Source organism: Mesoplodon densirostris, chromosome 6 (genome assembly GCF_025265405.1).
Source record: "Mesoplodon densirostris isolate mMesDen1 chromosome 6, mMesDen1 primary haplotype, whole genome shotgun sequence".
NCBI lineage: Eukaryota > Metazoa > Chordata > Mammalia > Artiodactyla > Ziphiidae > Mesoplodon > Mesoplodon densirostris.
The window spans coordinates 132445425-132558703 of NC_082666.1; the positions used below are offsets into that span (position 1 = coordinate 132445425).

A 113279-nucleotide genomic window follows, 5' to 3' on the forward strand; every position below is an offset into this window, starting at 1 on the left:
CGGGGCTCATCTGATTGTCGTGCTACCAGGAAGGACACCACGCATGGAGTTGTTCGCACGCACCCTTGCTTGGGCACTAACTCTCAGACAACCTGAGATTTGCTAATGCTGGATGCATCCTTGGATTTAAAGTGCATGAAAAAGTCCTTGATCCAAATGATTCTCTGACCTATGAACATGTGAACTCAGCCAAATGCTTTTTAAGTCTAATCTCAAAAAAAGCAGCTTTCTTAAGAGCGTGGACTTCACAATCCATCTCTTGCTAGGTGTTAAAAACTTCACACTGTCCCCACCAAACAGAAACAGTTCCTCCTTGTATATCAGTGCCTCGGCCCCTTAGAACACACTCAAGTCACATCCACAAACCATCTGGAGTCATAAGAGGTAAAAAGCATTCTTAGCTTTCCTGATTCCTCAGCTTACAATCTTGATTTCTTATCATCTTTCTTTGATTTTTTGGTCAAAAACATGTAACATCCATATGCATTTTTCTCACCTGCTGTATAAAACATCTAGTTAAATAAATTCTGATCTTCAAGGAAAATTTCCATCTCCTATGCTTCTCAGGGAGCTACTGTCCAACGGTGCACATAATAATACAAGCGTGCACACTTCTGAAGAATGAAGCTCTAACTCCCCTATTGGCTGCTGTCTGTATGCATCTGTAGCAAATATAGCCCCCAAATATATTTATTTTTACCAAATGTCTTCAAATTGAATAATCTCAGTTTGCAGGTGATGTTTTTAATCTTGAAGCCTTTCTACGAGAAGAAAAAACCTCCCTAATTACGGTTGATCTTTGAAGTAAAAATGAGAATATTCTAGAATTCTAAAATAAACATCCTTCTTAGTCACATGTGTGAGTTCCAGAAAAATTTAAAAAAAAGAAACAGAAATCTGAATCAGTAAATGAGTCAGAAATGCCCAGAAATATGCTTCACGCCATAATGCCCAGCACCTTTGGAAATCATGAACACCTGTGCCACAGAAGATTTATATATTAAAGTTCACAGTGTAACTAGAGTTTCCCTACAATATCAGTTTCAAATGACAGCCTGAGGTTTTCTGCAACAGCATTTGTCAGAAGTCATCTCATTTCTTCTTATTAATTCCATCTGTACTATAGTGTATTCTCTGGAAACTTTATTGATCCTTGCTCCATCTAATTTTGGCTTTCACAACACAGGCGACAAAACTTTAGTTTGCAAGAGAAATCAGTGTTATAACCTACTCACTGCTAATGGTGACGACATTGACAAAATCATGGCTGGAGAGCTGCAGTGCTGAGGCCGGCTGAAGACAATTCCTGTTTCAGAATTACAATGTCATCTCTTAGGTACACACACTCACATCTCCATAGGCATGTGGGGCGCTTGGGACACGTCAGTATACACGACATGCAGGAGCCCCTGCCCTCGGTCAGCTTACAGTCTCCTGGCCCTTTCTTTGGAGGTAACAGCCTCCCAAAATTGCCCAAAACTTAACAGCCTTCTCCGTCCAAATGTGAGAATGGCAGCCCACCTTCTACACCTAAGCAAACAGAATCTGTATTCTTTGGACAATTCCATTAGTCCGTTACTGCTTCCTGGCACGTGGTGGCCGACACCCCTGGTCCCAGTTCCAGGGATGGTGCTGCTACTGAGTCTGACTTTGATGCTGGTCAGCTGAGCTGATACGCATTCAGTTCCCGCACAGACCCAGGTGGCTCTTAAGGAGGATAAGCCAACTCGCTCCAGATTAGAACGAGCCCGGACGGCCTGTCCACTGCCTGGACTCCCATTGTTGCCAACCTCAGCTTGCCCCAAGGGGGCAAACCCAGGAGTGCTGGGCTGAGGCTGAGGCCTCCTGTAGACCTTGAGCCACCACCCCTCTGCCCTTCTAAGGAATCCACATCCCCAGACACCAGAAAGCCACTCCCTTTTCACCTGGGAACCCAGAGTCTGAGTACACCTCTCTACTTAGAAACCAGAAGGCCCCTCTACAATCTCCAGAAGGCTTTACACTATTCATTCTCTCTTTCATTCACTTTCCAAGCACTCATCGACGACCTACTCTGTGGCAGGCTCTACCCTCAGCACCAACGGCCCCCAGGAAGGCTCTCTGTGGAAGAAGCTGCCTTCACACCTGCAAAGGATGACAACGTGACTTTCTGACAGTTCCCTCCCTAGAATAAAAGGGGGAAGAACCACCATAAATGGGACACTCAGCTGGGCATCCTCTTACATATCATATATATATATACACACACACACACACATACACATATGTATTATAAATTTTTAAAAATCCAGGTGTTAATGAACACAGTGATGATGGAAATTACCATCAATTCCTTTACAAGAAACATTTCCACTAAAATTATTTTAGAAAGAAAATACACCTAAATTCTGAAACAAGCCAGGTCTGCAGCTGTTTTTTTTTCTTTTCTTTTCTAAAATCCTATGTAAATAACTTTCTACTGACATGATCTAATCAGGTATGTATTTCTTAAGAAAACTTTCTGCTTAGGACAAATCATCGACTCAGAAGGTTAGAAGAGTCCACCCCACTCTCAGCCCTCGACCCCGTGTCTCCCAAGTGGCCATCAGCCCATGAAGATGCCTCCAAGTTCAGGGCACTCCCTCCTGAGTCACCCTTACCCGGGTCTCAGCAGCTCTGGCAGGACTGAGCATGCACGCTGCATCAGACTGTCTGTCTCCCTCTAGCTTCAAGCTGTTGGTACTGTTATGTTTTTGAGTCATATACTTCCTCTTCTCTTTGTCACAGACCCTGAAATATGTGAAGCTTTGAATCCCCATTTTTTTCCTCTTGCAACGATTTTCAATTATTCTCTTGCAACTGTTCTCAAATGGCATTGTTTCTAGTCCCTTCAAGAAATAGTCACTCTCTTCTGAACACACTTCATTTGTCTGTGTACCTCTTAAAGAATGATAGCAAAACCCTTGTTATCTGGTATTTACACTTCTAAGAGTTTTCTTAAAGGAAATGATCAGGTATATGAACAAATATTTGTCTATCATAATGTTCATCAAAGCATTACTTACAGTTTTCAAAAGTAAGAGTATGTATAGTATACCTACATGATAAAATTTGAAAGTACGTTGAAGAAGTAACTGAATGGCATTCAAATGTTTACTATGTTGTCCAGTAGAAGGGAAAGGAGGTTACAAAACATCGTGTCATGAGAGCATTTGTGTATACATATCTGTGTATGTTCATAAACCGGGAAAAATATGTGATGAAATGTTAACTGTAGCTCCTTCCAGCCGATGGGATCATAGATGATTTTTACTTGATGTATTTTTCTGTACTTTCCAGATTTTCTGCAGTGAAACTATACTACTTTGTAATAAAAGCAAATAATAAATGTTATTTTTAAAAGAAGGTTGTATTGCTGAAAACTAAAATAAAAAAACGGAAAGGCATGAACGGATCGACTCACAGGATATGGATTCCAACTCCCTCACTCTGATGCACTTCCATTAAAACCACGGGACACACAGGTGGGTCAGCAGCCACATTACACAGTCGATCTGTTGAGAAGATTCTTCTTGATAACCTGTGAAACATTTTCGCAAATATTATTGCTCTCTCGCTTTGTAGTTAAACATTAGCTTGTTTTTTGTCTTCTTTTGTTGCAATTCATGAAAATGTTTATTCTTAAAATAAGTGACCTCCATTCCCGCCGCCTTGTGCCCCACCTGTCCCACGGCCTCCGCCAAGCCCAGCACGGCTCAGCTCAGCAGCAGCTAAGCCAGGATCTGTCCCGGAAACTGGTGAAGAGGCGGGTCTGGGTCTGAGCGAGGCGACCACCAAGGAGTTCAGCAACCAGGTTGCCAGTGTAGAGACTGTGGAAGTGTAAGAGATGAAGCTGTGTGTGTCACATGGAGTGACTATGAGGAAATGAGGTGACTCAGGGGAACCTCTCATCACACTCGACACTCGCAAAACTACAAATATTTTCTCCCATTCAGCAGGGGTTAACATCCAGAATATATAAACATCCCGTACAGCTCAATATCAAAAAAAAAAACCTGATTAAAAAATGGGTAGAAGACTTGAATAAACATTTTTCCAAAGAAGATATACAGATGCTCAACATCACTAATCATCAGGGAAATGCAAATCAAAACCACAGTGAGGTATTACCTCACACCTCTCAGAAAGACCATCCTCAAAAGAACACAAATAGCGAATGTTGGAGAGGGTGTGGAGAAAAGGAAACCCTCATATACTACTGGTGGGAAGGTAAACTGATACAGCCACCATGGAAGACAGTGTGGAGGTTCCTCAAGAAACTAAAAATGGAACTACCACTGTCTGAGTGGAAATGAAATAAAGGAAGACAATAACTCAAAAAGATATAGGCACCCTCATGTTCATTGCAGCACTATTTACTATAACCAAGATATGGAAGCAACCTAAGTGTCCATCAACAGATGAATGGATAAGGAAGATGCAGTGTACATATACACACACACACATATACACACATACATATATACACACACACATATATACACACACAAACATACATATATATACACATGCACATACATATATACATACATGTATATACACACACATACACACATATACACACATATACACACATACATATATATACACACGTACATACACATATATATACACACATATATATATACACACACATACACACACGCACATATACACACACACATATACCTTCCAAGACTGAACCAGGAATAACTAGAAAATATGAACAGACCAATCACAAGTAATGAAATTGAAACTGTGATTAAAAATCTTCCAACAAACAAAAGTCCAGGACCAGATGGCTTCACAGGCGAATTCTATCAAGCATTTAGAGAAGAGCTAACACCTATCCTTCTCAAACTCTTCCAAAATATAGCAGAGGGAGGAACACTCCCAAACTCATTCTACGAGGCCACCAGCACCTTGATACCAAAACCGTACAAAGATGTCACAAAGAAAGAAAACTACAGGCCAATATCACTGATGAACATAGATGCAAAAATCCTCAACAAAATACTAGCAAACAGAATCCAAGAGCACATTAAAAGGATCATACACCATGATCAAGTGGGGTTTATTCCAGGAATGCAAGGATTCTTCAATATATGCAAATGAATCAATGTGATACACCATATTAACAAACTGAAGAATAAAAACCATACGATCATCTCAATAGATGCAGAAAAAGTTTTTGACAAGGATGCCACCACCACAGGAGCTGGGGGGAGTAAGGAAAGCTTCTCCCTAAACCTTTGGACGGAGCGCAGCCCTGCTCACATCCTGGTTTTGACCTCAAGCCTCCAGAACTGTGAGAGAATAAACTTCTGTTGTTTCTGCCCAGTTTGTGGTAATTTGTTATAGCAGCAACAGGAAATTAACACACTGACTCACCCACCGTGGCTGCTCCCCTGCATGTCCATCCATCACAAACCTTGATTCTACCCTCCGAGTGACTCTCACACCCTATGTTTCCTCCCTTCCCCTCCCATCTCTCATATCCTTACTATGCAAGCACCTAACTGGCTCCACCTGTTGATTTTTGTTCTTCTCCCATCCATTCCTAGTCAGTAGCAAGGGTGACCATTAAAGACACATATCTGAAGGGGCCACTCCCTTGAACAAAGCACAGCTACCGCAAAGAGGATAAAGTCCAACAGCTTCAACATGGACGACAATCCCTTCAGGGACCTCCTGCCACCTTCTTCACGGCTCTCTCTGCCCCAACATGGCTTCGTCAGGTTCCTCCACCTCGCCATGCTGCCCCCTCTCTGTACTCCCCTTCTGGTGCCCCACATGCTTAGTCATGTCTCTAACACGTAAATCCCCCCATCACATCCACCAGCACGTGTCCAGCACCAAATGTGTTCCTGGAAGATAGCACGTGTTCCATAAACACTCTTTGAAATAATGATACAATGTAATCAAATTTCCTCAAGTCACAACAGACCACATGTGATCAGACACATCTTTTCAGAAATCCAAGTTTCAACTCAGAATCCATTTTAAGAGAAATGTTTGAAACATCCAGTCACCATTCAGAGCATTGTTTCCAGGGGGACAAAATGTTGTTTCGTTCAATCAGCCAAAAGATGAACTCCCGCCCACAATGTCTTTAAAATTAGGAACTTGCTCACCTCAAAGCTTGTTCGTTAATGACCACTTGCCTTTCCTCAAGCCAAATCTTCAAGCAAAACATGCACACCTATGTGCTCTGGGAATGCTGGGGGGAACCACAGCTCCTAACCCTTCCTGAGAGAGGGGGCCACACTCAGAGAGAGTAATGACAGGAAGGACAAGGGAAAGAAAGTCAACATTCTCCTCCTGCCCGGGGACCCCTCTACACCATCTCCCCTTCCTCCCATCCAGCCGAGAGCTGCGCACAAGCCCAATGCCCGCTGGTAGCTTGGAGGACACGTTCATCTCTGCAGTTGAATGTGGTCACACTCCTCCTCTTCTTTACCACCACCATTCTAGGACTTGCCCAAATTAGCAACAAAAACCAGTGGAAATCCACTTCTACATCCTCCCCTGATCCATTCAGTACATTTGTGATTGCAGTGTCCACCACCATTCTTTCCTCTGGGACACTGATTTAGGTAAAACTAATAGGAGTCCTGTCATTCCTTCTAGACCCGCAATCGTCCCACCGGAATCTAAGCCTCTTCCCATGATCCCTACCTCAGTAAATAGCACCACTGTCCACCTAGCTCTGCCAACCAGAAACTTGGAATCACTTTTGTCACTTCCTTCTCCCTGGAACCCATTTCCAATCCATCAAGTACTGTCAGTTTTACCTCCTGGTCTGTCCATTCCTCTCAGTTTCCACCATCATAATTAATTCTCATCTAGATTATTATTGTAATCTCCTAATTGGTCTCCCTTCACCCACTTTTGCTTCTTCTAATTCATCCTGCGTGTCAAAGGCAAAAGGCACTTATCAAGCTGCCCCTCCAGCTCTTCTGCAGCCCCACCCCACCGCCATCCTGACCTGTATCCTTCAACGTGAACCTTTCAATAGCTCCCTTGTTCTTGGGATAAGAATGAAGATGTTGCCTGTAGCCAACAAGGACAGTATTCTTTGGCCTCTGCTCTTTCCTACTTTCATCTCTTCTCACTCAGCTCTTCAGCCTCTAGCCTCCCTTCCCTTCCGTGAATTCACCGTGTTTCCTTCATCTGGGAAATCTTTGCACATTCTGTTCCTGCTGCTGGGAGTGTTCTCCCCTCATCCACTCTGTCTGCACCGACTTCTACTCAGCCTTTCGACCTCAGTGGAAAGATATCTTCCTCGGAGGACTATACCCCCCCAAGACTGCACCCCCGTGTCATCCTATATCCTCATGCACGGAGTGCCTTTCTGCTCAGCCCTCACCACTGCATCTCAAAGCACCAAACATAGGAAACGTAAAACAAACCTTGTCCAGTTCAGTCTTTGCCCTGGGGGCTTCAGCTTGCCAAGAAGAATAATACCTTGCTGCCCATCTTGAATCTCGTTTCCACTGCTACCTGCATACTTCTTCTTGCCCTTTCCACCCCCCACCCCCCAAAAAAAGTCAACGGTAGGTGAGATAGTGTCACCTCTCTTTACTACAGATTTTAAGCCCAGAATGCTCACCAATAAGCTCGGTTGTCTAAAACTTAAATCTTTCTCAGATCATGGATAGATTCTGGGGTAAACATGTTGGTGAGAAACAAGGATCTCTTTTAAAATTAAGCACTTGATCTTTGTGCTCTATATGTGCACTATGCTCAGACAATTTATACATTTCACTTTGTTCTCTCATTATTTTTTGACTTTTGGAAACGACACATACATTTACTCATCAATAATAGGAACTGTGTGTTATTTGTCTTAGTAAAATCAGTCCACAGTTTGCACTTGGTAAACATTTAATAATCATTTTTAATATAATGGATTTAGTCCCCTTAAGCTTGAGGGAAGAATCTGAGATACATCCTTCTTAAGTAGGATTTCTCAGAATATTCTGAGTTTCCCTTTTATCATTATTAATATTGCTGATAAGAATGAAAACACCTGACATTTATCAGCACTTATATATCAGAAACTGCAAGGCACATTATGCATTTAATATTCATAATAAGCCTATGAAATAGGTAACATTTTTCACCTATTTTACAGCCTAGGTGATATAAAGAGGTTAAGTAATTTGTCCAAGGACACACAGAATGTAAGTGATAAAGCTAAGATTTGAAACCAGGCAGTGTGATTCCAAAGCCGTGATCACTCACCACACCACACTGCCTTTTATCACTTTAAAAAAGCCACCACCATAGTTTTCCACTTTGGATAAAACCAACTATGCTCTTACCTGACCCAAACTTCCTACAGATAACAAATATGAGTACTGTCCAAAGTACAAAAGAGAAGGAAGGAAGGAAAGAAAGAAGGAAAGAAGGGAGGGAGGGAGGGAGGTGAATTCTACCAAACATTTAGAGAAGAGTTAACACCTATCCTTCTGAAATTATTCCAAAAACTGCAGAGGAAGAAGTACTTTCAAACTCATTCTATGAGGCCACCATCAACCTGACATCAAAATCAAAAAAAGATATGAAAAAAAGAAGAAAACTACAGGCTAATATTACTGATGAACACAGATGCAAAAATTCTCAACAAAATACTAGCAAATCAACTCCAACAATACATTAAAAAGATTGGGGCCTCCCTGGTGGCGCAGTGGTTGAGAGTCCGCCTGCCGATGCAGGGGATACGGGTTCGTGCCCCGATCTGGGAGGATCCCATATGCTGCGGAGCGGCTGGGCCCGTGAGCCATGGCCGCTGGGCCTGCGCATCCGGAGCCTGTGCTCCGCAACGGGAGAGGCCACAACAGTGAGAGGCCCGCATACCGCAAAAAGAAAAAAAAAAAAAAAAAAAAAAAGATTGTACACCATAATCAACTGGATTTATCCCAGGGATCCTAGGACTTTCAATATCTGGAAATCAATCAGTGTGATATATCACATTAACAAATTGAAGAATAAAAACCATATGATCACCTCAATAAATGCAGAAAAAGTTTCTGATAAAATTCAATATACATTTATGAGAAACACTCCTCAGAAAATGGACATAGAGTGAACACCAACACTCCTCAGAAAAGGGACATAGAGTGAACACACCTCAACATAATAAAGGCCATATAGGACAAACCCACAGCTAACATCATACTCAATGCAGAAAAGCTGAAAGCATTTCCTCTAAGATCAGGAACAAGACAAGGATGCCCACTCTTGCCACATTTATTCAACATAGTTTTGCAAGTCCTAGCCACATCAATCAGAAAAGAAAAAGAAATAAAAGGAATCCAAATTGGAAAAGAAGAAGTAAACCTGTAGAAAATCCAAAAGATGCTCCCAGAAAACTACTACAGTTCATCAATGAATTCAGCAAAGTTGATGGATACAAAATTAATATACAAAATCTGTTGAATTTCTATACACTAACAACAAAATATTGGAAAGAGTAATTAAGAAAACAATCCCATTTACCACTCCATCAAAAAGATTAAGATACCTATGAATAAACCTACTAAGGAGGCAAAAACCTCTACTCTGAACACTTTAAGATGCTGATGAAAGAAACTGAAGACGACACAAACAGATGGAAAGATATACCAGATTCCTGATTTGGAAGCATCAATGTTGTTAAAATGATCATACCATCCAAGGCAATCTACAGATTCAATGCAATCTCTATCAAATTATCAATGGCATTTTCACAGAACCAGAACAAAAATTTTTTTAATTTATATGGAGACACAAAAGACTCCAAGTAGCCAAAAGAAACTTGAGAAAGAAGAATGAAGCTGAAAGACTCATGCTCCCTGACCTCAAACTACATTACAAAGCTACAGTCATCAAAAAAGTATGGTACTGGCAGAAAAACAGACATATAGATCAATGGAACAGAATAGAAAACCAGAAATAAACCCACTCACTTATGGCCAATTAATCTATGACAAAGGAAGCAAGAATATACAATGGAGAAAAGACAGTCTCTTCAACATGTGGTGCTGGGAAACCTGGACAGCTACATGTAAAAGAATGAAATTAGAGCATTCTCTAACACCATATACAGAAATAAACTCAAAGGCACGTGAAAAGATGCTCAACATAGCTAATTATTAGAGAAATGCAAACCAAAACTACAATGAGGTATCACCTCACAACAGTCAGACTGGCCACCATAAAAAGTCTACAAATAATAAATGCTGGAGAGGGTGTGGAGAGAAGGAGACTCTCCTACACTGTTGGTGGGAATGTGAATTGGTGCAGCCACTATGGAGAACAGTATGGAGGTTCCTTAAGAAACTAAAAGTAGAGCTACCATATGATCCAGCAATCCCACTACTGGACATATATCCAGACAAAACCTAATTTGGAAAGATACATGCATCCCAATCTTCACAACAGCACAATTTCCAATAGCCAAAACATGGAGGCAACCTAAGTGTCCATTGATGGATGAATGGATAAAGAAGATATGATATATATATATATATATATATATATATATATATATATATATACACAACGGAATATTACTCAGCCATAAAAAAGAATGAAATAATTCCATTTGCAGTAACACGGATGGACATGGAGATTATCATACTAAGTGAAATAAGTCAGACAGTGGATGACAAATATTATATGATATCACTTTATGTGGAATCTTAAAAAATTACACAAATGAACTTATTTACAAAACTGAAATAGACTCAGAGACATGGAAAACAAACTTATGCTTACCAAAGCAGATAGCAGGGGCATAGATTAGGAGTTTGGGATTCAAATATATACACTCCTATATATAAAATAAGTTCCTACTGTATGGCACAAGGATTTATACTCAATATTTTTTAAAACCTATAATGGAAAAGAATCTGAAAAGAATATATATGTTTAACTGAATCACTTTGCTGCACACTTGAAACTACCCAAATTTGCAAATTAACTATACTTCAATTTTAAAAAAAGATACTTTGGAGTCTTAACTCCCACTACCTAGGAATGTGACCTTATTTGAAGATAGAGTCCTTGCACAGGTAACCAAGTTAACATGAGGCAATGAAGGTGAGCCCTAGTCTAATGTGACTGGTGCTCTTATAAAAATCCAGAAGTTTGAAAACAGGGACCTGCACACAACAGGGAGATGCCAAGTGAAGATGAAGACAGAGATCAGGGTGATGCAACACAAGCCAAGGAACATTAAAAATTACCAATGGGCTTCCCTGGTGGTGGAGGGGTTAAGAATCCGCCTGCCAATGCAGGGGACACAGGTTCAAGCCCTGGTCCGGGAGGATCCCACATGCCGCAGAGCAGATGGACCTGTGCGCCACAACTACTGAGCCTGTGCTCTAGAGCCCGAGAGCCACAACTGCCGAGCCCGTGTGCCGCACCTATGGAGCCCGCACGCCTAGAGCCCATGCTCCACAACAGGAGAAGCCACCGCAATGAGAAGCCTGCGCACCGCAGCGAAGAGTGGCCCCCGCTCGCCACAACTAGAGAAAGCCCGAGCACAGCAACAAAGACCCAGTGCAGCCCCAAATAAATAAATATAGTAAATAATTTTTTTTCTAAATTACTAGCAAACCACCAGCATCTAGTCGAGAGGCCTGGAATAGATTCCTGGTCACAGGTCTCAGGAAGAACCACCCCTGCTGACACCACCATCCTGCACTTCCAGCCTCCGTTGGGGACAGTCATCCGTCATCTCTTTAAAGGTGTTACAGCCCCCAGCACAGAGGAAGCACTGAATAAATGTTTAGAGGATGACTGGGTCCACACGCCCTGGCCCTTTCCTACATTCGGTCCCCAGGAGTCCTAAGCCAAGTCTTTAAACGGCAGCCTGAGCTGTGACCTTGCTCACTAATCCCAAACAGGGAAAGAACTCCTTCTGCGGTTGCTCCTGACAAGTTCAAAGTCTGCTCTGTTGGATTTCTCTGGCAATCAACTATCTCTTCAGTTTTCAGCTTCTGATTGTCACGTAAGCTGTCCCCAGCTTAGCCCTTGCCTAGCCTTTCCCACCACTGTGGCCCTTCTCTGCCTGCATTTTCTAAGCACAACCCTCAGGTCCCCTGCGTTCCAGTAGCCGCCCTGATGGGCCACTTCTCTGCCTCCCTACCTGACCTAAATCATCACCACCTCATAATGAATCAGCACCCTCAGCCTCTCACCTGTCCAACTCCAGCAGCCAAGGAGAAAATTCAGCAAACCCATGAAGCTTGAGAGCCTGCATCTTATGACGAGCTGGCCTGAAATCTCTTTAGTTTTGTTACCATTGATTGGAAGTGTGTGTGTGTGTGTGTGTGTGTGTGTGTGTGCGCATGAGGGGGTCACGGGATGAGTTCCACACTTCAAAAAATTGTTTGTATGTAATAAATAGTATAAGAAACACAGACCTGTGCATGAATATGGCTACAAAGGCTAAACCTTCTTTTTTTTCTTGGCTCAGAACACGAAACACCTTTCACCAAACAGTTTCCTACTGACAAAGGGAAGAAGTGTAATTTGTATTAAGTATCTAAGGGAACCACACTAATTAAAAGGGGAAGAAAAATCCTGAAGTCTCTAGTAACATCAGTATCTCTAGTTTTATTCCATAATTAACTATGGTCTCTAACTTAGTTAGATGTTAGAGCTTCTTGAGCTAATTTCCAGGAACATTCAGAGGCAACGCTTTTTAAAATAGATAACCTCACAAAGATCCTTAATTGTGTCCACGAATTAACTAAGACCATAATTTGCCTTAAAAATTTCCACTTGGAGGCTGAGTCCTTAAGTTTTGCTAAGAACATTGTTACTATTTGTAACAACAGCTAACAGCCACTGAATGCTTTTACAGTGAGCAGGCCGTTGTGCTGAGAAGCTTCTGAGATTCTCTGATTTCATCCTGCCCACAGCCCTGTGAGCAAACGGATGCCCAGAAAGATTAAGTACCTTGTGCAAAATACCCAGCTGGCCAATCATGAAGTGGGACTTAAAACAGCAGTCCCCAACCCTTTTGGCACCAGAGACCGGTTTCGTGGAAGACAGTTTTTCCGCAGAGTGGGGAGTGGGGTGGGAATTGTTTGGGGATGAATCAAGCACGTTACATTTATTGTGCACTTTATTTCTACTATTATTACACTGTAATATATAATGAAATAATTATACAACTCACCATAATGCAGAATCAGTGGGAGCCCTGAGCTTGTCCTGCAACTAGATGGTCCCATCTGGGGGTGATGGGAGACAGTGACACCCGAAGTATGTTGCTATGTCCACTCTACTCGGTGATCTCGTTTTGGTGGCTGTCACTGCAGAAAACCCTGCTTCACAAGGATAGGATGTTGGAAATGGAAGCAGGCTTTTCAGTGCTTTTGTGGCAATCTCAGGATATCCCACCTTGACTTTAATCCAGAACACATGGAGATTTGAAATTGTCTCAAGCATACTTTTAAGGCCACCGTCACTTGCGATCTCAAGCAGTTGATCCTCTTCTAGCAGGGACAAGGTCAATTCACCTGCCTTATTCACAAATGGGTCACGGATCCATTCCTTCCCAGTTCAGGGGTCTTTTGTGGGAAAAGTAATGCTCAAACTCTTCTGAAAGCTGAGATAGGTGATCATGCACCAGCTGGGAGAAAGAAGGCCCTGGCTCAGTCTCTTTCAAAAATCTCTGCTAATGTTTGAATCATGTCAAAAATCCCAGTGTTCACTCCTCACCCCCATAATTCCAGTTCGGCTTTGAGTGCAGCCACTTTATCTGCTGACTTGAACACAGTTGTCGTTCTCCCCTGAAGTGACAGGTTGAGGTCGCTGAGCAGGTGGAATATGTCACACACGTAAGCAAGTTTTGTGACCCCATCTGTGTCACTGAAATGTGCTGCCAGTGGTGACTGTTCTTCTAAAAGAAATCTCTGGGGAGCAGCTCTCCTAACTCAGAAACTCTGGCCAGTGATCTACCTTTAGAAGCCATCTCACTTCTGTGTACAAGGGAAGATGCAGATGCTCTGTGTTCAAATCCTCACAGAGCTGGCGAACAGACGTGAGTTAAGGGCATGTACTTTAACGTGGTTGATAATTTTAATCATATCCTGCAAAATGTGTTAAGTTCAGGTGACATTTTTCAGCTAGCCAGCATTTCTCTATGATGACACGGTGTGTGGACTCACATTCAGAAGCGACCTCTTTTGACCCGAGTCGTGAAACCAGAAAGCCGTCCAGTCACGGCAGTCGCTCTGTGCATGCATATACCGACGCAAAACGACCCATTCAGTTTTCCTGATATGTAATCATTCAAAGACTTGACTAGTTCTGCAGCTGTGCTGTGGCAACAAAAGCGCACCTAACATATCCTCAGGCACATCCTCCTGAAAAATGTATCACACAAAAACAAGCACCGTTGCCTTGTTTTCAACAGTGGTAGACTCGTCAACCTGGATTGCGTGCCGTGGTGACTCGCTGATCCTCTCTAACAATTGTGCCTCAATATCCTCTGCTATTTCATCGATTCGTCTAGTTGTGGTGCTGCCGGAAGAGGAACACGTGCCGCCTTTTGAACTGCAGCCTCTCCTAAAAGTTCACGACAACCGTCCTTAGCAGCAGGCAGGGTCGACTCTGCACCAACAGTAAAGGGCTTCCTAGCTTTAGCAATGCGGTCAGCCGCTAAGAAGGATGCTCACAGTGCAGACACATGTGATGAAGTGGTGGCCTTCAGTAATTGCTTCTGTTCTTCGTGTTCATGTTTTTTTCTTTTGAAAAACTCCAAAGCCTTGTCTTTTAATGCGGGGTGCTTGGTCTCCATGTGGCGAAGCAGTTTTGAAGGTTTCATGGCTTCATTGGATAGCCGGTAGCCACATACTATATAAAGCGGGCTTGGAGAATGTCAATCACCTGTTGAGATGAACCCATAATTTAAGCAGGACTCTTGGTATTTTCTCTTAAATGCAGCTTTCTTCTTGTTGGCAGCCTTAGGGTCTTCTGCTGTCTAATCACTGGGTCTTTACCCCTTTGCAAAGAAGCTCTCCCGTGACGTTTGTTTTTTACTCATTTTGGCTCGGGTTAGCTTGTGGGCTTACGAGAACTGTGACTGAGACAAGTGCGCAGTGCGGGGAAGAGGCACGGATGGAAGTGGTAAATAAAATAATGGGCAGGTCACACAAGGACTAAAGTAAGTGTCGGATTCTGACGTAAAGCCTGCACCAGATGCAGCTGTACAGCTCAAGTACATCAACTCACCTGCCACTATAACGCCTACCACCAGATGCAGCTTGTCACTTGCCACTCACTGATAGGGTTTTGCTATGAGCCTGCAAGCAGTTGATTTATGATGGTCTCTGTGCCGTCAAACCTCTCTGCTAAGGATCATCTGTATTTGCAGCCGCTCCCCAGCACTAGCATCACCACCTCGGCTCCCCCTCAGATCATCAGGCATTAGATTCTCATAAGGAGTGCACAACCTAGATCCCTCGTGTGCACAGTTCACAGTAGGGTTCGCGCTCCTGTGAGAATCTAGTGCCACCGCTGATCTGACAGGAGGCGGAGCTCAGGCGGCAATGCAAGCGATGCAGAGCAGCTGTAAATACAGACGGAGCTTCACTCGCTGGCCCGCTGCTCACCCCCTGCTGTTCCTAACAGTCCATGGACCGGTACTGGCCCGTGGCCTGGGAGTTGGGGACCCCTGATTTAAACCACTTGAAGTCTCTGAATCCAGAACTCCATCCCCGCTTGGGTTTCTAGTAGCTTTCTAATGATATTCCCTGTGTTCCTCAGCTGGGGGCATAAAGATTTCCCTGGGTTATCTTATCCTGTGGTTGCCAGGACCTACTAAGGGCAGACGTGTCTCCAAGACCAAATGATTTATGTCTAAGAAAGCCCTTGGCCGAGGGTCAATACTCACTCATGCAGGAAGAATTCAATAATGCTTACCGAATGAATGAATCCAGGGTGGAGTTTGGTGAAAAGAAATGATTCTTTAATACCCACTTAAGAATTAAAAAAGAGAGACTGTCTCCAAATCTTCTCTCATTCAGGGCTCACATGGAAGCCTGTGCATTCCATTTGGATGATTCAGGAAGGAGAAATCACGGCTAAAACTGGTGGGAGTGTGAGGACAAGGATTATTCTGTGAGAAAAGGGGACAAGGTGCTGGCCCCAAAGACAGGCATCTTTTTGGATCGACACTTGCAACCTAAATCTACACTGAGTGGTCAAAAAAACCCAAGCGGAGGGGAGACGCTAAAATTTGAGGAGACCCTCAGAGTGATTCTCCCAAAATTTCTATCAGCGCTCCATCCTCACTCTAAAACGCTCAGATCTTGAAAACAGTGGCACTGGAAGTCACCCGCGTCGCTTTGGTGACTCCCCAGGAGGCTGTCTACAGTTATCCTTCTGAGGGGAGTCTTGCGCCCTGTTGCTCAGGCAGCCAGGCCGTGCGGCTGGCCCTCGAGGACCTGGGCACAGAGGACTCAGGCCCGCGCCACCGCCCCTCAGGGAGATCCCCGCCGGCGCCCCGGCCAACCCGGCGCTTTCCGGAGGCGGCTCCAGCTGCAGGGTCAGGAGTCAGACCGGGTTTTGGATTGACTCAGGCCCTGGTTCAGGCAGGCGGCCAGCCTCCCCGCACCTCCTGCGCCAAGACACATGGCCAGGTTGGAGGCGCGTGGCCAGGTCTCCAGGCGGAGCCGCGGCCTGGGGCGGAGACCAGTGTGCAGGCGTGGAGGGCGGGCCGGGCCGTGAGGCGCTGCCGAGGGGCGGGGACGCACTGGATGCCCGGCCGGGGTGGGGATCGGCCAGGCGGGGCGAGGCCAGTGGGTGTGCTGAAGGGCCTGGAGGCGTGGTCACAGGGCTGGAAACCCGCTGGAGGGGGGGGCCGGTGGCCATAGGCCGCGTCGCGCGGGGCGGGAGGGGCACGCATCCTAACCTGCCAGCGGACTTTGCCAGTCCTGCTACGCGCCAGACCAGACGCGGGGGACAGCAGAGGCGGCCTTTCCAGGGCAGGGATCAGGGGGCAGGATTGACGCGGATCCTTGGTTTTCCCAGGCTTCAACCACCTAAGGCGGGGCTTGCCGCTTGGAATCCGAGAATGAATTACACACGGTTCATCACGGCTGCGAGCGCGGCCAGAAAGCCTTCCGCCCTTCGAGTCATGGGTGAGTCCGGGCCCTGCTCTCCCGCTGGAGGGGGCGGTCCCCGCACAGCTGCTCGGGGCGGCCTGAGCCCGGCTCTGCGCAGACCTGGCACGGAAGGCGCGCTGGAACGGGCACGAGGGCGGGCCATCAGCAGTGGAGAGAGGGCAGGCCGCTGTGGACACGTCCTGCTTCGGCTCCAGAGGGCTCTTCCGGGCACAGGAGTCGGGGTTCGGCTCGGCGTGCGGGCGCGTGCGGAGTGGGGAGGGCGGGTTCGCCGGAGAGAGAGGGGTGCGCGCGGAGCCGGGCAGGGACGGGCCGAGTGGAAGGCCGTTTTCTGTTCCTTTGGCCCTTGGCTTGTTTGCCTGATCACTCCGCCTTCTTAGATGCACGTGTCTATTCCTTAGTTCCTCCACCGGTGAGGTCGGTCCACAAACAAAGGCATCTTCTATGTTTCTTTCGGACTAGCAAAGTATCACTAGAAACCGTTACACTTTAAAGTTTTACTGACTTTAATGCAACAAGCTGCACCGTCTCTGTTTAGGAAAGTCTTCACTGAAAGTGCTTCTTCTTCTCCTTATTTGTTGTAGCTGAGATATTGGGCAAGTCATCGAAATCTGTCCTCTCCCTGGCGACTGGAGCACCAAACCCCAACATGTTCCCTTTCAAGACTGCGGTTATCACCATAGACAACGGAAAGACCATCCAATTTGATGAAGAGATGATGAAGAGGGCTCTGCAGTATTCTCAGAGTGCCGGGTACTGATCAGTAGACAATGTAACCTTGTTGGGTCATGTTCATGAGCAATATTCTACAGCCCGCTGATAGAGTGACGTGTGCGTTTTTTAACTGGGTATTCAGCAGTGAGGAAGGTTTGGGGAAGAGTTTTAGAAGAAAAAATAATTGCAGCAATGATACTGAATGCCTAAGACGCCAGGGACTGCTTCTCAACCTTACACGACTAGGAGAGGGAGAGAAGGCTTTTGAAAGTACGTACCATTTGAGCTGAGACTGGAATAAAAGAGAGAGAGAGAGACGATAGCTAGGTGAAGCAGGGTAGGAGAAAGGAGGAAAAGGATGACCCAGGAAGCAGCCAGTTTAGGTCCTGGGGAATTTTTTTAATGATTATGTTCCCTTTCTAAACAGGCAGCTATGTAAGCGTGTTGCCCTCAGTTCAGATGTGTTTAATTTCATAAAGGCAACTGGAACACATATTCTAAGGCTTTCCTTAGCTGGTCTTCTTCCAGTGATAAAGGGTAACTTGCAGAGTGTCTATGAATTCTACTTTATTAAAGCCTGTTTGCTCTGTGATTCAAGAATAATGCATGTTGGGTGCATAAAAATTGTATCGTATATAATGTATACCTAGGCTTTTCTTTCCATGATGCAAAGAACTTACTGAACCTGCACTTCCAGGTATCCTACAGAAATCTCCCTAAGGGAAACAAAAAATGAATTACGCAGTGAGTGCTCTAATGTAAAAGAAAAAGTACAGGCTTTGGAGTGAGAAAGCTGTAGATTCAAATCTCAGCTCTTTTAATCACCAACTGATTAACTTTATGTGGATTTCTTAATCTCTAAGTCTGTTGCCTTGTCTTTTAAGTAAAGATATTAATATTGGCAAAAAGCATTTGAGGACCTTTAAAGTGCCTGGTATAAAGACACCATTTAGTTCCTGTCTACTATTATTATGATTTTCACTACTGTCAATTTTTACATGCATTTTATGCTTTAGCGTCCCAGAGCTGTTATCTTGGCTAAAACAGTTACAAGTAAAATTGCATAATCCTCCCACCATCCATTATCCACCCAGCCAAGGACAAATGGACATGTGTGTCACATGTGGCAGCCAAGAAGGTCTCTGTAAGGTAAGACTGGAAGGAAAGGCACCCGCGGGGAGAATCAAATACTAGGTTCATACGGCCATCTCTCCCTTAGCCACAGAGCATCATGTTCTGTGGATTATGAAGGCTTCCTTGTCTTCACCTAGAACCATAAGTGGAACTTAAAGACATTCACCAACCTGATTTCTCTTAAACAGAGATCCCACCATCAATGACCCAGAGCTCTGAGTCATTAGGACAAGAGTCCCATTCAGGAAGAACTCAACCCCTACCTGCAGCTTAGTGAGTGCTGCTTACTTTCATCTAGCTTGGAGATTCAGGCTACATTTCAGTTATGTTTGTGGTTATGACATTTCAATGCATGACTTTTAAATTCTTTGAGGGTGTATCCTGATACCCCTGAGATGAAACGTCATTCCTTTGTGTGTCTGCTGGTGTCATCATCTGTGCCGGCTGCCTCTTGTACCCTGACTCCCTCTTGGCAGTGCTTCTCCAGGTCTATGTATATGTCTGTGTCTGTGGCTGACTTCTCCTCTGGGTTACTTTCTCTCTCTCCTTCTCTCTCTCTCTCTGTTTCTACCTCTCTCCTGGGTTCCAGGAACTCCACAGAGATAACCACCACTGGGGGATCCCCCGATAAAGAGACTGCATATATGGTTCTCAGTTTCATCTATTTTTTCTTTTCTTTTTCATGAATAATTAGTCCTGGATAAGGAGGCTCTACATTCAGTCCTCACATCTAGATGAAAGCATGACTCTTGTTTATCTCAAAGCAGAGTAGCTTTCTTGCTCTTCTTTTTTATGTAAATGTGAAAGCTGGTTAGTTTTAATGAATTTTAATTGAATTATTATTACATAATAATGTGTTAAAGTAATAAGACTATAATTTTCCTCCCTCTTTTTGGACTGAATTAGGAAAAACAAAAGGATTAGCTGCTGTTTCAGTTTTATTGTTGAAGAGAAGTATTTGTGATGCCCCAGACAAGTAGGGAAAAAAAGGACTTCAGTGAATTTCTTTTCTTAGGAAGACACTATATGCCTTTTTTTTTTTCCAGAAAGATGCACAAGAAAGTTTCTTCTTTGTCTCTTGCAACATCAGTCATATCAAAGAGGAAGAGAGCATAGACGGCCAAATGCATCAGTAACTCACTGGCTTAAAGCCATGCTTGTTCCCGAGGCCTCCTGAGAATCCGGTTTAATATTTCTCCCACTTTGTTCTCCAGGATGGATATTATTTTAGGTGTCTGTGTCTCAGATAATAAACAGCCCTCCCTCCTCATTTAGGATATTTGACTTTCTCATGTCCCCTAATTGACATGGGCAATGAATGTGATGAGGTTTTCATCTGATCCACAGATGATACACAAGCCACCCCAGTGATCTGTTTGGTCCTAGGAGGCCCTGTAAATCCTGAATCAATGAACTTATCAGAGGAAGATACTGTTTGTCATAAAATACCAAAAGGTCATAAGGAAAAGTAAGTGGAATATCCTAGTCCAAATTGGAAAAAAATGTCACATCTTCTGTCTCAATGGATAGTGGCCGTGCTGTTTGTCAAGAGATCTGATTTGTTATAATGATATAGGGAGGAGAGGCTTGACCTGGGGATTGTGAAATGTCACAGGTTGGGAAAGGATTATTCTCTGACTCGTGTAAGATTTAGTCAGAATGGACCCCTGTGATTTAGGCTGGAAAACTCTCTTGTGTGGCTCTACTGATGTCACGAGGCATCATACTGTCCTCGAGATCCCCCGAGATTCGTGGGCCTTGTCCTCCCTGACCTCTGAGTCTCCTTCACCCTTGCTGAGCCCCCCTCCTTTCTGCGATGCTCCCGTTCCGCCTTGCCCTGCCGTCCCTGCAGTGTCCCTTATGTATGGGAGCCCCGTGAGGCTGGGCCCCCAAACCTCTTTCCCCTTCACACACACACCTTCCCTGGGCATCACACCCGGGTGATCACGTCCATGCCATTAACTCCAGGCTCCCTGCACGTCCACGCATCCCCCGACCCACCTGATCCATCCCAGGCTGTTCCAAAGGCACCTCAGACCAAAACACACTCATCTGCTTCTCCCTCAGAACAGACAGCGTTGGGGGCGTTTTTCAGTCAGTGGCACTCCTCCCACCACCTCCCCACCTGCACAGCCAGAAATCCAGGGGTCCCTCCTGACACCTCTCCTTCCTCGCGCCCCCTCAGTCCACAGTTAGGTCTGCTGGTTCTGATTTCTTAAATGCCGCTCCATTCTCTCCAGTCCCACCATCATCAACCCATCCAGACCTCCCTTACCTTTCCCAAGGACTGCAGCAAAAACCTCCCAAATGAGCCTAAAAACTTCCCAGACTCCACCTGTACTCTTGTTCCTTTTTGATACTTTGAGTTTGCAGCCAGAATGACTTTCTCAAATGCCTGTCTGGTCACCTGACTCCCCGGTCCCGCCCTCGACTTAAAATTCTCACTGGGCTCACTTGGCCCAAAGACCTCCCTGGACGCTCTCTGCCCACTTCCCTCTGACCTCCTTCCAGTCTCCTCTTCACACTCCACCTCAAGCCACAGGATTCTTTCAGTTTCTCAAACTGTGTACGTATTGTCACCCCTCCTCCTACTCGTCACTTCCTCAGGGAAGCCCTCCCTGAATGCTCTAAGTTCCCTGAGTGCCCAAGTCCTCCTACAATGAGCACGTAGGGCGTTGGCATCTATACGTAATAGCGCTTATCACCGATTTTACATATGCATTTATCTGAGTAGTTATTTGATTAGAATCTAGCTTTCAGTGGACTAGCACCTCCACGAGGGTAAAAACCATCCCACTATACTCATCAGTTTGTCTCCATAGGTCCTGGCTTATAGCAAGGATTTTTAAATTATTCAAAGAAGGAATACATGAATTTTAGGAGCCAAACCAGTTATATATATATATTTTAAACCTAGAATGGAGGTTTGCAAACTATGGCTTGAGAGACAAGCCAGCCATTGTCTGATTCTGTAAATAGAGTTTTATTGGAACTCAGCCACACCATCGGCTGATGTACTGTCTACAGCTTTCTCACCATAGAGGCAGAGATGAGTAGTTGCAATGGAAACACCAGAGCTCACAAAACACGTCCCATCTGTTGGCATTTACAGAACACTTGCCAACTCCTTCTCTAGAATCCTAGTGAGCCCAAACCAAAAACAAAAAAAGGGGGGGGTGCTGTTTCTAAGACTGGAAACCAAACTAACCAAGCTAACCTATGCTTCTTTTGTTAGGTATTTGAAATGATCATTAATCCTGGAGATAATATCCTCGTAAATGAACCTATTTATTCTGGAACAATTCAGGCTGTGAGTACACATTTCTACAAAAGGCAACTCTCTTTCTTATAACAAATAAGAAACCACTGCACCTTGAGAATTACCTGTCCACTGAAACATAAAATAGCATCTTTCTTCTTCAACATATGCAAAATATGTGAAATGTACCCTCTGCTTTATACATTTCTCCTTACAAAGTCTAAATGTAGAGGTGCTAAAATTGGGTTGTGCAAAATCATGTCCAGATTGCTTAATATTCCACCTGAAATGTGACTTAATTTACAAAGACATTTTTCACTACCATCTATACTACAATATGCCTAAGGATGATCATATGTCAATGTAGAATAACTGTACAGTAACATGGTATGATTAGGAGTTTCCTCTCCCGTGTTAATTAATGGGACTTTAATATCCAGAATGGGGAATCGGATCACCTGCTCTGCTGTGCCCTGGGCTGAACACACCACTGTCGGGGGCACAATACTTTCGGGTCGATGTGAATACAGCCTAGAGCACAGTCGGAGAAAAGCGACCAGAGTGAACAAAGAAATGGAAGTAATACCATAGGTTGAATTGTTTTAGGAACTATGCTCTTTTCTGCAGAAAGAGAAGACTCCACGGGGGCAAGAGAATTGTCCTCAAGTACATTAAAGCTAGCCATGTGACAGAGGAGTTAGATTTGTCTGTGCATGTCCTCAGGTTCATAGCACTGGAATCAAAGGATGGAAACTACAGGGAAACAGTTTCAAATCAGTGTAACAACTGTCTAACCATCAGCCTTACCGGCTCTCTGAGGAGTAAAGCACTGCCCATCACTGCAGGGGCTCAGGGAAAGAAGCCAGACACAAAAGGACAAATATTGTATGATTCCACTTGTACTAAATATCAAAAATAGGCAAATTCATAGAGACAGAAAGTTGATGAGAGGTTACCAGGGCCTGGGGGAGGGGGAAATGGGGAGTTGTTGCTTAGTGACTACAGGCTTTCTGTTTAGAGTGATGAAAAGATTTTGGAAATTGCTAGTGAGAGATGCACACATTAGGAACGTAATTAATGCCACTGAATCCCACACATTAAAATGGCAGATTTTTTGTTATATATATTTTACCACAATTTGAAAATCTAAAGTAAAATAATGGCCTTAATCATTGGATACTAATTATTCATTATTTTCCTGAACTCCAAAGATGTAAGATTACACAATGCCTGTAAATGTAAAACTTGTATCTATGTAAAAATAGCACGATGCACACACGTTTTCACACACCCAAACAGAAACCAATGCCACACTGTGAGGGAATATGCTGACGAGTCATGTGTGTTTACCTCATGGCCCAATATGAACTTGTTTTATTCATGTAGATGTGTTTTTAAAGTCTAAGACCTTTAAAATTTGCCATAAGTAGGGTCTGGATTATTCTCACTTAGTGCATAAGTCTACATTTGACCACTAATATGTGTGTTTGCATATCCTTTGAAAAATTTTCTTCTGAGAACTTCACTCAATTATTGGGGTTTTTTTTCTTAATTTTTATTGAAATATAGTTTATTTACAATGTCATGTTAGTTTCAGGTATACAGCAAAGTGATTCAGATATATGTATATATCTGTTCTTTCTCACATTCTTTTCCATGATAGGTCATTACAAAATATTGAGTATATACTTCCCTGTGCTATACAGTAGGAACTTGCTGTTTATTTATTTATATATTGTAGTGTATATATGTTAATCCCAAACTCCTAATTTATCCCTCCCCACCTTTCCCCTTTAGTAACCATAAGTTTGTTTTCCATGTCTGTGAGTCTGTTTGTTTTGTAAATAAGTTCATTTGTATCCTTGTCTTAGACTCCACATGTAAGTGCTATCATATGATGTTTGTCTTTCTCTGACTTACTTCACTTAGTATGATAATCTCTAGGTCCATCCATGTTGCTGCAAATGGCATTATTTCATTCCTTTTTATGTCTGAGTAATATTCCATTGTATATATATACCATATTTTCTTTATCCATTCATCTGTTGATGGACATTTTAAGTTGCTTCCATGTCTTGACTATTGTCAATAGTGCTGCTATGAACATTAGGGTGCATGTATCTTTTTGAATTATACTTTTCTCCAGGTGTATGCCCAGGAGTGGGATCACTGGATCATATGGTAACTCTACTTTTAGTCTTTTAAGAACCTCCACACTGTTCTCCATAGTGGCTGCACCAATTTACATTCCCACCAACAGTGTAGGAGGGTTCCCTTTTCTCCACACCCTCTCCAGCATTTATTATTTGTAGACTTTTTGATGATGGGCATTCTGACTCATTTGAGGTGGTACCTCATTGTAGTTTTCATTTGCATTTCTCTAATAATTAGGGATGTTGAACATCTTGTCATGTGCCTGTTGGCCATCTGTATGTCTTCTTTGGAGAAATGTCTACTTCAGTCTTCTGTCCATTGTTTGATTGGGTTGTTTATTTTTTGTTTTTTTGTTTTTTGATATTGAGCTGTATGAGCTGTTTGTATACTTTGGAAATTAATCCCATGTCAGTTGCACTGTTTGCAAATATTTTCTCCCAGTCTGTAGGTTGTCTTTTCATTTTGTTGATGGTTTCCTTTGCTTGTTATTAATAAGTCCCAATTTTTTCTTTATGAACATAAAACATAAAATACAAGACTTTTATAAAACTATGTCTATAAGCAAGACCACTACTTTCAACTTCAGCCTCCGCAATTGGTACAGTATTGAAATACTTCCACATGCCTTGATGAGCCACTGCCATTATGCTCCCTGGCCCCCCTGGCCCCTCTCCTAAGACCACCCTGAACCCCCCATGGTACAGAGCTAATGCTGGCCTGGCATGGGGCCTACAGGATGTATCTGAAGTGCCCATGCTATATCACTTGTCCAATATTTTGAATATCACCTCTGCTTATGACTATTTTATGTATTAGCATCACAGATGCTTTATATGATTAATTTACTTTGTAAAAAAATTCCTTAATAAACTCGTATTTTATGAAGCAGTTGTAACCATAATTATAAAGATGATACAGTCAGAAGAGGCTGGGTTATGCTATGGAATATCTGACTCCTTATCTCGCTGGCCTATGGCTGCAAAGTCCTGTCTTTCTCTCACACACCGTGTCCATGGTCAGGCCATCAAGCTCTGTGCCATCTTCATCCCAGGCCCCAGAGTGACAGAAGCAGCCTCATCTGGACCGCTGCCAGTCTTAGAGCAGAGGGAACAGGGGACGAGAGACCCAAGCTGGGATTTAAAGCTTCTGCTTGGAAGGAACACCCATCACTTCTGCACGCAATTTATTGACCAAAGCCAGACCCCTGGCCAAGCCTGACATATATGAGCAGGGATGTCTACCCTTCCTCTAGGAATTGACAGGGAATATATTTGAACCATAATGGAAGCTTAACGGGAGCAACAATGGAATCAGAAAATACAACCTCAGCCCTTGGGTGTAGGGCTGAGTGCAGGTTTGTGTTTAAGGGTATAAACGGTCACATTTTCATTACTGTAAGAACCAGTGACTATGATATTTTGTATCATGTCTGAGTCTTGGGCTTTCTTTTCTCCTGTCCTCCACAGATGCAACCACTGGGCGGAAACATTATTAACATTTCCAGTGATGAACACGGGATTATTCCAGACTCCCTCAGAGAAATACTTTCCAAATGGAAACCAGAAGATTCAAAGAACCCCAAGAAAAACACCCCCAAATTCCTTTATACTGTCCCAAATGGCAACAACCCTGCCGGCAACTCATTAACAACTAACCGCAAAAAGGAAATTTATGAGGTATTTTCAAAGAATGTGCTATGTGGCTGTGTTCTTGTTTCTTTCGGACCCTTCAGAAGAGTGCGCTCAAGCTCCTTCTCTGATTAGCCTCTTGCTCTCAAGGAAGATGATTTTTAATAAAAGGGTCCCCATAAATTTAAACTTGAGAAACCATTACGCTCTTGCTATGAGGCTTTCCTTGCCCTTTAATGGATATTTTGGTTGAAAGAGATATTACTGTTGGTGTAGTGTTAAACTCGCCTCTTCCTCCCCTCTCTTCCTCCTGTCTTCCCCTCATCCCCACCTCCAATGCATCCCGTGGCTCCCAGCACCAACGTTATCCCAACCCACCGTCTCCTTGGCCGCCCGCCCTCCCGGACCCCGTGACTGCCCCCCTCCTCACAGCTCCCTCCCCCGGCTCGGGGTGTCCGTCCTGCTCAAGTGTAGATCTACAACCCCCCCCCTCCAGCTGCTCCCCTGCACTTAACACAAGATCAGAGTCCTTCACCTGCCGTGCACAGCAATGCAGCCTGGGCCTCGGTTCTCAGGCTGGGGTCTCTCACAGCCTTCTTGGTGCAGCTACATAGCCTGCCTTCTGTCCCTGACACACCTATGCCTTCTACAAACGTCTGTCCCTTAAACATGCCAAGTACCTTCTCACCCCCAGGGCCTTTGCTCCTGGTCCCTCAGTCTGAAACCTTCGGCCCTGTCGTCGGCACGCCGGGTCCTTCCGGCCGGCCTGAGCCTTCCGGGAGCTCCCGTGTCACTGTCTCTCACACATCACCCTCTTTAGCCTTCGGCCCAGCCCTCAGAACCCCCCTCCTCACCCTCTGCTCACTATCCACTGGCTCATGTTCCCTGTCTTTCCCACCAGAACGTAAGTTCCCTGAGGACAGAGCTTTTAGGGCTGCTTCCTGTCCTCCTCCTGCTCCTAGGACACAGAGCCCTCAGTAGCGTCTTGGATGAATGAATGAATGAGTACCAAGAACTAGGATTCCAAGTGATTTTCATCTTCGAGCGCTCTGAAGAAATAAATATGCTCCTTTAACCTTTTTTAGCTCGCAAGAACATATGACTTCCTCATCATAGAAGACGATCCTTACTATTTTATGCAGTTCAACAAGGTAAGTGCCCTGTCAGTTCAGCCCACAATCAGTAGATAAGTGGCTGTCAGTTCCTGTGCTGATTAGAGTTTAGCCCCAGGCTGCAGAGTGTTTTCAGCTCTGGTATTACCGTGCTTTCCAGCAATCCCTTCCCTTTAGAATAGTGACTGGCGCTCTGTGCCAGGCACGTGGAGGCTCGAGTGAGTCAAGGGTGAGGGTCGGTCTGGACTCCGAATCCAGGTCGTGGCTCCTTAGACACCGGGCCAGGGTTACGGAGTGGGTGTCTCCTTGGGTGTCAACCTCAGTCTCTCAGGGGTGGCTGATGGGTGGAGGACTTGGGAGGCGTGTCCAGACGGAAGGAGAAGGAGGGCCGCGCTCCCTCAGTGAGGTGGTGCTGGGCAGGGGAGGGGCGTTCCCAGCATCACGCTGCCTGCTCGCCATCCCTGTCACTTAGGCTCCGGGACTTTCCTGCAGAATCATGGGCTTTTAGATCCTTTCCCACTATATATGTATACCACTGTCCACGAGCACGGTGTCCTAGGAGACAAGAGTAGTGGTACAGACCCCCAATGCCCAATTCCTCAAAATCCAACACTGTATTTGCTCTAAGGGCTGCACAGAACAAACACATACACTCAGTCCCCACTCTGTATCTATGGAGAAGAAACAGAACTCTTGGCTTTTTATCTAGTTTGCCTGAACACCATGTCTGCCTGCCGCCCACCTTCAACACGACCCTGGCCCCCTTTCTTGTTGGCATTTACTTTTGAAGTAAATATGGAAGTTTCAGCACTGCATACTGACTACACGGCTCATCTTCATCTGCACCTTTTTCGTGTTTCTAGTTGGCCTAAGGGTCAGCATTCTCTTCCTAAACAGCCCTGAATGCTGATGGCCCTCTTCGTTTTGGTCTTTTCCAAACGCGTTTTTCTTGAATCCTTCCTCGAAATCTGTTCATCCCAGATCTCAAGCCTTGGGACAAGGAGGTCCCGTGTGAGGTTTCTCTAAACTCACGGGAGCGGCATCGTGAGCAAGTGAGAGGACGTGTGTGTGTGTTTGGCAGAAAAGCCGTGAAGATCGGCAGATGCGAACAGAAGAACATGCATCTCTGGTTCTTACTCCATTTCAAGGGGCTGAGATGAAGACAAGAAAAAGGATGTTTGTCCTAGTGTTCTCCAAATCCATTCCTCCCCACTCTCCGCACAAAGTAGGGATACGGTCTCTAACAGACTTCCCAAACCAACAGTATTTTTCTTCCATTTCAAGCCCTGGGCACCGACTTTTCTCTCCATGGATGTTGATGGGCGTGTCATCCGAGCTGACTCTTTTTCCAAAGTCCTGTCCTCTGGGTAAGGCCCTGGCTGTGCCTTCAGGCTGCATCTAAAGGTGACAGAGGCTGCACCTCAGCATCTTTTACTGCAAACAGTTCTTCTCATTTAAGATGCTTGTATCCCCAATTGATTGACTTAATACCAGGCTTTTCTCCCAATCTGTCCCCAGTGGTCAAAGATACTTGGCCATTAAATTATAGCTGTAGGGGGACTGGTCAGGTTTTTGGTTCATATATGAAAGAGCACATGTAGAAATACATGGTCTATTTTAAGTGTACAATTAAGTTTAAATGTGTATTTTAAGTAAGTAGTTTTATTAGAATGTGTTAACTGTTTAAGTGTGTTTGTCCCCAGGTCACAAAATTCTTCCCCATGAAATCACTAACATGGTATTAATTGTTAATGCAGGGTTGGTATTGTGCCTTTTCTCTCTTTGTGCAGGTTGCGAATAGGGTTTCTAACTGGTCCAAAGCCCTTGATCGAGAGAATTGTTTTACACATACAAGTTTCAACAATGCACCCCAGCACTTTTGCCCAGGTATGGACAACTTAGGAAATAGGAATTTTTTTGAATCAGATCATAAAACAAAATAGATGTTGGCAAATAAGACTGAGTGAACATGGCAGGGAGAGAAATCACTGATTGCATCTCTAGTTCCACATGGACTGAATTAGGAGACCACGCACAGCAGATGTTTGCTCTAAAAACCAAAAGAGATTTGAATGGACCTGGTGCTGTTTCACACTGTAGACCAAACTCCTTGAGGGTCAGAGATCTTATTCAGCTGTGTCCTGGCATATAGCTCAGGAATCCCATAAAAACTGTGTTGGACTCGACAGGACAGAAGAGGTTTGGTGAAGTAACACACCGTTAGCTTCATTGTCCTGGAACCTGAGAGCAAGGGTTCCAACCCGCATGGCGGCCCGACCTCTCCCTTCACTGCCCATGTGCTAAGCTCCCTACAGACAGCGGCTGGAATACAGTAAAATTATTTGCAGCAAATGTATAAATTTCTTCACAAGCTTTGAGCAATGATTGGACCCATCCCTAAGGCAATCTTGAGAACCAACCATAAGGACAGGACTGCTACCTAACAACTCAAAAGGCGTAGTTTAGGTAGAATGGACATTTCTTTGACATTATACATTCCACAAAGTGCACGTGTCCCCGTGTTTTATCAAGTTGGGGACTTTTTCCATATTTTCTGTATCTGTTATCAACCAAATTTCACTATCCATTTACAACATTTAGAACTTCCATTTTGGATAGAAAATCTCTGAATATATTATATAACTTCATGTATTGACTGTATGTGTTTTGGGGGCTTTTTTTGTTTGTTTTTTTTGTCAATTTATCTCTTTATTTTGATCATAACATTTGTTCAATTTCTGGAACTAATTTTTTTTTAAACATCATTATTGGAGTATACTTGCTTTACAATGTTGTGTTAGTTTCTGCTGTATAGGAAAGTGAATCAGTTATACATATACATATGTCCCCATATCTCTTCCCTCTTGCGTCTCCCTCCCTCCCACCCTCCCTATCCCACCCCTCTAGGTGGTCACAAAGCACTGAGCTGATCTCCCTGTGCTATGTGGCTGCTTCACACTAGCTATCTATTTTACATTTGGTAGTGTGTATACGTCCATGCCACTCTCTCACTTCGTGCCAGCTTACCCTTCCCCCTCCCCATGTCCTCAAGTCCACTCTCTACATCTGTGTCTTTATTCCTGTCCTGCCCCTAAGTTCTTCAGAACCATTTTTTTCCTTTAGATTCCATATATATGTGTTAGCATAGGGTATTTGTTTTTCTCTTTCTGACTTACTTCACTCTATATGACAGACGCTAGGTCCATCCACCACACTACAAACAACTCAATTTCATTTCTTTTCATGGCTGAGTAATATTCCATTGTATATATGTGCCACGTCTTCTTTATCCATTCGTCAGTCGATGGACACTTCGGTTGCTTCCATCTCCTGGCTATTGTAAATAGAGCTGCAATGAACATTTTGGTACATGACTCTTCTTGAATTATGGTTTTCTCAGGGTATATTCCCAGTAGTGGGATTGCTGGGTCGTGTGGTAGTTCTATTTTTAGTTTTTAAAGGAACCTCCATACTGTTCTCCATAGTGGCTGTATCAATTTACATCCCCACCAACAGTGCAAGAGGGTTCCCTTTTCTCCACACCCTCTCCAGCATTTATTGTTTGGAGATATTTTGATGATGGCCATTCTGACTGGTGTGAGGTGATACCTCATTATACTTTTGATTTGCATCTCTCTAATGATTAGTGATGTTGACCAACCTTTCATGTATTTGTTGACAATCTATATATCTTCTTTGGAGAAATGTGTATTTAGGTCTTCTGCCCATTTTTGGATTGGGTTTTTTTTTTTTTTTGATATTGAGCTGCATTAGCTGCTTGTATATTTTGGAGATTAATCCTTTGTCAGTTTCTTCATTTGCAAATATTTTCTCCCATTCTGAGGGTTGTCTTTTTGTCTTGTTTATGGTTTCCTTTGCTGTGCAAAAGCTTTAAGTTTCATTAGGTCCTATTTGTTTATTTTTGTTTTTATTTCCATTTCTCTAGGAGGTGGGTCAAATAGGATCTTGCTGTGATTTATGTCAAACAGTGTTCTTCCTATGTTTTCCTCTAAGAGTTTGATAGTGTCTGGCCTTACATTTAGGTCTTTAATCCATTTTGAGTTTATTTTTGTGTATGGTGCTAGGGAGTATTCTTATTTCATTCTTTTATATGTAGCTGCCCAGTTTTCCCAGCACCACTTATTGAAGAGGCTGTCTTTTCTCCATTATATTATATTCTTGCCTCCTTTGTCAAAGATAAGGTGACATATGTACATAGGTTTATCTCTGGACTTTCTATCCTGGTCCATTGATCTATATTTCTGTTTTTGTGCCAGGACCATACTATCTTGATTACTGTAGCTTTGTAGTATAGTCTGAAGTCAGGGAGCCTGGTTCCTCCAGCTCTGTTTTTCTTTCTCACATTGCTTTGGCTATTCGGGGTCTTTTGTATTTCCATACACATTGTGAAATTTTTTGTTCTAGTTCTGTGAGAAATGCCATTGGTAGTTTGACAGGGGTTGCATTGAATATGTAGATTGCTTTGGGTAGTGTAGTCATTTTCACAATGTTGATTCTTCCAATCCAAGAACATGGTATATCTCTCCATCTGTTTGTATCATCTTTAATTTCTTTCATCAGTGTCTTATAGCTTTCTGCATACAGGTCTTTTGTCTCCTTAGGTAGGTTTATTCCTAGGAGTGTAAATTGGAGCGTTTCTTTCATTTCTCTTTCAAATTTTTCATCATTAGTGCATAGGAATGCAAGAGATTTCTGTGCATTAATTTTTTATCCTGCAACTTTACCAAATTCATTGATTAGCTCTAGTAGTTTTCTGGTAGCATCTTTAGGATTCTCTATGTATAGTATCATGTCATCTGCAAACAGTGACAGTTTTCCTTCTTCTTTTCCAATTTGGATTCTTTTTATTTCTTTTTCTTCTCTGCTTGCTGTGGCTAAAACTTCCAAAACTATGATGAATAATAGTGGTGAGAATGGGCATCCTTGTCTTGTTCCTGATTTTAGAGAAAATGGTTTCAGTTTTTCACCACTGAGAATGATGTTGGCTGTGGGTTTGTCATATATGGCCTTTATTATGTTGAGGAAAGTTCCCTCTATGCCTACTTTCTGGAGAGTTTTTATCATAAATGGGTGTTGAATTTTGTCAAAAGCTTTTTCTGAATCTATTGAGATAATCATATGGTTTTTATCCTTCAGTTTGTTAATATGGTGTATCACATTGATTTATTAGTGTATACTGAAGAATCCTTGCATTCCTGGGATAAACCCCACTTGATCATGGTGTATGATCCTTTTAATGTGCTGTTGGATTCTGTTTGCTAGTATTTTGTTGAGGATTTTTGCATCTATGTTCATCAGTGATATTGGTCTGTAGTTTTCTTTTTTTGTGACATATTTGTCTGGTTTTGGTTACAGGGTGATGGTGGCCTCATAGAATGAGTTTGGGAGTGTTCCTCCCTCTGCTATATTTGGGAAGAGTTTGAGAAGGATAGGTGTTAGCTCTTCTCTAAATGCTTGATAGAATTCGCCTGTGAAGCCATCTGGTCCTGGGCTTTTGTTTGTTGGAAGATTTTTAATCACAGTTTCAATTTCAGTGCTTGTGATTGGTCTGTTCATATTTTCTATTTCTTCCTGATTCAGTCTTGGCAGGTTGTGCATTTCTAAGAATTTGTCCATTTCTTCCAGGTTGTCCATTTTATTGGCATAGAGTTGCTTGTAGTAATCTCTCATGATCCTTTGTATTTCTGCAGTGTCAGTTGTTACTTCTCCCTTTTCATTTCTAATACTATCGATTTGAGTCTTCTCCCTTTTTTTCTTGATGAATCTGTCTAGTGGTTTATCAATTTTGTTTATCTTCTCAAAGAACCAGCTTTTAGTTTTATTGATCTTTGCTATTGTTTTCTTCTTGTTTACTTGAGATTTTTTTTGTTTCTTGAGGTGAGATTGAACTTAGTATGATTTTAGGCAGCCTCTCTGCTAATGGGAGGGGTTGTGCCCCTGTCTTACTAGTTGTTTGGCATGGGGCATCCAGCACTAGAGCTTGCTGGCCATTGGGTAGAGGTGGGCCTTAGCGTTGAGACAGAGATCTCTGGGAGAGCTCTTGCCAATTGATATTACGTGCAGCCGGGAAGTCTCTGGTGGTCCAATGACCTGAACTTGACTCTCCCACCTCAGAGGCTCAGGCCTGACAACAGGCTGGAGCACCAAGACCCTGTCAGCCACACAGCTTAGGGAAGCCTTCAGCCAAACAGAAACATGGCGAACGGAGCACACGCCTGTAGAAACCCTCTGCGACTGTATGTGTTTTATATTTAGAGACCATCCAGGGTGGCAGTTATTGGGTGGGTCTCAGACTGGACAGTCTGACTTAAGTCCAGGCTCTTTGAGGAGCAGTGACCTCAGGAAAGTTAACTTCACCTCGTGCCTCAGTCTCTTCCTCAGTATATTAGAAATCATGACCTGCCTAATAAGGGTATTACGAAGATCAACTTAGCTGAAGTACGTTCATATGGTACAGCAGTTTCTGGCACATAGGAAGGGCCATATAAATATTTTGTTATTTTTACTATTATTCTTGTCATTGTTAATAATCAACCTTATTATAAATCGCTGGCTCTACAAAGCTTGGTACAGCTTGTAGCATCCTCTTAGGGTGGTTTGCACATGATCAAGAGTGGTTTGCTTTTACGTTTGGGCAAAAAACACATTTTAGAGGATGAATGATGACCTTATTACTGTCTCATCCCGTTTAGCTCCTGGTATCACAGCTTCTGTACCAATGGGGAGGAGAGGGCTTCCTGGCTCATGTAGACAGGTACTGTATTTTAGCTTCCATACTTTACATAGAAATGGACTTCACTCTATTAATTTTCATTTTTGAATTATTCCAAAATAATGGAAAAACCACAATGGTAAAAAGTTTACCACCCAACAGGTCACATAAATATGCTCTATTCCCTCATCAAGAATTCAACATTTTCATCAAGATAGAAAATAGATTCTTACAGACTGGACTTCAGAGCCTTTTAATTTCTGCCATCAATGTACTAAACACATCCTTTTCATTTTATTGTTCTTTTAGGGTTATTGATTTCTATAGGAAGCAGAGGGATGCATTATTGGCAGCTGCAGACAAGTGGTTAAGTGGTGAGTGGAACTTACATCCTGTCCTGGGATGAATAGTAGCCCTTATATGAGTGAGTGATACACACCACAGGGTATTGTTAATAACCCTGGGGAAGGAAAAAGGGTCCAGGAGTATTCTTTGTCAAGCAAATGTTACCTTATAAATAGTCTCAGAAGTAACAGCACAAACCCTGGCACAATTCTACGCATTTCTACTATACTTGACTGCTGCAAAGAATCTGTGGTTTAAAGAAAAATGGCCAATTAGTCTAACACCAGCAATAATCTCCTTAAAGCTAAATAATATCTGTACTCAAAAGGTTTTCAAAATTTTGCTCCAAATAGAAGAGGAATTGTGACATGACATATTCCTTTTCTAACTAGACTCTATAAAGACAAAACAGTACAATAGTACAAACTAAGTACAGTCTAAGGTGGGTTTCTCATTACAGATGATTTGACTTTTAATCATTCACCTCATTAATCAGTAGTATTTCTATTGCTAATTTGATTTCAGAATGCTTTAGATTTAATTTTCTATTAAGGAAGAAAGTAAAATTAATTACCTGGCTTTAATTACACCACTAAAAATGCCTTTTGTAGGAATAATAGTAAGTACAAAGTATTCAGTTCTTATTTCCCTCATATCTTGTTCCCTCTGTAGTCCTGGTAAAAACACAATTACTATCTTTTTGATAAGAGTACTTAGTCTACCACTTCCTATAGTGAAGTTGAAAAAAAGGTTTTAATCAACATCAAGGTTTTTTTTTAAAGGTAACAATCAAAATCAAAATAACTCTTGTTCCTTCTTGGTTTCTCTATCCTTATATTTAATGAAATATAAAGCCTACAAATACACCAGGAATTCCTGAATTTTAAGTACTTCTTAATTACATTGCAATAAAAACTTCAATTCATTGGACTTCTGAACGATTATGTAAATGATAGGATTTATTGAAACGCTAGAAGGCTCTAGAAAGGGTTGAGGAATCCTCTTCTAAAATTGAAAGAGCCACGTTTGGCTTTGGGACAATTCTAAGGAAGGGAGGTGGGCATGGCATTGGATTTCCCGCACTGCCCTGAGACCCACTAAAATCAGAAATATACACGAGTACCCTCTCTCCCTTTCAAACCCTCCCCTCACTTTTTAAAATAAAACTCAGAACACCAATTTTCAGGACTCCTAAAACTATATTTTTAAAAAATGCTATCACCAAAGGAACTTTTTTGGAAATACTCGTTTACAGTTACTGCAATTTGTCATTTCAGTGATATAGTTGACATCATCAAAAATGGTCTCAGGAAACATTTCTTCTCTTCTTTTGTTTGTAGGTTTGGCAGAATGGCATGTTCCTACTGCTGGAATGTTTTTATGGGTCAAAATTAAGGGCCTTCATGATGTAAGAAAACTGATTGAAGAGAAAGCCTTTAAGAAAGAGGTAAAACAGGAAGGAAAGCTATATTTTTTCTTTAGAGTAATATCTTAATAAAAATGGCAAGAGATGTTTATCACTGCCCACCAACCCAAGGGAAAATGTTTGCCTATCAGATACATTATCTCCTTACTAAGATCATAATAGATTTTGGGTTACAGAATTAGTCTCCTGGTCTAAACCAGGGGAAATACCGTCATTCAGCTCAGCTACTGATTAGCTTAGTGGCTAAGAGCGTACACTCTCTGGCGCCACGTCCTTGGGTGTGAATCCCAGTCCTGCCCCGATATGTGGCACTGGATGAGCTGCCCTTCCTGAGTTTCATCTCGAAAATGCAGATAATAAGAATCCCTCCCTCTTAGGGTGGCTATGATGAAAGCAGTCAATATGGATAAAGCACTTAGACTAATACCTGGCATATAGTAAATGCTTGATAAATATAAGCCATTAGTATTTACAATAGAAGGATTTTTTTCCTGATTATGAAAGTAAAGCATACTCATGATAGCATTATACTTCATTAAAACATAATGAAAATTTTTTAAATAGCCCATAATTTGACCACCCAGATTTTATGATCACTTGTGATACATTTTCTTGAAGAGGTTGTATACATCTAGTATTTTGGCTATGAAATTATTGTTTTATTACAGTACAGTTGATTTACAATAGTACATTAGTTTCAGGTATATAACATAGTGATTCAGTATTTTTAAAGATTAGACTCCATTTAAAGTTATTATAGAATATTGGCTGTATCTCCTCTGCTGTATAATAAATCCTGTGTCTTCTTTATTTTATACCTAATAGTTTGTCCCTCTTAATCCTCTACCCTTATTTTGTCCTTCCTCCCTTCCCTCTTCCCACTGGTAACAACTAGTTTGTTCTGTATTATCTGTGAGCCTGTTTCTTTTTGTTGTATTTATTCGTTTTATTCTTTTAGATTTTGCATATAAGTGATAACATGTTATTTCTCTTTTTCTGACTTATTTCACGAGGCATAATACCCCTCAAGTCCATTCATGTCACAAATGGCAGGACTTCATTCTTTTTTATGGCCAAGTACTATTCTAGTGTGTGTGTGTGTGTGTGTGTATACACACATACCACATCTTCTTTATCCATTCATCTGTTGATGGACACTTCGGTTGTTTCTATATCTTGGCTATTATAAATAATGCTGAAATGCATATTGGGGTGCATGTATCTGTTTCAATTAGTGTTTTCTTTTTTCCGGATATATACCCAGGAGTGGATTGCTGCATCATATGGTAGCTCTATTTTTAGATTTTTAGGAACCTCAATATTGTTTTCAATAGTGGCTGCACCAATTTGCACTCCCACCAACAGCGGAGGAGGGTTCCCTATTCTCCACATCCTCGCCAACACTTGTTATTTGTGTTCTTTTTGTTAATAGCCATAGTTACAGGTGTGAGGTGATATCTCTTTGTGGTTTTGATTTGCATTTCCCTGTTGATTAGTGATGTTTAGCATCTTTTCATGTACCTGTTGTTCATCTGCATTTCTTCTCTGGAAAAACATCTATTCAGGTCTTCTGCCCATTTTTTAGTCTGGGTTTTTTTAAAATACTGCTCTGCAATTATGTGACATGACTAAAATAACACAGAAAAGTTTATATCCTGCTTTTTTCACTTAAAATTAGCCCGCAAGGATTTCTTCTAGGTTTTTTTTCTCCTTTTGTACTTAAATAATAAGTCTACTTAGATTTCATTCAGAGGCACTAATTAAGCTGAGACATCTAAATATGCTTCTGTGTAGCTTTCCAATTTACAAAATCAATCAACCGTTCTCCATTAATTAATTCCTTTATCATGTTCCTCACTCTTTTGTAAACACCAAGTTCTATTTCGAGTATCACTTTTGTCTTGAGACAATGAGTACAAAGAATAGATCATGTTGTTGTTGGCAAACTCCTGTGCTAGAGCATAAGAGACAGTCTAGAGATCAGAGCTGGGAACTGGCTGCCTGGACCCAAGAGCCAATCCACTCCCCTGGGAAAGTCATTCATTCCCTGTAATCATCATACTTGACTGCAGGACTCATGCTTTATAAATTGTTTTAATGCTAATAACAGCACATAGAAAGTGCTTAATAAATACTTAAATGACTTAACTCATATAAGTGCATTTTAGTACAATAAATCAATTTTATTACTTTTTTTTTTGTATTCTTATCAATGCCATTATTCTCCAGAACATTTGATGTGTGTATCCCTGAACTAGGAGCTAAGGATACAGACTTCATATTTATTGTCATTTTTTTCAGTCCCTTTCTTTTATTCCATATACCCTGTTGCACGTACCTTTACCTTTTCTAAGTAATCTCTATCACTGCTGCCTTAGCCCAAATTTTGGTTATCTTGCAAGGAGATTATTATCATCCCCTCCTTCTCTACAGAAACTTGCTTCTGGCTCATCCCTAAGCTGTTCCACAATATTGGTAGAAATGACAGTTTTCATTTCATTGTTAATCAGGAAAAAAAAAAACCCTCATCTTTGGCCTTGAAATTTTCTCCCCAGAACGCCCCCAAATCATTTCATTCCCAGCTCATCTAACTTCAACAACCGGGGGCCAGATTTACACCATGAAAAATCAAGCAGTTTCTTAAAGTTCTGAATGTCATGATTTTACTAGACAACAACCTCAAAGACTTAACACAACCCAGCTTAGTTCTGACTCACGCACAGTTTTCAAAGACGTGGTCTATAACCTCCTCTGCTCCTGCCGTGAGTCAGAGACCCGGGTTCCATTTTAGTTTCACTGATCTTTTCTATTGTCTTCTTAGTCTCTATTTATTTCTGCTCTGATCTTTATGATTTCTTTCCTTCTACTAACTATGGGTTTGGTTTGTTCTTCTTTCTCTAGTTGCTTTAGGTGTAAGGTTAGGTTGTTTATTTGAGATTTTTTGTTTCCTGAGGTATGACTGTATTACTATAAACTTCCCTCTTAGAACTACTTTTGCTGCATCCCATAGGTTTTGGATCATCATGTTTTCATTTTCATTTATCTCTCGGTATTTTTTGATTTTCTCTTTAATTTATTCCATGATTCATTGGTTGTTTAGTAGCATACTGTTTAGCCTCCACATGTTTGTATTTTTTGAGTTTTTTTCAGTATCCACAAATCAATCTGTGTGACACACCACATTAACAAATTGAAGAATAAAAACCATATGATCATCTCAATAGAGACAAAAAAATTTTTGATAAAACTCAACATCCCTTTATGATAAAAACTCTCTAGATAGTGGGTATAGAAGGAATACGCTTTAACATAATAATGGCTATATATGAAAAACCCACAGCTAACATCATACTCAACAGCGAAAACCTGAAAGTATTTTCTCTAAGATCGGGAGCAAAACAAGGATGCCCACACTCACCACTTTTATTCAACAAAGTTTTGGAAGACCTAGACACAGCAATCAGAGAAGAAAAAGAAATAGAAAGAATCCAAAGTAGAAAAGAAGAAGTAAAACTATCACTGTTTGCAGATGAGATGATGCTATACATAGAAAATCCTAAAGATACTACCAGAAAACTACTAGAGCTCATCAATGAATTCAGTAAAGTTGAATGATACAAAATAACTACACAGAAATTTGTTGGATTTCTATACACTAACAACAAAAGATCAGAAAGAGAAATTAAGGAAAAAATCCCATTTACCATCACATCTAAAAGAATAAAATACCTAGGAATAAACCTACCTAAAAAGGCAAAAGACCTGTAATTGGAAACCTATAAAATGCTGATGAAAGAAATTGAAGACAACACAAACTGATGGAAAGATACACCATGTTCTTGAACTGGAAGAATCAATATTTTCAAAATGACTTTATTATCCAAGGCCAATTACAGGTTCAGTGCAATCCCTATCAAATTACCAAGGTCATTTTTCACAGAACTAGAACAAATAATTTTAAAATTTGTATGGAGACACAAAAGACCCCTAACAGCCAAAGCAGTCTTGAGAAAGAAGAACGGAGCTGGAGGAGTCACATTCCCTGACTTCAGACTACACTACAAAGCTGCAGTAATCCAAACAGTATTGTAGTGGCACAAAAACAGTAATATAGATCAATGGAACAGTATAGAGAGCCCAGAAATAAACCCACACACCTATGGTCAATTAATCTATGACAAAGGAGCAAGAATATACCACGGAGAAAAGAAAAGACAGTCTCTACAATAAAGGATGCTAGGAAAACAGTACAGCTACATGTCAAAGAATGAAATTAGAACATTCTCAAAGATCATATACAACAATAAACTCAAAATGGTTTACAGACCTAAATGTAAGACTGGATATTATAAAACTCCTAGAGTAAAACGGTCAGAACACTCTTTGACATAAATCACAGCAATATCATTTTTGTTCTGTCTCCTAGAGGAATGGAAATAAAAACAAACATAAATAAATGGGACCTAATGAAACTTAAAAGCTTTTGCACAGCAAATGACACCATAAAGAAAACAAAAAGGCAACCTACGGAATGGGAACACATATTTGCAAATGATGCAACAGACAAAGGATTAATTTCCAAAGTATAGAAACAGTATATACAGTGCAATATAAAGAAAAAAACCCCACAAATAACCCAATCCAAAATTGGGCAGAAGACCTAAAAAGACATTTCTCCAAAGAAGACATGCAGATGGTCAACAGGCACATGAAAGGATGCTCAATATCACTAATTATTAGAGAAAATCAAATCAAAACGACAATGAGGTATCACCTCATACCAGACAGAATACCCAACATCAAAAAGTCTACAAATAATAAATGCTGGAGAGGGTGTGGAGAAAAGGGAACCCTCGTACACTATTGGTGGGAATTTAAATTGGTGCAACCAGTATGGAGGTTAATTAAGAAACTAAAAATAGAGTTACCATATGATCCAGGGATCCCATTCCTGGGAATATATATATGGAGACAGGTATAATTCAAAAAGATACATGCACCCCAATGTTTCATTGCAGCACTATTTACAACAGCCAAGACATGGAAGCAAACTAAATGTTCATTGAAAAATGAATAGATAAAGAACATGTGGTACATATATCCAATGGAATATTATTCAGCCATAAAAAAGAATGAAATAATACCATTTGTAGCAACATGGATAGACCTAGAGATTATCACACAAAGAGAAGTCAGACAGAAAAAAAACAAATATCATATGATATCACTTACGTGGAATCTGAAAAAATTATACAAATGAACTTATTGACAAAATGGAAATAGACCCACAGACACAGAAAACAAACTTATGGTTACCAAAGGGGAAAGGGGGGAAGGAATATATTAGGAGTTTGGGATTAACATATGTACACTACTATGTATAACATAGATAACCAACAAGGTCCTACTGTATAGCACAGGGAACTATACTCAATATTTTATAATAACCTATAAGGGAAAAGAATATGAAAAAGAAAAGATAGATAGATAGATTGATATACATATACATATACATATACACATATGTATAACTGAATCACTATTCTGTATACCCAAAACTAACACAACATTGTAAATCAGCTACAGTTTAACTTAAAAAAATGAAATAAAATATTTTTTAATAATATTTCATTGTTTGGATTTATTTTACTTTTCTTGTTATGTTAAACATTTATTCATGTTTATTACCATTTCTCTTTCTTGAATAAGCTGTCCTTGTCCATTTTAAGGTTTTTCCTCTGTTTCTGTGCATTCTTTATACTATATGGAGAAGAAGTAGAATTGCTGTATTTATTGTAAACACTGATTTCTATGCTTTTAGTTTTATTGTACGACATGCAGTAATTTTATATAAATTGATTTTTCTCTTGTGATTTCTTTCACTGCTTTTTAAGTTTAAAAGTCATCCTCCACTCTGAGATTAATTTCACCTATATTTTCTTTTAGTTTTCTTTAATGGTACATCACCTGTTTTCCATAAACTCTCTTAGATATTCATGGTTCCTGGATACAATTTCTACCTTGATAGTTCAGCTCCTTGCCCCTACTTCAGAGCATCCTTCTCTGTAGCTTCTCCAGAGCAGATGGACATGGTGAGTACAATATTCTCTTCAGAGTAAAACTAGATATCCATTTATTTTTTGTGTTCATTTTGTGAGTTACAACATTATTTGATATCTCCTTGGGTTTCTGCAAAATGGGTATTAGTTGGAAAGTCACAAACTACCATTCAGAGAAGTTGCCAGGCTTCTATAGACAAATGATGCGACCAAATTGGAGTTGAATTTTATTGCTTTCATGAACACATGTCAGACCTGCTCAACAGTGTTAGCAAATTATCAACACGTTAAAAAGAGAACCTCTTTCACTCCTTCATAGAATTAACATGAGCCATAGTACAAATTCTTGAAGCCATCTATCTCTATCTCTTGAGGAAGGGTCAAATAGAATAAGATTAATGATTAGAGTTAAGTAATTGCTTAATCACAAAGTCCAGCTTTAACCAGGATTACAGGAAACCAAGAAGCAAGTTCCTAAGAACTGTGTGTCGGGAACCCACAGAAGAGCCATAAACTGAAGAGTCCAGTAAGTGTAAGAAGAGTGTATACTTATCCTTGGAGATGGGTTGTCTCTGGGTGTGTTCTTGATTGACTTGCTTTCTCATGTCATTAAATATGCTTTTCATAAGTTATATATGCATAGAGCTGGACAACTGAAACTATACAGAAGGCATGTGCAGGTGAGAGAGTATATGAAAAAAATAATTCCAGTTCTGGGAGAAAATGATGATCTTGAGGGAATAAGGATTTTAAAATTTCCTGGGCCTCTGATATGCTTCCATCTATGTATATTAGTGGACATGACGGCCTCTGACCCAGATGAAACTGAGGTTAATCCTGACTTTTCACTGTCTGATCTCAACCTAAGATGGATACTCTTTGTTTAAATTTCTAAAGTTATGACAGACCTTTCCTAAACAGCATCCTAATTTTATTAATTCTTCTCTCTGTTCACTTTTAGGCCTTCCAGGGATTAGCCCAACTTATAAAGGAATCTTTATGAAGAAATCGAACTCTTCACAGCACTCATGGTTTTCAGATAAATTATTTCTATGTTTTAGCAGGAAGAAATGATTGTTGGTGTCAGACTTATAGATTGGGTTTCACCAAACACGTCATATTTGTAGTAATTTAACTAGACAACTTTTAAAGTGCCCTTGAACCCATCAGATTGCCAAAATATATTTATAATCCACCTATACATGTTGATAAATTTTCAACCCACACAAAAATATTTTTATTCTGGATTTTATTGTAAAGATTTTTGTAGTTGCTTTATCATTTCCCATAAATTTTCTTTGAAAATAACATTTTTACAGTAAATTATTTGTAAGCAAACAATCATGTTCAAAATGGTATATAATGTGAACTTCTCCTATTTTGAGGAAAATGTAATGATAGCTTGTTGGAAAAATTGTTAGAATTTGACTGTTATACATAATTTTTAGTAAGAGTATCACAGACATTATGTTATGGCACAGAAATCCATTTAAAATAAAATTCTGAATTTAAACATACCTAAACGTCTGCCTATTAATTCTAAGTAAGGAGGAGAGATTAAGGACTGAGAAAAATGTACTACATTGTATTTTTATGAAACTACACAACTTTCAATTCAGACCATCTTTGCAACAAATGCTAAAGGAACTTCTCTAGGCAGAAACAAAAAGGCCACAACTAGAAACAAGAAAATGATGAATGGAAAAGCTCACTGGTAAAGGCGAACATACAGTAAACATACGAAATCATCCACAAACAAGTATGATAGCAAAACCAGCAATCATGAGAAGAAAAGAGCACAAATGCAGGATATTGGAATACATTTGAAATTAGAAGACCAGCAATTTAAAACAATCTTGTTTATATACAGACTGCTATATCAAAACCTATGGTAACCTCAAACCAAAAATCTACAATAGATACACGCACAAAAACGAAAAAGGAATCCAACCACAACACTAAAATTAGTCATCGAATCAGAAGAGAAGAGAAAAAGAGGAAGGGAAGAAAAATGACCTACAAAAACCAACCCCAAACAATTAATAAAATGGCAATAAGAACATACATATCCATAATTACCTTAAGCATAAACAGAATAAATGCTCCAACCAAAAGACACTGACTGGCTGAATGGAAATGAAAACAAGACCCTTATACACACTGTCTACAAGAGACCCACTTCAGATATAGGGACACACACAGACTGAAAGTGAGAAGTTGAAAAAAGGTATTTCATGCAAATGGAAATCAAAAGAAAGCTGGAGTAGCAATACTCATATCAGACAAATAGACTTTAAAATAAAGACTGTTACAAAAGACAAAGAAGATGCTACATAACAATCAAGGGATAAATCCAAGAAGATATCACAATTGTAAATATATATGCACCCAACATAGGTGCACCTCAATATATAAGGCAAATAGGAACAGCCATAAAAAGAAAACAGTTGTCATTTGGCATGGTTTCCTTCTGAATTAAATTTAAATATTGACTTGTCCACTTTAGGAAACTGCCACCCCCCCCCATGTAAGAAAGTCGTTGATGCTTCCCTATTGATCAATGAAACTAAAAGCCGGTTCTTTCAAAAGATAAACAAAATTGACAAACTTTTAGCCAGACTCATCAAGAAAAAAACAAGGGAGAGGACTCAACTCAATAAACTTAGAAATAAAAAAGGAGAACTTACAACTGACACCAGAGAAATACAAAGGACCATAAGAGACTACTACAAGCAACTATACACCAATAAAATGGACAACCTAGAAGAAACAGACAAATTCTTAGGAAGGTACCAAGACTGTACCAGGAGGAAATAGAAAATATGAACAGACCAATTACCAGTACTGAAACTGAATCAGAAACTTTAAAACTTTAAAATCCAGGACCAGACAGCCTCACAGGTGAATTCTACCAAACATTTAGAGGAGGGTTAACACCCATTCTCTGAAACTATTCCAGAAAAAATTGCAGGGGAAGAAACACTTCCAAACTCATTCCATGGGGCCACCATCACCCTGACACCAAAACCAGACAAAGATATCATAAAAAAAAAAGAAATTTACATGCCAATATCACTGATGAACACAGATGCAAAATTCCTCAACAAAATACTATCAAATCAACTCCAACAAAGCCCAGGACCAGATGGCTTCACAGGCGAATTCTATCAAATATTTAGAGAAGAGCTAACACCTATCCTTCTCAAACTCTTCCAAAATATAGCAGAGGGAGGAACACTCCCAAACTCATTCTGTGAGGCCACCATCACCCTGATACCAAAACCAAAGATGTCACAAAGAAAACTACAGGCCAATATCACTGATGAACATAGATGCAAAAATCCTCAACAAAATACTAGCAAACAGAATCCAACAGCACATTAAAAGGATCATACACCATGATCAAGTGGGGTTTATTCCAGGAATGCAAGGATTCTTCAATATATGCAAATCAATCAACGTGATACACCATATTAACAAATTGAAGGAGAAAAACCATATGATCATCTCAATAGATGCAGAGAAAGCTTTCGACAAAATTCAACACCCATTTATGATAAAAACCCTGCAGAAAGTAGGCATAGAGGGAACTTTCCTCAACATAATAAAGGCCATATATGACAAACCCACAGCCAACATCGTCCTCAATGGTGAAAAACTGAAACCATTTCCACTAAGATCAGGAACAAGACAAGGCTGCCCACTCTCACCACTCTTATTCAACTTAGTTTTGGAAGTTTTAGCCACAGCAATCAGAGAAGAAAAGGAAATAAAAAGAATCCAAATTGGAAAAGAAGAAGTAAAGCTGTCACTGTTTGCAGATGACATGATACTATACATAGAGAATCCTAAAGATGCTACCAGAAAACTACTAGAGCTAATCAATGAATTTGGTAAAGTAGCAGGATACAAAATTAATACACAGAAATCTCTGGCATTCCTGTACACTAATGATGAAAAATCTGAAAATGAAATCAAGAAAACACTCCCATTTACCATTGCAACAAAAAGAATAAAATATCTAGGAATAAACCTACCTAAGGAGACAAAAGACCTGTATGCAGAAAATTATAAGACACTGATGAAAGAAATTAAATATGATACAAATAGACGGAGAGATATACCATGCTCCTGGATTGGAAGAATCAATATTGTGAAAATGACTCTACTACCCAAAGCAATCTACAGATTCAATGCAATCCCTATCAAACTACCACTGGCATTTTTCACAGAACTAGAACAAAAAATTTCAAAATTTGTTTGGAAAAACAAAAGACCCCGAATAGCCAAAGCAATCTTGAGAACGAAAAACGGAGCTGGAGGAATCAGGCTCCCTGACTTCAGACTATACTACAAAGCTACAGCAATCAAGACAGTGTGGTACTGGCACAAAAACAGAAAGATAGATCAATGGAACAGGATAGAAAGCCCAGAGATAAACCCACGCACATATGGTCAACTTATCTTTGATAAAGGAGGCAGGAATGTACAGTGGAGAAAGGACAGTCTCTTCAATAAATGGTGCTGGGAAAACTGGACAGGGACATGTAAAAGTATGAGATTAGATCATTCCCTAACACCATACACAAAAATAAGCTCAAAATGGATTAAAGACCTAAATGTAAGGCCAGAAACTATCAAACTCTTAGAGGAAAACATAGGCAGAACACTCTATGACATAAATCACAGCAAGATCCTTTTGGACCCACCTCCTAGAGAAATGGAAATAAAAACAAAGATAAACAAATGGGACCTAATGAAACTTCAAAGCTTTTGCACAGCAAAGGAAACCATAAACAAGACCAAAAGACAACCCTCAGAATGGGAGAAAATATTTGCAAATGCAGCAACTGACAAAGGATTAATCTCCAAAATTTATAAACAGCTCATGCAGCTCAGTAGCAAAAAAACAAACAACCCAATCCAAAAATGGGCAGAAGTCTTAAATAGGCATTTCTCCAAAGAAGATATACAGACTGCCAACAAACACATGAAAGAATGCTCAACATCATTAATCATTAGAGAAATGCAAATCAAAACTACAATGAGATATCATCTCACACCAGTCAGAATGGCCATCATCAAGAAATCTAGAAACAATAAATGCTGGAGAGGGTGTGGAGAAAAGGGAACACTCTTGCACTGCTGGTGGGAATGTGAATTGGTACAGCCACTATGGAGAACAGTATGGAGGTTCCTTAAAAAACTAAAAATAGAACTACCATATGACCCAGCAATCCCACTACTAGGCACATACCCTGAGAAAACCATAATTCAAAAAGAGACATGTACCAAAATGTTCATTGCAGCTCTATTCACAATAGCCCGGAGATGGAAACAACCTAAGTGTCCATCATCAGATGAATGGATAAAGAAGATGTGGCACATATATACAATGGAATATTACTCAGCCATAAAAAGAAACGAAACTGAGCTATTTGTAATGAGGTGGATAGAACTAGAGTCTGTCATACAGAGTGAAGTAAGTCAGAAAGAGAAAGACAAATACCGTATGCGAACATATATATATGGAATTTAAAAAAAATGTCATGAAGAACCTAGGGGTAAAACAGGAATAAAGACACAGACCTACTTGAGAATGGACTTGAGGATATGGGGAGGTGGAAGGGTAAGCTGTGACAAAGCGAAAGAGAGGCATGGACATATATACAGTACCAAACGTAGGCAGATAGATAGTGGGAAGCAGCCACATAGCACAGGGAGATCAGCTCGGTGCTTTGCGACCTCCTGGAGGGGTGGGATAGGGAGGGTGGGAGGGAGGGAGATGCAAGAGGGAAGGGATGTGGGAACAGATGTATATGTATGACTGATTCACTTTGTTATAAAGCAGAAATTAATTCAAAAAAAAAGTCAACTCCAACAATACATTAAAATGATCATACACCATGATCAAGGGGATTTATCCCAGGGATGCTAGGATTTTTCAGTATTCGGAAATCAGTCAATGTGATACATCACATTAACAAACTGAAGAATAAAAACCATATGATCAGCTCAATAGATGCAGAAAAAGCTTTTGATAAAATTCAACATCGATTTATGATAAAAACTCTTCAGAAAGTGGGCATAGAGGCACCATATCTCAACATAATAAAGCCATATATGACAAACTCACAGCTAACATCATTCTCAACAGTGAAAAGCTGAAAGCGTTTCCACTAAGTTCAGAAACAAGACAAGAATGCCCACTCTCACCACTTTTATTCAACATAGTTTTGGAAGTCCTAGCCACACCAACCAGACAGGAAAAAGGAACTAAAGGAATCCAAATTGGAAAAGAAGATGTAAAACTCTCACTGTTTGCAGATGACGTGAAGTATACATAGAAAATCCTAAAGACACCACCAGAAAGCTACTAGAGTTCATTAATGAATTCCATAAATTTGCAGGGTACAAAATTACATTACAGAAATCTGTTGCATTTCTATACATGAACAAGGAAATATCAGAAGAGAAATTAAATAAACAATCCCATTAACTACAGCACCAAAAAGAATAAACTACCTAAGAATAAACCTACCTAAGGAGGCAAAGACCTGTGCTCTGAAAACTATAAGATGCTGATAAAAGATATAGAAGACAACACAAACAGATGGAAAGAGATACTGTGTTTTGGACTGGAAGAATCTATATTGTTAAGATGACCATACTATGCAAGACAATCTACAGATTCAACACAATACCTATCAAATTACCAATGGCATTTTTCACAGAACTAGAACAAATAATTTTAAAATTTGTATGGAAACAGAAAAGACCCCTAAGAGCCAAAGCAATCTTGAGAAATAAGAACAGAGGCAGAGGAATCAGGCTACCTGACTTCAGGTTTTACTACAAAGCTACAGTCAAAACAGTATGGTATTGGCAGAAAAACAGAAATATAGATCAATGGAACAGGATAGAAACCCCAGAAATAAACACACAAACTTATGGTCAATTAATCTATGACAAGGCAAGAATATACAATGGAGAAAAGACGGTCTCTTCGGTAAGTGGTGCTTGGAAAACTGGACAGCTACATGTAAAAGAATGAAATCAGAACACTCTCTAACACCATAAACAAAAATAAATTGAAAATGGCATACAGACCTAAATGTAATACTGGATACTATTAAACACCTAGAGGAAAACATAGGCAGAACATTCTTTGACATAAATGGCAGCAATATCGTTTTGGATCGTCTCCTAGAGTAATGGAAATAAAAACAAAAATAAACAGGTGGGACCTAATTAAACTTAAAAGCTTTTGCAGAGCAAAGGAAACCATGAACAAAACAAAAAGACCACCTACAGAATGGGAGAAAATATTTGCAGAAGATGCTACTGACAAGGGATTAATTTCCAAAATATACAAAGAGCTCATACAGCTTAATATCAACAAAACGAACAACCCCATCAAAAAATGGACAGAAGACCTAAATAGATACTCTGCTCCCAAGAAGACCTACAGATGGCCAACAGGCACATGAAAAGATGCCCGACATCGCTAATGATTACAGAGGTGCAAATCAAAACTACAGTGAGGTACCATGTCACACCAATAAGAATGGCCATCATTAAAAAGCCTACAAATAATCAATTTTGGAGAGCGTGTGAAGAAAACTCAACCCTCCTACACTTTGGTGGGAATGTAAACTGGTGCAGCCACTAAGGAGAGGAGTATGGAGGCTCCTTTAAACACTAAAATGGAGTTAACATATGGTCATGCAATCCCACTCCTGGGTATATATCTGGAGAAAACTCTAACTCAAAGAGATACATGAACCCCAATGTTCATACCAACACTATTTACAACAGTCAGGACGTGGAAGCAACCTAGCTATCCCATGACAGATAACTGGATAAAGAAGATGTGGTACATATGACTCAGTCATAAAAAAAAGAATGAAATAACACCATTTGCAGCAACACGGGGAGACCTAGAGATTATCATATTAAGTGAAGTAAGTCTGAGAAAGACAAATATCATATGATATCACTTACATGTGGTATCTTAAAAAAATAAAAAAGATACAAATGAACATTTACAAAACAGAAGCAGACTCACAGACAGAGAACACAAACTTATGGCTACCAAAGGGGATCCCGAGGCGTGGGGGCAGAGGGAGGGGGAGGTTACATTAGGAGTTTGGGATTAAAATAGATAAACAATAAGGTCCTACTGTATAGCACAGGGAACTATATTTGAAATCTTGTAATAACCTATAATGGAAAAGAATCTGAAAAAGAATAGATACATATGTATAACTGAATCACTTTGTTGTACACTTGAAACTAACAGAACATTGCAAATTAACTATACTGCAATTTAAAAAAAAAAGATACTTTGGAGTCTTAACCTCTAGTACCTAGAAATGTGACCTTCTTTGAAGATACAGTCCTTACAGAGGTAACCAAGTTAACATGAGGTGATGAAGGCGAGCCCTAGTCTAATGTGACTGGTGTCCATGTAAAACAGGGAAGTTTGAACACAGAGACATGAACACAACAGGGAGACACCATGTGAAGATGAAGACGCAACCACAAGCCAAGGAACATTAAAAATTACCAGCAAACCACCAGCATCTAGCCGAGAGGCCTGGAACAGATTCCTGGTCACAGGTCTCAGGGAGAACCACCCCTGCTGACACCACCATCCTGCACTTCCAGCCTCCAGACCCGTGGCTGGTCTCTGTCATCTCTTTTTTTTTTTTTTGCAGTACACGGGCCTCTCACTGTTGTGGCCTCTCCCCTTGCGGAGCACAGGCTCCAGACGCGCAGGCTCAGCGGCCATGGCTCACGGGCCCAGCCGCTCCACGGCATGTGGGATCTTCCCGGACCGGGGCACAAACCCGTGTCCCCTGCATCAGCAGGCGGACTCTCAACCACTGCACCACCAGGGAAGCCCTCCGTCATCTCTTTAAAGGTGTTACAGCCCCCAGCACAGAGGAAGCACTGAATAAATGTTTAGAGGATGACAGGGTCCACACGCCCTGGCCCTTTCCTACATTCGGTCCCCAGGAGTCCTAAGCCAAGTCTTTAAACGGCAGCCTGAGCTGTGACCTTGCTCACTCATCCCACACCGGGAAAGAACTCCTTCTGCGGTTGCTCCTGACAAGTTCAAAGTCTGCTCTGTTGGATTTCTCTGGCAATCAACTATCTCTTCAGTTTTCAGCTTCTGATTGTCACGTAAGCTGTCCCCAGCTTAGCCCTTGCCTAGCCTTTCCCACCACTGTGGCCCTTCTCTGCCTGCATTTTCTAAGCACAACCCTCAGGTCCCCTGCGTTCCAGTAGCCGCCCTGATGGGCCACTTCTCTGCCTCCCTACCTGACCTAAATCATCACCACCTCATAATGAATCAGCACCCTCAGCCTCTCACCTGTCCAACTCCAGCAGCCAAGGAGAAAATTCAGCAAACCCATGAAGCTTGAGAGCCTGCATCTTATGACGAGCTGGCCTGAAATCTCTTTAGTTTTGGCTCCTTTAGTTTTATTGCCATTGATTGGAAATATGGGCGGGTATTAGTTCCGTACTTTAAAAAAAAAAGTCTCTATGTAATAAATATTATAAGCAGCATAGACCTGAGAACACCAAAGACCTTTCACAAACAGGTTTCTACAAGCAAAGGGAAGAAGTTTAAGTTTGTGTATCTAAGGTATCTAAGTATCCAAGGGAACCACACTAATGGGGTGGGAGGGGAATCCTGAATCTCTAGTAACATCAAAGTCTCCACTTTTATTTCATAATTAACTATGGTTTATAATTTAGAGGTTAGTTAGAGCTTCTTGAGCTAACTTCTAGAAGAATGCAGAGGCAACACTTCTTTAAATAGGTAACCTCACAAAGACCCTTAATTGCCTACATGAATGAACTAAGGACATAATCTGTCTTAAAAGTTGCCAGTTTCTCAGGCAAAAACCATTAGGAAACTGAGTCCTTAGCTTTGCTAAGAACGTTGTTACTAGTCATAATAGCTAACAGTTACTGAAGGATTTTGTAAGATCAGGTCACTGTGCTGAGGAGTGTCTGAGATTCCCTGATTTCATCCTGCCCACAGCCCTGTGAGCAAACTAATGCCCAGAAAGATTATTACCTTGTGCAAAACACCCAGTGGTAAATCATTAAATGCGGCCTCCCGCACTGCCTGCGCCAACAGAGAGCAGGCTGCAGGCGCGTGGTCAGGTCCCCAGCAGGACAGGCGGTCACAGGCGGGACTGGCTAGAGGCATACGAGGGCGGGGTCGGGTCTGGAGGCGCGGCCCGGGGCGGGACGGAGGGGCGTGGCAGGGCGTGGCAGGGGCGGGGCCGGGATGGAGGGGCGGGGCGGGCGTCGCCGGGATGGAGGGGCGCGGCAGGGGGAGGTACCAAAGGGAGTGGGGCGGGAGGGGCACTAACCTGCCAGTGGACTTTGCCAGTCCTGCTACGCGCCAGGCCGGATCCTAACCAGGCTCTCGCGCAGCCACCAGCCGGGCCTTCGGCGGCCTCTCCTGACTCCGCGCGCCAGACCAGACGCGGGGGACAGAAGAGGCGGCCTTTCCAGGGCAGGGATTAGGGGGCAGGATTGACGCGGATCCTTGGTTTTCCCAGGCTTCAACCACCTAAGGCGGGGCTTGCCGCTTGGAATCCGAGAATGAATTACACACGGTTCATCACGGCTACGAGCGCGGCCAGAAAGCCTTCCGCCCTTCGAGTCATGGGTGAGTCCGGGCCCTGCTCTCCCGCTGGAGGGGGCGGTCCCCGCACAGCTGCTCGGGGCGGCCTGAGCCCGGCTCTGCGCAGACCTGGCACGGAAGGCGCGCTGGAACGGGCACGAGGGCGGGCCATCAGCAGTGGAGAGAGGGCAGGCCGCTGTGGACACGTCCTGCTTCGGCTCCAGAGGGCTCTTCCGGGCACAGGAGTCGGGGTTCGGCTCGGCGTGCGGGCGCGTGCGGAGTGGGGAGGGCGGGTTCGCCGGAGAGAGGGGTGCGCGCGGAGCCGGGCAGGGACGGGCCGAGTGGAAGGCCGTTTTCTGTTACTGTGGCCCTTGGCTTGTTTGCCTGATCACTCCGCCTTCTTAGATGCACGTGTCTATTCCTTAGTTCCTCCACCGGTGAGGTCGGTCCACAAACAAAGGCATCTTCTATGTTTCTTTCGGACTAGCACTGTATCACTAGAAATCGTTACACTTTAAAGTTTTACTGACTTTAATGCAACATGCTGAACCATCGCTGTTTAGGAAAGCCTTCACTGTTTCTTCTTCTCCTCCTTATTTGTTGTAGCTGAGATATTGGGCAAGTCATCGAAATCTGTCCTCTCCCTGGCGACTGGAGCACCAAACCCCAACATGTTCCCTTTCAAGACTGCGGTTATCACCATAGACAACGGAAAGACCATCCAATTTGATGAAGAGATGATGAAGAGGGCTCTGCAGTATTCTCAGAGTGCCGGGTACTGATCAGTAGACAATGTAACCTTGTTGGGTCATGTTCATGAGCAATATTCTACAGCCCGCTGATAGAGTGACGTGTGCGTTTTTTAACTGGGTATTCAGCAGTGAGGAAGGTTTGGGGAAGAGTTTTAGAAGAAAAAATAATTGCAGCAATGATACTGAATGCCTAAGACGCCAGGGACTGCTTCTCAACCTTACACGACTAGGAGAGGGAGAGAAGGCTTTTGAAAGTACGTACCATTTGAGCTGAGACTGGAATAAAAGAGAGAGAGAGAGACGATAGCTAGGTGAAGCAGGGTAGGAGAAAGGAGGAAAAGGATGACCCAGGAAGCAGCCAGTTTAGGTCCTGGGGAATTTTTTTAATGATTATGTTCCCTTTCTAAACAGGCAGCTATGTAAGCGTGTTGCCCTCAGTTCAGATGTGTTTAATTTCATAAAGGCAACTGGAACACATATTCTAAGGCTTTCCTTAGCTGGTCTTCTTCCAGTGATAAAGGGTAACTTGCAGAGTGTCTATGAATTCTACTTTATTAAAGCCTGTTTGCTCTGTGATTCAAGAATAATGCATGTTGGGTGCATAAAAATTGTATCGTATATAATGTATACCTAGGCTTTTCTTTCCATGATGCAAAGAACTTACTGAACCTGCACTTCCAGGTATCCTACAGAAATCTCCCTAAGGGAAACAAAAAATGAATTACGCAGTGAGTGCTCTAATGTAAAAGAAAAAGTACAGGCTTTGGAGTGAGAAAGCTGTAGATTCAAATCTCAGCTCTTTTAATCACCAACTGATTAACTTTATGTGGATTTCTTAATCTCTAAGTCTGTTGCCTTGTCTGTTAAGTAAAGATATTAATATTGGCAAAAAGCATTTGAGGACCTTTAAAGTGCCTGGTATAAAGCCACCGTTTAGTTCCTGTCTACTATTATTATGATTTTCACTACTGTCAATTTTTACACGCATTTTATGCTTTAGACTCCCAGAGCTGTTATCCTGGCTAAAACAGTTACAAGTAAAATTGCATAATCCTCCCACCATCCATTATCCACCCAGCCAAGGACAAATGGACATGTGTGTCACATGTGGCAGCCAAGAAGGTCTCTGTAAGGTAAGACTGGAAGGAAAGGCACCCGCAGGAAGAATCAAATACTAGGTTCATACAGCCATCTCTCCCTTAACCACAGAGCATCATGTTTTGTGGCCTACAAAGTCTTCCTTGTCTTCACCTAGAATCATAAATGGAACTTAAAGACATTCACCAACCTGATTTCTCTTTCTTTTTATCACATCTTTATTGGAGTATAATTGCTTTACAATGTTGTGTTAGTTTCTGCTGTACAACAGTCAGTCAGACATATGCATATATACATCCCCATATCCCCTCCCTCTTGAGCCTCCCTCCCACACTCCCTATCCCACCCCTCTAGGTGGTCACAAAGCATCCAGTTGATCTCCTTGTGCTATGCAGCAGCTTCCTACTAGCTATTTATTTTACATTTGGTAGTGTATATATGTCCATGCCACTTTCTCACTTCGTCCCAGCTTCCCCTTCCCCACTCTGGGTCTTCAAGTCTGTTCTCTACATCTGCATCTTTATTCCTGCCCTGCCACTAGGTTCATCAGTACCGGTTTTTTTTTTATTCCATATATATGCATTAGCATATGGAATTTATTTTTCTCTTTCTGACTTACTTCACTCTGTATGTCAGACTCTAGGTCCACCCACCTCACTACAAATAACTCAATTTTGGGGCTTCCCTGGTGGCGCAGTGGTTGAGAGTCCGCCTGCTGATGCAGGGGACGCGGGTTCGTGCCCCGATCCGGGAGGATCCCGCGTGCCGCGGAGCGGCTGGGCCCGTGGGCCATGGCCGCTGGGCCTGCGCGTCCGGAGCCTGTGCTCCGCAGCGGGAGAGACCACAACAGTGAGAGGCCCGCATACCGAAAAAAAGAAAAAAAAAAAATAATAACTCAATTTTGTTCCTCTTTATGGCTGAGTAATATTCCATGGTATATATGTGCCACATCTTCTTTATCCATTCCTCTGTCGATGGACGTTTTGGTTGCTTCCATATCCTGGCTATTGTAAACAGTGCTGCAATGAACATTGTGGTACATGTTCCTTTTTGAATTACGGTTTTCTCAGGATATATTCCCAGTAGTGGGATTGCTGGGTCGTATGGTAGTTCTATTTTTAGTTTTTTAAGGAACCTCCATACTGTTCTCCATAGTGACTGTATCAATTTACATTCCCACCAACAGTGCAAGAGGGTTCCCTTCTCTCCACACCCTCTCCGGCATTTGTTGTTTGTAGATTTTTTGATGATGGCCATTCTGACCAGTGTGAGGTGATACCTCACTGTAGTTTTGATTTGCATTTCTCTAATGATTAGTGATGTTGAGCATCTCTCCATGTGCTTCTTGGCCATCTGTATGTGTTCTTTGGAGGAATGTCTATTTAGGTCTTCTGCCCATTTTTGGATTGTTTGTTTTTTTGATATTGAGCTGCATGAGCTGCTTGTATATTTTAGAGATTAATGCTTTGTCAGTTGCTTCATTTGCAACCTGATTTCTCTTAAACAGAGATCCCATCATCATGGACCCAGAGCTCTGAGTCATTAGGACAAGATTCCCATTCAGGGAGAACTCAGCCCCTACCTGCAGCTTAGTGAGCGCTGCTTACTTTCATCTGACTCAGAGATTCAGGCTAAATTTCAGTTTTGCTTGTGGCTATAACATTTCAGTGCATGACTTTTAAATTCTTCGAGGGTGTATCCTGACACCCCTGAGATGAAACGTCATTCCTTTGTGTGTCTGCTGGTGTCATCATCTGTGCCGGCTGCCTCTTGTACCCTGACTCCCTCTTGGCAGTGCTTCTCCAGGTCTACATATATGTCTGTGTCTGTGGCTGACTTCTCCTCTGGGTTACTTTCTCTCTCTCCTTCTCTCTCTCTCTCTCTCTTTCTGCCTCTCTCCTGGATTCCAGGAACTCCACAGAGATAACCACCACTTGGGGGTCCCCGGATAAACAGACTGCATATATGGTTACAGTTTCATCTATTCTTTTCTTTTCTTTTTCATGAATAATTAGTCCTGGATAAGGAGGCTCTACATTCAGTCCTCACATCTAGATGAAAGCATGACTCTTGTTTATCTCAAAGCAGAGCAGCTTTCTTGCTCTTCTTTCTTATGTAAATGTGAAAGTTATAATCCGGTTAGTTTCAATGAATTTCAATTAAATTATTTTTACAGAATAAGGTATTAAAGTATAAGACTTTATAATTTTCCTCCCCCTTTTTGGACTGAATTAGGAAAAATAAAAAGATTAGCTGCTGTTTGATTTTTTTTCTTGAAGAGAAACATTTGTGATGCTCCAGACTAGTAGGACAAAAAAATTCTTTTCAGTGAAATCCTTTTCTTAGGAAGGGACATTATGTGCCTTTTTTTTTTCCAGAAAGATACACAAGAAAGTTTCTTCTTTGCCTGTTGCAACATCAGTCATGTCAAAGAGAAAGAGAGCATAGATAGCCAAATGCATCAGTAACTCACTGGCTTATGGCCATGCTTGTTCCAGAGGTCTCCTGGGAATCCGGTTTAATATTTCTCCCACTTTGTTCTCCAGGATGGATATTATTTTAGGTGTCCGTGTCTCAGGTAATAAACAGCCCTCCCTCCTCATTTAGGATATTTGACTTTCTCATGTCCCCTAATTGACATGGGAAATGAATGTGATGAGGTTTCATCTGATCCATGGATAATACACAAGCCACCCAGTGATTTGTTTGGTCCTAGGAGGTCCTGTAAATCCTGAATCCATTAGAAACTTGTCAGAGGATGACACTGTCATAAAATGCCAAAAGCGCATAAGGAAAAGTAAATGGAATATCCTACACCAAATCAGGAAACAAAAGTCAAACCTTCTGTCCCAATGTATAACGGCCATGCTGTTTATCAAGAGCTCTAGGTTGTTAAAAGAACAGGGAGGAGAGGCTTGACCTGGGGATTGTGAAACATCACGGGGTAGGAAAGAATGATTCTGTGACTCATATAAGATTTAGTCAGAATGGTGGACTAGTATCTCCATGAGGGTAAAAACCATGCCTTTATGCTCATCACTTTATCTCCATCCTTTACACAGGCCTGGCTTATAACAAATATTTTTAAAATTTTCAGAAAAGGAATAAAAGGAATAAATAAATTTTAGGAGCCAAAGCAGTTATGGTTTTTTTTTCCCAACCTAGAACGGAGGTTTGCAAACTGTGGCTTGAGAGCCAAGCCCGTCCTTGTCTGATTCTGTAAATAGAGTTTTATTGGAACTCAGCCACACCATCGGCTGACGTATTGTCTACAGCTTTCTCACCATAGAGGCAGAGATGAGTAGTTGCAATGGAAACACCAGGGCTCACAAAATACGTCCCATCTGGCATTTACAGAACACATGCCAACTTCTTCTCTAGAATCCTAGTGAGCCCAAACAAAAAAAAGGGGGGGGGGGCAGTTCTAAGACCAGAAATCAAACTAACCAAGCTAACCTATGCTTCTTTTGTTAGGTATTTGAAATGATCGTTAATCCTGGAGATAATATCCTCGTCAATGAACCTATTTATTCAGGAACAATTCATGCTGTGAGTACACATTTCTACAAAAGGCAACTCTCTTTCTTATAACAAATAAGAAACCACTGCACCTTGAGAATTATCTGTCCACTGAAACATAAAATAGCATCTTTCTTCTTCAACAGGAGAATCATTAATATATGCAAAATATGTGAAATGTATCCTCTGCTTTATACATTTCTCCTTACAAAGTCTAAATGTAGAGGTGCTAAAATTGGGTTGTGCAAAATCATGTCCAGATTGCTTAATATTCCACCTGAAATGTGACTTAATTTACAAAGACATTTTTTCACTACCATCTATATTACCACATGCCTCACGATGATTTTATGTCAATGTAGAATAACTGTACAGTAACATGGTATGATTAGGAGTTTCCTCTCCAGTGTTAATTAATGGGGCTTCAATATCCAGAATGGGGAATCAGATCACCTGCTCTGCTGTGCCCTGGTCAGAACACACCACTGTCGGGGGCACAATACTTTTGGGTCTGGAGCACAGTCAGAGAAAAGTGACCAGAGTGAACAAAGAAATGGAAATAATACCATAGGTTGAATTGTTTTAGGAACTATGCTCTTTTCTGAAGAGAGAGAAGACTCCACGGGGACATGAGAATTGTCCTCAAGTACATTAAAGCTAGCCATGTGACAGAGGAGTTAGATTTGTCTGTGCATGTCCTCAGGTTCATACAACTGGAATCAAAGGATGGAAACTACAGGGAAACAGTTTCAACTCCGTGTAACAACTGTCTAACCATCAGCCTTACCAGCTCTCTGAGGAGTAAAGCACTGCCCATCACTGCAGGGGCTCAGAGTAACTCTCAATGGCCACCTGGCATGAATGCTAGCAAAGTAATTCTAGCTTAGCGTAGGGGATTTATTGAGATGACCCTTATGCTCTACTGAATCTAACTTCATGGATTATCTTTTTTTTAATTTAATATTATCTTTGTGAAAAATGAATATATATAGAAAGCAATTAGCTAGTCTTGATGAAAGGCATATTTCCTCAACACTCCCAAGTAGGGGTAAAAATATATTATACACATTGCTTTTCTAATGAACAATCTGAAAAGGAAATTAAGAAAATTCCATTTGTAATAGCATCCAATAGAATAAAATATCTGGGAATACATCTAACAAAATGGGTGAGAGACTTCCACATTAAAAACTAAAAAACATTGCGGAAAGAAATTAAAGAAGATGCCAGTAAACCAAAAGGCATCACCTTCTCCTGGGTTGGAAGACTTAATACTGTTCAGGTGTCCATACTACCACAGCAATTTACAGATTCCATTCAATCCCTATCAAAATTCCAATAGCCTTTTTTGCAGAAAGAGAAAAGCCAATCCTCAAATTCATTTGGGATTGGAAAGGGTCCAAATAGGCAAACCCATCTTGAAAAAGTGCAGAGTTAGAAGATTCTCGGTTCTCAATTTCAAAACCAACTGCCTTAATCTGTAGTAATCAAAACCGGCTGGTACTGGCATTAAGGATAGATACATATCCCGATGGCATAGAATTGAGAGTTCAGAAATAAACCATGCAACTGTGACCAACTGATTTTGACAAGGGTACCAAAACCATTCAACAGGAAAAAAAAAGTCTCTTCAACAAATTTTGCTGGGATAACTGTATTTCCACGTGCAAAAGAAAGAAATTGGACCCTCACCTCATGCCATATAAAAATTTAACTCAAAATGGATCAAACATTTAAATATAAGAGCTAAAACTATAAACTCTTAGAAGAAAACATAAGGGCAAATCTTCTTGACCTTGGATTTGGCACTATTCTTAGATATAACAACAAAAATACAAGCAACAACAAAAATATAGATAAATTGGACTTCATCAAAAATTAAACTCTTTTGAGCATCAAAGAACATTATGAAGAAAGTGAAAACACAGCCTACAGAGTGGGAGACAATACATGCAAATCATATATATGGTAAGGGTTCAATATCCAGAGTATATAAAGACCTCCTACAACTAAAAAACAAAAGACAAAGAAATTAATTAAAAAATAGACAAAGGGGGCTTCCCTTGTGGCGCAGTGGTTGAGAGTCCGCCTGCCAATGCAGGGTACATGGGTTCGTGCCCTGGTCCAGGAAGATCCCACATGCCACGGAGCGTCTGGGCCCGTGAGCCATGGCTGCTGAGCCTGCGCGTCCAGAGCCTGTGCTCCGCAACGGGAGAGGCCACAGTAGTGAGAGGCCCGCGTACCGCAAAATAATAATAATAATAATAATAATAATAGACGAAGGACTTGAATAGACATTTCTCCAAAGAAGATATATAAATGGCCAATAAGTACATGAAAAGATGCTCAACATCACTAGTCATTAGAGAAATGAAAGTCAAAACCATAGTGAGATACTACTTCACACCTACTAGGATGGCTATTATTTTTTTAATGGAATAAAAAATGGTGAATACATAGAGTAATGGTGAATACATAGAGAAATTGGAACAGCAGTACATTGCTGGTGGAAATGTAAAATGGTGCAGGCCCTGTAGAAAACAGTTTATCAGTGCCTCAAAAAATTAAACATAGAATTACCGTGGACACACAAATTCCACTCCTAGTATGTACCCAAAAAGATTTGAAAACTGGGTCTCAAACATAAACATAAACGTTCATAGCAGCATTATTCACAATAGCCAAAACATGGAGCAGCCCAAGTGTACATCAATGCATGAATAAAATGTGGTCCATCCACACAATGGAATATTATTCAGCCAGAAAAAGGAAGGAAGTTCTGACACCTGCTACAACATGGATAAACCTTGAAAGCACTCAGCCAAGTGAGAGAAGCCAGACACAAAAGGACACATATTGTATGATTCCACTTGTACAAAATATCTGAAATAGGCAAACTCATAAAGACAGAAAGTTGCTTAGTGGTTACCAGGGGCTGAGGGAGGGGGAAGTGGGGCGTTATTGCTTAATGATACAGGGGGTCTGTTTGGAGTGATGAAAAGGTTTTGGAAGTTAATAGTGACGATGAATGCACACATTGTGAATGTAATTAATGCCACTGAGTCAAACACTTTAAAATGGCAAATTTTTGTTATTTACATATTTTGCCATAATTTAAAAAACTAAAATAAAGTAATTACCTTTTCTTAGTGACTGGATACTAATTGTTAATTGTTTTCCTAAACTCCTAAGTCATAAGATTACACAATGCCTATAAATATAAAATTTTTGTCTATGTAAACAGCACACATGCACACACGTTTTCACACACCCAAACAGAGACCAATGCTAGGCTGTGAGGGAATATGCTGACGGTCCATGTGTGTTTATCTCATGGTCCAATATTGACTTCTTTTATTCATGTTTATGTGATTTCTAAGTCTAAGACCTTTTAAATTTACCATAAGTGGGGTCTGGATTATTCTCAGTGCATAATTCTACATTTGACTGCTAAGAAAAGTGTTTGCTTATCCTTTGAAAATATTTTTTCTGAGAACCTCACTCAGTTATTGCTATTTTTTAAAATTTTTATTGAAATATATTGTACTTGATGTACAATGTTGTGTTCATTTCAGACGTACACCAAAGTGATTCAGTTATACGTATATATGTATAACTTTCAGATTCTTTTCCATTATAGGTTATTGCAAGATACTGAGTGTAGTTCCCTGTGCTATACAATAGGTTCTTGTTGGTTACCTATTTTATATATAGTAGTGTGTATATGTTAATACCTAACTCCTAATTTATCCCTCCCCTCCTCTTTCCCTTTGTAGCCAGAAGTTTGTTTTCTATGTCTGTGTGTGCCTATTTGTTTTGTAAATAGGTTCATTTGTATCATTTTATTAGATTCCATATATAGGCAATATTATATGATATTTGTATTTCTCCATCTGACTTACTTCACTTACTATGATAATCTCTAGATCCATCCATGTTGCAGAAAATGGCATTATTTCAATCTTTTTATGGCTGAGTAATATTCCACTGTGTATATATGTGTGTGTGTATACATACACACATATACATACCACATCTTTATCCATTCATCTGTCAATGGACATTTAGGTTGCTTCCATGTCTTGGCTATTGTAAATAATGCTTCAATGAACATTGGGGTGCATGTGTCTTTTAGAAGTATGGTTTTCTCCAGATATATGACCAGGAAGGAGATTGCTGGATCATAAGGTAATTCTGTTTTTAGTGTTTTAAGGAACCTCCATACTGTTCTCCATAGTGGCTGCACCAATTTACATTCCCACCAACAGTGTAGGAGAGTTCCCTTTCCTCCACACCCTCTCCAGCATTTATTATTTGTAGACTTTTTGATGATGGCCATTCTGACCGGTGTGAGGTGGTACATCATTGCAGTTTTCATTTGCATTTCTCTAATAATTAGTAACATTGAGCATTTTTCATGTGCCTGTTGGCCGTCCGCATGTTTTCTTTGGAGAAATGTCTATTTAGATCTTCTGCCCAATTTTGGACTGGGTTGTTCGTTTTTTTGATATTGAGCTGTATGAGCTGTCTGTATATTTTGGAAATTAATCCCTTGTCAGTTCCATTGTTTGCAAATAGCTTCTCCCATTCTGTAGGTTGTCTTTCCATTCATTGTTGATTTCCTTTGCTTGTTACTTATTAAGTTCCGATTTTTTTCTTTATGTTCGTCCACAAACATAAAACATAAAAATACAAAACTTTCATAAAACAATGTCTTTAAACAAGGCCACTACTTGTGACTTCAGCCTTTGCAATCGGTACAGTATAGTATCCACCTGCCTTGGTGAGTCACTGCCCTGATGCTCCTTGGTGCCCCAGCACCACCCTGGCTCCTCTGGTCCCTCTCCTAAGACCAACCTGAACACCCCATAGTACAGAGCCAATGCTGGCATGGTAGGGGGCCTCCAGGACCCCATTCCAGCCTGCTCTGTATCTGATGTGCCCATGCTACACCACTTGTCCAATATTTTGAATATCACCTCTGCTTATAACTATTTTATGTATTAGCACCATAGATGCTTTATAAGATTAATTTACCTTGTCAAAAAACATTCCTTAATAAATACCTATTTCATGAACCAGTTCTAACCATAATTATAAAGATAATGCACTGTGGGCGTAGAGCTGAGTGCAGGTTTGTGTTTGAGGGTATAAATGGTAACATTCTCCTTAGTGTAAGAACCAGTGACACTGATATTTTGTATCAAGTCTGAGTCTCCGGCTTTCTTTTCTCTTTGTACTGGACAGCTGCAACCCCTGGGCTGCAACATAATTAATGTTTCCAGTGATGAACACGGGATTATTCCAGACTCCCTCAGAGAAATACTTTCCAAATGGAAACCAGAAGATTCAAAGAACCCCGAGAAAAACACCCCCAAATTTCTTTATACTGTCCCAAATGGCAACAACCCTGCGGGGAACTCATTAACAACTAACCGCAAAAAGGAAATCTATGAGGTATTTTCAAAGAATGTGCTATGTGGCTGTGTTCTTGTTTTGCTCTGACTGTCTAGAAGACTGCTCTGCAAGTTCCTTCTCATGACCCCTTGCTCTCAAGGAAGATGATTTTTAATAAAAGGAAGTCATCTATGCCAGGGCCGCCATGAATTTAAATTCAAGAAGCTATTACACTCTTGTTGACTATGAGATTTTTCTTTCCCTTTAATGTATATTTTCATTGGACGAAATGCTTTTCTTGGTGTGATGTTAAACTCTGAGGTTATTTAGTAATTGGCCCCAAGTTTGATTTTCATTACTTTATGTCTGTATTTTCAACCTGTCCCTTCCCTTTCCTACTTCTTGTCATTTCAGGTTACAAAGAAATTCCTTTAAAACAGGAGGCAGGCTCCTTTTGTAAAGTCTCCTCTAGGTAGCTGAACAGGATGCCTAAGATTTTCACTATAAACACTGTTCTAAAATCACATAATAAGCTAAACAGAAACGAGTACAAAGAGCTATGATTCCAAGTGATTTTCATCTTCGAGCGCTCTGAAGAAATAAATATGCTCCTTTAACCTTTTTTAGCTCGCAAGAACATATGACTTCCTCATCATAGAAGACGATCCTTACTATTTTATGCAGTTCAACAAGGTAAGTGCCCTGTCAGTTCAGCCCACAATCAGTAGATAAGTGGCTGTCAGCTCCTGTGCTGATTAGAGTTTAGCCCCAGGCTGCAGAGTGTTTTCAGCTCTGGTATTACCGTGCTTTCCAGCAATCCCTTCCCTTTAGAATAGTGACTGGCGCTCTGTGCCAGGCACGTGGAGGCTCGAGTGAGTCAAGGGTGAGGGTCGGTCTGGACTCCGAATCCAGGTCGTGGCTCCTTAGACACCGGGCCAGGGTTACGGAGTGGGTGTCTCCTTGGGTGTCAACCTCAGTCTCTCGGGGGTGGCTGATGGGTGGAGGACTTGGGAGGCGTGTCCAGACGGAAGGAGAAGGAGGGCCGCGCTCCCTCAGTGAGGTGGTGCTGGGCAGGGGAGGGGCGTTCCCAGAATCACGCTGCCTGCTCGCCATCCCTGTCACTTAGGCTCCGGGACTTTCCTGCAGAATCATGGGCTTTTAGATCCTTTCCCACTATATATGTACACCACTGTCCACGAGCACGGTGTCCTAGGAGACAAGAGTAGTGGTACAGACCCCCAATGCCCAATTCCTCAAAATCCAACACTGTATTTGCTCTAAGGGCTGCACAGAACAAACACATGCACTCAGTCCCCACTCTGTATCTACGGAGAAGAAACAGAACTCTTGGCTTTTTATCTAGTTTGCCTGAACACCATGTCTGCCTGCCGCCCACCTTCAACACGACCCTGGCCCCCTTTCTTGTTGGCATTTACTTTTGAAGTAAATATGGAAGTTTCAGCACTGCATACTGACTACACGGTATCTTCATCTTCATGCACCTTTTTGCTCATGCTCATCTTCATCTGCACCTTTTTCGTGTTTCTAGTTGGTCTAAGGGTCAGCATTCTCTTCCTAAACAGCCCTGAATGCTGATGGCCCTCTTCGTTTTGGTCTTTTCCAAACGAGTTTTTCTTGAATCCTTCCTCGAAATCTGTTCATCCCAGATCTCAAGCCTTGGGACAAGGAGGTCCCGTGTGAGGCTCCTCTAAACTCACGGGAGCGGCATCGTGAACAAGTGAGAGGACATGTGTGTGTGTTTGGCAGAAAAGCCGTGAAGATCGGCAGATACGAACAGAAGAACATGCATCTCTGGTTCTTACTCCATTTCAAAGGGCTGAGATGAAGACAAGAAAAAGGATGTTTGTCCTACTGTTCTCCAAATCCATTCCTCCCCACTCTCTGCACAAAGTAGGGATACGGTCTCTAACAGACTTCCCAAACCAACAGTATTTTTCTTCCATTTCAAGCCCTGGGCACCGACTTTTCTCTCCATGGACGTTGATGGGCGTGTCATCCGAGCTGACTCTTTTTCCAAAGTCCTGTCTTCTGGGTAAGGTCCTGGCTGTGCCTTCAGGCTGCATCTAAAGGTGACAGAGGCTGCACCTCAGCATCTTTTACTGCAAACAGTTCTCATTTAAGATACTTGTATTGCTGTTTGATTTTATCTATTAATAACAGGCTTTTCTACCAATCCTTCCGAGTGGTCAAAGATACTTGGCCATTAAGCTATAGCTTAATGGGGACTAGTCAGGTTTTTGCTTGCATATTTGAAAGAGCACATTTAGAAATACCTGGTCAGATATGCATTCTATTTTAACTGTACAATTTAATTTAAATGTGTATTTTAAATAAGACGTTGTTTTATTAGAATGGGTTAACTGTCTAGATCCATTTGTCCCCAGGTCACAACTTTCTTCCCCATGAAATCAGTAACAAGGTATTAATTGTTAATGCAGGGTTGGTATTGTGCCTTTTCTCTCTTTGTGCAGGTTAAGAATAGGGTTTATAACTGGTCCAAAGCCCTTGATTGAGAGAATTGTTTTACACACAGAAGTTTCAACAATGCACACCAGCACTTTCACCCAGGTAGGAATTTTTTGAATCAGATCATAAAATAAAATAGACGTTGGCAAATATGACTGCGTGTAGGTGGCAGAGAGAGAAATCACTGATTGCAACTCTAGTTCCACATGGACTGAATTAGGAGACCACGCACAGCAGATGTTTGCTCTAAAAGCCAAAAGAGATTTGAATGGACCTGGTGCTGTTTCACAGTGTAGATCAAGCTCCTTGAGGGTGAGAGATCTTATTCATCTGAGTCCTGGCATCTAGCCCAGGAATCCCAGAAAAACTGTGTTGGACTCAACAGGGCGGAAGAGTTTTGGTGAAGTAACACACCGTTAGCTTCGTTGTCCTGGAATCTGAGAGCAAGGGTTCAAACCCATGTGGTGGCCCGACCTCTCCCTTCACTGCCCATGTGCTAAGCTCCCTACAGACAGCGGCTGGAATGTATTTTAACTAAAATACAGTAAAATTATTTTTGGAGAATGTATAAATTTCTTTACAAGCTTTGAGAAACTATTGGACCCATCCCTAAGGCAATCTTGAGAACCAACCATAAGGACAGGACTGCTACCTAACAACTCAAAAGGCATAGTTTATGTAGAATAGACATTTCTTTGACATTATACATTCTACAAAGTGCATGTGTCCCCGTGTTTTATCAAGTTGGGGGCTTTTTCTATATTTTCTGTATCTGTTATCAACCAAATTTCACTATCCATTTAGAACATTTAGGACTTTCATTCTGGATACAAAAATCTCTAAATATATTGTATAACTCCATATATAGACTGTATGTGTTTTATATTTAGAGAGGCCATCTAGGGAGATAGTTATTGGGTGGATCTGGGGCTGGACAGTCTGACCTAAGTCCAGGCTCTGTGATGAGCAGTGACTGCAGGAAAGTTAATTTCACCTTGTGCCTGATTCTCTTTATCAGTAGAGTGGAAATAATGACCTGCCTAATAAGGGTATTGCAAAGATCAACTTAGCTGACATATATTCATATGGTACAGCAGTTTCCAGCACAGAACAAGGACCATATAAATATTTGTTATTTTTACTATTATTATTGTCATTGTTATTAGTCAATGTTGTTATAAGTCGCTGACCCTATAAGGCTTCGTGCAGGTTGTTGCATGTTCTTAGGGTCGTTTGCACAGAATCAAGAGTGATTTGCTGTTATGTTTGGCAAAAAACACATTTTAGAGGATGAACCTTATAACAGTCTCATCCCTTTTAGCTCCTGGTATCACAGCTTCTACACCAATGGGGAGGAGAGGGCTTCCTGGCTCATGTAGAGAGGTATTGTATTTTAGCTTCCATACTTTACATAGAAATGGACTTCACTCTATTAATTTTCATTTTTGAATTATTCCAAAATAATGGAAAAACCACAATGGTAAAAAGTTTACCACCCAACAGGTCAAATAAATACGCTCTATTCCCTCATCAAGAATTCAACATTTTCGGGCCTCCCTGGTGGCGCAGTGGTTGAGAGTCCGCCTGCCGATGCAGGGGATACGGGTTCGTGCCCCGGTCTGGGAGGATCCCATATGCCGCGGAGCGGCTGGGCCCGTGAGCCATGGCCGCTGAGCCTGCGTGTCCGGAGCCTGTGCTCAGCAACGGGAGAGGCCACAACAGTGAGAGGCCCGCATACCGCAAAAAGAAAAAAAAAAAAAAAAAGAATTCAACATTTTCATCAAGATAGAAAATAGATTCTTATAGACTGGACTCCAGAGCCTTTTACTGTCTACAATCAATGTAGCAAACACATCCTTTTCATTGTTTTCTTCTTCTAGGGTTATTGATTTCTATAGAAAGCAAAGGGATGCATTATTGGCAGCTGCAGACAAGTGGTTAAGTGGTGAGTGGAACTTACATCCTGTCCTGGGATGAACAGTAGCCCTTATATGAGTGAGTGATACACACCACAGAGTATTGTTAATAACCCTGGGGAAGGAAACAGGGTCCAGGAGTATTCTTGTCAAGAAAATGTTACCCTATGAATGATATCAGAAGTAAGAGCACAAACCCTGGCACAATTCTACACATTTCTACTATACCTGACTGCTGCAAAGTAACTGTGGTTTGAAGAAAAACGACCAATTAGTCTAACAATCAACCAGCAATAACCTACTTAAAGTAAATAATATCTGTACTCAAAAGGTTTTCAAAATTTTGCTCCATATAGAAGAGGAATTGTGAAATCAACAACATACGCCTTTTCTGACTCTATAAAGACAAAATAGTACAATCTAAGGCAGGTTTCTCATTACAGACAATTTGCCTTTTAATCATTAACCTCATTTATCTAATATTTTCTATTGCTCATTTGATTTCAAAATGGTTTAGATTTAATTTTCTATTAAGGAAGAAAGTAAAATGAATTGCATGGCTTTAATTACACCACTAAAAATGCCTTTGGCAAGAATAATAGTAAATACAAAGTATTCACTTCTTATTTCCCTCATATCTTGTTCCCTATGTAGTCCTGGTAAAAAGAGAATTACTGTCTTTTTGATAAGAGTACTTAGTCTACCACTTCCTATAGTGAAGTTGAAAAAAAGGCTTTAATCAACATCAAGGTTTTTTTTTTTAAAGGTAATAATCAAAATCAAAATAACTCTTGTTCCTTCTTGGTTTCTCTATCCTTATATTTAATGAAATATAAAGCCTACAAATACACCAGGAATTCCTGAATTTTAAGTACTTCTTAATTACATTGCAATAAAAACTTCAATTCATTGGACTTCTGAACGATTATGTAAATGATAGGATTTACTGAAACACTAGAAGCCTCTAGAAAGAGTTGAGGAATCCGCTCCTAAAACTGAAAGAGCCGTGTTTGGCTTAGGGGCAGTTCTAAGGAAGGGGGGTGGGCATGGCATTGGATTTCCCGCACTGCCCTGCGACCCACTAAAATCAGAAATAAACACACGAGTCCCCTCTCTCCCTTTCAAACCCTCCCCTCACTTTTTAAAATAAAACTCAGAACACCAATTTTCAGGACTCCTAAAACTATATTTTTAACAATGCTATCCCTGAAGGAACTTTTTTGGAAATTCTAGTTTCCAGTTACTGCAATTTGTCATTTCAGCGATATAGTTGACATCATCAGAAATGGTCTCGGGAAATATTTCTTCTTTTCTTTTGTTTGTAGGTTTGGCAGAATGGCATGTTCCTACTGCTGGAATGTTTTTATGGGTTAAAATTAAGGGCATCGATGATGCAAGAAAACTAATTGAAGAGAAAGCCTTTAAGAAAGAGGTAAAACAGGAAGAAAAGCTACATTTTTTTCTTTAAAGTAATATCTTAATAAAATGGCAACCCACCAACCCAAGGCATAATGTTTGCCTATCCTATACATTATCTCCTTACTAAGAACAAAATAGATTTTGGGTTACAGAATTAGTCTCCTGGTCTAAACCCGGGGAAATACAGTCATTCAGCTCAGCTACTGATGAGCTTAGTGGCTAAGAGCACACTCTCTGCAGTCACATCCTTGGGTGTGAATCCCAGCTCCAGCCCTGCCCTTATATGTGGCATTGGGTAAAATGCAGATAATAAGAACCTCTCCCTCTTAGGGTTGCTATGATGATGAAAGCAATAAATATGGATAAAGTACTTAGACCAATACCTGGCACATAGTAAATGCTTGATAAGTATTAGCCAGTAATATTTTTTATTATTTTTTTAAAATTTTTATTGGAGTATAGTTGATTTACAATGTTGTGTTAGTTTCAGGTGTACAGCAAAGTGATTCAGTTATACATATACATGTATCCACTCTTTTTTAGATTCTTTTCCCATATAGGCCATTACAGAGTATTGAGTAGAGTTCCCCGTGCTATACAGTAGGGCCTTATTAGTTATCTGTTTTATATATAGTAGTTGTATATGTCAATCCCAAACTCCCAATTTAACCCTCCTCCCCTTACCCACTGGTAACCATAAGCCATTAGTATTAAAATAAAAGGATTTTTTTCCTGATTAGGAAAGTAAAGGATACTCATGGTAACATGATTCTTCATTAAAGCATAATGAAAATTTTTTAAATAGCCCATAATTTTACCACCCAGATTTTATGACCATTTGTGAAACATTTTCTTGAACAGCTTGTATATATCTAGTAGTTTGCCTATGAAATTATTTTTTTATGAAAGTATAATGCTCTACAATATTACATTAGTTTCAGGTGTACAACATAGCGATTCAATATTTTTAACAATTAGACTCCACTTAAAGTTATTATAAAAAATTGGTTATATTCCCTGTGCTGTACAATATGTCATTGTATCTTCTTTATTTTATACATAATAGTTTGTACCTCTTAATCCTCTACCCCTACCGTGCCCTTCCCCCTTCCCTCTTCCCACTGGTAAGCACCAGTTTGTCTCTATTATGTGTGTCTCTCTCTTTTTGTTGTATTTATTCATTTTATTTTTTTAGATTCTGCGTATAAGTGCATATTTGTCTTTCTCTGGCTTATTTCACTAAGCATAATACCCTCCAAGTCCATCCATGTTGTCACAAATGGCATTATTTCATTCATTTTATAACTTTGTGTATCACATCACTGTATGTATATATATATATATATATATATATATATATATATATATATATATATATCTCACATCTTCTTTATCCATTCATCTGTTGATGGGCACTTAGGTTGTTTCCATATCTTGGCAATTATAAATAATGCTGAAATGAACACTGGGGTGCATGTATCTTTTTTAAGTAGTGTTTTCGTTTTCTTTGGACATACACCCACAAGTGGAATTGCTGGGTCATATGGCAGTTCTATTTTTCGTTTTTTGAGGAACCTCCATACTATTTTCCATAATGCTTCACCAATTTACATTCCCACCAACAGTTTACAAGTGTTCCCTTTTCTCTGCATCCTCACCAGCATTTGTTATTTGTTGTCCATTTGATGGTTGCTATTTTGATAAGTGTGACGTGATATCTCATTGTGGTTTTGATTTGCATTGATGATTAATGGTTAATGACTGGCATTAACCTGATGATTAATGATGTTGAGCATCTTTTCATGTGCTTTTTAGCCATCTGTATGTCTTCTCTGGAAAAATGTACATTCAGGTCTTGTGCCCATTTTTTAATCAGGTGGTTTGTTTGTTTGATATGGCTGTGAAATTATTTTACAGGATTAAAATTACACAGAAAAGTTTATATCCTGCTTTTTTCACTTAAAATTAGCCCGCAAGGATTTCTAGGTTTTTTCTCCTTTTGTACTTAAATCATGTCTACTTAGATTTCATTCAGAGGCACTAATTAAGCTGAGACGTCTAAATAGGCTTCTGTGTAGCTTTCCAATTTACAAAATCAATCAACCATTCTCCATTAATTAATTCCTTTATCATGTTAGTCACTCTTCTGTAAACACCAAGATCTGTTTCTAGTATCACTTTTGTCTTGAGACAATGAGTACAAAGAACAGATCGTGTTGTTGTTGGCAAACTTCTGTGCTAGAGCATAAGAGACAGTCCAGAGGTCAGAGCTGGGAACTGGCTGCCTGGACCCGAGAGCCAATCCACTCCCCTGGGAAAGCCACTCATTCTCTGTATCATCATACTTGACCGCAGGACTCATGCTTTATAAATTGTTTTAATGTTAATAACAGCACATAGAAAGTGCTTAATAAATACTTAAATGACTTAACTCATATAAGTGCATTTTAGTACAATAAATCAATTTTATTACATTTTCTTTGCTTTGTTATCACTGCCATTATTAGTCACAATATTTGATAAGAGGCTATTTATTTGTATCCCTGAGCTAGGAGATAAGGATACGGGCTTCATATTTTATTATAGTTTTTTCAGTCCCTTTTATTTATTCCATATACCCTGTTGCATGGACCTTCAACTTTTCTAACTAATCTCTAACTTTAACACCACTCTCTTAACCCAGATTTTGGTCACCTTGCAAGATTATTACCACTCCCTCCTTCTCTACAGAAACTTGCTTCTGGCACATCCCTAAACTGTTCCCCAATATTGGTAGAAATGACAGTTTTCATTTCATTGTTAATCAGGAAAAAAAAAAACCTCATCTTTGGCCTTGAAATTTTCTCCCCAGAACGCCCCCAAATCATTTCATTCCCAGCTCACCTAACTTCAACAACCAGGGGCCAGATTTACACCATGAAAAAACAAGCAGTTTCATAAAGTTCTGAATATCATGATTTTACTAGACAACAACCTCAAAGACTTAACACAACCCAGCTTAGTTCTGACTCACGCACAGTTTTCAAAGATGTGGTCTACAGGCTCCTCTGATCCTGCCGTGAGTCAGAGACCTAGATTCCTGCCACCTTCTTGCTCTGAGTTTTTCAACACAGGGATCCATGATGACCGCAGCATTGAGAGGGCACGGTGGGTCACACAGGGAGACGTTCGGGGCCGGGCCAAGAAGTAGCACCACAACTTCCCCTCTCCTGGCTGGGATTCAATCACGCAGCCACAGGCATCTAGAAAGAGGCTAGGGACAGTGTGTTTTCATGCGCAGGAAGCAGAGGACACGTGCTCTGGGGCAGCGAGCTGTTGGCCACAGAAGTCACCAAGAAGAGCAGGTGTCCCACCGTTTTGACACCATTACCTATCATTTTTATTCCTTCACTCTATGTATTAAGTGTTTCCACCTCTTTGAGTGACCAATTTGCTTGCACCTCAGGGACACTACACTCTGTATCTTCTCCCTGACAGACTCTTCCCCTACTTTTTGCTTGGCCTATACCTACTTATCTTTCAAATCCAGTCTGAGAGGTTACCCCCAAATTTGGTAACTCTAAAAGGGTATTTAACACTGATTGATTTGCAGATGTTGAAAAATCCTTGCATCCCTGGGATAAATCCCACTTGATCATGGTGTATGATCTTTTTGATGTGTTATTGGATTCGGTTTGCTAGCATTTTGTTGAGGATTTTTGCATCTATGTTCATTAGTTATATTGGCCTGTAATTTTCTTTTTTTGTGGTGTCTTTGTCTGATTTTGGTAGTGGGGTGATAGTGGCCTCATAGAATGAGTTTGGAAGTGTTCCTTTCTATGCAATTTTTTGGAATAGTTTTGGAAAGATAGGTGTTAACTCTTCTCTAAATGTTTGATAGAATTTACCTGTGAAGCCATCTAGTCCTGGACTTTTGCCTGTTGGGAGTTTTTAACTTACTGGTTCAATTTCAGTACTGGTAACTGCTCTGTTCATATTTTCTCTTTCTTCCTGCTTCAGGTTTGGGAGGTTGTACCTTTCTCAGAATTTGGCCATTTCTTCTAGGTTGTCCATTTTATTAGTATATACTTGCTTGTAGTAGTCACTTATGGTCCTTTATATTTCTGTGGTGTTGGTTGTAACTTCTCCTTCTCATTTCTGATTTTACTGAGTTGGGCCCTCTCCCTTTTTTTCTTGATGAGTCTGCCTCAAGGTTTATCAATTTTGTTTATCTTTCCAAAGAACCAGCTTTTAGTTTCATTGATCTTTTCTACTGTCTTCTTAGTCTCTATTTAATTTATTTCTGCTCTGATATTTACGATTTCTTTCCTTCTACTAACTATGGGTTTGGTTTGTTCTTCTTTCTCTAGTTGCTTTAGGTGTAAGGTTAGATTGTTTATTTGGGATTTTTGTTGTTTCCTGCGGTATGATTGTATTGACATAAACTTCCCTCTCAGAACTGCTTTTGCTGCATCCCATAGGTTTTAGATACTTGTGTTTCCATTTTCATTTATCTCTAGGCATTTTTGATTTTCTCTTTAATTTCTTCAGTGATCCATTGGTTGTTCAGTAGCATATTGTTTAGCCTCCACATGTTTGTGTTTTTTGAGTTTTTTTCAATATCCACAAATCAATCCATGTGATATACCACATTAACAAATTGAAGAATAAAAACCATATGATCATTTCAATAGAGGCAAGAAAAGCTTCTGATAAAATGCAACATTCATTTATGATAAAAACTCTCCAGAAAGTGGGTATAGAGGGAACACACCTTAGCATAATAAAGGCTGTATATGAAAAACCCACAGCTAACATCATACTCAATGGTGAAAATCTGAAAGGATTTCTTCTAAGGTGAGGAACAAGACAAGGATGTCCCACTCGCCACTTTTATTCAACAAAGTTTTGGAAGACCTAGACACAGCAATCAGAGAAGAAAAAGAAATAGAAGGAATCCAAAGTGGAAAAGAAAAAGTAAAACTGTCACTGTTTGCAGATGAGATGATGCTATACATAGAAAATCCTAAAGATACTACCAGAAAACTACTAGAGCTCATCAATGAATTTGGTAAAGTTGCATGATACAAAATAAATACACAGAAATGTGTTGCATTTCTATACACTAACAACAAAAGAGTAGAAAGAGAAATTAAGGAAAAAATCCCATTTACCATCACATCTAAAAGAATAAAATACCTAGGAATAAACCTATCTAAAAAGGCAGAAGATCTGTACTTGGAAAACTGTAAGATGCTGATGAAAGAAATTGAAGACAACACAAACAGATGGAAAGATATAGCATGTTCTTGGATTGGAAGAATCAATATTGTCAAAATGATTTTACTATCCAAGGCCAACTACAGGTTCAATGCAATCCCTGTATCAAATTACCAACGGCAGTTTTCACAGAACTAAAATAATTTTAACATATGTATGGAAACACAAAAGACCCCTGACAGCCAAAGCAGTCTTGAGAAAGAAGAATGGAGCTGGAGGAGTCATGTTTCCTGACTTCAGACTATACTACAAAGCTGCAGTAATCAAAACAGTATGGCACTGGAACAAAAACAGAAATATAGACCACTGGAACAGAAGAGAAAGCCCAGAAATAAACCCATGCACCTATGGCCAATTAATCTACAACAAAGGAAGCAAGAAAATACAGTGGAGAAAAGACAGTCTCTTCAGTAAGTGTTGCTGGGAGAACTGGACAGCTACATGTAAAAGAATGAAATTAGAACATTCTCCAACACCATAAACAAAAATAAATTGAAAATGGCTTACAGACCTAAATGTAAGACTGGATAATACAAAACTACAGCAAAAGAGGAAGAACACTCTTTGACATAAATCACAGCAATATCTTTTTCGTTCTGTCTCCTAGATTAATGGAAATAAAAACAAAAATAAATAAATGGGACCTACCTAAAAGCTTTTGCACAGCAAAGGAAAGCATAAAAAAAAAAAGGAAACCTACAGAATGGGAACAAATATTTGCAAATGATGCGACCAACAAGGGATTAATTTCCAAAGTATACAAACAGTTCATACAGCTCAATATCAAGAAAACAAACAACCCAATCCAAAATTGGGCAGAAGACCTAAAAAGACATTTCTCCAAAGAATACATACAGATGGCCAACAGGCACATGAAAAGATGCTCAGTATCACTAATTATTAGAGAAATGCAAATCGAAACTACAATGAAGTATCACTTCATACCAGTCAGAATGCCCATCATCAAAACGTTTACAAATAATAAAGGCTGGAGAGGGTGTGGAGAAAACAGGACCCTCCTACGCTGTTGGTGGGAATGTACAATGGTGCAGCCACTATGGAGAAAAGTATGAAGGTTCATAAGGAAACTAAAAACAGAGTTACCATATGATCCAGTTATCCCACTCCTGGGAATATATATGGAGAAAAGTATAATTCAAAAAGATACATGCACCCCAATGTTCATTGCAGCACTATTTACAATAGCCAGGACATGGAAGCAACTTAAATGTCCATCAACAGAGGAACAGATAAAGAAGATGTGGTACATATATACAATGGAATATTACTCAGAATGAAATAATGCCATTTGCAGCAACATGGATCAACCTAGAGATGATCATACTAAGTAAGTCAACAGAGAAAGACAAATATCATATGATATCACTTACGTGGAATCTAAAAAAATGATACAAATGAATTTATTTACAAAATGGAAATAGACCCACAAACATACAAAACAAACTTATGGGGCTTCCCTGGTGGCACAGTGGTTGAGAGTCCGCCTGCCGATGCAGGGGACACAGGTTCGTGCCCCGGTCCGGGAAGATCCCACATGCCGCGGAGCGGCTGGGCCCGTGAGCCATGGCCGCTGGGCCTGCGCGTCCGGAGCCTGTGCTCCGCAACGGGAGAGGCCACAACAGTGAGAGGCCCACGTACCGCAAAAAAACAAAACAAAACAAAACAAAGGTATGGTTACCAAAGGGGAAAGGGGGGGAAGGGATAAATTAGGAGTTTGGGATTAACATACATACACTATTATGTATAAAATAGATAACCAACAAGGACCTACTGTATAGCACAGGGAACTATACTCACTATTTTATAATAACCTATAAGGGAAAAGAATATGAAAAAGAATAGATAGATCGATAGATAGATATACATATACATATACACATATGTATAACTGAATCACTATGCTGTATACCTGAAACTAACAAAACATTGTAAATCAACTATAGTTTAACTTAAAAAAATGAAATAAAATATTTTTTAAAATGATATTTCATTGGATTTATTTTACTTTTCTAGTTATGTTAAACATTTATTCGTGTTTATTACCATTTCTATTTCTTGAATGAGCTGTCCTTGTCCATTTTAAAGTTTTTCCTCTGTTTCTGTACATTCTTTATAATATATGGAGAAGAGGTAGAATTGCTGTATTTATTGTAAACACTGATTTCTATGCTTTTAGTTTTATTGTATGACATGCAGTAATTTTATATAAATTGATTTTTCTCTTGTGATTTCTTTCATTGCTTTTTAAGTTTAAAAGTCATCCTCCACTCTGAGATTAGATTCACCTATATTTTCTTTTAGTTTTCTTTAACGGTACATCACCTGTTTTCCATAAACTCTCTTAGATATTCATGCTTCCTGGATACAATTTCTACCTTGATAGTTCAGCTCCTTGCCCTTACTTCAGAGCATCCTTCTCTTTAGCTTCTCCAGAGCAGATGGACATGGTGAGTACAATATTCTCTTTAGAGTAAAACTAGATATCCATTTATTTTTTGTGTTCATTTTGTGAGTTACAACATTATTTGATATCTTCTTGGGTTTCTGCAAAATGGGTATTAGTTGGAAAGTCACAAACTACCATTCAGAGAAGTTGCCAGGCTTCTATAGACAAATGATGCGATCAACTTGGAGTTGAATAGATTTCAGACCTGCTCAACAGTGTTGGCAGATTATCAACACGTCACAAAGAGAACCTCTTTGGCTCCTTCATGGAATTAACGTGAGCCATAGTACAAATTCATGAAGGCATCTATCTCTATCTCTGGTGGAAGGGTCAAATAGAATAATATTAATGATAGGAGTTAAGTAACTGCTTAATCACAAACTCCAGCTTTAACCAGGATTACAGGAAACCAAGAAGCAAGTTCCTAAGAACTGTGTGTCGGGAACCCACAGAAGAGCCATAAACTGAAGAGTCCAGTAAGTGTAAGAAGAATGTATACTTATCCATGGAGATGGGTTGTCTCCGGGTGTGTTCTTGATTGACTTGCTTTCTCATGTCACTAAATATGCTTTTCATAAGTTATATATGCATAGAGCTGGACAACTGAAACTATACAGAAGGCATGTGCAGGTGAGAGAGTATATGAAAAAAATAATTCCAGTTCTGGGAGAAAATGATGATCTTGAGGGGAAAAGGATTGGAAAAATTTCCTGGGACTCTGATATGCTTCTGTCTACGTACATTAGTGGACACGACGGCATCTGACCCAGATAAAACTGAGGTTAATCCTGACCTTTCACTGTCTGATCTCAACCTAAGATGGATACTCTTTGTTTAAATTTCTAAAGTTATGACAGGCTTTTCCTAAACAGCATCCTAATTTTATTAATTCTTCTCTCTGTTTGTTTTTAGGCCTTCCAGGGATTAGCCCAATTTATAAAGGAATCTTTATGAAGAAATCGAACTCTTCATAGCACTCGGTTTTCAGATAAATTATTTTTATGTTTTAGCAGGAAGAAATGATTGTTGGTGTTAGACTTACAGGTTGAGTTTCACCAAACACGTCATATCTGTAGTAATTTAACTAGACAACTTTTAAAGTGCTCTTGAACCCATCAGATTGCCAAAATATATTTATAATCCACCTATACATGTTGATAAATTTTCAACCCCATAAAGTATTTTTACCCTGGATTTTATTGTAAAGATTTTTGTAGTTGCTTTATCATTTCCCATAAATTTTCTTTGAAAATAACATTTTTACAGTAAATTATTTGTAAGCAAACAATCATGTTCAAAATGGTATATAATGTGAACTTTTCCTATTTTGAAGAAAATGTAATGAGAGCTTGTTGTAAAAATTGTTAGAATTTGACTGTTATACATAATTTTTAGTAAGAGTATCACAGATATTATGTTATGGCATAGAAATCCATTTAAAATAAAATTCTGAATCTAAACATACATAAAGGTGCGCCTATTAATTCTAAGTAAGGAGGAGAGATTAAGGACTGAGAAAAATGTACTACATTGTATTTTTATGAAACTACACCACTTTCAAAAATGCATTCTTATCAGTTGCATAATTTCAATCTACTAGACTCCTTTGAGGTACTTAGGATATACTTTTTAATGCTTTTCTTTCTCACTTTTAACGTCTTTATTTTTCCCATCTGATTATTAAATATATGCTCACTTAATTTTTTTTCAAACAACCCAGTAACTATAAGGAATAAAGTAAAAGCCACTGGGTATCTCACCCCCAACATTTATATCCATCCTTTTAGATGTTTTCTATGCATGTACATGTAATATGTACAAGAATGGGATCTCATTAGGACAGTATCATAAATACCCTGTATCCATTTTCTATTGCTGTAGAACAGTTTACCAGCATTCCAAGACCCAGTCCTTGTAAAGTTATGTGGTCCTCTGAGGAATTAGGAAGTTTACCTCTTTATCATTCCCACCATCCTTGTGTATATAAACATCTGCATCATGGTTATTATTTTCGCAGCATCTGAATGACATGTTATACCTCTGGCAGCTAAAGTTCTTGAACAAAAATCTTACCTTAAAGCTCAAATCCAATCGGCTGGCTCCAAGCCTGGATCCCCTTTCTAGGACAAGCGGTGGTGGTTCTTTGGGAGACTGGAGACACGCAGGCAGCAGAGGACAGCTGAGATGGGGGACCTGACATGCCTGTGAAGTGGGACAAGAGAGAGGAAAGTGCAAATTAATTCGTAAAAGTAAAACCGGCCTTCCTGCATTTTATTCAGTGGTTCCCAACAAGAGCCAAAGTGCTCAGCCCGGGCTATATACAGGAGGGCCTCGTTTTTCTCGTTAAGTCCCCGACATAGCGGAGTTGATGTACAGCCAGCCCCCTTTCAAGCCGGGAAACACGCAATCTAACGACAGTCTATGGGAATCTGCTTCTTCATAGGAAAATAGAAAGGCAGAGACAGGACGTACAGGAGATGGGCAGGCTGCCCCTTATCACTCAGGGTTCACTTTCATTTCCAGAGGTTTCCTGCGTCTCAAACGTTAAAGCACCACAAACAGGAGCCTCGCCTGGTGGCTTTGCCCTTGTGCGTCTTTCCAAGCTGGGAAAGCTGTCTGGCAGGATCCAGAAACGCTAACAGGTTTATAGTCTTTGACACAGCATATCAGATGCTGTGGCTTGGCTCAGGATCTGAGCTCCTTCCTGTGTCTTTGAGCTCTGGAAGGTGAAATGCCACATTTCCAGATGGCCTTGCAGACACAGCCTCAGGTGTGAGCTCTGTCCCCCAGACGCCTGCGTTCAGAACTGAGTCAGGAGGCGAGCGGGCAGGATATGGGGTTCCCATCTCCCGGCACAGCTAAGGCAGCAGGACCTCACAGCAGGCCGCTGCCCGGCTGGGTGGGTCTGCTTCTTCTGGCAGAAATAGGGAAATGCAGGGCTATAAATTGTCCCCAGCCCTGTGGAAAATGCTCCATCCACATTTTCAGTCATGCCAACCATTTAGAAACCACGGAATACATGATAAAAATGTTTTTTGCTTAAACTAGCCAGAGTAGTTTCCATTATCTGCAACTGAATGCCCACCAGGCCAGGTGTGTCGAGGTCTCTAAGACCACCCTTGGGCTTCATGGGTCACTGGAAGGACTCAGAGGACCAGAAGTTGTTCTATTCACAGTTACAGGTTATTATAGCAGAAGGATAGAGCAAAATCTCAAAGGGAAAGTCACGTGGGCAAAGTCTAGGGGAAACCAGACACAAGCTTCCGAGAGTCGTCTCCCAGCAGTGCCACGGGACTCAATTCCTTCAGCAATGATGGGTGACGCCGTGGCTGAAAGACTGCCCCACCTGCCGCAGAGGGAGAGCAGGTGTTCAGCATAAAGACAGTGTCAGCATAAACCAGCTGCAGAAACCACGACAGCAGGGACCAGCCCCCAGGCATGCAGAACACTCCTCCAGCCCATGTACCCCGAGAGCTCGGTCCCCAGGAGCCAGCCAAGGGCAGACATGGAAGCAGCCCGTTCCTGGGTACGTGCACGGTCCCAGGGACCCAGAGCTGCTGCCTTAACCCTCTCCTGCCCACCAGGAATCCCACTTCTGGACAGGTAAAGAGTTACCCGAAATATGCAAGACACTAAAAACTACAAAGAGAGTAATTGTAATTTAAAACAGCCAAAAGCTGGGGGTGGGAGTAGAGGTTTGGTGACTAGAGGTCTCACGATAGGAAGATGTTACGTCAATTATGGTTCATCCACTTAACTAAGTGTTAGGCCACCACTAAACACCAGCATGGTAAAATGATTACATGGGATGAAAAGTCAGGGTATAAAAGTGTACACAAACTGTTAGCCCACTGCCCGATGTACAGTGAGGCCAAACAATACCAAAACGTTGGAGTTTGGAGCAGACAAAGGTTTACTGCAGGGCACCGCAAGGAGACGGATGGCTCAAGCTTTAAAAACCCTTATGTCCCTGAAAGCTTTCAGCAAAGCTCCCTTACAGGAAAGGTGAGGGAGGGGCGTAGTTAGTTGTTGCAGACTTCTTGGTGTCAGATCCGTTGTTGAGGTCGGGTCATGGTCACAACTTTCCTGTAAACCTCCCCCTAAACAAATGCTATCTCTGTTCTGATAAGAAAGGGCAAGGTCCCAAGGCTCGACTTTCGCCCTCCGAGGTCCAGGCCCTGGCTAAGAGGAAGGGGTCCCTGCGGCGGGCTGGGGGCAGGGGTGCGTCCAGCACCAGGTCTGGGTCCTCGAGCCAGTGCCCAGGCTCTGCTGAAGAGGCAGATCTCAGTTGGCGGCGCCCTCAGGGCCGGGTCCCCGGACCCTGCCCAGCCGTCATCACTGAGGGAGCCAGGCGCCCAGGACCCAACTGGCCCTCAGGCTCCTCAGGCCACCCAGATGGCAAAGTCAGGTCCTGCAGACTGTGTCTCATCCAAACTGCCGCTGCCATTAGGTCACAGTGGCGGGGATGGGGGAGACGGTCACCGCCGCCTCACGGCCTGGGCCGGGCCAGTGGGTGGCCTTGGTGAGAGCTCTGGAGCCCTGCAGGACACACCCCCAGTCTGTTCCCTGGGCCCCCCAGCTCACCTGTCAGGCCCAAGGCCGGGTGAGCTGGAGGGCCCAGGGGAGAAGGCCAAGATCCACCTCTTACCTCACTCTCGCCTGAGGACCACTGGCTGAGGACCACTTGAGGGAGGGGCCCACTGTGGTGCCGACCAATGGTTAAGTGGGACCACTGACACAGCTCTAACCATGGTGTTTGTGGTCTCCCGGTAACCACTGCCTGATAACAGGGTTGGGGGGGGGGGTGATAACAGCAATGGCTACACCAAGGGCTGCACGGTGCTGTGCTCTATTACAATTCCCCCGTTTTCTTTGATACTCCTTAGTCTTGAGGAGAACACGAGGGTATGTTTTTTGGTTTTTTTTGTTTTTGTTTTTGTTTTTGTTTTTGCTGTACGTGGGCTTCTCACTGTTGTGGCCTCTCCCATTGCGGAGCACAGGCTCCAGACGCGCAGGCCCAGCGGCCATGGCTCACGGGCCCAGCCACTCCGCGGCACGTGGGACCCTCCCAGACCGGGGCACGAACCCGTGTCCCCTGCATCGGCAGGCGGACTCTCAACCACTGCGCCACCAGGGAAGCCCGAGGGTATGTTTTAGATAGAGTGGCTAATCATAAACTCGGCAGAGAAACTCAGTTTTGGGGGGACTTGGTCTCCACTTTCGATCCTGTTTCATCCTTCCCCAAGTCTTTCAGGGAATCGGACAATGACTGCTCTAGCTAATTCCTGCTGAAATGGGGTGTAGTCCTACCTTGATTTGGGGAATGGATACCAAGTTGGAAATATTCCCCAGTTCCAAGTCCTGGATCCAAGTCTTGTAAAAGAAAGATCTTGTATAAGGGATTCAGGAAAGTAAGACTGAAAACCAGTCTGGATCTTGCACTCTGAGGGAGACTTGCTCCTAGATAGCCAGACTCAAAGAAGTATAATTAACCAAACTGCTATAAGTCAAGAGTAACTTGAGGGGAAGGGCTTCCCTACATCTGGAGAACACAGATCAAAATCAGTAATATTCCAGACAAAACCCATAAACATAACCATATACAACAGTTTACTCAGTAACCAATCCTTTTACTTTTTATGAAGCCATCAGGTCTTCCATTAGGATTTTAAATTTCTTACCCAGTTCAGTGGTATAATCTGAAATATACCCTAGGTCTGTGTTTGTCAAAAAGTCCTTCCTATGAATCTTCTTGAAGATGAAGCACTTTTTTTAACATCTTTATTAGAGTATAATTGCTTTACAATGGTGTATTCGTTTCTGCTTTATAAAAAAGTGAATCAGTTATACATATACATATGGCCCCATATCTCTTCCCTCTTGCATCTCTCTCCCTCTTACCCTCCCTATCCCACCCCTCTAGGTGGTCACAAGGAACCAAGCTGATCTCCCTGTGCTATGCAGCTGCTTCCCACTAGCTATCTATTTTATGTTTGGTCGTGTATATATGTCCATGCCACTCTCGCATTTTGTCACAGCTTACCCTTCCCCCTCCCCATATCCTCAAGTCCATTCTCTAGTACGTCTGCATTTTTATTCCCATCTTGCCCCTAGGTTATTCTGACCTTTTTTTTTCTTTTTTTAGATTCCATATATATGTGTTAGCATACGGTATTTGTTTTTCTCTTTCTGACTTACTTCACTCTGTATGGCAGTCTCTAGGTCCATCCACCTCACCACAAATAACACACTTTCATTCCTTTTTATGACTAAGTAATATTCCATTGTATACATGTGCCATATCTTCTTTATCCATTCATCTGTTGATGGACACGTAGGTTGCTTCCATGTCCTGGCTATTGTAAATAGAGCTGCAATGAACATTTTGGTACATGACTCTTTTTGAATTATTATTTTCTCAGGGTATATGCACGGTAGTGGGATTGCTGGGTCGTATGGTAGTTCTATTTTTAGTTTTTTAAGGAACCTCCATACTGTTCTCCATAGTGGCTGTACCAATTTACATTCCCACCAACAGTGCAAGAGTGTTCCCTTTTCTCCACACCCTCTCCAGCATTTATTGTTTGTAGATTTTAGGATGATGGCCATTCTGACCGGTGTGAGATGATATCTCATTGTAGTTTTGATTTGCATTTCTCTAATGATTAATGATGTTGAGCACTCTTTCATGTGTTTGTTGGCAATCTGTATATCTTCTTTAGAGAAATGTCTATTTAGGTCTTCTGCCCATTTTTGGAATGGGTTGTTTGTTTTTATATTGAGCTGCATGACTCGCTTGTATATTTTGGAGATTAATCCTTTTGTCAGTTGCTTCATTTGCAAGTATTTTCTCCCATTCTGAGGGTTGTCTTTTCATCTTGTTTATGGTTTCCTTTGCTGTGCAAAAGCTTTTAAGTTTCATTAGATCCCATTTGTTTTTGGTTTTGTTTTTATTTCCATTTCTCTAGGAGGTGGGTCAAAAAGGATCTTGCTGTGATTGATGTCAGAGAGTGTTCTGCCTATATTTTCCTCAAAGAGTTTGATGGTGTCTAGTCTTACATTTAGGTCTTTAATCCATTATGAGTTTATTTTTGTGTATGATGTTAGAGAGTGTTCAAATTTCATTCTTTTACACATAGCTGTCCAATATTCCCAGCACCACTTATTGAAGAGACTGTCTTTTCTCCGCTGTATATTCTTGCCTCCTTTATAAGGTGACCATATGTGTGTTGGATTATCTCTGGACTTTCTATCCTGTTCCATTGATCTATATTTCTGTTCCTGCCAGTACAATACTATCTTGATTACTGTAGCTTTGTAGTATAGTCTGAAATCAGGGAACCTGATTCTTCCAGCTCTGTTTTTCTTTCTCAAGATTGTTTTGGCTATTTGGGGTCTTTTGTGTTTCCATACAAATTGTGAAATTTTTTGTTCTAGTTCTGTGAAAAATGCCAGTGGTAGTTTGATAGGGATTGCATTGAATCTGTAGATTGCTTTGGGTAGTAGAGTCATTTTCACAATGTTGATTCTTCCAATCCAAGAACATGGTATATCTCTCCATCTATTTGTACCATCATTAATTTCTTTCATCACTGTGTTATGATTTTCTGCATACAGGTCTTTTGTCTCCTTAGGTAGGTTTATTCCTAGACATTTTATTCTTTTTGTTGCAGTGGTAAACGGGAGTGTTCTCTTAATGTCACTTTCAGATTTTTCATCGTTAGTGTATAGGAATGCCAGAGATTTCTGTGCATTAATTTTGTATCCTGCTACTTTACCAAATTCATTGATTAGCTCTAGTAGTTTTCTGGTAGCATCTTTAGGATTCTCTATGTATAGTATCATGTCATCTGCAAACAGTGACAGCTTTACTTCTTCTTTTCTGATTTGGATTCCTTTTATTTCTTTTTCTTCTCTGATTGTTGTGGCTAGAACTTCTAAAACTATGTTGAATAATAGTGGTGAGAGTGGGCAACTTTGTCTTGTTCCTGATCTTAGAGGAAATGGTTTCAGTTTCTCACCATTGAGGATGATGTTGGCTGTGAGTTTGTCATATATGGCGTTTACTATGTTGAGGAAAGTTCCCTCTATGTCTACGTTCTGGAGGGTTTTTATCATAAATGGGTGTTGAATTTTGTTGAAAGCTTTCTCTGCATCTATTGAGATGATTAGATGGTTTTTCTCCTTCAATTTGTTAATATGGTGTATCATGTTGATTGATTTGCGTATACTGAAGAACCCTTGCATTCCTGGAATAAACCCCACTTGATCATGGTGTATGATCCTTTTAATGTGCTGTTGGATTCTGTTTGCTAGTATTTTGTTGAGGATTTTTGCATCTATGTTCATCAGTGATATTGGCCTGTAGTTTTCTTTCTTTGTGACATCTTTGTCTGGTTTTGGTATCAGGGTGATGGTGGCTTCGTAGAATGAGTTTGGGAGTGTTCCTCCCTCTGCTATATTTTGGAAGAGTTTGAGAAGGATAGGTGTTAGCTCTTCTCTAAATATTTGATAGAATTCACCTCTGAAGCCATCTGGTCCTGGACTTTTGTTTGTTGGAAGATTTTTAATCACAGTTTCAATTTCATTACTTGTGATTGGTCTGTTCATATTTTCTATTTCTTCCTGGTTCAGTCTCGGAAGGTTGTGCCTTTCTAAGAATTTGTCCATTTCTTCCAGGTTGTCCATTTTATTGGCATAGAGTTTCTTGTAGTAATCTCTCATGATCTTTTGTATTTCTGCAGTGTCAGTTGTTACTTCTCCTTTTTCATTTCTAATTCTATTGATTTGACTCTTCTCCCTTTTTTTCTTGATGAGTCTGGCTAATGGTTTACCAATTTTGTTTATCTGCTCAAAGAACCAGCTTTTAGTTTTATTGATCTTTGCTATCGTTTCCTTCATTTGTTTTTCATTTATTTCTGATCTGATCTTTATGATTTCTTTCCTTCTGTTAACTTTGGGGTTTTTTTGTTCTTCTTTCTCTAATTGCTTTAGGTGCAAGGTTAGGTTGTTTATTTGAGATGTTTCCTGTTTCTTAAGGTACGACTGTATCGCTATAAACTTCCCTCTTAGAACTGTTTTTGCTGCATCCTATAGGTTTGGGGTCGTCGTGTCTCCATTGTCATTTGTTTCTAGGTATTTTTTGATTTCCTCTTTGAGTTCTTCAGTGATCACTTCGTTATTAAGCAGTGTATTGTTTAGTGTCCACATGTTTATATTTTTTACAGATCTTTTCCTGTAATTGATATCTAGTCTCACAGCGTTGTGGTCGGAAAAGATACTTGATACAAATTCAATTTTCTTAAATTTACCAAGGCTAGATTTGTGACCAAAGATATGAGCTATACTGGAGAATGTTCCATGGGCACTTGAGAAAAATGTGTATTCTGTTGTTTTTGGATGGAATGTTCTATGAATATCAATTAAGTCCATCTTGTTTAATGTATCACATAAAGCTTGTGCTTCCTTATTTATTTACATTTTGGATGATCTGTCCATTGGTGAAAGTGGGGTGTTAAAATCCCCTACTATGATTGCGTTACTGTCGATTATCCTCTTTTATGGCTGTTAGTATTTGCCTTATGTATTGAGGTGCTCCTATGTTGGGTACATAAATATCTACAATTATTATATCTTCTGAAGATTAAGCACTTTTGCAAAGCATCAGCTTAACTGTCTATTAAAGACTTTATTTTTTTTAATATTTCATTTTTTTAAATTGATTGAAGGCAATTATCCCTTAATTGCATATTTAAATGAGGTATTAGGAGGTTTAACTAAGCAATGCCTCTTTTCTTTATTTTTTTAATTTTTTAATTAGTTTCTGCTTTATAACAAAGTGAATCAGTCACACATATACATCTGTTCCCACATCCCTTCCCTCATGCATCTCCCTCCCTCCCATCCTCCCCACCCCACCCCTCCAGGCGGTCACAAAGCACCGAGCTGATCTCCCTGTGCTCTGCGGCCGCCTCCCACTATCTATCCACCCTACATTTGGTAGTGTATACATGTCCATGCCTTTATTAAAGACTTTAAAAGGCAAAGTTAAAGATCTGATTGCAATGGTTTGACAAAGAAGCTTAATCAAGTTGCAGTGATATACCCAGACTTATGGCTGACAGATTATACCAGGGCATATCTACATTTCTGATACTTTATATAATTTCTAGAATATCTATAGTAGTAACGTTTATCTGTACTGGATAATCTTAGAAGGCTTATCACTCCTTTGACAATGCTTCCCAAGTAATTCAATACACCAAATAATACTTACTAAATATTCCTCCTGACATGACTTAAGGGCCCCCTTACGAATCCCAAAGTTAGCTGGAGGTCAAAAGAACCTTAATTAAAATTTGATATTTGGGGAGTTTGTCAAAAAGTTTCAAAACACTTGGTGAAATAAGATCATCGGTTACTGTAAGACAATACTTCTTTCTTATCCAAAGTGAGAAGAGATCTTAAAAGCAAATACAGATCACTTAAAGGCAAGGAAGTTCATATAACCTCTTATCAAAAGCAGCATTCTAAATAAACTTGTTCTCTTAGCAGAGAGGAACCAAATCTAGTCTTGCACCTGCTTACTTTTAATAACAAAATCCATTTACCTAATTTTAATCTAATCTCAGCCCAACCGTGCATAAAACTCAGTTTTTACTCAAAACACAGATCCTACTTTCTCACTTTATAATGAAAATTTTTTCATTTGATTATTTTTTGTAGCTTTAGTTACACATTTAGATTAGAATCCTCAACTCTTAAACACCTTAATTTTTAGAGAAAACTAAGAGGCAAGTCATTGTGAACTGTTTGTCATTCCAGCATTTTCTGATTGGAAATTTATGCTTTAGTTTTTCTCTCCTAAGAAGGCAAAGGTAGATAAAGTTAGATTTGCCTGGCAAGCAGTGTTCAAATATTTTATCCTATTTGAAATGACCCAGATAGTCAATGATTTCTTGTCATTTAACTTAGTTCAGTTTCAAGTTACCAAAATCTAGAGACACTATTCTAGATAGACTTAAAGTTTCATCATATCAAGTTATTTTCCTTGCTGACAAATTTGCAACAGATATAAGGTCTTATTTGATTTCTAATAAACCTAGGTACAACAGAAGTGTTATACTTAACAAACCAACAAGCTTAAGCTAGCTTCAATACCAGATATAAACTCAGATCATGAGGACCTGAAATTCACTTTGGCCAATTTTCTACGTATTAGGAAGTATTTAATTTGTAAGCACTGACTTTAGAGTCAGTTAAATAGAGCTCATTTACAAGTTAATTCAGCAGTATTATAACCTAAAATGGTCCAAATCTGGAGAATGCCTCTCAAGGGGCTGCATTTGGGAAACAAATCTGAGTTTCCCATAGCCAGAACACTTACACACAAGACCAAATCAAATGTACACACAAGACCAAATCAAACGTACACACAAAAAACAAAGTCTACTTCCTGCAGGACAAAAAAAAAAAGGGTGAAGTTCAACAATTTCCTTAACTTTTTCAAACAAAGATCCCTCTTTTTAACAACAAACAACATACAAATGGAAAGATAGGGAATCGTGACCACACGTGTCATGGCAGTTCACCTGGTAAACGCAACACCAAAAATAACAGTTGGAAGAAGTTAAGTTTACTTAGTTAACTTCAAGCTTTTTCCTAGAATACTTTCATTTTCTCAGGGTCAGAATTCTGAAAAAAAGTATTTCATCAAGCCAGCTTTCTCTAACTGCATATGCAAAAAAGCAGTTTTGGAATTCCAAAAGAGTTTCATCTTAACCAATTTTTCTTTAGAGTCTAAAGACTACAGTGGCCATGCAGTGTTAAGAAAAATCTTCTTTCTTTTATGCTAGGGAGACTATAAGATGGAATAGAGCTCTTATTATCACAGCAGGTGTTATCAAATACCAAACAAACAGGGCTTCCCTCATGGCGCAGTGGTTGAGAGTCCGCCTGCCGATGCAGGGGATGCGGGTTCGTGCCCCGGTCCGGGAAGATCCCATGTGCCACGGAGCGGCTGGGCCCATGAGCCATGGCCGCTGAGCTTGCGCGTCTGGAGCCTGTGCTCCTGAATGGGAGAGGCCACAACAGCGAGAGGCCCGCGTACCACCAAAAAAATATATATATACCAAACAAACAAATGCAGTGCAAAACGGTCTCTCAGAATCACAGTTCTCTAGCATCAAAAAGGAGATTCCCATCCATTGCAAAGGGAAAATCCCAACCAAAGCTCCACCACAGGCAAAACCGAACACAATGGGGAAGGATACCTGGTGTCATCACACTTGAGCTCCATTTTTCACCAAAGACGTCTCAACAAGCCAATGCAAGTACTGATTCACACACATACAATATACAAATAACAAACACGGTCCCACAAACAAAAGCACAAGCCAGAGTGGCTCACCCCAAAATGACATATACAAAAATACAAACAACAAATAAGCTACAGTCGCATAGACAGAAAATCAGAGGAAGTGTAGTCTAAAATTCCACTTCCACTCCCAGACGGAGGCCTCCAAACAGAGTGGCCCAGCTCTCAAGAGAACGGACCCAAAGTGGCTCACTTGCTGCAACAGAAGCAGCCCAAACAGAGTGGAGAGAATTCCCAGCCTGCACAAGCTGGAGTGACTTACCCCCAAGCAACACCAAATGTGGACCACAGCTCCGGATGTTTCTCTGCTCCCAACAGCCTCGTGCACTGGGGCAGCCGACTTCTATCAGGGAGAGTCCCTCCCAGTTCCCTGGAGCAAAATGAGCTCCAGCAGCTGCTGGGAACTCAGGAAAGGGGTTGCCCCTGGCTGGGGTCCACTTGCCACTGGCACAGACCTCCTGGCTGGCTCACCATAATTGTTACCGAAACGCAAGTTTGTGTGCCTGATACACAAGAGAGGCCAAACAATACCGAAACGTCAGAGTCTGGAACAGAGAAAGGTTTACTGCAGGGCCATGCAAGGAGATGAGTGGCTCATGCCTTAAAAACCCCAAACTCAAGCTCGAGAAGAAGATGGTGGAAGAGTAAGACATGGAGACCACCCTGCTCCTCACAGATACATCAGAAATACATCTACATGTGGAACTGCTCCTATAGAACACCTACTGAACGCTGGCAGAAGACCTGAGACCTCCCAAAAGGCAAGAAACTCCCCAAGTACCTGGGTAGGGCAAAAGAAAAAAGAAAAAACAGACAAAAGAATAGGGAAGGGACCTGCACCAGTGGGAGGAAGCTGTGAAGGAGGAAAGGTTTCCACACACTAGGAAGCCCCTTCACAGGCGGAGACTGTGGGTGGCGAAGGGGGTAAGCTTCAGAGCCACGGAGGAGAGCACAGCAACAGGGGTGTGGAGGGCAGAGAGATTCCCGCACGGAGGATAGGTGCCGACCAGCATTCATCAGCCCGAGAGGCTTGTCTGCTCCCCCGCCGAGGTGGGCAGGGGCTGGGAGCTGAGGCTCGGGCTTCAGTCGGATCGCAGGGAGAGGGCTGGGGTTGGCGGCATGAACATAGCCTGAAGGGGGCTAGTGCACCACGGCTGGCCGGGAGGGAGTCTGGGAAAAAGTCTGGACCTGCCGAAGAGTCAGGAGACTTTTTCTACCCTCTTTGTTTCCTGGTGCGCGAGGAGAGGGGATTAAGAGCGCTGCTTAAAGGAGCTCCAGAGACGGGCACGAGCCGCGGCTAAAAGCGCAGACCCCAGAGACGGGCGTGGGATGCTGGGGCTGCTGCTGCCGCCACCAAGAAGCCTGTGTGCGAGCGCAGGTCACTATCCACACCGCCCTTCCTGGGAGCCTGTGCTGCCCGCCACTGCCACGGTCCCGGGCTCCACAGACCACATCCCCGGGAGAACGCACGGGCGCGCCTCGTGCTGACGAAACGTCACGACGGCCTCCGCCGACGCACGCTCGCCCCGCCTCCGTGCCCCTCCCTCCCCCGCAGCCTGAGTGAGCCAGAGTCCCCAAATCAGCGGCTCCTTTAACCCCGTCCTGTCTGAGGGAGGAACAGACACCCTCAGACGACCTACACGCAGAGGCGGGGCCAAATCCAAAGCTGAACCCCAGGAGCTTTATGAACAAAAAAGAGAAAGGGAAATCTCTCCCAGCAGCCTCAGAAGCAGTGGATTAAAGCTCCACAATCATCGCAAATTGAGGAGTTGGACTTTGGGAGCAAGATATAATATTTTTTCCCCTTTTCCTCTTTTTGTGAGTGTGTATGTGTATGCTTGTGTGTGAGATTTTGTCTGTATAGCTTTGCTTTCACCATTTCTCCTAGGATTCTGTCCGTCCGTTCTTTATTTCTTTTTTTCTTTACTTTTTAAAATTTTTTTCAGAATTATTTTTTATTTTACTAACATTATTTTATCTTTATTTTATCTTCTCTCTCTCTCTCTCCCTCCCTCCCTCTCCCTCCCTCCCTCCCTCCCTCTCCCTCTCCCTCTCTCTCTCTATTTTTTCTCCCTTTTATTCTGAGCCGTGTGGATGAAAGGCTCTTGGTGCCCCAGCCAGGAGTCAGTGCTGTGTCTCTGACATGGGAGAGCCAACTTCAGGACACTGGTCCACAAGAGCCCTCCCAACTGCACCTAATATCAAATGGCGAAAATCTCCCAGAGATCTCCATCTCAACACCAAAACCCAGCTTCATTCAACGACCAGCAAGCTACAGTGCTGGACACCCTATGCCAAACAACTAGCAAGACAGGAACACAGCCCCATCCATTAGCAGAGAGGCTGCCTAAGATCATAATAAGGCCACAGACACCCCAAAACACACCACCAGACGTGGAGCTGCCCACCAGAAAGACAAGATCCAGCCTCATCTACCAGAACACAAGCACTAGTCCCCTCCACCAGGAAGCCTACACAACCCACTGAACCAACCTTAGCCACTGGGGACAGACACCAAAAACAACGGGAACTACAAACCTGCAGCCTGAAAAAAGGAGACCCCAAACAGTAAGATAAGCAAAATGAGAAGACAGAAAAACACACATCAGATGAAGAAGCAAGGTAAAAACCCACGAGACTTTACAAATGAAGAGGAAATAGGCAGTCTACCCGAAAAAGAATTCAGAATAATGATAGTAAAGATGATCCAAAATCTTGGAAATAGAATAGAGAAAATTCAAGAAACATTTAATAAGGACCTAGAAGAACTAAAAAGGAAACACGCAATTATGAACAATACAGTAAATGAAATTAAAAATACTCTAGAAGGGATCAATAGCAGAATAACTGAGGCAGAATAACGGATAAGTGACCTGGCAGATAAAATAGTGGAAATAACTACTGCAGAGCAGAATAAAGAAAAAAGAATGAAAAGAACTGAGGACAGTCTCAGAGACCTCTGGGACAACACTAAATGTACCAACATTTGAATTATAGGGGTCCCAGAAGAAGAGAAAAAGAAAGGGATTGAGAAAACATTTGAAGAGATTATAGTTGAAAACTTCCCTAATATGGGAAAGGAAATAGTTAATCAAGTCTAGGAAGCACAGAGAGTCCCTTATAGGATAAATCCAAGGAGAAATACGCCAAAACACATATTAATCAAACTATCAAAAATTAAATACAAAGAAAACATATTAAAAGCAGCAAGGGAAAAACAACAAATAACACACAAGGGAATCCCCATAAAGTTAACAGCTGATCTTTCAGCAGAAACTCCGCAAGCCATAAGGGAGTGGCAGGACATATTTAAAGTGATGAAAGAGAAAACCTACAACCAAGATTACTCTACCCAGCAAGGATCTCATTCATATTTGATGGAGTATTATTAAAACCTTTACAGACAAGCAAAAGCTGAGAGAGTTCAGCACCACCAAACCAGCTTTACAACAAATGCTAAAGGAACTTCTCTAGGCAAGAAACACAAGAGAAGAAAAAGACCTACAATAACAAACCTAAAACAATTAAGAAAATGGAAATAGGAACATACATATCAATACTTACCTTAAATGTAAATGAATTAAATGCTCCCACCAAAAGACACAGACTGGCTGAATGGATACAAAAACAAGACCCATATATATGCTGTCTACAAAAGACCCACTTAGAGTTAGGGACACATACAGACTGAAAGTGAGGGGATGGAAAAAGATATTCCATGCAAATGGAAATCAAAAGAAAGCTGGAGTAGCAATTCTCATATCAGACAAAAGAGACTTTAAAATAAAGACTACTAGAAGAGACAAGGAAGAACACTACATAATGATCAAGGGATCGATCCAAGAAGAAGATATAACAATTGTAAATATTTATGCACCTAACATAGGAGAACCTCAATACATAAGGCAAATACTAACAGCCATAAAAGGGGAAATCAACAGTAACACAATCATAGTAGGGGACTTTAACACCCCACTTTCACCAATGGACAGACCATCCAAAATGAAATAAATAAGGAAACACAAGCTTTAAATGATACATTAAACAAGATGGACTTAATTGATATTTATAGGACATTCCATCCAAAAACAACAGAATACACATTTTTCTCAAGTGCTCATGGAACATTCTCCAGGATAGATCATATCTTGGGTCACAAATCAAGCCTTGGTAAATTTAAGAAAATTGAAATCCCATCAAGTATCGTTTCCAACCACAACACTATGAGACTAGATATCAATTTACAGGAAAAGATTTGTAAAAAATACAAACACATGGAGGCTAAACAATACACTACTTAATAATGAAGTGATCACTGAAGAACTCAAAGAGGAAATCAAAAAATACCTAGAAACAAATGACAATGGAGACACAATGACACTAAACCTATGGGATGCAGCAAAAGCAGTTCTAAGAGGGAAGTTTATAGATATACAAGCCTACCTTAAGAAACGAGAAATATCTCAAATAAACAATCTAACCTTGCACCTAAAGCAATTAGAGAAAGAAGGACAAAAAAACCCCCAAAGTTAGCGAAGGAAAGAAATCATAAAGATCAGATCAGAAATACATGAAAAACAAATGAAGGAAACAATAGCAAAGATCAATAAAACTAAAAGCTGGTTCTTTGAGGAGATAAACAAAATTGATAAACCATTAGCCAGACTTATCAAGACAAAAAGGGAGAAGACTCAAATCAATAGAATTAGAAATGAAAAAGGAGAAGTAACAACTGACACTGCAGAAATACAAAAGATCATGAGAGATTACTACAAGAAACTCTATGCCAATAAAATGGACAACCTGGAAGAAATGGACAAATTCTTAGAAAGGCACAACCTTCTGAGACTGAACCAGGAAGAAATAGAAAATATGAACAGACCAATCACAAGTAATGAAATTGAAACTGTGATTAAAAATCTTCCAACAAACAAAAGTCCAGGACCAGATGGCTTCACAGGTGAATTCTATCAAGCATTTAGAGAAGAGCTAACACCTATCCTTCTCAAACTCTTCCAAAACACAGCAGAGGGAGGAACACTCCCACACTCATTCTACGAAGCCACTATCACCCTGATACCAAAACCAGACAAAGATGTCACAAAGAAAGAAAACTACAGGCCAATATCACTGATGAACATAGATGCAAAAATCCTCAACAAAATACTAGCAAACAGAATCCAACAGCACATTAAAAGGATCATACACCATGATCAAGTGGGGTTTATTCCAGGAATGCAAGGGTTCTTCAATATATGCAAATCAATCAACGTGATACACCATATTAACAAATTGAAGGAGAAAAACCATATGACCATCTCAATAGATGCAGAGAAAGCTTTTGACAAAATTCAACACCCATTTATGATAAAAGCCCTCCAGAACGCAGGCACAGAGGGAACTTTCCTCAACATAATGAAGGCCATATATGACAAACTCACAGCCAACATCATCCTCAATGGTGAGAAACTGAAACCATTTCCTCTAAGATCAGGAACAAGACAAAGTTGCCCACTCTCACCACTATTATTCAACATAGTTTTAGAAGTTCTAGCCACAACAATCAGAGAAGAAAAAGAAATAAAAGGAATCCAAATCAGAAAAGAAGAAGTAAAGCTGTCACTGTTTGCAGATGACATGATACTATACATAGAGAATCCTAAAGATGCTACCAGAAAACTACTAGAGCTAATCAATGAATTTGGTAAAGTAGCAGGATACAAAATTAATGCACAGAAATCTCTGGCATTCCTATACACTAACGATGAAAAATCTGAAAGTGACATTAAGAGAACACTCCCGTTTACCACTGCAACAAAAAGAATAAAATGTCTAGGAATAAACCTACCTAAGGAGACAAAAGACCTGTATGCAGAAAATCATAACACAGTGATGAAAGAAATTAATGATGGTACAAATAGATGGAGAGATATACCATGTTCTTGGATTGGAAGAATCAACATTGTGAAAATGACTCTACTACCCAAAGCAATCTACAGATTCAATGCAATCCCTATCAAACTACCACTGGCATTTTTCACAGAACTAGAACAAAAAATTTCACAATTTGTATGGAAACACAAAAGACCCTGAATAGCCAAAGCAATCTTGAGAACAAAAAATGGAGCTGGAGGAATCACGCTCCCTGACTTCAGACTATATTACAAAGCTAAAGTAATCAAAACAGTATGGTACTGGCACAAAAACAGAAATATAGATCAGTGCAACAGGATAGAAAGCCCAGAGATAAACCCACGCACATATGGTCAACTTATCTTTGATAAAGGAGGCAAGAATATACAGCGGAGAAAAGACAGCCTCTTCAAAAAGTGGTGCCGGGAAAACTGGACGGGTACATGTAAAAGTATGAAATTAGAACACTCCCTAACACCACACACAAAAATAAACTCAAAATGGATTAAAGAGCTTCCCTGGTGGCGCAGTGGTTGAGAGTCTGCCTGCCGATGCTGGGGACACAGGATCGTGCCCTGGTTCGGGAAGATCCCACATGTCGCGGAGCAGCTAGGGCCGTGAGCCATGGCCACTGAGCCTGCGCGTCCGGACCCTGTGCTTTGCAGCGGGAGAGGCCGCAACAGTGAGAGGCCCGCGTACCGCAAAAAAAAAAAAAAAAAAAAAAAAAAAAAATGGATTAAAGACCTAAATGTAAGGGCAGACACTATCAAACTCTGAGAGGAAAACATAGGCAGAACACTCTATGACATAAATCACAGCAAGATCCTTTTTGACCCACCTACTAGAGAAATGGAAATTTTTAAAAAGTAAAGAAACGGGACCTAATGAAACTTCAAAGCTTTTGCACAGCAAAGGAAACCTTAAATAAGACGAAAAGACAACCCTCAGAATGGGAGAAAATATTTTCAAATGACAAAGGATTAATCTGCAAAATTTACAAGCAGCTCATGCAGCTCAGTAACAAAGAAACAAACAACCCAATACGAAAATGGGCAGAAGACCTAAATAGACATTTCTGCAAAGAAGACATACAGATTGCCAACAAACACATGAAAGAATGCTCAACATCATTAATCATTACAGAAATGCACATCAAAAGTACAATGAGATATCATCTCACACCGGTCAGAATGGCCATCATCCTAAAATCTACAAACAATAAATGCTGGAGAGGGTGTGGAGAAAAGGGAACACTCTTGCACTGTTAGTGGGAATGTAAATTGATACAGCCACTATGGAGAACAGTATGGAGGTTCCTTAAAAAACTAAAAATAGAACTACCATAGGACCCAGCAATCCCACTACTGGGCATATACTCTGAGAAAACCATAATTCAAAAAGTGTCATGTACCAAAATGTTCATTGCAGCTCTATTTACAATAGCCAGGACATGGAAGCAACCTACATGTCCACCAACAGATGACTGGATAAAGAAGATGTGGCACATATATACAATGGAATATTACTCAGCCATAAAAAGAAACAAAATTGAGTTATTTGTGGTGAGGTGGAAGGATCTAGAGCCTGTCATACAGAGTGAAGTAAGTCAGAAAAAGAAAAACAAATACCGTATGCTAACACATATATATGGAATCTAAGGGAAGAAAAAAAAAGGTCATGAAGAACCTAGGGGCAAGACGGGAATAAAGACACAGACCTACTAGAGAATGGACTTGAGGATATGGGGAGGGGGAAGGGTAAGCTGGGACAAAGTGAGAGAGAGGCATGGACATATATACACTACCAAACGTAAGGTAGATAGATAGTGGGAAGCAGCCGCATAGCACAGGGAGATCAGCTCGGTGCTCTGTGACCACCTAGAGGGGTGGGATAGGGAGGATGGGAGGAGGGAGACACAAGAGGGAAGAGATATGGGAACATATGTATATGTATAACTGATTCACTTTGTTATAAAGCAGAAACTAACACACCATTGTAAAGCAATTATACTCCAATTAAGATGTTTAAAAAAAATACCAAACTCGAGGGGTTCAAGTTCCTTCTAGTGCCCCCCCGCCCTGCCCCGCCCCGCCCCCCCCATCCCCACTCACCCTGAGGACTCAGGTCCCACACACTTGGAGAGGAGGCTCAGACCCCACGGCCAGGCCAGGAGCCTGATCTCTTTTCCTTTGTAGCTCTTCCCACAGTAAGAAGTAATGCTGTGTGCACTTGTTAATTGATGTTCTCTCCCAAGCCCTCATCTCTGAGGACAGAAGCTATGCCATGCTCGTCATGGCAGCGTCCTCGGGGCCTGCAACAGAGCCTGGCTGAGGGCAGGCCTCCAGTAAATATGCGTTGCCACTGGATTGTGTACTTTTAATGGGGAAGTTTGTGGTGTGTGAATTACGTCCCAACGAAGCTATTAAAAAAAGACATTACCATTAAAACAAGTAAACTAACTAAACACTAAAGAGAATTACCATACAGTGGCATTTAATGTAGTTAGAAAAAAAGTTTGAGTTGCATGTCTGTTGACATGGGAAAATATTCAAGAGACACCATGCAAAAGAGTTTTGCTAAAGCAGTTTATTTATACAATATGAGCCCCGTGTTTTTTGTTTGTTTGCTTTTTGGTGTGTTTCTTTTTTTTTTTTTTTTTTTTTGCTTAACAAAAGGATATATCCACGTTTAACCAGTATTTTTGAATGCCCATATCTGTGGGCACAGTTATAAGTGTTTGTGACGCATCAGTGAATAAAGACACTTGTTATCATGGGGCTTACATTCTAGCACGGGAGGTTTACCACAAATAATAAGCACAGTACACAAGTACATCATATAGCCTGTGAGATGGGACAAAGGGCCATGGGGGGTCACCTGGCAGAGAGGGTTGGGAGGCTGGCAAGGAGCATGGTGCAGCCTGAAATTAAGATGCTAGCCTGGTCCTTGGGAAGGTGAGCAAAGACTCAAGTGGGCATTAGCCAAGCGGGCGTCTGAGGGCGTAGCAAGACCCCAGGTTTGAGCCTCTTCGGGTCAGGGGACAGCCGGGGGACCAGTGTGGCTGCAGCAGAGCAAACAAGAGGGACCCACTGGGAGAGGAGGGGGGTGTGGCCAGAGCATCCTGTTGCCCAGGTGAAGACGGTGGCTTTCGCTCTCCAAGGGGGGAAAACCATGGTGGGATTTCGACCACAAGACAGACGGGATCTCCAGTCTGAGTGGGTGGCTCTGGCTGTGGAATTGAGGGGAACAGGCAGGGAGCCCTGTCCAAAGGCTACTACAGTAACCCAGGCCCGGGAGGATGGCGGCTCGGACCCAGCAGAGGGCAGACCGGTCGTTAGGAGAGGCTGCTGTCCAGGTTTTTAAAAACAGAGCCAAGGAGGTCTCCTAATGGACTGAATGTGAGGGGTGACAGAAAGAGGAATCAAAACCCACAGATCTTCGTCTAAGCAACCGGGAGTGGAGTTGACAACCACAAAGATGAAAACAAAGGATGAAGCCAGTTTGAAAGAAAGAACTGGGGCTTAGCCTCGGACGTGTCACTTTTGAGGAGGCTGCCAGGCATCTGTGCGCCACTGTCTGCAATGGCCTCTCACAAAGTATCTGCTGACCAGAGGCCGGGAACCACTTCCCCGGAATCCCTTCTCCATCAGTCAGCCGATGAGAGGTCTCAGATATGAGGCCCGATTCCCTGGGAGTGGCTGTAGCCAAAGGGAGGTTGGCAGTGGCTTCTGAGTGAGCTGTGTGATAACTGCCCACATCTGGGATGCTGGTGGGTGCCTGTTACCCACAGCATCTTTTTTTTCTTTAATTTATTTATTATGTATTTATTTATTTTTGGCTGCATTGGGTCTTAGTTGTCGCGTGCGAGCTTTCTCTACTTGTGGCAGGTGGGGGCTACTCTTCGTTGCGGTGCATAGGCTTCTCATTGCAGTGGCTTCTCTTGTTGCAGAGCATGGGCTCTAGGCGCGTGGGCTTCAGTAGTTGTGGCACACGGGCTCAGTAGTTGTGGCTTGTGGGCTCTAGAGAGCAGGCTCAGCAGTTTTGGCACACGGGCTTAGTTGCTCCGTGGCATGTGGGATCTTCCTGGACCAGGGCTCAAATACTCACATCATCTTCAGGACAGTATTCTGGGGGAGCCTGAGGGAGCCGGCCGGAGGACCCTGGCACCTGGTGGCTTCCAGTGTTTGCTTGCTGCAGGTGAAACAGAGTGACAGCTTGGCTGACTGTCCCTCCCCGAGGCCTTCTCACCATGGTCTCAAGTCCCAATCCCTTGAACAAACTATGTACTCAGAACACAGGGAGCACCATCTCTTTTCCTGACAGAACACCCAGATGGAAGCATGGATGAAGTGGCTGGAAGTGTCCACCTGGAGTCTGGAGAGACGTTGGGGCTGGAGGTGAGACTTGGGGTTACCCAATCAGGTCCGGCTGCTTACCACTCAAAAATCAACACTCGAAGGCTTCCCCGGTGGTGCAGTGGTTGAGAGTCCGCCTGCCGATGCAGGGGACACGGGTTCGTGCCCCGGTCCAGGAGGATCCCACATGCCGCGGAGCGGCTGGGCCCGTGAGCCATGGCCGCTGAACCTGCGCGTCCGGAGCCTGTGCTCCGCAATGGGAGAGGCCACAGCAGTGAGAGGCCCACGTACCGGGAAAAAAAAAAAAGAGCCAGGCCAGTGTGCGCTCTGGAAGCCAGAGGACAAAGGGCAAAGGTCAGGAGAGAACACCCGCCATGCCCAGTGCTGCTGAGGTCAGGTGGTGCTGAGGCCGAGGATGACCCATGGGTCATGCAGAGCAGGTGACCTGGACGAAAGCAGCTTTGTGGCATAGAGGCGGCGTGAAAAGTTGAGTGGAGGGGGCTTGGGACAGAGTGGGAGGGAAAGACTCCACACTGTAAACCCCTGGCAACGTGCAGGAAAATGTGAGCAGGCAGTGTGCCCCTGTCAGGAGGTTCCAGGTGAGGTCCCGTCCCCCGCACCTCTTTACTGGGGAGCTAAAATGATCATGCAAATCAGTCTATAATAAGTGAAAATACAGTGATCAACATCCCCCTCTAAATGCTTCAGCCACAAGCAGCCCGCGCTGGCCTGAGGCTGACTGAGTCCCGGGGGCTCAGGTCTGAGCCATAGAAAGTGTAGGTCAAATTCAACGGTACATGAGACAGTCCAATACATAACAGTTAAACTGCTGCAAAGTAACAGTCCCCAGGCAGTGCCCACCTTCTGATTCCCAAGAAGATGAGACGACGCACATCCGGTCTACTGTTCCCTAACTTCCATGATGGAGCACTGTGAAATTAATGAGGCCCCTGACAACTTGAAGATTCTTTTCAGTAATTCAAACAGACGTATATGGAACCCTTTCCATGCAGCAAGAACACGCTAAACACCACATTTAAGGAGATGAACGGGGTCACCGAATGCTTACTCTACACTGTGGCCACGTTTACCCAGGATGAGTACAGAGCCAGCCACACCCACACCCGTCAGCTCCACTGAGAAGCAGGCAAAGCAGAAATTTCAGGCAGTTGAAGCTCGGAAGACCTAAAAAGGTAAAAAACCTGGGGAAATCCAACTATAACACAACACATAAAACAGCCGCAGAAGGGACCTTACTACTGGGATTGACACAGTCAGGGGACTTTCTCGCAGGGCTCTGGACAGGGTCCTGTCCTGACCTCGTGCTCCCAGCACCTCCCCCGGCCACTGTGTATGGTTATCACTTAATTAACACTTATTGCACTAATTATCTCCCTTGCTCTTTCCTGAGTCATGACAATTACCCCTCTTTCTAGCAAATACAAAGTCAGGTTTAATGAGTGCAGATGAATCAACAGCCGAATCAACATGGAGAAGCTTCAAATGCTTGCAGGACCCACCGACGTTTCTCTCCAGCCTCAAGGCAGTTTCTATGCTGTTCATGGTGATGCCCTGAACATCCAGTCCCTGGGATTGCAGCCTGCCTGCCCATGAAGCAGGTCTTCAAAGTACAACAGGGAAGAAAAAGAGGACTAAAAGCCAAGTTGGGTGACACAGATGAGGTGAAAAGTCACAGGGCTGTGTCTTGGCGAGTCTTTGAACTGCTGACAATGGACACACACAGGAGAGTCTTACAGTCAGGAGGCTAAGTGCTTTCCCACAATTACCTGACTTAATGCTCAAGGCAACCCAGAGGAATCATCAGCCCTACTTCACAGATGAGGAAGCTGAGGTCCTGGGACACCTGGGGGATGAATGACCCTGGGCTGGGCTCAGGGCCAGACAGAGGAGTGGGGAAGCCCAGCTGGGGTCCTCCACGGGGACATGGCGGCTGCACCAGTGTGTGTGTGCGCAATGTGGTCAGGAAAGAAAAGGCAGAGGAGTGAGACTCTGCAGGAGGGTTGGCTGCACTTACGGGCCGACTTGGCACACAACTGCTCAAGAGAAAGAAGCCTGATTGGAACTTGGACTCTGTATCAAAGGCCCAGAAATATACAGCTGTATATTTTAGACATGTAGATTTATCACCAATGGTCATCAGAAGGGAAGAATAAACATGAAAGGCTTGTGGGAATGACAATGGTTAGGATGTTCAAGCTTCAATAATTCATGACAGCCTGGGAAATCTCAGAAATCCACATGTAGGATTGCTTCAAATTGTATCACTTTCTTTTTTTTCTTAAATTATATTTATTTATTTATTTTTGGCTGCGTTGGGTCTTCATTGCAGTGTGCAAGCTTCTCATTGCAGTGGCTTCTCTTGTTGCAGAGCACGGGCTTTAGGCGCACGGGCTTCAGTAGCTGTGGCATGTGGGCTCAGTAGTTGGGGCTCGCGGGCTCTAGAGCACAGGCTCAGTAGCTGTGGCACACGGGCTTAGTTGCTCTGTGGCCTGTGGGATCTTCCCGAACCAGGGCTCAAACCCGTGTGTCCTGCATTGGCAGGCGGATTCTTAACCACTGCGTCACCAGGGAAGTCCCACATGACATTCTTTGGCTGTAATGAAAAATGCCCAGATTATTTGAAATGTAGGCTGAAGTAACACGCCTTGACCAGCAGGTGGCAGGCTTGCCTCATGATGACTTCGAAAGCTCACAGAAAGGATGACTAAATTTTTGATTCTGAGTGATACCACCACAAAAATCCAGATGTATCTCATATTTAGCAGGAATTATGAACGCAGCAGTGTTTAATCATACTATGGCCTTGAGTTTCATGAATCATGTTGTCTGAATCTGTTCATTCAATTAACTGCAAGAATACAAGATAATACATGTAGGTATTAAGTGAATTAATTGTCAAGACATTTCTGCACACTCCACGTAATGCACAATGTCTAGGCCATTCTAAGTCGTAGTGGGAGGAAGTAATATATTTAAACATTGATTTTCCCATTAAGATATTTAACATATTTTGTCTTCCTATGTGAGGCCTGTCACTAACTGTATATTGCATACTCCTGGGTCTCATTTAATTAAAAAAAGTTCAAGTTTTCATCAAAAAGTTCAAGTTTTCATTCATTGTAGAGAAATAACAAAATTTACTGTTAACTTTTCAGAAAGATTCATATGTGGCTGTGATTTTTATAATATTTAAAAGTATATTTCATATAGTACTCAAAATGGTAAACCTTGTAGGATAATCATGGTAAGTATACGTTTACTCTCAAAATATTTGCCGAGTCTAGTCCAGTAAGATAACACATTTTCCTCTGTTGACCTTATTCACATTAAGTCAACCTCTGGCTTCCGTAGCTGGTGTGACAGGTCAACAAGTATGGCTCTGCCCCAGCAGGAAGTTGGCATGAAGCAGGAAGGAGAAGGTTCCCGCCTTCAAGGAGCCCATAGCTTTGTTATACAGATGAGACCATCAGAGTCGTATGTCCCCGGGAGCTTTCTAAAGCTCTCAAAGATATGATTGCACCTACAGTCCCAATAAAAGACTTAACGTCATCAAGGTGCAGAATGTCATCGAGTTTCACATTTAGGTAAAGAAAGGCCAGCCAGGCACTCATTACCTCAGTCACCCATTACCACCCACTCCACAGCCCAGCCCCACACGTCCACTGTTCAAAATCCAGGTGATTAAAACCTGTATTTCAGGGGACTTCTCTGGCAATCTAGTGGTTAGGACTCCACACTTGCACTGCAGGGGACCCAGGTTCAATCTCTGGTCTGGGAACTAAGATCCCGCCTGCTGCGTGGCGTGGTCAAAAACCAAACCAAACCAAAACAACCCACCTTGTATTTCAGAAACATTTTACACGCCTATGTATCAGACTTCCTTTTAATAGCGGAACCAGAAGTTTTCCTTCAACAAATGTCAGGAGACTAATAAATGCATGGCGTGATTAAAACATAAGACGGTGTGTACATTTCAAATTTCAGTGAATAAAAATCAGGAGACAGAAGGAACCAAGTTCCTAAAGGCTGGTGGTACAGAGTTGGGCCGTCTGCTGGTGAGAACAGCTAGGGAACATTTCCTGGTAGTGATGGAGGTGGGCTGGAGCCAGGAGGATGGGCAGAGTCGGAGAAAGAAGAGAAGGACCACTGGGGCTGGAAAGGCACATGGGCAAACAAAGGAGCTTTAATTATTTTGCAGCATTTGAAGGACCCTTTACCTGATTTAATTTTTAAAATAATACGATCTTTACTGCCCACTGATCTCACGTGCAAAATAATCAGGTTGCATCCAATCATCTCCCAAGACCCTACTGGGTCTACGCCTCCAAAAGCTGATTATCTTCATGCCGATCACACTCTTATGTACTGAACTGTGTCCCCCAAAATTCATATACTGAAGTCCTGACGCATCCTTCCCCAGAGAGACATGTCACGTCGGGGGAGGACCAGGCGCCCTGGTAAATGCAGGGCAGCTCAGATGGCAGGAGTGCACAGGTGGGGGAGAGACGCCCCTCGGCAGGATGGCCAGGGGACGCCGGCAGGACGAGCAGTAGGCAGAGCCTCTGGCTTCTGAGGACCTCAGCACGCGGAGGTCCAGCTGCTCGGCCACCGAGGGACGCCAGGCCGCCGGGAAGGGTTCGTTGTTGGGAATATGAAACTTAATTATTATTAAATTATTAAATTAAATAGAATTACTATTAATAAAAATTAAATGTAATTAATAAAAAAGAGACGACACCAAACTCACGGGGCTTACGGAATCCACACTCTCCACATGCAGTTCCTACTCCTCTGTCAGCAGGCCTCTCGCTGTAAGATAAGCCGTTGTGGGCCCTTAAGCCTAAACTTAAGCAGCATCCCTGGCATTTAAACCATCAGGTTGTTTCAGAGTAAATCTCGCACTGGCTTTGATCACCCAGGTTCCTGAGCAGGTTACAAACAGGACCCTGATGGCACTTAGATTAGCAAGGTCATCGTTAAAGGAAAGGCCGAAAAACACACAGTGCACTCGTACCAATGGAGCAGGAATACCGCACCTCCGGTCCAAAGACAGTACTGCTGATGCACTTCAGACACAAAATCAACTTCCAACTGCCCACCCAAGCTCCCCGGTTTTCTAATATCGGTGACAAGCTACACTCGTCCACCCTGCCTCATATGCAACCTCCCGTGATCATCTTAAAACCACAACAGGGCCTCCCTGGTGGCGCAAGTGGTTAAGAGTCCGCCTGCCGATGCAGGGGATACGGGTTCATGCCCCGGTCTGGGAGGATCCCATATGCCGCGGAGCGGCTGGGCCCGTGAGCCATGGCCGCTGGGCCTGCGCATCCGGAGCCTGTGCTCCGCAACGGGAGAGGCCACAACAGTGAGAGGCCCACATACCGCAAAAAGAAAAAAAAACCACAACAAAGTGAGGTTAAATTCCAAACATAAATGATACCCTGGCTTTACTATCATGCTGATGTGTCTTGTGACCTGAGAGCAGTAACCAACCAAACAGGCCTTTCTTGAATAGTTCAAGTTGGATCAACACAAGTGCGTGCAGCCCAGCTCCAGAACGGCCGCCTCTCACCTGACATAACTCAATCAAAGAACTGCCATGACCTCCAGGCTCCTTCACATCACAGAATCCCCACTTTTAGCACAAAAGGCAATGTGGTCTCTGACCCCGCATCTGACCCTTCCCTATGTGGGATGCAGAAAATGCAACTCTTGATGTTTAATCCCCATAGTGAAATGTACTAAAGAATAAAGGTTTACTATCAGGGCAGACGAGTAGAGGGGTTCCTTCAAGACCGTGGATAGGACTGCCCGGACATTTGTACAGACGTCCTCTCATTCTCCCACTGGAGAGAGAGTATATACTCAAACGGGAATGTTAACCTTTATGGTCAAGGCAAGGGCTTTTCTAGAGTAATTTTTACTACATACTAATCTCAGAGATTAGCCGTACATGAAAAGCCACCTCCCCAAATACCAACCTGCTTCTAATCAAGTCATCATTCAGGTTTTTTAGGTAAACAACTATTCAAAAGGAAGTCATTGCCTTTCTTTCATGTACATTTCCTCATAAAGACTAGCTCACTTAAAACCACTATATATAAAATGCATAACTAATAAGGACCTACTGTATAGCACAGGGAAGTCCACTCAACACTGTGTAATGACCTATATATATGGGAAAAGAATCTCAAAGAGAGTGGATATATGTGTATGTCCACTCACTTTGACTCACTTTGCTGTCCACCTGAAACTAACACATCATCGTAAACCAGCTGTACTCCAAAAAAAATTAATTAAAAAAAAAACTGTTTAAGTCAGTCTTAAGTTCAGGTTTTACCCAGCAGACACAGCCAGTACCAACCACGTGTAGGATAACACCCTGGATGCAGAGACTGCACGGACAGGAGACGTGGCCTCCGTCCTCAAGGAGTTCCAACTAGTTTGGGGGGATGGGCAACGTGTGTTCAATGCCGTTTGCATGATAAAACAATTTTAATGTTGTACCAGATAAAAATAAGATTCCTTAATTTGCTGTGTAGTAAAATTCTTTAGCCTGATTAAAAATGTGGCATTCGTTATTATTTGTTCTTGCTGTAACCCTGTCACAGCAAATGCATTCATCATGCTTAATGTTTTTATTAATATTCCTACATAAATAACTCACGGGCTAAGAATCACTCTCCAATTTGTTTTATGGCTTAAAAAAAAGGCACCCTAGTTCTTTCGTAAATGAACTGTCACTATAAGTTATGCAATGTTCCTAAATTGTTAGACAAATCTGGCATATTAATTTCATAATAAATTAAAATGTATGTATGAGACTCAATTTTCCCACTTATGTGCAGTGTTGGTCTCACTGGCCCAAAATATTGCATCTAATGCAGTCTGAAAGTCACAGATTCTACGGCTCATTTCTTGCACCGACATTAAGAGTAAATTGTTGTAATGATTGTACAACACTGCCCCTTTAACACTTCAAGTGGGTACCATCACGTTAATGTTTAGAAGGATGCAGTTTGACAGTTAATGCAGCAACTGAAAAATATTCTCACTCTAAAACGATCAATATGTTTATAGATATTAAAGATTCTGATTCCATGAAAACATTGCACTCACCTGACAAGAGCATGAAGTGCGGACATACATCCCCTCTTAAGCTCCTGTTTCCTATCTCTCCATGGTCCACCTCAAGGAACCCACGGCTCTAAGACTCGGGATTGAGCTGCAGCTCAAAGAGGCTGCTGGCTTTGAGGGGCTCGAGGAAAGCCCAGGGGGACCCACAGGATGCTGGGAATCCTCAACAGGGCTGGGTCAGGGTAACAGAGTCTAGCCCCAGCAACCAGCGGGTTATCAGCCTGTGCTCGGGGGGAGCAGAGGTGACAGGAGGGCAGTGGGAGGGTCACCCAGCCCCAATGCCAGGCCTCCACCTGGTGCCGCCACGAGGGGTGGGAGACTGGGGGTGGTTGAAGGCAAAGGACCCGCACCCTCCTCCATCACCCCCGACTCTGAGGACAGGGACGGGAGAGGAGGTGGAACAGGGTAACCGCGAGCCCCCGGAAGGCGGCATCACCCTGCGCTTTCAGCCTTCAGCCTCCTGGCCCCCCAGGCCCTGCCGGCAGAGAGGCCCACTCAGACCACGGCCTTCTCCCACAGGAAGTGAGGCCCTGGCGGACCCAGCGACAGGGGGCACTTTCGGAGAAGCTGGGGCGGCCATCCTACTCTCTTAACCGGTTCCTGACAATCAAATGCAGCAGATCTCACAAACACCAGAAAGGTGCACTTCATGTCTAAAAGCTGGCAATGCGGGCCTCCCTGGTGGCGCAGTGGTTGGGAGTCCGCCTGCCGATGCAGGGGATACGGGTTCATGCCCTGGTCCGGGGGGATCCCATATGCCGCGGAGCGGCTGGGCCCGTGAGCCATGGCCGCTGAGCCTGCGCATCCGGAGCCTGTGCTCCGCAACGGGAGAGGCCACAACAGTGAGAAGCCCGCGTAACGCAAAAAAAAAAAAAAAAAAAAAAAGCTGGCAATGCTAGAATGATGTAATTCTACGTTCCTAACTTGCCTGTCAGATCATATTTTGAATACTTTAAGTTAATAACAACTACCATTTAAAGGAAACCTGAGCCAGAATCTCATAAGAAATAAATCAATTCAACCCTCTCCACATGCGGTCTTGGGAGCCATCGTGGACGCGAGGTCAGCGGGACCAGCCTGGCTTGACGCTGGGGGTCTCAGCACTGACTTGGTTCCTCCTTTCCCTGGTAGTTTTCTCATGACTCTCCCCATGACACTACGAAAGGAAAGGAAATAACGCTCTCAGGAAGAAGTCGTGTGAGTGTCAAAACAAGCGAAAATAAGAGAGAGACAGAAAACCAGATACAGCCTTCAGAACCAAAGCCCCCAGGTAGTGGAAGGCGGTCATGGGAACCTGACAATGCAAACTCCACGCCGCAGCGGGAACGTGGTCTCCCCGCAGGACTAGCTTGGTGCTCAGCTAGTACTGACACCTTCAGAGCTGTCCCCGGCTCTCCTGCTTCTCTGGTGCCCTCAGGAGTCGGGGCCCAGCACCAGGTGAATTATAGGTTGCTAAGTGCCTAACAGATGATGAGGTACTACCTGCTGCGTCTCTTACAAGAAAGAAGCAATAGCGGACTTTTAATGTAATTAAATGTAATATTCATGTACCAGCCAGAGATTCCTGAAGCTGCGCTGGTTAGCTCAGTCCATTTGCAGTTATTAGTACTACAGGCCAAAGCACAGACCCGCAACTATAAATCACTGAAATCAGCCACATGGAGACAGCCGGGCAAAGCCCTCTCCTACTCCACTCTGATTGCTGCCGACATCGCCAGCCAATGTCACTAGGCATCTCAGCAATTCCTAGCTGCACTTCTCACCTGACCCTACACCCCACACTGTGGGCAGCAAATCGCAATTTCCATTCAACTTAAGCAAACTGGCTCGTTTAGTTCATTCATACGATTACAACATTCCTCAAGTTTTAGGGATGGTGGATTCCAAGACACGTTTAGATTTCCTATTAAAGCAAAAGGAAAGGCTCATTGAAATTAAGAGCAGAAATGCTGACCTGTTACAGTAGAGAGTCCTTGAACCACGATGCTAAAAATACAGCCACTTAGTAACCTTCTCCTGCAAACATTTTCATGAACTCAGCCATACACTCATCCAGGTTATATTTGCAGCTCTGCTTTTTTGCCAGCTGACCCAAATCAGGGAGGAACAGTCTGGTAACCGACCTGAAACACTTCATCAGAAAGAAAAGCCGAATCAAGATGACACAGACCGAGGCCAAAGTCTGGATGGCGTTTCCCACTAACCAGCTGAATGACAGATTTTGTATTTTTACACGCCTGCCTCCGAGATACTCCGACCTGTAGTTCTAACACCAATTTCAACACGTGATTCAACAAAATCGATGGGCATCAATTATGTGCCAGAACCTACACGAGATGAGACTGAAAAGATTACTGAAGAGAAGTTGCAGAGTTTGTGTCCGCCTGACACGCAGGCGTGGTCCGGGAGGAGAGCCCCGTGCCCTCAGCCGGACAGTTCGGCTGTACCAACCCCCGCGCGCGCGCCAGAAGCAAAGAAAAACTATTCATGATCACACTCGCCACGATGGAGAACACACCACACAACCATTCCTGTAGTGACAGGTGGAAACTGTAGTTATTATCCGGCAGACGGGGGCAGGGATGTGAGTGAAGGCCGCCACGCTTGGACTGTGTCTCTCGTGCCGGGAGGGAAGTTCCAGTCTGTTAGGAAACTTCATCCCCAGGCGGGGCTCAAGCCGCAGTTGTAATAGCATCAAAAGTAAGTTTCAGGCCCCGCGTCAGCCCCGGCCCGTGGTAACGCATCACGTGTGGATATCCAGCACCTCCACGCTGCCCGCTGCGGAGCCCCATCCCCGGGCAGGGCCTGGGCTTGGGCCGCCAGCTCCCTGGACCCTAACCTCGGCCGGCAGATGGGAGAGCTCCAGAGGAAGATGGTACCCACGTAAAAGCAAGGCCTCCCACCTCCCAGTCTTTCCAATCTCCTGTGAAAACCAGCTCTTTCCACCTTCTGTGGGGCGAGCATCTCACTCTCCCCATTCCTGCCTCGGGAGGGCCCCTTTCCCCGGCCCCTCCCACCCACCACGTGGCCTCGTACCCCCTGTCAGCCGCCTTGGCCTCTGCCCGCCCGGCTCGGCTCAGCCGCCCCTCGGGGCTCCCACCTCGCCTGCATCCCGGCTGGAGCCCCTGTGTCCACTTTTTATCACATGTATCCACGGATGGAATTTCCTTTCCTTCCCTCTTAATTCTAGCAAATGACTGCTGAGAAAAGAGTGAGGCGTGGAATCGCCAGCACAGAAATCACACCTCGACTCTCCGAGCCCACCTTGGAGCCCTCATTGTGCAGGGGTCCCGGTCACTCCTACGCATGTCAGAGAGGCTGCCGACAGTCCCCTGGGCGGGGCCCAGGACTTCGAGCCGCACCTGACCTGGGCGCGGGGCCTCCCAAGCCGCTGTACTCCTGGAGGACACCTCGGCACCCCTGGGTGTCTCTCTCCCATGTGCTGACCAGTGATGTGTTTGTTAGTTTCATGACACGGGTCACCCAGCTTTGACCCGTGCTGGGAAAGTGGATGTTTGGCCTTCCCTCCTTCCCGAGGAAATTATAAACTCAAAGACCAGGACACCAAGCTATGCGCAAGACCTAACTTCCTCAGAATCCAAGGGAAACGCAGCTGTGAAGTCCGTTTTCACAACGCTCCTGCCCCTGGACCCGCCCCACCTCCCAGGCAGCCTCTCCCGGCTCTTCACGGAGAGGTTCCCGCCTCTGCCTTTCCCACCGCCTCTCAGGAAGGCCCTGCACACAGAGGTGACCCCCGGATCCATCCCTTCTCCTGCCAATAACCCATGTCCCTAAATCCAAGTCACCGTCGGGACTGAAACCCAAAGCGGGCAGCAGGCTCAGCTGGAAGGTGACCAGGGCCTTGCTGTGGCCGCAGAAAACAATCAGGGAGGGCGGGACCCCCAGCTGGGTCACCGGGCTGCAGGCAGCCCTTTGCTCTGCGGTTCCTGGCTAACTGGTTAGACGACACACGTGCACACACCCCTCAAAGGACCAACATCAGGGCTCCGTCTACACCCAGACGAGGAAGGGAGTATTTTCCTAACCCTGACTCAGACTTTTCAGGAAGCTTCGCCCTCCTCAGCTAGCAAGTCACAGGGTTGTGGAGAGAAAGGCTTGCTTCCTTCCATTCCTCCCCCGCCCCCTCCTTACTGGCCTGGTCAGGCTCCCAGGGACAAGGACGCTGCCTAATGAGAGTCCCACAGCTCTTCCTGGCCTCTTCCAGGAAGGGGTCAGGTCGGAGCCTCCACGGCCCGCTCACCCCCGCCAAGGGGGCTGCCCTGAGGACACAGGTACTGGGGAATCACACGTGGCCTAAGAGGCGGCTAAACACACCGGCAAGCAAGCAGCTGCCTTACCTCGTGCTGGTCTAGATCCCGACTCCCCAACACGAGCCCCGGCTGTTTCACACGCACAGACACGGGTAACACTTCTGAAACGGGCCAACTCTCTTCCCACCCACGTGCATCTCTCCACCAGAGAAAACCAGTACACGGGCTACTTACTTGAAGTTCTGGACTAATACTTTGTTTTTTTCCTTTTATCCATATGACTTACAACTGTGTTTCTCAAATGTATCCAGAACCACCTGGAGGGCTTGTTAAACTCGCCGCCGCCGCCACCCCCCCCCCACTCCATCCACTCTGCTCAGGAGGTCTGGGTGGGTTAAGCCTCCCCGGTGAATCTGAAGCAGATGGCCAGTCACCACCCCCACCCCCACCCCACCCCCATCAGCTGGAAGTGCTCTTGGAAGGCAAAACAAACTGGCCGAACTGCAAAAAGCATGTTCCTTCCTAAGTGGTTAACCTGCCCTCTCTGTGTGCCACACTCTCATCAGAAAAAACATCAAACGCAATCTATTCTAAGGAGTAACCTGTAATTAGAAGCTTCTGACTACACTGTAGAAGGAAACAAGGAGACAGAACAATGGAGTCTGTGGATTAATTAGCAAAACAACATGGAACTTGGTGCAGCCACATGATACACAAGGACCTCAGACATGCCCTGGTCTCTGAAGCTGAAGAAAATCCACTGGGTTGAAAGTCAAATCTGAGGTCTCACATCACGCAAGGGACTAGAACCGTTTGGCAACAGCATACGATGTGACCTTGTTCTAGTATTTTTTTCCGTGCACTCTACTTACAATGCTTGGGAATAATTTTTTAAACTAATGAACTTTAAACATTAGATGAGTACATATACCTATCATTCATTTATTAAGTAAAAATCTTACCGAGGATTGAGAGCAAAGACACAGAGAGGGCTGACAGGAGCCCTTGTGGTCACGCTGCCTCAGTGCAGCGGAGATGAAGGAAAATAAATCAAGGTCAGGTGTGTCGGATGGAGACAAAGCACACGGCCCAGGCGAGGTACCCAAGAGAAACCCCTGGGGAGGTCAGAAGAGCTCCAGCGTGAACTGGGTGTTGAAGATGTAACCGTTTGCCAAGGGGTGAGCAGGGCAAAAAGAGGGACAAGAGAACGACAGGAACACAGAGGTGTGACTTTTGGGGTCAGCTAGGATGGGGGACACGAGGGGACACTGGCTGGAGGCCAATCAGGAGAGGGAGACAGGGGCCAGTTCACGCTTAAAAACTTGGACTTTCTCCTGAAGGCAGCAGGAATCCGTGTAAGGATTTTTCACAGATATACTGAAATATAATTTGCTGAGAAAGCAAAGTGTGTGGAGGCACAGAGGGAGGATCCTTCTGGAAGGTCGTTGCTCTGTGGTTGATGGGGAAGCTGACACGGCCCGGAAAGGGTGGTGCAGGTGGAGGGTCCGCATCCAGCGAGGTGTAAGGGCAGGGTGGACAGGCCAGCGATTAGCTGGATGACGGGGGAAAGCAAATGAGCGAATCTGGGATAACATCCATATGTGTGCTGCGCATAGCTAAGAAGAAGGGGGTACCGGTCACCAAACTAGGACATGCAAGGGAGGAGCAACTACAGCTCGTGACTTCTGCTGGGGACATACTGGGTTCAAATTCTCATCCATCCTCTCCCAGGCTAGACTCTTCGCGGTGTGGACCTCAGGAGGTACGGGCAATGATGGAGCCTCACAGTTCGCAAGAGGGAGGCGGGGGACCTCAGCACAAGGTAGGGCTCTGGGGAGCACCAGAGTAAGCCCCCCAGGAAATTGTTCCCCAGAGGGACCTTCACTACAGGTGGTGTCCCCAAGCATGCTGGCGCTGGGGCTGGACTAGGGGAGAGTGAAGCCGCCCTTGGAGGGAATCCCAATGAAACTGTGTAACTCAGATTGGGACTTGAACCCATGGTGTTTTAACTGAGGTCACACACCTGGTCTCAGGATTTAATGAAGCTCAGGTTCTTGACGTCTCAACACAGAAAGAATTCAGTGAGAGACAAAGTGATAGGTAAGAAGTGGATTTATTTAGAGAGAAACACACTCCAAGAGTGTGGGCCATCTCAGAAGGTGAGAAAGTCACCAGGGCATGGGGTTGTCAGTTTTTATAGGGGTGGGTAATTTCATAGGCTAATAAGTGGAGGAGTATTCCAGCTCTTTGGGGGGAGGGTGGGGATTTCCAGGAATTGGGCCACCCCCTACTTTTTGACCTTTAGGGTCGGCCTTGGAACTGTCATGGCGCCTGTGGGTGTATCATTTAGCTGATGTGTTACAATGAGCCTATACTGAGGCTCAAGGTCTAGTGGATGCTGACTAGTCCGCCATCTTGGACCTAGCTGGTTGTAACCAGTTTATGTCATGTCCTCAGGCTGTCTTCTTTTAAAGGTTGTGCCCTGCCCCCTTCCCTCATATTCCACCACCATGGCACCAAGCTTGGTGCG

The 113279-nt window shown here is 42.2% G+C and overlaps 2 protein-coding genes across 5 annotated transcripts; both read left to right on the forward strand.

Moving 5' to 3' along the window:
- Positions 1 to 16907: 16907 nt before the first annotated feature.
- Positions 16908 to 43187, forward strand: LOC132492795 (kynurenine/alpha-aminoadipate aminotransferase, mitochondrial). 2 transcript variants are annotated; one of them, XM_060102656.1, is made up of 13 exons: positions 16908 to 17165; positions 17732 to 17900; positions 18878 to 19010; positions 22231 to 22305; positions 25875 to 26084; positions 27122 to 27187; positions 28433 to 28515; positions 28939 to 29035; positions 33862 to 33923; positions 34191 to 34255; positions 35567 to 35673; positions 41643 to 41744; positions 42673 to 43187. In XM_060102656.1, exons 1-13 carry the CDS (start codon positions 17099 to 17101, stop codon positions 42712 to 42714), a joined length of 1278 nt encoding a protein of 425 aa, XP_059958639.1. In that variant the 5' UTR covers positions 16908 to 17098; the 3' UTR covers positions 42715 to 43187. The 2 variants fall into 2 exon arrangements, with proteins under 2 accessions (XP_059958639.1, XP_059958641.1); XM_060102658.1 differs by lacking the exons at positions 33862 to 33923; positions 34191 to 34255; positions 35567 to 35673.
- An 8924-nt stretch (positions 43188 to 52111) lies between these two features.
- On the forward strand, positions 52112 to 77931 carry LOC132492799 (kynurenine/alpha-aminoadipate aminotransferase, mitochondrial-like). Of its 3 annotated transcripts, XM_060102663.1 has the most exons (14): positions 52112 to 52407; positions 52969 to 53137; positions 54115 to 54247; positions 57687 to 57761; positions 62979 to 63188; positions 63756 to 63821; positions 65099 to 65181; positions 65621 to 65717; positions 66937 to 66998; positions 67496 to 67560; positions 68857 to 68963; positions 76576 to 76677; positions 77074 to 77152; positions 77589 to 77930. In XM_060102663.1, the coding sequence occupies exons 1-13, from the start codon at positions 52341 to 52343 to the stop codon at positions 77137 to 77139; spliced, it is 1302 nt and encodes a 433-aa protein (XP_059958646.1). In that variant the 5' UTR covers positions 52112 to 52340; the 3' UTR covers positions 77140 to 77152; positions 77589 to 77930. The 3 variants fall into 3 exon arrangements, with proteins under 3 accessions (XP_059958646.1, XP_059958645.1, XP_059958647.1); XM_060102662.1 differs by having other exon boundaries at positions 77074 to 77931; XM_060102664.1 differs by lacking the exon at positions 77074 to 77152.
- The last annotated feature ends 35348 nt before the right edge of the window (positions 77932 to 113279 follow it).

Excerpts from the sequence above, each read along its gene's own strand:
- LOC132492799 (XM_060102662.1), top strand. The coding sequence starts at position 52,341 with ATGAATTACACACGGTTCATCACGGCTACGAGCGCGGCCAGAAAGCCT. Across the intron at positions 65,182-65,620 it reads TCCAAAGTCCTGTCTTCTGG|GTTAAGAATAGGGTTTATAA; the intron begins GTAAGGTCCTGG and ends CTCTTTGTGCAG. Across the intron at positions 67,561-68,856 it reads TGCAGACAAGTGGTTAAGTG|GTTTGGCAGAATGGCATGTT; the intron begins GTGAGTGGAACT and ends TTTTGTTTGTAG.
- LOC132492795 (XM_060102656.1), top strand. The coding sequence starts at position 17,099 with ATGAATTACACACGGTTCATCACGGCTGCGAGCGCGGCCAGAAAGCCT. Across the intron at positions 17,166-17,731 it reads TTCCGCCCTTCGAGTCATGG|CTGAGATATTGGGCAAGTCA; the intron begins GTGAGTCCGGGC and ends TATTTGTTGTAG. Across the intron at positions 17,901-18,877 it reads CAGTATTCTCAGAGTGCCGG|CGTCCCAGAGCTGTTATCTT; the intron begins GTACTGATCAGT and ends TTTATGCTTTAG.